Below are 130,414 nucleotides of genomic sequence, written 5' to 3'. Positions count from 1 at the left end.
TGTAGCAAGTATGGAAATAACGGAGAGTTGAACTCATTGAACTGATTTGTGCTGTTTACTGATGTTTAAAAATAAAAAGACCCCATTGATTCAAGTTCTGTGCCCCTGAATCCTTTCATCAAGCATGCAAGGAATTGGCATGACACTCAAGGCCAAAACGAGTGACACCATGAAAAAGAGACGCGTAAAGGAAGTGGACTTTTCTGGCAGGAACACTCCACGGCCTGTGAAAGGGAACATTGAATGTCTGTGGGGCCAGGCCAGGGGCCACAGCTGTCAGATGGGGTTTGAGCGGAACACGTGGCTTCTGCCGAAGGAATTGGGTTTCTGAGAAAGAATTAAGGCTCGGGCCAAGGTGGCGGAGGAGAGCTCAGAATGGTGAAAAAGACAGCTGGGGTTGGCACCAGGAGAACACACCAGGCCCCCTGAAAGGCAGCCCTGCTGCGAATAAGGGCCATTGTTCAATGATACTTCAGCCCCCAGGGGCTCAAGCAGACTTGCTAAGAGGAGGTGGTTATCCCTCTGGGTCAGCTTACATTGGACTCCATAACACTCAGAGCTGGAGCTTAAAGGCTTAAGCCAACTCTTAGAGGAGAGGATTATGAAAATATACTTGAATAGGTACATCCTTCAAAAAGGCAGCAGAGCAAAAGGGAACACCCTTAGAAATGAGCTAAATGGACAGGACAATTAGGAAACAATAACATAAAGAAGAAGGAGGAAAAGAGGAAGAGAAATGAGGAGGAAATGGGGCTTTAAGACTAAACTCTCTCTATGCACACACATATCTATGTGTATGTTCATATTTATTGTGAAAATTTTCAGAATATATAAAAGCAGAACAGCATAATATTTCCCTGCATATCCGCCACTGGATATAATAGTCACTAACAATTTGCCATGTTTTTCATCTATTTATTTCTTTCATCTATTTGTTTTCTCACCTACTACTAATATACCTAAAGACCCCTTTTTAGGGGTCTAACTTGGTGCTAAGTGTGATTGTTGCTACTGCATGTCATGGCTTGCAAATTCTCTCACCTCTTAATGGGAAGATCTATCAGTGGAAAAAAAATTTGTATGTATGTGTATATATACATGTCTTGTACACACATACATATATGTAAAATCTTCACAAATACCTAAATCCATTTCTCTATAGTTACTATAGTTACCATGTTCAAAACTGAACTCCAGATTTTCTCTCCCAAACCAACTCCTTCCACAATGTGATGGGTATTGTAGACTGGCTCACCCAACATCTAACTCACCCTCCTTCTAAAGTGCCTTCCAATATTGCAGAAGCTGGGGAGCTAAACACTACATTTCCCAGATTCCTATGATCCTAGATTCTAAACCTGTCCTTTAGGTTTTGATAATAAGATGCAAAACTTGAGTTTGGAACTGATTTAATGAGGAGAGGCAGGACACAGGCCTCAGTTTGCTAGAAAGGATCCTGGTAAAAGTAGTAAGATCCATGTCTGCAGAGTTGGGGTGCCTTACCAGTTTGGTGGTGGCAGCCTGCTGACTGTGCAGGAGCAGCAGCCACCTTGGTGACAAGCTTAGTGATAGGGACTTCAAGAGTTGTTCCTGGGGGCCTCCCTGGTGGCGCAAGGGGTTAAGCACAGCACTGAGAAGCTATCCGCAGCCTCTGTAGCACAAGTTTGATCCCCCGGCTGGCCAGGGAGCTACCTTCATGGTACAGTAGACCTCTCCTGACTTGCCCGCTGCTCCCTTCAGCAGTGTATTTCAGTCAATCTGCCTGTTCTGCTCCCCACTCTCTGGTGAATCCTCTCATCCCCAGCACCTCTGACCTACACCCAGTTCTTTTACTCAAAAATTAAAAAAAAAAAAAACTAAAAAAGAAAAGAAATTGAGAACTTGGTGCTAAGTGTGCTAGTTGCTGCTGCATGTCATGGCTTGCAAATTCTCTCACCTCTCAATGGGAAGATCTATCAGTGGACAAAAATTTAGTATGTATGTGTATATATACATGTCTTGTACACACACACATATACATAAAATCTTCACAAATACCTAAATCCATTTCTCTATCAATCCTACTGCAAAGCTGCAGGATAATTCTAATCTTACTCTTTTCCATCTTTGTAACTCCATTCTTTAAGAGCAAGAAACCTCTCTCCCATTATCCTCAATATAATTACTGATTTGCTTAATCCTAGAAAATTCAGAGGGTAGTTTCAAAATTGCTATCCCTATAGGAAACACAAACCTACTAATTAGACTTCAATATGTGTTTATAGTTATTTTCATCTTTAGTTTGAAGGTACACAGTCAAAACACTATGTTCAAAAGTTACCTGTGACTGGAATAAACATTTATAAAGAGGATTTACAAATGGCTTACAAGCACATGAAAGATGCTCAACATCTTTAATCATTGGGGAAATGTAAGTCAAAACCATGATGAGATGTCATTTTATACCCTGTTCATACCCTCTACGATGGGTACAATTAAAAAAAAAGGAAAATGTTGTAGTCCCTTCTCCATGGGGGATACATTCTAAGTATCCCAGTGGATACATGAAACTGGGGAATGATACTGAACTCTATATAGTCTATGTATTTTGTTATATACAAATATATGATAAAGTTTAATTTAGAAATTACTCGAGATTAGCAACAATAATTAATAATAAAATAGAACAATTATAACATCATACTATTATGTTGTTCTATCTTCAAAATACATCCAGACTGACTATACCTGATTATATTTATATGAAATATCCACAAATAGATGATCCTTACAGATGGAAAGTAGGTCAGTGGTGACCTAGAGCTGGGGGAACTGAAGAGAATTGCTAATGAGAATGGGGTTTATATATATATATATATTTTCTACTTTACATAAATATATATATATATATATATATATAAAAGGCCCTTGCAGAATGTCTGATTTATAGTTGTCTGTTAATTTTGTTTTTTTATTTATTATAATTTTTTTCCTGATCCCTTATTTGGTTTCCCTACATTCCTCCTGTAAGTGATAGGCATGGGGTTTCTTCTTGGGATATAAGAAATCCTAAAATTGACTGCAGTGATGATCACACAACTCATTGACTAATAAAAACCTCTGAAGGCCTCCCTGGTGGCACAAGGGGTTAAGCACAGTACTATGAAGCTATCCGCAGCCACTGCAGCACAAGTTCGATCCCTGGCCAGGGAGCTACCCATGTGCTGCAGCAGACCTCTCCCGTCTCGCCCACTGCTCCCTTTAGCAGTGTATTTCAGTAGATCTGCCTGTTGTGCTCCCCACTCTGTCTCTGGTGAATCCTCTCACCCCTGCACCTCTAGCCTGTGACCCAGTTCTTGTATGCATAAATAAGTAAATCTTTAAAAAAAATAAAAACCACTGAATTATGTTCTTCAAATCAGTGAGTTGTATGGTATGTAAATATTGTCTAAATATAACTGATATTTAAAAATACATTCAGAATCTAGTTTTACTTATATGAGGAATATTGAGAAACGAAAAAGGGTCAGGAAAAAGACAAAACTTACAAACAAGCTGACCATAGATCTGAGACATAAAGCAGGTTTGGGGAAAGAAGAAGAGTCAAAACAGGGGTGGGAAGAGCACACAGGACTGTGGTGATGGATCACGGGTGCCATAGTTGTGGGAGAGTTATGGGGACTACACCCGAGGGGAGAAATCAAGTACTGTCTAAAAATTAACAACATTGTAAGAAAACACATTTAAAAAAGTAATCCAGATTCTTACCAATTCTCAACATTACCACTACTCAGTACTAACACACAGCTGCATACCTCCCACCTTTAGCTCTCAGCTGGATTATGCATTCACCTTCTAACTGCTTTTCCAACATCTGTTCTCAACATAACAGGCAGGGTGGTTCTGTTAAAAGTAAGGATCAAACTCAAATTCTTTAAAAGACTTTCCATTTCATTCCAAATAAATGTCAAAGTCTCACCCATGGCTGATAGAGTCCTCCCTGCTGAGGCCCTGCTGCCTTCCTGTCCTCCCTGCTTCACTCTGGTCAAGTCCCAGGCACTCCCTGACCTGGAGGCCATGCACTGGCTGTTCCTGCACAGGCTGTTCCTTTTCAGTGGCCTCTTTTGTGTTTTTGCCCAAAGGTCCCCTATTTAGAATAACAATACACCCACCCTGCAGCAGAATCTACTTCTTCCTTGCTTTTATTTAAATAGTACTTATCATTTAAGAAAATTGTCACTCACAAGTATTGAATCAGATTCATAAGAGCTGGAATTTGAGTTTGTTTTGTTTGCGACTCTATTCCCAGCCCCTAGTACAGTGCCTGACACAGGAAGTGTGCAATAAATATACAGTTAGTGAATGAATAGTTGTTCTTTCGTGGTTCCTGCTCTTGACATCTTGTTAAGTGCTCTAAGCTCTGAGGCCTGGTAACATCCAGCTCAGGATGCACAGTTGGATTTGCTGCCTGGCCTACACCATCCATTCGGGCCTGGGGTTACAGGGGCAGCCTCCAACTTAGGCAGGGAGCTCTCACTAGCTCCTGTCTTTCCCTCAGAGACCTACCTTCCTTCTTCAGCTTTCTTTGAAATATTCTGTTAAGATATGTGGAGATACATGTCACTTTCTTTTACAAGCAATATTTTCTGCAGGAAATTCCTGTGGAGAATCATTTGGGAAACTCAAATATTGAAACTTTCTATCCAGAAACTCTGGAAAGGGCTAAGGTTGTTCTTTGTGGTATTTGTCTACTTATTTGTCAGCCTTGCAATGGAATGTAATTTGTTAATGAAAACAAGTAATATTTCTTCCATACCTGAGCTTGTGGTTTGAGATTCATGTCTAAATTCATAGACCTTGGGTCTCCCCGGTGGCGCAGCGGTTGAGCGCTGGTTTGCGAAGCTGCCCGCGGCCTCTGTGGCCTCGGTTTGATCCCCGGCTGCTCCCCGGCCACCGGAGGAGGATCCCATATGGCGCGCAGACCTCTCCTGCCGCCTGCTGCTCCCCTCAGCAGTGGACTTCGGTCCTTCTGCCTGCTCTGCTCCCCGCTCTGGCTCTGGTGAATTCTCTCACCCTCCCGAGCTTCTGACTGTACCCAGTGCAAGTATAAACAAAACAAACAAAACAAAACAAATAAATAAATAAATAAAACATGCCTCTATTAAAAAAAATAATAAATTCATAGACCTTGAAGGAATGAGCCCTATTTCTCATCTGGGGGTTGGCAGCATATAGGAGTGGCCTTCTCTTCGGGTTTGGGTCCCCACCAGGTTCTTCAGTTTTTGGGAGATTTAGCCTGCCGGGGGCCAGCTTCCCAAGTGTACCACAAGTGCAGTGCCAGAGGGTCCCACCTTTAGAGGGGTTCTGTGGTTGCTTTAAGACTCTGCTGTTGCCACCTGGAAATTCTCAATTTTGAGCAAGAGACCCTGCATTTTCATTTTACACTTGACCCACAAATGATGTAGCCAGACCTGCTCCTGCTGCAGCTCTGCAATTTCACATGCACAGTGGCAGCCCTGCAGCCCTGCAGTCTGGCATCATGCCCCCAGGTGTAGCAGGGCAGGCACCCCTGAACTGACTGATGGTGAAGGGTTTGCAGAGCTTGTTTAGAGATGATAGTTTTTGTAGGTGCAGTGTGACCACCTTACTATGCCCTGCAAAACCCACCCAGGGGTGAAGCTAACCAATTGAGATGTGTCCCCAAAGGACACTTTTGGTTCCCTGTAGATTTGGTTTCTGACACTTGCTTTGGTGAGCAGCCCACCCACCCCAAGCCCCACCCCACCCCTGCTTAAGGACATGGTATAAAACAGTCTCGTGCAGCCACTGTGGGGCATTCTAGGGGATTATTGAGGACTCTGTTGAAGGTGGCACATGTACAAGAGAAACTTCTTTCTGATCTCAGTGTGTGGAATGGTTAACCAATTCCCGATCAGTTGCTTGTGTTCTCTAGAATGCTAGGGTCACCATGTGCCAAGTAATGCACTGTTGCCTTCACTGTTTTGCTACTGGGAAACTGAAAGCCATCTGCCACCACAGCCACCAAGCGCAGAGCTGGATTGCATTTGTTTTGGTGACAGCCTCATTCTTAGCTCCATTTTATCTTCCCTGCCCTTTATTTATTTTTTTTTTTGCCTCTCCCCTCACCCCGGACCAGTTTCTTCATTCTTTTGTCTATAGTTTTTTCTTACTGTGTGTATTTTTGCAAGTCATCTCACATCCTTTCTGGGGAAAAGTTATGACTTGATAAATAAATGACAATTATTACAACCAATCAAATCCTGTGAGAGCAAGCACCCTCTTCCCATAAAATCTCCTTAAAAGATAAAAATATCTCAAGACCTACTCACTTAAGCAGTATTATTCATAAGAACATTCTGGCACAGCAGTGACTGAGGCAGTCCACAGTCATGAGATTTACTCTGCAGAGTCTTGAGTCTGGTGTTGAAATGTCTCCAGGCCAGTAAGTCCCATGACATGGAGTCAGCTGCCCTGGAGCTGGGGAGGAGATCACTGCCACTTTCTTCCTCTTTCTTAAAAGTAAAACAAATTCAAATCAACTCACTGGCCATTGGACAAATGCCTAAACCCCTTCTCTGGTCCCCAAACGTTGTGCTGTTAGCCAGCAGGTGGGTTCTGCCTTGCTGCATCAGTTCTGCAGGAAATAAGGGAGCCCAGGAAGCCCAGCCACTAGGTTAACTTGCTTTGCCTGTGGTGGATTACTGGAAATACTGCGGGAAGAAAGAAGGACATGAGCCAGGCTTTCCATTGTTAATCATGACAATGTTTTAGGTGTGAGAGCGAGCGAGCGAGTAGGGTCCTTTCCACATCAGTCATTGTATCATCCTTCATGGTTTTGTCATCTGTGTATGTTCTATTATATATTTTTTATTATTTATCTTTGAATCCACAAGTTGTATTTTAATCTCATCCTAAGCTACAAGAAATTAGGAGTTTGATATGCCCATGAAATTAGGAGTTTGATATGCTACCTATTTTTTAATTGAGAAGAAATAATCTATTGTAATCTATTTATGGAAAAGTAATCTACTGTAAAATAAATTCAGGTTCCCCCTGCTATCTGAAAGTGGAGATTTTCCATGAACCTTTCATAAGCTGACATGGCATGAAATAAGTAATTACTGATTTGTAAGGAAAATCTTTCAGCAGTTCCAGACCCAAAATATAACCTATCAAATCACACCAAATCACACAAATATAACACAACATATAACAAATATAACACAGTACAGCACAAAAGCAGGAATATGATACTTGCCCTGTAATATGTAGTTCACAGGGAAGGACCTTGATGAGACCATGCTTGTGCACCACCTCCAGAATTTCTGCTGCAAAACAAATGTTGAGTGTAATTTTTGCTCTGTTATAAAAATGAAGATCCTCTTTGAATCTCTTTCAGCTATTAAAAAGAGGCACTAATGGACATGTTTTGTAAGAGCAAAGTGGTGTAATTTGAACACTTAAAAAATGGGAGAAGGGAAGATACACACCTGTAAGGGAAAACTGTTGCAAAAAAAAAAATGTTCCATACCTCCTAAAGTCATCTCACACACTTCCAGTGGTAGATGTGCCACACTCTGGGACACACCAAAGAAGAAACTATCCTGGGTCTCATAGGGTGTTGGTTATAATGGGGTTTGGGGATTAGAGAACCCTTTAAATCAGTCCTTTAAATCAAAATCAGCAAACAGTTGAATGTTGATTCCACTTTCTTAACTAGGCAATGGACATAGGTCAGTTGGTTTTTCTTCAGCTTCAAGCATTAATTATTTTACTTCAAGAGATTTTATTTCAAGTTAATAACTTGACTTTTGAGCTCTTCTAAATCTTGCGAGTAAATAGGAAATGGAGCTATGCTAAGACAAAGCACTACTTTCATTGGATCAGAATAATTGATGTATGTAGGTGTCAAAAGAATTAGGCTTTGGAAACAAAAATAATCAGGTGGGAACTATAACTGTTACACCAATTTTGTTTCTGTTTCTAGGTTTCTTCTGGTAAAATTGAGCCTTCAAAAGAAATATTTACAAATGCAGTGTTTTCAATAATCCTTTATAAACACCCCTTGCAAAAAAATGTAAAAAAAAAATCCTTTATCAACAATGGTGGCAGCTATAATAGGTTCTTTTAATACTTTGTAAAAAGTACCTTTTCCTTCAGTTTGTCAAATGCCAATAACAGCTTTCTTTATGAAATACCTGCAAACTTTGTGGTGTGAGGGGAACTACATTCTAAAGAGGATGATGAGTTTCACTGGGAATTCCCATGGGGTTGAGAATATGGATGGAGAGGGCAGGGGTCCCTTTAAAGGGGGCTAAAAAAAGATCATTTTCATTCTTTGCTTTTTTTTCTTTGCACCTCCCTGGTGGTACAAAGGGTTAAGTTTCAGCATTATGAAGCTACCTGCAGCAGGAGTTTGATCCCCATCCAGAGAGCTAACCCACATGGTGCAGCAGAGCTCTCCTGTCTAACTTGCTGCTCCCCTCAGCAGTGTATTTCAATCCATCTGTTCTGCTTCCCACTCTCTCTGGTGAATCCTCTCACCCCTGCACCTCTGGCCTGTACCCCATTTCTTGTATGCATAAATAAACAAAATAAATCTTAAAAAATAAAATAGGGTTTCTACCTGTTGTTTTCTGCCACCCCTTGCCAGTGCAGAGATTGCACTGCTATTGTCTTCTTCTCTTCTGGAGTGGCTCATTCTTTTGTGGAGTGGCCTGTTTGCTGTTAATTTTAGATAACTATGTAGAATTGAAAGGGACCAGAGACTCTACAATGGCCCTCAATCTCCATATCATAATTTACCTCTGGTCTGCGCCCTATGACACTAACAGCAGTCTGACTCTTTGCTTGGGTCTGTGCCTAGGCGTCTAAGGATTTTTAGTCCCTTAAACTGGTTTAATGATTATGTTAATCACCTCTAGCCCCATCTCCAGCTCCTGGCATTGTGTGAGCCAGGTTTCTGGTCTTGTGGCACCTCCTTTCCAACTTTTCTGTCCTTATCCTCCATCAGTGGGGGAAGGGAGAACAGGAGCAAAGGTACCTCTGAGTATATGAAGACAAAAGAGAAAAAAATATTCGAAAAATAAATTTTCTGTAAGGTCAAGGAAGAGAAAGCTTAATTATTAGCACAAAACAGGATAGGGAAGTATAGTCAGGTATGAAGGGGTGACCTATACTGTGTTAGATCTCAGTTCTAGGGCTTTAAAACTGAGATTAGCTCAGAAAAGTTTGTAAAGTTATTAAAATGAGGCATCAGAAGCAGAAAGGGCACAATATACTTCTGAGAGACATTGTGTTACATTAGCCAGAAGTGCAGATTCCTAGCTGCAGGCAATGGCAGGCACAATATGGGTATTATGGGACAGGTTAAGGCCATTCACTACAAAGTCAAAGCAAGGGCTGAGAAGTCAGGTGGTCAGTCTGGGAACCATGGTCCCTCTTAGGGGGATGGGGGTTGGAGGCTTGTGTTAGCATCTTTACCTCTGTTTTGGGTCATTGCAAACCTCAGACAATCACGAAAAGAGAGTTGGAAATTTCCATGGTCTACCAATACATGTGCTTTGGAAACAGAGACTACCAGGCAATTGGGACTTGCATAGAAAATTGAAGATTTTTTAATTTTAGCGGGAGCTTCAAAGAGCCTATCTTACTAACAGTTGGGCTCTATTTGGTGACCTGAAGACAATGAAGAAAAAATCTAGACACCATAGCCTTTCCCCTCTCCTTTTCTTCACAGTGGTCACAGGAATACACAATGTGACGTGTTGGTAAGTTCCTTAAAATCTTGAAAAGCACAATTCAGCAGTTATGTGTTTGCTGATGTTGAGGAAAGAACTGTGTTTATGTGAGTGTATGTGTGTGGACAAGATCCCAAAAAGTGCATTGTGGAATTGTTATTCAATTGCTAAAAACAAAACACCCAAATGCCATCAGCAAAGGAGAAGTTAAATAAATTATGATACAGTCATGCAATGGAATACAATGCAACTGTTAAAAAGAATGAGGCAGATATTTGTATCAGCATTTGGTTAGAACAGAAAAATCTGTTTTCTATCACTGATCAAGAATGCGGGGGAGACTTTTTTCTTCACTGTTTCTAATAAGATGTTGGCTTTGGAGCTGTTGAAGGAAGGTTGCCAGTATGAAAAGGGAGGCCTGATTGGCCTCCCTTGAGACTTGAGTAAGGGCTTTCAGTGGGATGGGGACCAGAAGACAAATTGAAATGGATTGAGGAGAGGGGCAAGACTAGGTGGGAGAGAAGAGCGATCAAATGAAACATTTAGAGAAGCATGGCTGTTTCAGAGGGAACAGGTAGGGTAGAGTAGTGTTTTGGGAAGACTAGGTCAAGAGCCTGCACTTGTTTTCCCCTTAGCAGGGAGATGCTACAGCACATTTGATCTTTGTGAGCGAATTTGGTGAAGAGGGAGACCAGGTGATGCAGGGGGAGAGGGATAATGGGTGGTGTCACATAGTGTGTGTGGAGGGCTGGCGCTGGAGTGCAAAAGAAAAAGACCAGTGTCTTCCAATGGCTTCTAATTTCTCTGTGAAGTGAGTAGAGGTCATTCCTTCAGAAGGACAATTAGAAGACTGAAAAGAGGGTATGGAATAGCTATGTGGGTGTTGGGAGCCTGCTGCCCTAAAGGGAGCTGGAGTTTTTGGAGAATACCTGTTTACTCTGCATTCCAGGTTCCAGGACGTAAGTTCTGCAAACAGAACTTCTTCCCAGAATTGACTCCTGTTCTCCGAGGACGTGCTGGCTTGTGCGCATGTTTCCTACCAACCAGGAAAACTTGTTTTCAGCAGTAACTTATTAATCTGTACAAGCAAAAACACAATTATGTGCTATTTTCTTGTTCCTTTGTTCATATCTTTAATAAAAGCTTGGGCTGCAGGAGTGAAAGGCAGAGCTGCTTTGATGGCACTCTCCCCAGCTTCCCCCCACTGCATATTCATTTAGACTCTGAGTCTTCGTTAATGGCAGAGAACTTCATCTGCTGTCCTGTCTGCGGCAGGTGGGAACAAGTGCAGGGCACTCTGGGCTCCGCAGATGTGCTGGTCACAGGAGATGGCCTCCCAGGGCTTAGGTTGGCTATGCCGGAGCTGAGAGGAGGGGGATGCAGAGGTGTTGCAGTTACATATCTTCAAGATGACAGATTCAGGTTTGGTATGTTAGAAACTGCTTGGTCAGTTAGAAAGCTGGAGCTGTTTCTTAGATCCATCTTTCTCCACTCCATCCTCATTAGTGAGCTGCCTAAGGTTCGACTTTCTGCCAATGTTTTTTGTTTTCTTTCTGCTTTGATGAGATCCATCCTTATGGTCAATGGTGGATTTGGACATTCAATACTGGTAAACATAATTTCTGGTCTGCAGAGTAGGTAACATATTGGAGCAGTTGGGAATCCTTTTTCTCCAGCTATTTTGAGGGGAGGAAAATGCACAAGATCCAAAACTTCCATGTGGTTCTACTCCAGGGGACTCGCTGGTAGGAGCTTAATGACCATTGCTGATCAAGCCCCCTGTCCTCATGTTGCCTACAACAAAATCATTATCCATTGTATATATTCAATTACAACCAAATCATTATCTACTCTCCTTTGACACATAAATGGTGTCTCCTGTTTTTACAAGAGGGCATAAACTGACATTTCAAAGAGCAATTTAGTAAAATCAAAACACTTCTTACTTCAACTCAGTGTTTTTTACTTCTTACAAAAATTCAACAATGGTGTAAAGATATATTTACATATATATGTATATATACGCAAAGGTCTTCAGTAAGACATTCTACAATATACATGTATGCTCCAGGATGTCTTGCTGAAGGGTTGTTGGCCTACAACCAGGGACACGGTTAAATGAATTAATAAACAATGGCTACCATATGACCTTTAGAAAACAGTTAATCTATGTGCTGACATTGAAGGTTCAAGAGACTCTGTTAAGTGACAAGGTGCAAAATCATGATTACCACTGAAAACTATTAGAATGTATAAAAAGAATAAAAACACGTGAACCATATACAAGAATGTTAAATACAATGTTTCTGGGGAAGTGGAATACAATTTTTATTTTATGTATTTTTATCTGAACTCTTTATATTGAATAAGCAGTTTTGCTCAATAATGGAATTACTGAGTATAATTTCTCTGCTAAATACATTACATTATTGATTCACATAATCAGTGGGTGGTGGATATTACCTATTCTTCAGGTAAGATTAGAAAAGTTAACCTGCCCAAGTTTACCCATTTAGTAAAGATTCCTTGAAGAGATAAGGTTTCTCAGACTCTTTTATAAAGTTAATGTAATCTTCCCAGGCTAGGTTTATCTCTAGATTTTCTTCTGGCTATTTTGGGTATTTCTCCTTCCCACTGATTTCACTTCCCTTTCAAAACTTTAAAAAAAAATTCATTTCCTCTGGAAGTTACCACAGGCTGATGGCCCCTCAGGACTGTTAACTACTTTGTAGCATTTGTATGCATTCTTCGCAGGTCCTCTGTACATATTATTTTTGATACGTTTTTTGGGACTTCCCAGATCCTTCAGAGCCTGCTTCCAAACCTGCTTAAGGGGGTCTTGTAGGACTGAATTCCTAATCTTGCATTTGCATTTGGTGAGTCCATATCATCAGGGAACTTTTAATGAAGCAAGCTTTTTCTTACACAGTGATGTTTTCTCTACTGAATTACGTAAATGTTCCTGAGTTGAGTAGCTTCTGAATTAATAGGTAATTCCAGTAATGCTTTGCCTGACTTTTTCTTTTTGATAAAGGGGAGACTGAATGCTTATTATTCTCATGCTGTTATTCTTTTACTATGTTTCTATATGATACAGTGTTTTACATTTTGTACTTTAAATGATATATCATTCATATCATTCTGTACCTGTACTTTTGGTGGTTATGCTATAGTTATACTGATGTATCCCATTATATCTAGGTGTTTATCAGTTACCCTATAGACAGCAAGAACATGTGCCACCATCTGGTAAGCCTGCAACAAATCTACAAGTAACCAGGGTTATTTCCATACAGGTAGGAACATCTAGGAGTCAGTCGTAAGTTGAATCAACATTGGAAAGTCTTTTAGAGCTTAAGAAAGCAAAAATTTATGGTCTATTGAACATCTCTAAACCCAAAATGTTTTCAAATGCATACTCCTTGAGTACACATTCCCAAATGCTGGGATTCCAGAACTTTGTAATTCAAAGACATATAATACTTCAAACTGAATCCTTTTCAAATACACTGAAATCATTTGGATTATTTTTATGTAAGGTTTTACTTTCACTTAAAAAAAATCAGCTGAATAGCAGAACTATGTTAGCTAGATGATCTGGCAGTACTAGCTGTGTTATTTTTGAGGCCTGAGAAAGAAGCATGGCTCTAACACATATGCCTGAATCCATGGCAGGACTTTGCTTCCTGGATCATCCATATATAAAATACACAAGATCTTTTTCTCTCAATCTGACATCCAAACATGGCTGAGAATTCTAACTGAAGTTCTAGAAATAGTTGATTCTGATCCCATTATATATTTATTTATATAGAAATATTTATTCATATGAAATCACAATTTCTATCCTTAAAACTCATCTACTTGTTAAGATAATATGAGAAATAAATTATACGAAAACTAGGCCAAGATAGTATTAGCTTAAAATTGTTGAAGAGAACTCATGTGGTTACCCATGAGACTATCAAAATCAACAGGGGAACAAAATGAGTTCATAAAAATGCTTCCTTGGTCCCCAAAATAAAAATTGTCACCCTCTATATCAAAAACTATTATTTCTTTCTTTAAGAGAGTCTTTAACATGAAGGAAAATCATGCTACTCAGATTTATTTGGTAAGTGGGCTAAGTATTTAAGCATTTCCCCCCTAAATGTTCTAAAAATGATCTCCTTCTAAAAAAAATGTTTAAAGGGTAAGCCAGTTAAGTAACGTAGAATGAGAAATGCAATTTATTCAGTGCACATTGAGTTTTTTTCAGTTCCATTCATAATTATGGCAAAAAAAAAAAATCTCTTGCTGAGTGTTTTACTTAAATTAGCTCAAGGGGAAAAAAGTTAAATTTCAAAACCCCTAAGATTACTGAAAGCTTATATTCTTTATAAATATATATATACACATATGTGTGTGTATGTATACATGTATACATCTGCTGTTTTATATGAATCACTCAAAATAAATTTAAAAGCTGTTCTTTTTGGTATTTAAATTGCCATTTTAAATGTTTAGAAGTTCCATAGGTGGTGGCTTTAATGGAATTTTTCCTAGTGTAAATTTCTTGGATTGAAATTGTTCTAGTTCTTCTGCTGACAGCTGATCCTTAGGTGTGAATAATACATTATCTGTTGTGGTACTGCCAAGTGAGCCTGGGAGCGAGGTGGATATGCCACTATTTCCAAAGGCGCCATTGGGTGACTTGGAAAAAGCAGTGTGAGAATGTGAGTTTGGACTACCAAAACCAGCTGTAGAACTGCTGCTTCCAAAGACTGGAGCCACTGGAGTGCCAGCAGGACCTGACGCCATCGGAGGTGGAAATCCTGAAAATCCAGTTGATCCAAAACTGGAAGCTGCAGGGTTTTTAAATGAAAATGAAGCAGCAGATGTGGTTTCAGCTTTCCCAAATCCAAAAGTTGTAGCAGAAGTAGTGATGGCAGAACTGGTAGAGGGTACAGCTCCAAATGCTGGTGTACTCCCAAACACAGAAGGGCTTCCAGAAGGGGTACTGCCAAATCCAGAGCTTGTTTTAAAACTAAAATTCTGAGCATTATCACTTCTGTTATTCACTGGAAAACCTATAAACACCAGAAAAAGAAAAAAGAACCCATTATAGTTGAAAATACAGTCATATTATTCCCCGTTTTCTTATTCTGCCATGTGTGGATGTTGAGAAGTTTATTAGGAGGAAGAAGACTGAAAAAGAAAAGTTAGAATGAATACACTAAACCCCATTGTCCTGTCTTTCTGCTACACTGATTGCACTTCCTTCGTGATTTATCTTCACTCAAGAAGATAGCTTTGAGAAAACTCAGGGATTAGGGAGTGGACTTTCACTTTTGGCTCCCACATCTCACCCCCATTCCCTAATCCTCAGTCTCACCAGACCTCTCATTTGAGGACAATACTATGCTGTTATAGCACAATGACAAAGTTTTCAAATGTGCTGCAACAATAGCTAGGTATACCTATGAAACTTCTGAAAAACTAAAGTCTTTCCAAAAAAATGTCCAGTCCTATTTCACAAATGCTTTATGACTCAAATTCTTCAAAGCTTCATAATGGAAGTCAGTAGAATTTATAAAGGTGATTTAAAATGGCACTTAAGGGCCTCCCCGGTGGCGCAGCGGTTGAGCGCTGGGTTATGAAGCTGCCCGCAGCCTCTGCAGCGCCGGTTCGATCCCAGGCTGCTCCCCGGCCACCGGAGGAGGGTCCCACATGGCGCGCAGACCTCTCCTGCCGCCCGCTGCTCCCCTCAGCAGTGTACTTCGGTCCTTCTGCCTGCTCTGCTCCCCGCTCTGGTTCTGGTGAATTCTCTCACCCTCCCGTGCTTCTGACTGTATACAGTGCTTGTATAAATAAATAAATGAATAATAATAAAAAAACCCTTAATATTCATTAAAAAAATAAAATGGCACTTAACACAGTTATTATGGAAAATGATATGGAGAGTCCTCAAAAATTTAAAAATAGAAGTTCCTTATGATCCAGTTATCTGTCTTCTAAGTACTTACACAAAGAACATGAAAACACTAATTTCAAGAGCAAGGTGCATTTCCATGTTCATCAGCTATATGAAAAAGATGAGTCCTGCCATTTGCTATAACATGGATGGAACTAGAGGGTATCAGTTAGTGAAATATTCCAAATGGAGAAAGACAAACACTGTAAAAATTTACTATCATGTGGAAGATAAAGAAACAAAACTAACGAACAAACAAAATAAAAGAAAACCAAACATTATAAAACAAACTAGTGACTCTCAGAAGGTATGGGGACAGATAGGACTGAACAAACAGTGTAAAGAGTCAAGAGTATGGTTAAGGATGAAAATGATATTTTTGGTGGCAAATTAAATGTAGCATATGCTGTTGATTTACAATGCTGTACATACAAAACCTATATAACATAAATCTATATAACTGGTGTTATGTCAATAAAAAATAAAAAATGGCAATTAACATGTTTTCAGGTTTTATGACTTGAAACCTACAAAATCCTACTTTTCTAAATTAGTGAAGTTCTAAATTATTTTATTACGTACCTGGTGACCCAAATGTTGTTGTCTGCCCACTGCCAAATCCAAATGAAGGTGCCGCTTGATTTACTCCAACCTTCACATCAGAGAGCTATTAAAAAAGAACGCAAATGATAACATGCTTATGAGTAATTCTCAATACCTATTCTATATACCTTCCAGTTAAATTCAACTTTTACGATATCTGTTTAAAAATGTAAAGTTAGGGCCTCCCTGGTGGCACAAGGGGTTAAGACACAACCCATGAAGCTACCTAACTATGAAGCTATCCGCAGCCACTGCAGCACGAGTTTGATCTCTGGCCAGGGAGCTACCCACATGACACAGCAGATCTCTCCTGACTTGCCCACTGCTCTCCTGAGCAGACAGAGTAATTTCAGTCAATCTGCCTGTTCTGTTCCCCGCTTTGCCTCTGGTGAATCCTCTCACCACCCCCCGCCCCACCTTTGGCTTGTACCCTAGTTCTTATATGCATAAATAAATAAATTTTTATTTATTTATTTTATAGCAGCATGTTGTATTTATTTGTTTGTTTGTTTGTTTATACATGCACTGGGTACAGTCAGAAGCGCGGGAGGGTGAGAGAATTCACCAAAGCTAGAGTGGGGAGCAGAGCAGGCAGAATGACCGAAGTACACTGCTGAGGGGGGCAGCGGGTGGCAGGAGAGGTCTGCGCGCCAAGTGCGACCCTCCTCTGGTGGCCGGGGAGCAGCTGGGGATCGAACCGGTGCCACAGAGGCCGCGGGCAGTGCTCAACTGCTGCGTCACCGGGGAGGCCCAATAAATAAATCTTTAAAAAAAAAAAGTTAAGTTAAATGCTTAAAATGGAAAAACACCCAAAGTATGAATATGCCTACAACTCTGATGCTTGAATTAAAGTTGACTTACAATTACTTTATTAAAATCTTACCACTAAAATCTGTTTATTTCCCTGAAAATACTTTATGCTTTTCATTCCTGCTTGCTGAAATCTAAATCTCTGTTTCCAGGATTTTTCACTTCTTCCCTTCAAGACGTCTTTCATGATCAACCCAAGCAGATACATATTTTCTCATTTGAAAGCCTTAATAGTACTAAAAAATTTTTTTCTTTTACTGAGGTTTCGTTTACAAATAATAAAACATACCTGTTTTATGTATATATTTTAATGAGCTTTGACAAGCTTAAAACTACAACCATGGTCTCCCTGGTGGCGCAAGGAGTTAAGCACTGCACTATGAAGCAATCCTCAGCCTCTGCAGCACGAGTTCGATCCCTGGCTGGCCAGGGAGCAACCCACATGGCACAGCACACCTATCCTGACTCGCCCACTACTCCCCTCAGCAGTGTACTTCAGTCAATCTGCCTCTTCTGTTCCCCACTCTGTCTCTGGTGAATCCTCTCACCCCCTGCATCTATGGCCTTATCCCAGATCTCGTATGCATAAATAAATAAATCTTTAAAAAAAAAAACAAAAAACCACAACCACAATCAAGATTTAGAACATTTCCACTCTAAAAGTTTTCTATGTCCTCTTCCAGTCAACCCTCTGGCCACAACAAACGGCTCATTTGTTTTCTATCACAATACATGAGGTTTATCTTTTCTAGCTAAATGGAATCATACAGTATGTACTTTTGGGGGCCTAGCTTCTTCTCCTCATTATGTAATATTCAATAGGTAAATGGTTAAACAAACTTTATTATGTCTGTAGAACGGGTTAAAAGTATAATGAATGAGGGCCTCCCCGGTGGTGCAATGGTTGAGCGCTGGGTTGCGAAGCTGCCCGCAGCCTCTGCAGTGCCGGTTCGATCCCCGGCTGCTCCCAGGCCACTGGAGGAGGGTCCCACATGGGGCGCAGACCTCTCCTGCCGCCCGCTGCTCCCCTCAGCAGTGTACTTTGGTCCTTCTGCCTGCTCTGCTCCCTGCTCTGGCTCTGGTGAATTCTCTCACCCTCCCGCGCTTCTGACTGTACCCAGTGCTTGTAAAAATAAAAAAATAAATAAATCTTTAAAAAAAAAAAGTATAATGAATGAATAACTATGCCAGTTATGGTTGTCTGTCTCATCTATGGAGGGTCCTAGGAAGCTAGGAACTTCCAACCACGAGGGAAATTTTTTGGACTGTTATCTCTTTTACAAAAGCTCTCAGCAAAGATGATGTTGTACCATTTTTCACCTAGGGACAGAATATTCCCAAGAAGTCCTACTAAATTCAAATTGCAGTATAACAACTGAAGAGTGAGAAAAAGGAGCTTGCATACATGTCCAGTTACTGGGAAGCACATATATAAGAAGGTAGTGGGGTGCTGGGACTGTCATTCACTAAGTTTAAGCAGATACTACTCTTACATTGTTTGTTAGAAAGTAGAAACAAACTGCCTGGAAATATGGAAATGTTAAATTCTAAATGCAAATATCTTATTTTAAAAAAAGGTTCTTAAGAACGTTTTATAGGGGTAGAGAAATACTAACACACAGCAATAATGAGTATGCTACAGTTGGTATCTTTTGAGATGAGTGGGTATATCTCCTAAAGGCATTGCTGCGTAAGGAAAGGAACATGTGGTAAGAATCCTGCAGTCATGAAAGTTTACAGCAGTCTAAATGTGCATTTATATCATTTTTCAAAACAATTTCTTTGTAAATGTTGATAATAACCTGGAATATTCATGTCAAACTTCCAAAGCTAGTACTATACCAAAGTAAAAAATCTTACCCTAAAAACTAGTTTTAGAAAAGTTTAATTATCTGTGCCTTTCTGACTAAGGACCAGAGAGAAAACAATTCTAGGTCCTTAACTCTAAATGATGATACAATTCTTGAGAGTGTGTCAAAATTCCTTTTTTTTTTTTTTTTAAAGATTTATCTATTTGTACAAGACCTGGGGAACAGGCCAGAGGTGCGAGAGGGTGAGAGAATTCACCAGAGACAGAGCAGAGAGGAGAACAGGCAGACGGGCTGAAAACACTGCTGAGGGGAGCAGGGGGAGGGACAAGAGAGGTCTGCCGTACCACGTGAGTATCCCCCTTGCTGGCTGGGAATCGAACCCGCGCTGCAGAGGCTGCGGACAGCCTCAGAGCGCTGCACTCAACCTGCTGCGCCACCGGGGTAGCCCTGTGTCAAAATTCTTGACAGAGAATGTTGCTTTGATTTCCATATTCAAAGTGAGATTCTCTAGAAAAAAGCTATAGAGAAGATACAACCCTGCAGAAAACTCTCCAATACTCACCAAAGATATATTAGTTGATGTATTTAGACTTTTCAGTTCATTTATCCTTTTCCTCCACTGATCTATTAATTGTTGGACGGAATTCAGCTGATGAGAGAAGAACAATAATAATACTGAGTGCTTAATTTAATCTCTCCACAACAACTTCACATCTTTATTTGCCAAAGTTACAAAAAGTTTATAAAACATTTTCATGGCCTATTGTAAAATTTGCATTGACCCGATCCTATTAGCCAAAGATATTTCAGCTGTAGTCTCACCCTGTTCTCCAGCTCCTGATATCACCTGGTGAAGAATCACAAGTACCTGGCAGCAAAGAGTTGCATTTGGATGGGAGGTGAACATGAATACTAGCTGAAATACATGATCATGGCTGTGACACAGAAAACACAGTTTATGTCATTTCCTTTAGGTATTCAATTTACTCAAGCCCAGCTTTTGAATTTTTTGGTATTTGATATGTAAGGATGTTAAACTGTGTAACAGACTGCATCTTACTTAACTTTATTTACTGGCATTCATCATGGTAGCTGCACCTACGAGATACCTCATAATGTTTGTCAAATGATGAAAGGGTTTGACTTCTGGGATTGCTGCTGGTTAATTTGTAATAAAAAAATGACATTCTTAGTTACTGCAGTTAAAATACATTATCACCATTTCAGATAACCAATGAATTTCAAAGAAATTTATAAAATAACCTTTTCCTGAAAAAAATTATACACCTTATCCACTTTCTAAACAAATCACATCAAAAAGACAACAGCAATTAACAGCTAATCTGTTATGGAGGTAGATGAATAGGAAACAAACTTACATAACTCTGTAAGTTATTGCTGGTTAAGAAGTTATGGTACTCAAGCCTCAACTCCTCTGGTGAAATGTCTGTAAAACCTGAAGTGAGGAATCAATTGGAATCTTTAAAATAAATACCAATACGTTTGATGATAGAATAGTAAAGCTAGAGGTGCTAGAAAAGAAAATATGCTCATGTTGATCATTAGAAAAATTTTATAATCATATGGAAAAATCCAAAGCCTACTCTTTATTTAATGCTTAATAAAGTATAAAATTAGAATAAAATATAGTTGGCTATTTGATCTTTGAATGGGGATAACTCTAAAGATAAATGGAGCAGAAGGAATAAGAAAAGAAAAAGGAAGAGCTGACTACAAACTTCTGCCTCAAAAAAATTCTTTATGTCAAAAACTACAATAGGCAAAATTAAAATGCAGATGATAAACTGAAGAAACAATAAGTGCCATGTATATGACAGGAGAAGAGCTTATTTATTTATTTATTTATTAAAGTTTTATTTTTATTTATACAAGAACTGGGATACAGGACAGAGATGCGGGGAAAGGATTCACCAGAGAGAGTGGGGAGCAGACAGGTAGACTGACTGAAATACACTGCTGAGGGGAGCAGCAGGCAAGACAGGAGAGGTCTGCTGCGCCATGTGGGTCTCTCCCTGGCCGGCTGGTAATTGAACCTGTGCTGCAGAGGCTGTGGACAGCTTCTAAGCGCTGTGCTCAACCTGCTGCGCCACCAGGGAGGCCAAGAAGAGCTAATTTAAATGTAAGGAAAATAAGTCAACATAGGCAAAGATAATCAACAGGCAATTAACAAAATAATTCAAATAGCCACTATATAAATGAATGAGATTCAAAAGGTCTATTTAAAAATACAACTTAAAATAGTGAAAATGCTTTACTTATTAGACTGACAAAATTAAACATGGTTGACACATTGTTAATAAGGATGTGGTGAAATGAATGTTCTCCTTATTTGTCATCAAGGAACTTAAAAAGTTACTTTTCTGTGAGGAAAAATATCCATAAGCATCAAATGTCTTAAAAATGTTCACAAATGTTTACATTGACCTTAATGCAATTTCTAGGATTTAACCTCATGAAATAATAAGACGTATAAGCAAAGGGTATTATGTATAAGGATATTTATTCCAGTAATTTTAGTATTAGAGACAAACAACACACAATTAATAGCAATGTTAATTTTTTTTAATATATATATATATGAACAAGAAATGTTTGTGTGTATGTATTTTAATAAAAATATGCCAAAATGTTTCAGGTAACCTTTATTTTATTTACATATTTCTGTATTCTCTATCATGTCTATAACAATAGCTGTAACTTTTATAATTTGGAAAACTTAAGGAAAAAAAAAAGTCTAGAATATTTTCTACAGAGAATTACTTGTAACCCAGATCATCAGTAACTCCGAGGAACCTATCTCAAAGTGAAGAAAACTAAACATTCAAATAACAACCTTGTGCATATATGGAGATGTGAAGTAATCCTCTCAAAATTATACAAAGTCAGTGACAAAGTAATCAAAATAAACAAACAAAACAATCCAGAATTCTGGATTGCCTCTAAGAACTGTCTTTACCATTTTTAAAAACTGCTTAAGCCCAAAACGCTAGAAATCACCTTGTATTTTTCTTTCCCCTTATGCAATCAATTAGCATCTTGTTAGTTCCAGCTCCAAAACAGAACCTGAATTTGATCGATTCTGTTTCCACTAATAGTAATTCTAACCTACTATTTAACAGTGGACACCTAACTCACTTCCCTGCTTCAATTTTGTTCCCCCAACAGATCATTTCTTTTCACACAACAGCTGGAAAAAGCTTTTTCAAATCAGGTTATATCCCTTCTTTACTTAAAGCTCTCATGACTGCCCAGTCAAATAGGCCCCGTATGATCTGGTCTCTGGCTGCCACTCTGGCCTTATATCATATCACTACTTTTCCTTCATTTACTCTCCCTTAGTGATTCAGGTCTTACTAGTCTGCAAATAAGTTCATGTCTGCAAACTTGTTCATGTCAAGGCCCTTGCACTTGCCATTGTCAGGAATGTTTTCCCCAACTGATATCTTTTCTAAATTCAGGGTTATCTCCTAAGTACAGATAACCACTCTATCTAAAGGAACAATGTCCCTTAGTTACTGTCCATTCATTCCATCAAGGCTCAACTGGAGTTCCTTATCTGAACTACAAGTCACAAAAAATGAATTGAGTGACTATTTTCTCAATTTCTCAAAGGTGGTACAAAAGTAGAATCATTCTAACTATACAGGAAAAGTTACCTCTCTAATGGATCCCAAGAACAGTGGTTCTTGAACTTTTTGGTTTTAGGACCTGTTACATTCTTAAAAATCATCAAGTCCCAAAAAACTTTTGGTTACATCAAGTCACATGTCAATATTTACTATATTTGAAATGAAAACTGATATAAATATAGAAAATATTAATTCATTTATAACTAAGAAAACAATATTTATCAATGAAAATGAAAACACTATTTCCAAAACAAAAAAGTTAGTGAGATGAATGGCATTGTTTTATTTTAGTAAATCTCTTATTTGACTTAATAGAAGAATTTTGGTTTCTTACATATACTTCTGCCCTTACATATACTTCTGCCTTGTATTGGTTCAATATATTGCATGACTGAAGTGTATGAAGAAAACCTGTTCTCAGATACATAATTGGAAAAGGATAACTTTTCCTTTAAGTAAAAATGGCATTAATTTCCTTTTAATTGCGATTACGCTAGTGTACTAGTATTTAGTTGCCTCTGCCTTGAGGCAACTAAATACTAACATAAAATCAGTTTTACTCATTAATGCTAACATATAAGCAGTTTTACTCATTAATGCTTTTGCACCAATAGTGTGAATATCAACAAATTGAAAATGCAATTAATATATTATAAAAACAACTGAACTTGATAGCCTCCAGAAGGTCTCGAGAAAACAAGTCACCAGATTTAGCAAATAATACAGGATGCCCCATTAAATCTGAGTTTCAAACGTAACAGATACTTTTTTAGTATGTGTCCAAAATGTTACATGAGACATACATATTAAAAGTATTATTCTTTGTTAATCAGATTATTTTTATTTATTTTTGCATAGAAGAACTGGGGTGTAGGTCAGAGGTGTCGGGGGTTGGGGGGGAGGATTCGCCAGAGCAGAATGGGGAGCAGAGCAGGCAGATTTACTGAAATATATTGCTGAGGGGAGCAATGGGTGAGATAGGAGAGGTCTGCTGCACCATGTGGGTTAGCTCCCTGGCCGGGGATCAAACTCATCCGTAGCAGTGGGAGCGCTAGGACACCAGGGAGGCCCTAGTCTGAAATTTAAATTTAATTGGATGTCCCACAAATTCCCTGGCAACCCTACTTAGGGATCCACATTCCACATTTTAAGAACACATGCTTTAGGGCAATGGGCATTAAGTACAATTTTGAACTGATTAAAAACAGGTATATTACTTCTTTCTTTACTTCCTTTACATAAAATGTCATTATGTGAAATTATTTCATTTATATTAGTTATTGTCTCCCTCTCTAAAGAACATAAGTTTCATAAGGGAGGGATCTTGTCTGTCTTGCTCCTCAGTCTGTCCCCTAAAATTCAGAATAGGGCTGGGTACAAGGAAGAAATTCAATAAATACTTGGTGACTGAATGAATGGATGAACAACTAAGGCGTGGGTGACACAAATGCTCACAAAGCATGAGCAGGTATAAATCTGAGGGTTCTGAGGGACTGCAAAGGAGACCCAGGAACACCTTGAGTGCGCATGGAAAAGCATGGTGGACTAGGTTTCAGCTCAGAAAGACGTTAGGGACAATGGACAAAAGAAAATGGGAAGGAAAGGAGTAGTCTAGTTCTAATGCTAGAATGCTATGCAATGTTAAGCCAAGTTAAGGAGATAAAGTTCCCTACCTTCAAAACTACCTCCAGGGAAGGTCTCAACATGCCTTGTGAAAAGTAACTATTCTTAGGTGGGCCTCCCTGGTAGCACAAGGGTTAAAGACACAGTGCTATCAAGCTATTGCCAGCCACTGAAACATAGTTTGATCTCCAGCCGGGGAGCTGACCCACATGGCACAACAGAACTCTCCTGTCTCACCTACTGCTCCCTTCAATAGTATATTTCACTGGATACACTTATTCTGCTCCCCACTCTATGTCTGGTGAATTCTCTCACACCCCGTACCTCTGGCCTACACCCTAGTTCTTGTGTGCATAAATAAATAAATCTTAAAAAAAAAAACCCAAAACAAACAAAACCTCTTCTTAAAAGGTAAGAAAGGAAAGAAACACAGAACAGAATCAGGCAGCTAAGGCACTAATGCTAATGGCAGGTAGGATGTGACTCTTCACTGAGGGCAGTTAAAAGGTTTTGAAGTTGTACATGCAGGGAACCAAGAAAAAAATTTCTTCCTGGACTTACAGAAATGGAATGGTGGTGTGTCCTGATTTTATAATTTTTTCAAGAGAATCACATATCTTAAAAGAACAAAATCTTCTAACCTCAATTTCTAAATTATGAAGTGGTGCTAGAATAATTGGATATTTTAAAAAATATCCAAACTCCAACTGTAGTTAATTTCTTCATTTAGCATGGTTTTAGTTTTAGAAAAATAACATTTTTAAAGCCCATTTTAAAAACATAGTTTCTTAGATACCTGAAATATTAGGTTTCTTTTCCACTGGACAATAAACCGAAAACATCCACTGTCCTGATGATTCCCAAACTTCCATATCTCTTACAATTCCTTCTCTGGGAAAAAAAAAAAAACAAAGGACATTTTTTATCCGCTGCTAAAATTTATTATTTATAATTCTCAATCACTGAAATTTTACATCATAGTGAATATATAATTTTAGAATTGTCCCATATTTGCTAAAGAATGTTCTTTAATGCAAAAGCTCAGAAATATGAACCATGATAAAAAATATTATCATAGGATGTTTATAAATTTGATTTTCAAATATACTGAACCACTAACCAATACATTTATCAAGTTATAACTATACCATACACATACCATACATACTTTAAAGAACTAAATATATGAAATTCACAATACTAACTTTAATCTTTCTTGATCTTTATGTTCATCATCATAAACATTTATTTATTTTTTAAAGATTTATTTATTTATGCATACAAGAACTGGGGTATAGGTCAGAGGTGCAGGGGTGAGACGATTCACCAGAGACAGAGTGGGGAACAGAACAAGCCGATCTACTGATATATACTCTGCTGAGCGGAGCAGCAGATGAAACAGGTCTGCTGCACCATATGGGTTAGCTCCCTGACTGAGGATAGAACTCATGTTGCAGTGGTTGGTGATAGCTTGATAGTGTGGAGACTTTAACCCCTTCACCACTAGGGAGGCCCTGTACTTTCACTTTTTAAAAAAAATCATCTGCCTATGTTACACGTCTCAAAATGGTCATCGTTGTTTTAATTTAGTCAAAGGAAGTAAGAGGTTAATTAGAATATTTAAGTTCTGTCCTGGGAATTGGGAATTGAGACAGTTACAGGTAGCTAGCCACTGCTTTGGCAACAGTATTAAATTCTACTACAAATGTTCTCAAGAAATGCCATGAAGCTATACCAAAATAATGAAGGAAATCAATTTCAGTGGGTTATCTGAGTTAAGTTTTAGAAAAAAACATAAGGTGCTATAAAGTGACTTCCAAGATCAAAAATTGCTTTACGTTACCTCATATTTTGCACTGTATTGTTATGGTGAGATGATGTATTTTAAGTGAAACAGTATCTAATGTGATATATGCAAAACAGTGATTATAAGTGACAGGATCATTGGTGATTTTTTTTTTTAATTTTGAGTTTTTAATAATGTATTACTTCTTTTTTAAGGAAAGTATTGTAGGTGCTTTTGAAAAAAAGCAAATGGGTAGTCATTTTTCTGAAGGCTTTCACTTACAAAAGCTTCTTTTCACCTTTCTGCTCATCAGAGCTAAGAGATGCAAATGGGTTCTGAGATAATCCAAATCCTGAATTTCTGCCAGTTGAAGTTCCAGAATCCAAGGAACTGAAAGATGACTTTTCTTGATCTCTGCTGCCCCCCCATGGTGAGGACTTGGAGAAACTGGATGGCTGGATGACACTGGAATACCTCTGGTTGGTGGTATTCCATCCACGTCTGTTACTACCTAAAATAAAAATAATAAAATAAAATACCCCAGCAATTTCACTCTCAACTCATCTTTTAAATCTCTAAAAATTTCATTGTATGTTGTCTTATTATGTGCAGACATTACATAATGACTCAACACATCTGAAAAATGGACAATGTATTAAAGCGCTTGTTGAATATAAAAGATAAGACTCTACTCTCTACCCCTGAATATACTTAAATCTATCTGACTCAGTCTTTCCTCTGATTAAAGTAAAACAAAAAACTACTTATTTATCTTTCATGGGGAAATTACAGAGATAACCACATGCGAATAAAGTGCATTGAATTCCTCCTTCTATAAGTAAATTTCTAATATTTCATAAATATCAAAATGAACCAACAGGACTCTTTCCTCTTTGTCCCTATATTTTACAAAATTTTATCGCTTCCCAGTTGGGGAACAAAATAATTCACCGTGTTTCTGACTACATTGGGAGATATGCATTTACATATATTAAAAACTAGAGTGATGGGAACTATACTCTTGTCAAATTCATTTCCCAACTCTAAAATAACTTAATAAAACCAAAGAGAAACGAGAGCACATTGCTGGAAGAGATCCCTCGAGTAGGTGGTAATGTTATTTTTTTCCTAACTTTCCAAATCCTCTGGGGGATGAAATAAAACTGAAGAGGTTTATTTCACCTTTTAAATGTGTTGCTTTGGCTTTCATATTTATTAATTTCAGAAGCATTCATTTTGGGGGGTGAGCTAAATATGAATGTTTACTTGTCAGATCTTATTTTTTCATCTATCAATCTATCCATTCAACAATTACTTAATACATTTACAGTAAGTCCCCACAGAATGAAATATTACCGCCTGTTGTTCCTGTTAATACAATCACACTTATTAGACCCTGAGTCCTAAGTTTTGGTTTGGAATATTTCACTAGACCAATTGCGGGCGATGTAAAAGGGCTGTCTCCAAGAGGAGGTATCACACATGAAACCACACTGAACACAATGTTTAAGGGTCAGATGAATAGCCCTAAGCAAGAGCTTGTGGGTGTGAGTTGGGGAACAGCATCTTCTGATACTGTCAGGGACTAAATTCCAATCCTAAGAAAATCAAATCTGTTCCTCTGACCTTTAACAACCTTGCGTTACAATGGCTTTCTGACTGATTGCTCCTCTCCTTGAAGGTAGCCCGTGTGCATCATCCACAAGTGGTCTAGTGAGAGATTCCAAATGCTTCGACAAAGACAGGCCCGGAGAGGTCAAAGTGGTCCTCTATACCCCTTCCTTTTCCCTCACGACGAGAGTTCTTAACTGGGCGTCCTACCCTCCCCTCTTTACGCGCAAGTCTAGGTATGGCTCTGTAGCTTTTACTAGGTTTTCAAAGGAGTTTGCGATTTCTCTAATTAGGAGGTCTGACTGGCCTCAGTTGCCAGCCTCGCCTTCAAAAAAAAGCTTGGCATATTATGTGCAGGGTATGAAGGGAGAAACAAAAACATAAAACAAGTACCCAGAAGCGCAGTAAAGCAAGGAAGAGTCTGGTCGAAATACACCAATTGCCGAACCACAGCCACTCAGGGACAAGATAGCTGAGATACGTACTTCTGACTTAATTGTGGTTGGTATTAGCACGCAAGGCCAAATCTCTGACCTCCCCTGCTCAACAAACACCGACCGGGGACCAGTGGGCAGATAAATCTTAGGAGAGAAACTGCGTGCCAGCTCCAAGGGCGGGACCGGCGAGGGTGGGGGGCACATCAGCACATCCGCGTCCTGTTACCCGTGCGCCGCGGCGCTGCGCCGAGCCGCAGGCCCAGGTCTGGGGGCCCGTTCCCCGCCCGCCGGACCCCGAGGCCAGCCCTTTCTCGGTGGGGCTGGAGGAGGAGGGAGAGGAACCTCACCTGAGGGTTGCTGCTGCCGTCCCCCGCCCGCACCCCTGGCGCCGGGATGTTCGTTCCAGCACCGGTCTCCAAAGCGGCACCGGCCTTGGAGGAAGTACTGACAAATGGTCATCGCGATGGTAACGCGGACGGAGCGGTCTTCACTCAACACTCGAGGCAAACGGAGAGCACTTAACCACCCTAGGGCTCGGGCCGCTACGTGACGTCATCTCTTCGCGCCCGGAAAAGGCCTTTTCCCTGTTGTCCCGCCCCCAGGTGCTGAGAGGCGTGGATTTTACCCAATAGGATTTGAGAAGAACTGACTGCCCGCTCGCGCTGAGTAGGCCTAAGATGGCGGGTTGCTTGAATAGTTTGAGGGAAAAAGAGAGGGATTTGATCGTGGTGTGGGGCGTCGGATATCAAAGGCGGCTTACGATCCAAAACGGAGGGAAGGGGATCAAGAAACAACAGAACTTCACCTAGGCCTTGAGAGAAAGATTAGCTGTGGCTTGATAGCTTGATAGGACGATTCATACTTTTAGTTTATAACTGCAGAGAAATTGAAAGATCCATCTAGCCAATTCATCAGGATGGATACCAGATAAAAACTCCTGTTAATGTTTATAGGAAACAGTGTTTCTTTTTAGAACGGAACGAAACGGAAACGTATCAGAACAAGCCCCATATTTGAATGATTACTGTATGCTTACACAATGAGAAACTTTTGTTTGAAGTCCACATAAATGTTGCTATTTGAAGTTATGTCAGTAAGAATGAAACATCCCCCTTGTGCCTGGATCTAAATCACTTGCCATCCAGAAGCAGCCTTGATTTCTACCCAGGAGCAGTGCTTCAGACCATGGCTTCATAAAAAACACATTAGCTAGTTTCTTAACTTTGTAGTTTTCAAGGAAACATGACCCTCCATCCACCTCTTAGTTCAAATATGTTGATAACTGTACTCATAGTTCTTCTTTGCTTTGAGCTTGTCAAAACTACTTCATTTAAATTTTACCAAGCTCCACCTTCCTCTCAAATCCTACAATAATCACCTTTTCCTTTTCCGTCACCTTTCCACAGCTCCACACTCTGTCTTTGGCGAATCCTCTCGCTCCCTGTACCTCTAGCCTAGATCCCAGTTCTTGTATGTGTAAATAAATAAAAATATCTTTTAAAAAATGTTCAGCATAGGCAAATCTAGAGACAGAGTGATGATTGCCTAGGGCTACGTGGTTGAGGGATGTAACTGGGTTGAATAATGTCCCCAACTCCCCATCAAAATTCATATCCACTTAGAACTGCAGAATGTAATCTTATTTAGAAACAGGGTCTTTGCAGATGTAATTAGTTAAGATGAGGTCATACTGGATTGGGTTAAATCCAATGATTGCTATCCTTACAAACCATGAAAAAACAAAGAGGGGCACACAGGGAAGGCCCGTGTGAAGACAGACGCAGTGATTGGACTGATGCAGTTACAAGCAAAGAATGCCAAGGATTACTAGCAACCACCAGGAGATAGGGGAGCAGCCTGGCAGTTTCTGCTTCAGAGCTTCCAGAAAGAAGCAGCTCTGCCAATGCCTTGATTTAGGACTTCTGGTCTCCTGAACTACAAAAAGATAAAGTTCTGTTGTTTTAAGTCACCAAGTTTGTGATAACTTGCTATCAGAGCCTTAGGAAAGTAATACAGTGTGAAAATGGGGAGTGATTGTTAAGGAGCATGGGATTTCTTTTGTGGTGACAAAAATGTGCCAAAATTGTGGTGGTGATTGCACAATTCTGAGTATACTAATTCACTATATCAATGGGTGAATTGTATGGTATGTGAATTATATCTCAATATAATTATATATCAATATAATTGTTATGTACACAAATTCCCACATAAATATAAATATACCTATATGCTTTTTGTAAGTGTTTTCATTTAAACATTTTTAGGGTTTAATGTTATATCCCTTATATAAAGACAAAAATTAAAATAGAACATTGCTTCACAAATTAAAAAAATCATTACTTAATACATTTAAAATGAATAAAACTTAGAAGGCTACTTTAAGTTAAAAATATTTAATAATATCAAATAAATGACAGCTTTACATAGCTCATTCCATACACTCCTTACTGTAAAAGGGGAAAACATTAGTAGGAAAGAAATGAATAGATGGATTTGTAAAAGATTTATTGACCACATAAAAGCAACAAATACAAGATGGCATATATTTATACCAAATTATTACATAACTATTAGAGACACCTGGGCCAAGTATCTCTGATATAGCCTGCTAAGGAAAGGAAATTATGTATTTTTTAATTCATAAGAAGTTCAAAGTCAATATTGATATTATATAACTGTGCTAGTTACCTAGAAATTTACTATAGTTTTATCTGTTGCTAGTTCATTGTCCTTATTATGATTGGATTTTATTTATCAGTGGACTGAAAAGGCATAATTACTTTTTAGTCACTGGATAAAACAATAATAATGGGTGCTAAGCCTGACATTTTATATTAAAAAGATGGAGAATATATTTAGTTGGATTGACTATATTTCATGAGGAATAGAGAATATCTTTAAGTCCCAAAATGTTTTTATGAAGTTTTGTGAGAGAGCCTGTATATGCTTTGACTCACTCTGGTTCTCTTTTAAAATGGAATATATTTGGTACTAAATGCAATACAATTAAAACAAGCAAAATTATGTGAGACTAAAGTTGCTCTATCAGAGCTGCCTGTTTTGACTAACAATTCATAATATTTCTTGGTTCTTGACTGAGCAGAAACAAACAGACCTAACTACAAAGCACTTCTATGATATATGAAAAATAGAATCTAGAGCTAAGGTGAGGCTCCTTTGCTGATGAACCAGTCCCCCACTCTGCCATAATCATAGTTAGAAATGTAAAATTCATTCAATAATTCATATTTTCACCAAATGCTTATAATTTTTCAAGTCTTGATAGATATATTTTTGGTTATGTGGCTAGGTGAAATAAGGTCTTCACATTACTTCAAATTAAATAAGGAAATCCATATAAAAGAAACATCTATTTCTTATTTTACTTGAAACTTCCTTCCAAAAAACAAAAGATCAAACTAAAATTTTTAAACAAACTCTTGGAACAAAGCACTGGTGGCTGTATTTTTGAGTCTCTGATGAATCTTCGAAGTTTACTCACTTTTCATGTTTCAAGGGTCTCTTCATTTGCTCCACAAGTATCAACAACACATATCAAACAGCTTGTTACTGGAAAAGCTCGGACTTTGGAGTTGGCGATCCATTTGTCTGTTTCAGTATTATATTCAAGGATGTGTCCTAATCGACCCACACCTTGAAAACCAGCCAAGACATAAACTATAGAGCCAACTGCTGCACACTTCACTGTAACACCCTTCCATGGCATTGGTGAGACCATCTTCCATTCATTTAATTTAATGTCATAATACTCCACATTGTCCAGACCACCTTCAAAAGATTATAACAACATGAACAATTCTATTAACAAGATCTCTAACAGCAATATTTCTCTAAATTTTTCCTAACATTTTATTAAGAAAATTTTCAAACATGCAAAAATGTTGTAAGAATTTTACAATGAACATGTATCTACCATGTAAATTCTTCTTACTTTAACACAATAAAATTTAATTGTTTTAGAATCATAAATATATTTATTCTACAGAATTAAAAATACTCTTTATTTGGGGGAAAAAAGTAAATGAATCAATATATTTTCCTGCTAATTAATTTTGATTAGAATTAATCATGTCATTTCTCCTTCTGCCATATATCTGTCAGCATTTTATGGAATACATCGATGAATAAGAACACAGAAGGGGAAAGAAGTTATTTCTCTGTTACATTTAAATAATGCTTAAAGGTACTAACTAGAGTGAAGTTTGAGGACTACATAGATTCAGTTCAGATAAAGCAATTTTTTTAATGATTTATTTATTTATGCATACAATAGCTGAGGTGTAGGTCAGAAGTGTGAGGGGTGAGAGAATTCATCAGAGACAGAATGGGGAACAGAATAGGTGGATTGACTGAAATACACTGCTGAGGGGAGCAGCAGGTGAGACAGGAGAGTTCTGCTGTGCCACGTGGGTTAGCTTCCTGGCTGGGGATTGAACTTTTGCCGCCAATAGCTTCATTGTGCTGATACTTAACTCCTTGCGCCACCAGGGAGGCCATAAATAAAGATTATGTATGATTATTTAAGATTATTTAAGATTATTTAAGATTCTCTAGACAATATTACTAAAGAAAATAAAATGTCAAATTTATTCATTTATGAAATAGTGATATCATCATGTGATATTTCATTCAGATTCTGAGAAAAAATCCTGAAACATGTATTTTAAAAGTTTTTATAAAATTCAAATATTTCTGTCACTCCATAGTTCCTAAACTAGTGTGACACCATTTATAGGGGGTGTATGAAATGTGGGAGAGCTATCTGAAATAGTCACTATGACTTGTAGCTATTTCCTACCTTCAGATGTTAAAAGTACTGCCATGTTCGTATAGTTCCTATGAACATAAAAATAGGTAATGATATATGTGATATATGCTTATATTAAGAGTTTAAGAAATATTAAACATGATAAGAAAGTCTAACAAACTCACTGGTAAATTGAACAATGAATTAACATTACATACCTAAACCATTCTGACCACCCACAGCAAATATCTTGTCTTTTACAAATACCAGTCCATGATTCTTCCTGGCCTCAATCATTGGGCACAGCTCAGTCCACCTGAAAAAAAATTTTTTTAGTGTACTTGTTCATGGGACGCTAATGACTGTTCTACTGGTTTATAAGAAAGGTCTGTTATCCTATTTCAGTGCTTATTTACCACTCACTTATATCCACACACATACAGTGACTGGAAGGCAAGAAAACAAAATTTAACAGTAGTTTTGGGTACCTATAAAAGTACTTGGGTACTTTCAACTATGATAGGATATAAGAAATAGAGGATACCTGGAAACTAATAACATATCTTTGGAAGAAAACCATTTCCTGTAGTAAACAACAATTTGTAAATGGCAATAAAAAAGAAGGGGAAGGTATTAAGTCAATATGAAACACTAATGCTGTGGTTTTAATTAATATTTATGCATGAGTAAGTAAAGCACAGAGTTATCATGGGCTTCTAGCAATCAACAGACTAGCACTATCTGTTACTAGTCACAGAGCCATCATCAAATCTACACTTAGAAATTTAGGCAGCTCTAGCTGCAAAAGTACAATCAATTGGTCAAGTTTAATAAAGTATTTGCATATTATGTTTACAGTCACCACTGTAAAGTGAAATTGAGCATACAGGTGTACAAAAGTGTTGAAGGGTCTTCAACTAATTCACAGGTAGAAGCATCATACACGTGTACACGGACCACTGTTTCTTTTTCTCTGTAAGATTCAATCCCTTCTTCTGCTACACGCTCATGCAAATGATAGTACTGGCTACAGGCTGGTGCTCCTAACAGCTAATATACCAGAAGACCCCAAACAACAACAAAAGTAGAATGTGGCATAAGTGTAATTCTCTAATATGGTTATTTGTATTTCTTTCTTTAAACAATTTGAAAGATTTAACTTTTCAAAATGTAGACACACAAGAGAGAAGACTAGCACACAGCTTGGAAGTGAGAACCAGTACTAGGCCTCCACTGCCTCTCTGTGCAGTGAGTTTTTTTTTTTTAAGATTTATTTATTTATTTATACAAGCACTGGGTACAGTCAGAAGCGTGGGAGGGTGAGAGAATCCACCAGAGCCAGAGCAAGGAGCAGAGCAGGCAGAAGGACCGAAGTACACTGCTGAGGGGAGCAGCGGGCGGCAGGAGAGGTCTGCGCGCCATGTGGGACCCTCCTCCGGTGGCCGGGGAGCAGCCAGGGATCGAACCAGCGCCACAGAGGCTGTGGGCAGTTTCGCAACCCAGCGCTCAACCGCTGCGCGACCGGGGAGGCCCCTGTGCAGTGAGTTTTACAGAGTAAGCTATCCAACAACATTAAACATGTACTTGACTTGGAAAAATTCAATTTACATATCCCTTTCATCTCCAAATACATCCAGGATATAGAGAAGACCATGTTCTTATGCATTGCTAAGTCTCCTAAAGGTTTAGAATTAAGAAGTTTCACCAAACACACTTCCTTCCTCTGTAATTCACATATAGAATATGAGCGAGGTCTGTTTTCTCCATCCTGAAATTTAGTGATAGGAGGCTAAAAGTCCTCACCGCTCACACTATATATATTATTTTCCATAGGCTTAATTTCTTTTCTTTTCTATATCTTTTACATCATTTTTCATTTTTGCACAATGTATGCATTTTCATCTTGGTTATATTATCACCATACAATTTCCACACCCCTTATTTTGACCCTAATCCCTCCTGCCCCCTCCTCCCCTGCCCCCGTAGTGTGTCTCTGGTTTATAGTTGCTTGTTGATTTTGATTTTTACTTTATTATAATTAGTCTTTTTCCTGGTCCCTTATTTAGGTTTTCTAAATTCCTGCTATGAGTGAGACCATCTGGTATTTTTCTTTTTCTTTCTAGCTTATTTCACTGAGCATGATCCCTTCCAGTTCCATCCATGTTGCTGTAAATTGCATGAGCTTATCCTTTTTGATAGCTGAGTAATATTCCATTGTGTATATGTACCACATCTTCTTGATCCAGTCTATTTTTGGGCATTTGGGTTGTTTACATAGCTTAGCTATTGTAAATAGTGCTGCTATAAACATAGGGATGCAGGTGCCCTTTTGAATTAATGATTCTGTGTCCTTTGGGTAAATACCTAAGAGTGGAATTGCTGGATCATATGGAAGCTCCATCATTAGCAGGTTGAGAAATCTCCACACAGTTTTCCATAGTGGTTGGACCAGTTTGCACTCCCACCAGCAGTACCGGAGAGTTCTTTTTTCTCCACATCCTCGCCAACATTTGTTGTAGCTAGTTTTTTTTAATATGTGCCATTCTCACTGGTGTAAGATGGTATCTCATTGTAGTTTTGATTTGCATTTCCCTGATTATAAGTGATGCTGAACATTTTTTCATATGCCTGTTGGCCACTTGCATTTCCTCTTTATAGAAGTTCCTTTTTAGCTCGTCTGCCCAAATTTTGACTGGATTATTTACTTTGTTTTTGTTGAGTCTTGTCAGCTCTTTGTAGATTTTTGTGATCAGTCCTTTATCATTAGTGTTGTGTGCAAAAATTTCCTCCCAGTCAGTGGGGTGTCTCTTTGTTTTGGTTACTGTCTCTTTTGCTGTACAGAAGCTCTTTAATTTGATGTAGTCCCAGCTGTTTTTCTTTGCCTTCGCTATCACTGCTTTGGGTGACGAGTCTTTAAAGATGTTGCTGAGGTGTATGTCATGTAGTGTTTTATATTTCCATAGGCTTAATTTCTTAGTTTCTTCCAACTAAAAAAATTCCAAAATGACCTAAGAAAAATTTTCAAAACTGGGAAGAAACATTCTTCGAAAAAAGGCTTGAATGTATAAATTACATATTGGGAAATCACAGCAGTATACAACTTATTTTCCATTTTGAGGGTTGGATACTTTATTAATGCTAGCTCTTCACTTCAAATTTAATGCATAAGCTCAATACAAAACAAGAGAAATGTTAATTTGTATGTTTTGAATTATTTCCCCAAACCGAATATATTTATCTAGTCTTAAAAAATATTGAAGTTACAGAATTCCTTTGCTAATATCATCTGAATAAAGATCTCAAAAATTAGATGCCTGGCAGTTATATGGTTATAGGTTCTATTTTAAAAGATTTTTTTCAGAATAAAAAATAATTAGCCAGAAGGGTGGATGAGATGATAGTATAGTATTTTGAATAGTATTCTATAATATTTTTCTATAGGAGGGTTTATAGGACCCCCTGGCCCCCCACCTTTGCGTGGTTTGGGAGAAGCTGAGGTAGACAGATGACAGGATGAAGAGAGGGATAGTGCTATGTACCCTGGCAAAGTACAAAGGTGTTTGAAATATAGTGAGCAGTAATTTTGATCCTTTCATAAGATTTCCTAGTCTTAACACTTCAGCAAAAGATTAGTTTCATGGTAAGTTGCTTTTACTGCTATTCCTAACCAGTTAAGCAAAAAAATGAGAAAAGGGGGCCTCCCTGGTGGTGCAAGGGGTTAAGCACTGCACTATGAGGCAATCCACAGCCTCTGCAGCATGAGTTTGATCCCTGGCTGGCCAGGCAGAAACCCACATGGCGCAGCAGACCTCTGTTGTCTCACTTACTGCTCCCCTCAGCAGTGTATTTCAGTCAGTCTGTCTGTTCTGTTCCCCACTGTGTCTCTTGTGAGTCCTCTCACCCCCTGCATCTCTGGCCTGTACCCCAGCTCTTGTATGCATAAATAATAAATAAATCTTTAAAAAAGTGAGAAAAGAACTATTGAAACTACAGTTTTGTTTGGGAAAGTTGTTTTTGGTTATGTGTCTTTAAACCCTTTACAAATAGGTGGTAGGCTTAAATGCTTAGAACTGATAGTATTTTATAATTAAATTCTCATCTCTTAATTTTATTTTCATTTATTTATTTATTTTTAAAGATTTATTTATTTTTTATTTATTTATACAAGCACTAGGTACAGTCAGAAGTGCAAGAGGGTGAGCGAATTCACCAGAGCCAGAGCGGGGAGCAGAGCAGGCAGAAGGACCGAAGTACACTGCTGAGGGGAGCAGCGGGCAGCAGGAGAGGTCTGCGCGCCATGTGGGACCCTCCTCTGGTGGCCGGGGAGCAGCCGGGGATGGAACCGGCGCTGCAGAGACCACGGGCAGCTTCGCAACCCAGCGCTCAACCGCTGTGCCACCAGGGAGGCCCTCATCTCTTAATTTTAAAAAAGCAGCAACAGGAACAGAAGGTGTCTTTGTTGCACAGTCTGGCAATATTTCCTAAATATAGAACACAAGCATTCTGGTGCAGCTCTTGACATAACATTTAAGTTTTCATATTTGCCCAATAATTGTTCTGGTAAAAGAAGAACAATTTTTCCAAATGAGTTAGTGACTTTTCTTTCTTTTCTTTTCTTTCTTTCTTTTTTTTTTTTAAAGAGAAGTCTGTGCCTTTACTGGTCATGCAGGCTATTTGAGGGGGATGAAGCGGGAGGAGTGGGTGGCCCCAATGCCTGGCCGGCCGTGTTTGACAGGCTTGTAGGTGATGGAGAATTCGCCCAGGTAGTGGCCAGTCATCTCAGGCTTAATCTCCACCTGATTGAAGTTCTTGCCATTGTAGACGCCCACCATGATGCCCACCATCTCAGGCAGGATGATCATGTCCCGCAATTATGTCTTCACCACCTCTGGCTTCTCCATGGGTGGTGCCTCCTTCTTGGCCTTGCGCAAGCGCTTCAGCAGAGAATGCTGCTTCCTATGTAAGCCTGGGTTCAGACGCTGCCGCTGCCGGGAGCTGTACAGCTGCTTCAGCTGCTCGTAGGACATGTCCAGCAGCTGGTCGAGGTCCACGCCGCGGTAGGTGAACTTGCGGAAGGTCCGCTTCTTCTTCTGCTCCACTTCCGCCATCCCGTCGCCTCTTCAGAAATAGTGACTTTTCTTATCAGGCGTCTGAGTATTGGGGTTTCTGAGTAGCAACAGAAGATCTTTTTGGAGTATCATTTGTGTTCATTTCCTCCTTACTTAAACGTCACTGTACTTGCTACATCTCCCACTGATTAGCACATTTCTTTTTCTTTCTTTTTTTTTTTGGTAAAGATTTATTTATTTTTATACAAGAGCTGGGTATAGGCCAGAGGCATGGGGGGGTGAGAGGATTCACCAGAGACAGAGCGGAGAGCAGAAAAGGCAGATGACCGAAATACACTGCTGAGGGGAGAAGGGGGCCCGACAGGAGAGGTCTGCTGGGCCATGTGGGACCCTCGCCGGTGGGCCAGGATGAAACCCACACTGCAGAGGTTGCAGACAGCTTCACAGTGCTGCACTCAACCCGCTGCGCCACTGGGGAGGCCCAGCACATTTCTTTTGATTACACTGGTAGTTCCATTAATTGTAAGGTCAGAAATACTGACTAACCACTAATTTATTTACTTAGCATTTTGCCTTTGTAGAAGCAGTAATTTACTTCACAGTTGATTTAATAATTTTATTTGATAAATGTGAATCTAAACTTACTATTATAATAAGCACAAACTCAAAAAATACCTTATTCCTATGGGTATGATTAATTAATGCCATAAACTAATGGATCATGTCTAATTAAAGGCAAATTTACTACTAATTATGTCAGAGGAGCCCACAGAGCTTCAGAGGTGGCAAAACTTGCCCCGACTCAGCACAAGCCATGGGGAGAGAAAAGCCAGTGGTGAACCAGGGCTTCCGTGCTCAGCACGATGCCTTTCAGCCAGCCTCTTGGCTCTATTGGTGACAGCAGCTCATGCTTCAATTTCCTGGTAGCCCCTGCCTTGGTTCCACAGCAGGGCCCATGGCCTCAGCAAGACTACCTGGCCTCAGCATAGGTTGGATTTGGACAGTCTGGTGGGGTTTTGAATAATGTGCTGGAATTGTAAATGAACCAATTGGACCTGAAAGGTTGGTGCCCTGAAGGGGATATAAGCCAAGGTTTTAGGGTATTTGAGACAGACTTGCCCAGACCCTCTTCTGGAAAGACCTTTAATGACCTCTGTGGATGTCTGGGACTTTTATATCTGAGATTTCCACTTCAAACTGCAGCATGACTGCTGCTTCTGCCTCTGTCATCACTTGCTGACTGGCACCACTGATCGATGCCCAGTGTCTTTCAAAGAGTTGTACACTGGTGCCTGGTCCCTTGGCACCACCTCTAAAAGAGCAGTCTGCTGTTAGCTTATGCCTGGCATCTCTAAGAGCTGTAACACTGGTACCTGGTCCTCTGGCACTGTCACCTTCGGCTGCACTGCTGACATGTGCCTGGCCATCTCTGAGAGATGTCCACCACTTCTAATTCTCTGGCACCCCCTCCTAATTGCTGTTGCTTCTGGCACTGTCTGGTTGAGTGTCTAGCACTACTCAGTCCAGCCTCTGGGATCACCACTTGGGATCATCTGCAGCAACCACTGTGAGTTGGATCTTGGCCCATTGCTTATTGGCATGTCACCAGCTCCAGGCTCTTGAAGGGTCAAAACCATCTTGCACAAGAAGTTTTTGATTTGGACTACTGGACACTGTGAACACTATCTTGGGTAGGACAGCAGGCCATAAGTGGCCTTAGACGCTCTTTCCTTTTCTCCAATTCCCCCTTTGATGATAAACACCATTGTTGTTGCATCTTGAGCTTGAGTCATGTCTTGCAGTTTTAAGTGCATGGGTGAGGATCCATGAACAGTGACATACCCAGGATTTGCAGTTTCAATTGAAAGTAGTTTTCCCCTCTTCTACATTTTCTGACCTCTCAAGCAAAAAGAAATTTTTTTTATGAATTTGATGAATTAGCCAAACTTATCTCATCCAAAGGTATTCCTTGCAGAAGCATGAGCAGAAAGAGAGGGGGCTCACAGAGGGTATAAGGCCAAGCCAGTTTATAAACATGCCCCTGACCATAGCACATTCAAAAGAGTATGTACATCTGCAGTACATAAAACAAATCTGTTTGTTTTAAACAGATCTGTTTGACATAAGCTTTCCACTGAGTTTCTAGAATGAGAGGAACTGTGAAATGTTTTAAATTGATACGTACGTTTCTGTGGCAGGATCATAAACTTCACAGGAATTCAGAACTCGCCCAGAAACATTGTTTCCTAAACTTCCACCACAAACATAGATCAGGCCATTGGCTTCCACCATCCCATGGCTGCAGCGCTGAGTCAGCATGCTGGGTTTTGTGTGCCAGCTTTCAGTTCTTGTATCATAGCACTCAAATAAATATAGAGCAGAGTTTCCTGTAAAAGAAAAGGGGTCCATCAGGCTTAGTGTATGTGTGTTTAGAATGAGCTGATGACTGTAGTATGGGTCATTAAGTAAAGGTTGGAAAGAACTTAAGTTTTCTAATCATTTCTATACTCTATGGACAACAGGAAAATGTACAAGTAGGTTAAGAAAAAGCTAACTTTGATAGATCGTGTAAAGTATTTTTAAAAGGATTTGTTAGAATCGTTTACTGGTAAATGAACATCAGAAAAATAAATTCGTTTGGTTTAAAAAAAATAATACAGGCCTCCCCGGTGGCGCACCGTTTGAGCGCTGGGTTGCGAAGCTGCCCGCAGCCTCTGCAGCGCCGGTTCGATCCCCGGCTGCTCCCCGGCCACTGGAGGAGGGTCCCACATGGCGCGCAGACCTCTCCTGCCGCCCGCTGCTCCCCTCAGCAGTGTACTTCGGTCCTTCTGCCTGCTCTGCTCCCCACTCTGGCTCTGGTGAATTCTCTCACCCTCCCACACTTCTGACTATACCCAGTACTTGTATAAATAAATAAATAAATCTTAAAAAAAAAAAAGAAATTTAAAAAAAAATAAAAAAATAAAAAAAATAATACATATGTCTTTCAAGTCCAGCTGTGCATGAATGGTATTATCTACATTTCAGATGTTTATGTAAAGTGGGAAAGCACAGCTATTTATAGATGGTAAATCCATACCTTAAAATATGAAAACTACTATCTGATAACATTTGAGGGCTTATTTAATGTTCTTTATCAGTCACTATAGCACTAATAATACCATACTTCCTGACCACTTTCAGTGGTTGTGTGGGTTAAGTTCCAAAGTCAAGTTGGTCCTTTCTTGGGTATACCCTCAAGATATCACTATATGGTTCTGATGCATTTTTATGACACATCTTAAGAGTAAAAGCTATATACTAATTGTAATTTATGACTTCTGCATACCATAGGAACTTAATAAGAGCTTAGAAATGACAATATTAAAAATCAAGTACTTTTTTTCCTCCCAAGGAAAAAGAAGGTAGAGGTTTACCAAACTATTTCTCATTTCCTATTCTTCTGTACTTTGCTAATACCAAATGATTTAAAAACAAAATCACAACAAAACAATCTTAAATAGTTCTTAAATGCACCAAGGCCTATAAAAGGCAAAGATGGGAGAATAGCAAACAGAAGAAACAATGGTCATGACTAACAGAAACTTCTTTGACGTTTTAAACATTTTTGATTTGGCATATTCAGTTGGTTGAGACTAGGAATAAATACACAGATGTATAGTAGATGCATTAAAATGACTAAGTGAAAAAACTGACTTAGCGGAGAAAATGATCAAGAAATGATGTTATCTACCATACCACAGAGTGATAGCTTTCTATTCCCTTTGTATTTTACTATATTTGTTTATGGTGTATTATAACATTCTGTCAAGAATGCTTTTAGATAGTCACATTTAGAAAATTATGTATATTATTTATATTGATTTGATATCTAGTTGAGGGGATGTACAAACATTTAAAACAAATAAATATGCTGACCAAAAGTAAAACATTCTTTGGACTAATATAAAAATCATCAAAGAAAATAAAATGACTAGGTTAACATTTAAATTCAGTACCTTAGATTTATTTACTTGGGCCTCCTAGTTTTCTTTATAAACCTATTATTTAGCTAAAGAAATTATTTGAAAAGATGAAAGCCTGTAAAAGCTATCATGTGTTTAGTCTGCACAAAAAAAATATTCATTTAGAAAAAGACCTCTACTGGACACAAACAAATTATCCATCAGTGAGAAAGGTTTTTATACCAACACCCTCACCCATTCTGATCAATAAGCATAAAATAGTGCCTCCCTGGTGGCACAAAGGGTTAAGTCTCAGGAGCTTAGGGAGCTAACCCACATGGCACAGCAGACCTCTCCTGTCTTACCTGCTGCTACCCTCAGCAGTGTGTTTCAGTAGGTCTGCCTGTTTTTCTCCCTACTCTGTCTCTGGTGAATTCTCTCACCACCCAACCCCCTGCACCTCTGGCCTACACCCCAGCACTTGTATGCATAAATAAATAAAAATAAATATTTTTTAAAAAGCATAAAATATCACTATTAGTCATTACATTAAAAACTTAATGAAGTAAATGAAGATCATTTTTATGTTTTTGTGATACAAAGACAGCAAAGATAATATTGATTTTAAAAGCTTGAATGGAAAAAAGCTTGGAGTAAAGAGGTCTTATAGAATCTGAGTAAGGCAAGCTCTGAAATCTTTAAGGTAAAAAATATTATATATTTAAAACAACTAATCTAGAACTAAAATTCAGATGAGATCAACAAAGTCTTTGTCATGACAAAAAAACAATAATTAACATAATCTAGGAAGTTAAAACTCTTGTAAATTAATGATTTATAAAGGAGTAAGGTAAACATTTAGGAAAATAGGCTCTAAAATGTGACAGATATGCATTTATATTATGTCAAAAAGCATCTGGACAAAAAACCAATTGTTTATTTAAATAGGAAAGCCAAGATACTTAGCTTTAAAGTACCTCCCCCAAGCAAAAATACTGAATAAGTTCTTACCGACTTCAGAACCTCCAGAAGTATAAATTTTGCCTTCTGCAGCACAAGCAGCAAGGCTATCTCGAGGTGTTGGAGGGCCCAATTTGGAATACCAGCTATCCTTCACAACATTATAGCAGTCCATTCGTTTTATGGGGAAAAGCTGAGAGCCTCCTAAAATGTATACAACGTTATCCCAAAACACACATGCTGCATCTCTTCGTTTTTCAAAGGGACAGCGGATGTCAGTCCAGCTATAGTCCTGCAACAAGGACAGGAAGCTTTCAGTAATGGAAAAATGTAATTGAAAGAAAGAAGAAAAAATATAGTCAACACAACATATAAGAATGTGTTAACTTACTATCAAAGTTAGTAGCAACAGTGAAGTACAGTATTATGCACATAAAATTGAGACACATAATCTTTGTTTTAGAAAAACACTGAGTATTGTTCTTGCTACTAAAAGGATCATTGAGGCATATATCTACCTATGAAGTAGTAGCATCTTACTTGTAGAGCTTTCCAGTTATTTGGAACTGATGGTAAGCAATGGCATTTTAACATTTTTAATTTAACCTTTCATAAAAATTAATATATCCTAGAACTTTAAAAAAAAACAAAAACATTAAATCCTCAGACCCAAAAGCCTAAAAAACCTCCATTATGTAATTCCTCTCCCTTTTCAAAACACATATTAAAGTTTAGAATTTTGCAACATGGTCAATGGCTACTACATTGCCACCAAAGTAATACTCACTAAAGCATTCTCAAGTGTGAAAGAAATTCCATTAATGATTAAATAGATGAGCAACAATATACAAGCTACTGAAGTGAGTCTCATAATTCTACTTTAGCTGCAAGAAAGGTCAGCACTTAACAGCAACTCTCTACTTGGATCAAATATTTTATCACGTCTGAGAGAAGATACAATGAAAGAATGTAAATCCGGGCCTCCCCCGTGGCGCAGTGGTTGAGCACTGGGTTGCAAGCTTCCCGCAGCCTCTGCAGTGCCGGTTCGAACCCCGGCCCCCCGGGGTGAGGGTCCCACATGGTGTGCAGACCCCTCCTGCCACCCGCTGCTCCCCTCAGCAATGTATTTCATCAGTCTGCCTGCTCTGCTCTTCGTTCTGGCCCTGGTGAATTCTCTCACCCTCCCGCGCTTCTGACTGCACCCAGTGCTTGTATAAATAAATAAATAAATCTTTAAAAAAAACACACACACACACAAAAAAAAAAAACAACAAAAAACTTGTAGCACTAAAATTCAAAACACATTTCAAAGATTAAATCATTTTCAAAAAAAAAAAAAAAGAAAGAACGTAAATCTACAAAGCCAACACTATTTCCAGACTGGCCTAAGTTTCAGACTGTCAAAGTTATAAATCTAGCAAATCAAATTGCTTCATTCATCTCAACTGAAGGAAAAACAAAAAGAAAAATAAGCTGTATAACCTTAATTTGGTGATACAAAGATGAAGAGTGTTCCAAAGTGCTGAACATTGAATTTTACTTATGTGATAGATTGTTTTCTATTCAAGCTATTTACCCAGATATGTGCTTTAAAAATTAGGAACCCCAATGGGGCCTCCCTGGTGGCACAAGTGGTTAAGTCTCAACACTATGAAGCTATTGGCAGCCACTGCAGCATGACTTTGATCCCTGGTCAGGGAGCTAACCCACATGGTACAGCAGACCTCTCCTGTCTCACCTGCTGCGACCCTTAGCAGTGTATTTCAGTCAACCCACCTGTTCTGTTCCCCACTTTGTCTCTGGTGAATCCTTTCACCCCTGCCCTCGTACCTCTGGCCTACACCCCAGCTCTTGTGTGCATAAATAAATCTTTTTAAAAAAAATTAGGAATCCCAATATGATTATTCTAGTTTATAATCTTCACTAGACTATGAGTATAATCCCCAAAAGGGTTAGAAATATTTACAAGCAGTTTTTAATTTTTTTTCACTTTTGAGCATTTGAAATATGCATATATGATTTATGTATATTTTCGATTAATTAAAGTTTGTGTTTAGATTATGATGGGGTAATTTGGGTATAGTTCTTCTAATAAAAAATTAAGACTTAAATTACCAATGCCCACCTTATTTGTTTCAGTTTTGAATTACAGAAACAACTGTGTTCACTTTTGATTGATTTTTAGTTAAGGCTGGTTCACAGTGAAAATTTTGTAGCAAATTGCTATGTCTGAGATGTTTGGAAGTTGGGTGACATTTTATTTTATACCAATCTATTTTTGCAAACACATTTAAAAGTTTTTTTAAAAAACTAGGTGATGTGGTAAGAGTCAAAGTGTCACATCTTTGGTGGTAGCAATATCATGAATTATTTCCACCTTTCTTAAAAACAGAAAGTGTGTACCCCATATCTGGTTGGATTACTGGTTAGACTGCATTTAAAATAGCTAATGAAGACTGTTACTGGAGAATTCAAGCCTGTAAAGCTCTGAAATATTTATGAATGTATTAGAAAGCACATGTTTTATGTTAAAGATGCATTTCTTTAATATTTCCCATTTTTGTTTTTCCAGCAATTTATATTAATTTTGTATGTCTGCAAGCTTAAAAACCATTTTATGGGGCTATAGATTTCCCTTGTTATTTATAAAGTCAGTATTTAACACACTTTCTCCATAATTATTCTTAAAATGGCTACCGTATGTACTGCTTGAATCCAAAAGATATAGCGTCAGAAGCACTGGGGTTGCCCAAGGTTTATGAGACACTGTAGCGTGAGGTTGAAATACTGTCCACTGAGGGCCTTCCCTGGTGGCGCAGCGGTTGAGCACTGGGCTGCGAGGCTGCCCGCAGCCTCTGCAGCGCCGGTTCGTTCCCCAGCCGCCGGCAAGGGTACCGCAAAAAAAACCAAAACCAAACCAAACAAAAAACTGTCTACTGAAACAATACTCTTAAGCCAGACCTGTAATATGTGCTAGTTTCTGATAAACCAAAAAGAGTTTGTTAATTTACTAGAGTACATATAAAAACGTTTGGCTTGAGACAATTCAATTTAATCTTGTGTCAGATTGTTGATTAGTTGAGGCAGAGGTCAAAAGGAAGACAGTTACAGCTTTGGGTCTTTTCTGGCTCTAAAATAAATGCTAATACATTCATATCACCATCCCTCAGTTTTCTATTCCTTCTGTTACTGAGGATAATAATAAAAGTATAAAATAAGTAGCTTTTTTTTAAAGATTTCTGCTGAAATTTCTTTTTCCTTTTTTTAAAGATTTATTTATTTATACAAGCACTGTGTACAGTCAGAAACGGGGGAGGGTGAGAGAATTCACCAGAGCCAGAGCGGGGAACAGGCAGACTGCCGAAATACACTGCTGAGGGGAGCATTGGGTGGCAGGAGAGATCTGCACGCCAAGTGGGCCCCTCGCCGGTGGCTGGGAATCGAACCAGCGCCGCAGAGGCTGCGGGCAGCTTCGCAGCCCGGCGCTCAACCACTGCGCCACCAAGGGAGGCCCTAAAATAAGTAGTTTTTTAAAAAATATTTATTTTTATTTATGCATGCATGCATGCAAGAACTAGGGTGTAGGTGCAGGGGGGGGGATGAGAGGATTCACCAGAGAGTTGGGGAGCAGAACAGGCGGATCTACTGAAAAAACAGGTGGATCTACAGAAATACACTGCTGAGGGGAGCAGCAGGCAAGACAGGAGAGATCTGCTGCGCCATGTGGGTCATCTCCCTGGCTGGGGACTGAATTCAGGTCACAGTGGCTGGTGATAGCTTGATAGCGCTGAGACTTTAATCCCTGTACCACCAAGGAGGCCCTGGTCATACACACTTTTGAATGATCTTTGTGACCTGTCACTTTTCAAATAAGAAGTAACTGCCCATGTGGAACAGGATTCAAAAAATAAACAATATACGTTTTATTTTAGCCAAATGAGCTTAAACATTTTATACTAAGAGATGAGGTTACAAAGAATGAAATACTAAAACAGTTTGGAGGAACCCGGGCCGGGAGGCCCAAGGGTGGCGGCTGGGAATAAAAGCGCTGCCGCCTCTCTGCCGGCTCCAGCGCCAGTCCACTCCTGAGCAGACCATGGCCAGCCCTCTGCGCTCCCCGCTGCTCCTCCTGGCCGCCCTGGCCCTGACCGTGAGTCCCGGGGCCTGCGCGAGCCCTGGCAAGTCGCTGCTCCTGGTGCACCGCCCGATGGACGATGACGTTCACGAGGAGGGCGCGCAGAGTGCCGCGTGCGCTGAACTTCGCAGTCAGCGAGTACAAGGGGAAGAAAGATGCGTTCCACAGCCGTGCACTCAATGTGATGCGCACGCTCAAGCAGGTCGTGGCCGGCTTGAACTACTTGGACGTGGAGATGGGTAGAACACGAGCACCAAGTCCCAGTCCAACTTGGACAATTGTCCCTTCCAGGACCAGCAGAACCTGAGGAAATCACTCTGCTCTTTCCGGGTGTACTCTGTCCCCTGGCTGGGCTCGATCACCCTAGTGAAGTCTAGCTGCCAGAGTGCTTGGAAGACCATGTGACAGGCCGGGCTACGCTGACCGCCCCCCAGCAGAACTCCTAAAACTTAGATGGGTAACACCCCTAGTGGAGTCCCCTAAATGCGTTGGCTGCAAGACACACCTAAGAGACTTACGTTTGGGCATTTTTTGAACTAAATGGCTCTAACTCATTTCTTTCTTTTAGTTGCTTTCCACATGCCCCAGCGCACAGTGAGTGCACGTGCTCTGTTCCTGTCTTGCTCAATAAAAGAGTAATAACCTTTAAAAAAAAAAAGAGTTTGGTAACAGAATAGTTCTAACTTTCTAATACTAGTCAGGGGTTTGGGTGGGGAGTGAGTGTTCTTATATACCTGTTAAGTAGGACCTGGTTATGCTTCAGATTTAAAAATGAAAATAAACTGTTTTCTTGGAACTATTAATATAAGCCCACAGGTATGTACAGTGTGTGTGACAGAGAAATAGGTATGTTTCTATTTACTTGCAATGTAGGCTCCAATTTCTCTAGAAATCAAGTTTTCAAATCTTTGCCAAGTCTCCAAATATGCTTAATGGTCATTATACATGTTAGATAAAAAAGTGTGATACTTAGAATACATAATATCTTAACAGTTTATCTTCTAGGCAGATAAGTGCAATGGTCTTTGTAAGAATTTCTACTTGGAATATAAAATAGACTACATTTCAGTTAAAATTTAATGTTTTACATTTGGGGTCATTAAATGCACTTGTCAGGTGTTAAATACATCTGAGTTTGAACACATCTGACACTAGTTGTACATACTAAGGGGGAGGGATGCTTATGATCTCTTTTTTCCAAGTATGTGTATGGGTAGACCTCTCTGGGAAACCTAATTCCCCTAATCTATGCCTCATTCAAATAGAGTGCTGACAAGGTACTGTTTTTCTTTCAACAACTTATTTTTCTGTCTAGAAGATAATGTGTATAGTTGAGAAAGCAAGGACAGAAGAGAAAAAAGATGAAAGTCAGGCTTGTCAGTTCAGGGGACAAGAGTACCAGGCCTTACCCTACTGGTGGGACACTTGCAACCTGGGGTGTGCAGGTGAAGGAAGGGCTATGGCTCCTTGCACTCCTAGACTACAAGACAAGTGAAAGGAACATGCAGCTTTCAGATAGCAGTAAGATGCATGAATAGTTACAGATGGAGAGGTTTATGTGTGTGGGCAGGGAATTGTGGCCCTAAAACAATTTAATTTAGTTAAATTTTATTGACTATGTATTCCATGCAGGGTTCAAAGCTCAGCTGTTGAGATGAAATGAAGATGGGAAAACTGGAAAGCCTAGAAAAGACAGTGGTAAAGGATTTAAGTTTTGACATATCAACCATATATGTATCCACAAATACACATGTAGAAACACCCATACATAAAATCCTGTCATCCTAGATCCTACTCTTTTTCACCTCTGCTATGGTACACCACATTCTAGACTTACTTCAAGCTTAAAACTCCTTTCTTATTTGTAAGCTTCCCCAATTTTCTTTTTCTGAATCCCTACCACACTTAAGTCTGGACTTGATGATTTGGTACTTTGGCATAGATTCCTTGTGTGATTTTTCAGCTCAGTGCAATGCTACACGAGGGAAGTACTTCTTGAGATGAGGGGCTGTTATAATTTTTCTAACTGTCTTGAGGTAAAAATATCAGTCTTTTATTTTCCTTGAGTAAGGATTGATTTTATATAATATGTATTTTGAAAGCACACAGATTCTCAAAGAATAGAAACAGTACAGATGCAGATTTTAATAATGAAGAAAACCAAAATCTAAAATGAAAGTCTATTTTTAAGACTTGAGAACCTTATTTCAGATTGCTTTGCAAGGAAACCAAGTCAAATTAGGGAAGGCATTAGTATTCAGAACCTTATTTAAATGAGGTTTGGAGGATGAGAGGTCCATGCATGTACAGATCAACAAACTGCAGGACCCAAAGTACCTAGTATTCTACTGCTTCCTCCTTTGGTATAACTGTGGGCATTATACAGAGGTTATACAGATCAGTGGGAATGGAAGGAAAAGAGACGTGCATGTGGCTACGACAAACTATTCTCTCTCTACCTGTTTCTTCTATTGTTTTCTGAATAATTCCTGTTTGTGGTTTTACTAGTTCATTGCTTTTTTGAGGTCAAGAATCCTATGAGGTAATATCCTAATTTTATAGAAAAGAAAACTAAAGCTTGGAGATGTTAAATATCATATCAAAGGTCATAGAAAGCAGTGAATTCAAGATTTAAACCTAAATCTTCCCAACTTTTTTTTTTTTTAAGATTTATGTATTTATTTATTTATGCAAGCACTGGGTATAGTCAGAAGCATGGGAGGGTGAGAGAATTCACCAGAGCCAGAGCGGGGAGCAGAACAGGCAGAAGGACCGAAGCACACTGCTGAGGGGAGCAGCGGGCGGCAGGAGGGGTCCGCGTGCCATGTGGGACCCTCCTCTGGTGGCCGGGGAGCAGCCGGGGATCGAACTGGCGCTGCAGATGCTGCGGGCAGCTTCGCAACCCAGCACTCAACTGCTGCGCCACCGGGGAGGCCCTAAATCTTTCCAACTTTAAAGCTGTGCTCTTAATCCCTATACTTCCCCGCTTCTCTAAACATCTTAAATGACCTACTGGAAAGAACACTGAACTAGGAGTGGAGTAATTTGGGTCATTCTTGTTCTTGATGTAATTCTAGTGAAGTGACTGGACACTTGACATTGAAGGGCATCAACAGCTTTATCTACAAAATAAGGAGGGAGGGGGCCTCCCTGGTGGTGTAGGGGTTAAAGACACAGTGCTATCAAGCTGTGGCCAGTCACTGCAACATCAGTTTGATCCCTGGCTAGGCACCTAGCACACATGGCATAGCAGACCTCTCCTGTCTCGCCAGCTGCTCCCCTCAGCAGTGTATTTCAGTAGATCTGCCCATTCTGCTCCATTCTGTCTCTGGTGAATCCTCTCTCCACCCCCTCACCCCCCCTTTGACCTACATCCCAGTTCCTGTATGCATAAATAAGTAAATCTTTAAAAAAAAAATCAGGAGCTTGGCAGGATGGCCACTGCGGTCCAATAAAGCCTCCATATCTTACCACTTATAAACACAAAACTCAACCACTAAAACCAGTTTTTGTGATAATAAAGATTTTCCCCAAGTCTTTCCCCCAGGGCCAATTGAATATTGAATATTGAAAGGAATGTTTTTATTGGGTGCTAGGTTAGGTTTGTAAAAAGCTGTACCTCATCCAACTGAGGCAACTTCATTTCTGACAAAGGTCAGATTACTGTAGATTCTGCACTTGGCTCCTACTTTGAGCAATTTGTCGCTGCAGTGCCGTCCTTACATTACATTATACTGACTGCAGTGTGCATCTTTTCAATATGGCTCCTGGTCCTGTGGTAGTTGTACCTCTGAGGAACAGGGAGACCTATGGCCAACCAGCAAACAATACCTGGATTTAGGGGCCAGGCTTTTCTTTCTTTCCTGAGTAAATCTAAATAATTTTCATTTTTATTTCTTATTGTTCCTCTAGGAATTTACTCTAAAAAAAGTTGAACAGTATACAAAGTTGGCATATTTGAGGGTGTTTCACTGTGGGACTAGTTTAAAAGGGTAAAACTTGAAATAGAACCAATGTGCATGAAGACAGATATTAAATTATGGCATATCCTTATGATGGAATCCTCTCTATTGACCTTCAAGAGGGTGATTATTTTCACTGACATAAAAATATCATGATAAGAAAACACTGTAAGTAAAAGGAAGGTTTGTAAAAATAGGATATATGGCACAATGTCATATGTGTAACCTAAGAGGACTGGAATGATGTTCACTAACTATTGATGATTGTCTTTATGATTTGGTTTCCTTCTTTATATTTTTTCAGATTTGAATTTTCTACAGTGAGTATATGTGCAGAAAAAGTAAGCATGACAACCAGGCAAAAGGTACCAAAGTATGATACAAGGAAATCAACTGCTTGTCACTAGCAGATGCCTATAATAGTGGTAAGTGTTTGAAGAGAAACTTGAAATTAAAACTAATAAACAGTCTTTGTCTTCCTTCAAATAGCACATTTATTAAGGTTTCTAATTTTATAGAAATAAACACTTGATCATGCCAAGTAATTGTACAGACTTCATCCATTTTTAAAGAAATACATTTTAAAAAGTTACACAAATATTACTGCAAACATATTAATAACCTAAAGTCTATAAAGGGATTTAATCAGCCATTAGGAGAAAATACTATTGTAACTTGTGTTCTTCAACAAATATAGCATTTTAGTTAGAAAAGAAGGCTTCCTTAGTCAGGGTAGGGGAAAAGATTGTGTTGTTGTTAGCTGCTAAATAAAATTAGGAATAACAAATATATAAATAGGCATTTCCCAACTGTTAACGATTAGTTAAAATAAGCATGGAATGTAAAGTGAGGCCAGAAACCAGCTCAAAAGCAATTACTAATTAGGAATCACCGTTGCTTTATAAAGTTACAAAATGTTCTTCTCCTCTACTCTCAAACTAAAATCATGCCACCAAAAAACAAAACTCAAACCCTAAGCACTCAGAAAAAAACGGAAGTCAGTGCAAAAGTAAAATCTGACATGGATATCAGGTTCCATAAAAGTCCTTGTCCTTTGAGTAGAAAACAAATGAACTACTAGGGAAGTATCCCTATGCTTACAGCCTGCAGATGATCTCAACACAAGATTTGTCTTTAAATGAACTTTGACTTGTAATGTTTAATCTTGGCACAACAAGGCATATTACACTTTGAAGGATTATCTCAACTCCAAGTGCAATAAATACTTATTTAATAAAAATCTTCTTACCAATTAGACACATACTCTGTGCTCCCATGTGCAGAGTACAGGAGATAATACATATGGCCAAAAGTTTTATAAGAGTTAAGGAAGAGGAAGGGGAAGACAAAACAGAGAGGGAATTAAGATCAAAGAACTGATGAATATAACTTATATTCACGCAAACCTGAGAAGATTTCAACTTTTGCTTTTAGAGCAAAAAATGAAATTTAGAAAGATTAACACTTACTTGCATAAGTCACATACCTAGACCGGAAATGCTCTTTCTACAAAACAGTTGCTTTTGGGCCTCCCTGGTGGCACAGGGGTTAAGATGCAACCTATGAAGCAATCCGCAGCCACTGCAGTATGAGTTCGATTCCTGGCCGGCCAAGGAGAAACCCACATGGTGGGACAGACCTCTCCTGTCTCGTCCGCTGCTCCCCTCAGCAGTGTACTTCGGTCTGACTGCCAGTTCTATTTCCCTCTCTGTCTCTGGTGAATCCTCTCACCCCCCGCATCTCTGGCCTGTACCCCAATTCTTGTATAAAAATAAATAATTCTTTAAAAAAAAAACAAAACAGTTGCTTTCCTATAAAAAAGAACAAAAAGCTCTTACAAAAGACAAAAAAACCAATGACTTAGTCCTTCAGGTCTCTATATTATGTCTAATTCTTTTGGTAAAGTACAAACTTAAGTTGGATTCAATTCAGTTAAATGAGACTAATGAAACATTTTATGAAAAAATTTAATAACTGTACTTATCAAGCCGAAAAACCTATTCACACTTAGGATTCAATGCTTCCTTGGATCAATCCAACCAAGGGCAGACCTCTTCTTTTCATTCCACCACGGCCATCACTGCATATCCTATATCAGGGCACTTAACTGGTTATATTCAAAGTCATGTCCCACCACTTCAGCATCCACGTTCATTAACTGCTTCATGTGTCTGTGCATACCTCAAGCACTTTGAATTTGAGGACAGAACCACAATATATATGTCTTTCATATCTCCTGCCACTGGCCAACTCACAGATTTAAAATTCCAGTTGAACTGGTAATATAAGCCAAAATATCACCAAAACATTAATTTGGGCTAACACTACAATATGCTGTCACAAAATGTGTTCTTTTGTTTGCAACAGCTAAGGGTAATTATCTCTTATACCTGATTATGATTTCTATTTTTAAAGAAAATAATCCATACCAAACCTTATCTAAAAGTGATTTCATGCTTCTAGGATATTACCATACCTCTGGTTTATTATACAAACATTTACCAAAAATAGTTCAGCAGCAATTTTCAGGTGACATGGTATAGTAAAAGGGTGATCATTTATCTCCTTTGTTGGTTACCGTCAGCCTAGCTCTTCTCCCTCTAGCTCCAGGTTCATGGGCCCACTACCCTCCAGCTGCTTCTAGGATGACCAGAGTCTCTTAAAACACCACCACAGAATGTTATTCCTAGTTTCCTTATTTCTTCTTGTTTTCATCCCTCAAATACCTACACAGCTGAGTCTTTTTATGGGACTGTTTGGTTAATTTATGGTAATTACAAAAGGTGGTAGCTTACAGAGTTTGCTGTCATCCCTTTGATGGTTGCTGATATTTTCACTAGGGTTTCCTGCAGATGCAGTGACTTGGCACAAAAGGAAACAGGCGCCTATGTGGGGCTGAAAGGGCTGTAAAGTTGATTTGAGAACTGTTATGGAGGTGCTTGAAAATAAAGATGGAGACTCAATATTCTTAAAAGTTGGAAGACATTCTAGGAAGGCTGAGCACTGGGCTATGTGCTCTGAGTAGGCTGTGTTCTAATCTCTTCTGCATGAATGTTAATACTTGTCTAATCGAACTACCTGCAAACAATAAGACATGAGGAATACTTACTGTGCACAAGCTACAAAGGACACTGATTTTTTACCACTCAGTGCCTATTATACAGACAAGTGAGGAACTTAAGGGATACTCATGACTACCTACACTAACATCTAACAAGGTCAGAGCTATAGGTCCAAACCACCTGGGATGACTGCTGCCCATTTTGGATATTTCATTTCTATAGATTTTTTGATCATTTAGTAGTGCTCACCCTTTCACTTCAGTGCCTTGCTCTAACACCATTTTCTTGCCTGTGGCAAACACTATTGATATACTCTTATTAAACAGCCTTGTTAATTTTTTTAATGTAACACTATTTCCCCTTAAGATTCATACTTCTTTATGTATCTGTCTTTTAAAATCATATGCAATGTATAATCGCCATTTTCCATCCTGGTGACAGAATGGGACTGCCTCCTTAGTCAGTGAAGGTGTGTTTAAGAGGGCAGGCAGTTATGATATTTTTGGGAAAAGCACTATGATAACTTTAATAAACAATATTTCCAACAGGAAAATGTGTCCTAAGTTGAAGATAACTATATTTCTTTTGATTTAGGTTCCATCTATATTTAATTCCAGACCTATAAAAGCAACTGACAAAATTGCTTGTGAAATGCTGTATAAAATTATACTGGTTTGTTTCATCCTCACAAACTTAAGTACCCACATTTGGTCAGTTACTGTGCCTAGTGATGAGTCTGCTTCAGTACTGTGAATAAGAAAATGTGCTCAGGGCAAACCTTCTGAACTTGATGGTTCCAAGTAGTCTGGTATCATATGGTTTTCTGTCTTCTTTTACAAGCTCTATACAGTAATGTACAGGCTCTGGCCCTCACCCTCCTGGTATTACTCCTTGTTTATTTTTGGCATGCAATATGCGGAATCCCTCTTTCTCTGCAACAGTTTCCTTTTTCTCCACTCTATGAAAGTGATATGTGAAGACCTTTACAAACTTCTAAGCCCCCCAAGCTTATTATTTCACTGACACATGAAGTCCAAATAAAAACTGCTCAATGAACTTTTATTTAGCATTGATATCGTAAGACATTCCCATCTCACAATTTGAGAACACCAATACTAAGAGAATAGAGCACCTAATACAGATAACTCTCTTAGCAATTACTAAGCACTCATAAACTTTAAAACCATGTATGGAGAGAAGGGGAGGCTCTGTAAACTTTATAGAAAGACTATAACAAAAGAACAGTATCATTTCAATTCAATGTACCAAGCCAAGATTTCTTTCCTGTCAACACTCAAGACAAAAAATTAAGACTTTCCTATGTTTTTTTAGTCAGCAATTAATACAAATATTTGTCTCTACCAGCAATAGCTAAGGAATATATAAAGATAACAGTTCTTAGGAATATTTCTGGATAATTTCATTAAGGGATTCTGCTTGAATTGTGCCCTTTGAAGGTCAGTTCAGTAAAAATATCATTTTGGCTGATATTTACATACACAAATGGGGTCCTAGCTAATGATACGTACAACCATTTTAACTTTTCTGAAAATATGAAGTTCAAGAATTTGAAAACAAAACAGCTCTTATTAAGTAGTTTACTTAAATAGAATAATGAATATTGTAATGGGATGCTAATACTGTTATTTCCAGCTAACAAAAGATAATTGATGGAAGAGGGATTTTTTTTATTGGTAATTTTTTTTAATTACTTGAATTTTTCCACTGGAAGTCTAAAAATATGTCATTAAGTACACAAGAGAGCAAGTAAGTCTGGGCCACTCATATGAGCAGAGAAGACATCAAATGAGAATTCTGAAGTTACAGTTTCATTTCCAGGCTGTAGAAAATGTATCGCTTTTCAACTGTTCAATTAAAAAAAAAATCAAGGTAAGTGTTAGAACTACCAACCAAAACCAAAATGCTAAGAGACATTTTACATTTGCCTTATTCTATAAAAATGCTCACTGCCTCTTAAATGAAATCAGGATTCTTCTTGCCTCTCTCTATGTCAAAATAGTCACTTAGTGGACGATGGGTGATTTGGTGTTGAGTGCACTATGGTGTGATACTAGTTAGGGGTATTCAAATATTACTTCAATTAAAAATAAGCAAATAAATTAGAAATAAAACAGTCACCTAGATTAAGGTAAAATATTTTTTTTACCATACTTTAGTTTAAATTGCTTTTTAACTGTCAATGTCAACATGATACTTAGGCTTTGGGAAAGAAGAGGGATGTGATTATTATCAAAACCTGAAAGTTTTTGATTTTAGTTTTTACATGGAAAAAAACTGTATATTTATATGGTGGAGAACTATGGGTACCTTGGTGGTGGGTGTGGTGTGGTGACATGCATCTGTGAAAGTGTGATCCTATGTCTCTGGACCACATCCACTGTTGAAAACCATTGTAATCTAAATAAAAACAAACAAAAAGTATGTTTATCATTTTCATTTTTCCTGCTCTTGACTTAAAGGGATCCTGAAAAATTTAAAGTTTTTTTTTTTTAAAGATTTATTTATTTATACAAGAACCGGGGTACATGCCAGATGCGTGGGAGGGTGAGAGGATTCACCAGAGACAGAGCGGGGAACAGAACAGGCAGACTGACGAAATACACTGCTGAGGGGAGCAGCGGGTGAGACAGGGGAGGTCTGCTTTGCCATGTGGTATTCTCAGATTGAACCCGTGCTGCAGAGGCTGCGGACAGTTTCACAGTGTGGCGTTCAACTGCCTACGCCACCAGGGAGGCCCCAAATTTAAAAACACTATTTAAAATTAAATAACCACTGAAAATTAAATAACTATTTAAAATTAAATCAATAGCCTTAGGTTTTACCTGGTATGAAATAGAGATGTGGGTGTATCAACCTTCTAAGTTTATGTGATTGTATTGCAAAGGCCATGAAGCTTTGTGGTAACTGCCACACACCCAGTCTTTCTCATTAAGAAGTAAGATGCTTTTAGTAAAAAAAAAAAAAAATAAATAAAAATCAGCCTATATTCTGAAGATAGAGGAATGGATTAGAGATAGATATAGAAATTGAGAGAAGCCCTATAGTCCAAATGTGATGGTGATTAACCAATCTAACTAGATTCTCCCTCTTTGGGAGTGTTTTTGACCTCTGGTCACAAATAATTTACTCTCTGAGTTATGGTATTAATTATTATAGTGTTAGTACATGTTAATATAGCATAGTATTAGGTATTAACATCTTAACTCAACATTCATATTAACTCTTAACTTGAGTATAGGTTTCCTCTGCTATTCTGAAAGTAGAACTTTCCTATTTGGTATGATTTGGTTGGTGATTTTTTTTTTGAGGGGGGTCTGAGAATACTCCAAAATTTTTCCATGTAAATAATGGTAATAATGTTCCCAGACACTGACACCCATTGCCCTCACTAATCTACCAAATCATACCAAATAGAAACATTCTACTTTCTGATAAAGGAGAAAACCTTACAGTAAGAAAGCAATTGCATATCTCCTTTACCAAAATAGGCCATGAAGCTTTGCGTTACTGAGACTGGTGACTATTTTTTGCAGCAGGGTCAGTGTGATCTTCTTTTGCCACCAAATTAAAACTACCACTACAAGTTGGCATATATCGATAGCCAACACCGGTTAATGTGTATTTTTGTTAATGTCTATCCAGCTTATTAGAGACAATTTCTTTTCAACTGGCAGTGAAAAGAAAATAATTCCATGGCCTGATATTGAGGGTCTCTTGACTCTCTAGCTTATGCCATAATTTAAGTTGCAGGAACCCTGGTTTATTCCACAAGGTGGTCTCTGACATTGACATTACATAATACTTAAACAGTTTGGAGAACAAGAAATGGAAAGAATCCTGTGTGTCTTGGTATGACAAATGCTTGACAGGATGAGAGAAATTATCCTGAGTACAGTGTCAGTCACTTTAAACTCTATAGCTGTCCACGGGTCTAAAATAAAGACTGGCAAACTATTGTCCTGCAGATGAAATTCAGCCACTACGTGTTTTTATAAATAAAGTTTTACTGAAACACAGTCATGCCCACTTGTTTATGGCTGTCCTGCTGTAGCACCAGAGTAGAGCAGTATGGCTGACTGCTTAGCCTAAAAAGCTGAAAATACTACCTGGTCATTTATATAAAAAGTCTGCTGAGCTCTAATCTACAGCACGTTATTACCCCTTAGAAATGAAGAACAACTTGCTGGCCTTAGCATCTCTTTTTTTTTTTTAATTTTTATTCATTTATTTTATTTATTTATACAAGCACTGGGTGCAGTCAGAAGCGCAGGAGGGTGAGAGAATTCACCAGAGCCAGAGCGGGGAGCAGAGCAGGCAGAAGGACCGAGGTACACTGCTGAGGGGAGCAGTGGGCGGCAGGAGAAGTCTGCGCGCCATGTGGGACCCTCCTCCGGTGGCCGGGGAGCAGCCGGGGATTGAAATGGCGCTGCAGAGGCTGCTGGCAGCTTCGCAACCCAGCGCTCAACCGCTGCGCCACAGGGGAGGCCCTGGCCTTAGCATCTCTTAAAAATGACATGTGTCCTGCCTTTACACTTTTATTGGCTAAATCAAAAAACTGCTAACTGCAAGTAAAACTTGGAGCATGAAAAGCTTTCTAAATGGGGCACCCTACAGTAGTACATGGTTAGGCTGCGCAGCCCCACCCTGTGATATTGCTGCACTAGGATGCTGACTAGAATGCTGCATACAGCTTGAGAAATGTGCTAATATGACTACAGAACATGCCTCTGGGGGGCTAGAGCAAGGCCAAACTACTTTCAGCAGGTATCATTTTTTCAGTATAGTTCTTGGCTAGCCTCTAGATTCTATAAGATAGCAAATGTCTAATACCAAGGGAAACTAGGTGACTATATCATTAACTCATCTTAAATAATATTACCTGACCTACCTCATGACAGATCTAACATGCTTTCAACATATAATGTGGTATATAACATAAGACTGGTTTATCGAGGTACCTAAAGCACAGTGGTATAGGCTAATCAAAACTCTTACCCAAGGGCCTCCCCTTGGTGCAAGGGGTTAAGTCTCAGCACTATGAAGCTACTGCAGCCACTACAGCACAAGTTCAATCCCTGGTCAGGGAGCTAAGCTACATGGCGCAGCAGACCTCTCCTGTCTTGCCTGCTGCTCCACTCAGCAGTGTATTTCAGTCAATCTGTCTATTCTGTTCCCTACTGTCTCTGGTGAACCCTCTCACACAAACCCGCACCCCCCCGCCCCAATACATACTGATTTGGCAGAATTCTAAGAAAAGCCTAAGGTCAATTCTTGTCCATTTTTAGACAGTAGGTGATGGTTTATCCAGATGGATGTATAATTGAAATAAGCCTAAAAGATTGCTGACTTGAGGAAAGATAATGTAGATGGGCCTTCAGAAAGGACACATTCTCATGTCTTACATACATTGTTATCAGAGTGGTTCCAACTGCAGGAAAGTTTCCCAATAATCATGTAGACAGGATTCCAGCTATATGTTCCTTCCACAATCTGATGCTTCTTCAGTGGGTTTATTAAAGACTACAGCGGAAGTGATAAAGGCTGCATAAGGCAGTGGTTATATAAGTCCTAATGGACAACCTGTTCACAGGGTCCAAGTGACTATCCACTACTAGCCAGTGTGTACTCTATCAGCAATATTGACTAAGCCTAAGCCCTTGATTTGTTACCTTCTCTTCAGAAAACCAGTTAATTACCTAATAAGAGGTTAACTACACTTGGACCACTGCACTGCTGAAGGGGCAATACTCTACCCACATTGGAATTGCTACTTCTTGAGGATTTGGATTGGCTCTTCCTGTCTTTTGCACATTTTACATCTCCACCATGTGTGTTATTAAAAATTCCTTGTATATCACCACTAAAGTACTACAGAGCATGCTTTCAAGTACCCACTTCACAAATATCAGACAAGTATCATGGTGACAATAGGATGCTCTGGACTCATCAAGTATCTATCATCAAATAAAAATGAGCTGATAAAATGATGAAGTAGATCACTATATACTTAAGAGTCAATACCATTTATGGATATCACCTTGCAAGTTTGGGGTGCTATCTTTTAGGACGGTTACATTTGCTCTGCCTCAGCAATATATATTGTACCAGAAAAATATGGTATTATCCCTTCCATAGGCAAAAAATACAGGCCTAAGAAACAAGGGGAAGAAATACAAGTAGACAAGCAACAACTAATAAGTTATTTTTAAAAAATTGTTCTTCTAGGCCAATGACTCAGGCTCTACTGGCTCAATCTGTATAATATTTATACAAATTAAAACTGGCAAACTGGAAATGATGGTAGGATTAAAATTTTATCTCTTTTCTTAGTGGTTTTCAAGGTTTTCCAAATTTTCTAGATGACTTTATACTAAACATAATCACTAAAGAGAGAAAACACATCTATCTCCAAAAGCAGATTTTCATTGAAAATGATCCCTAAGGAAAGCAAGAAGTGGCAATGAAGGCAAGGAGTTGCTAATAAAAATAAGACAGGATAATTAGCTTTCCATTTTCTTTGACAGTGGTTACTGTGTAGTACTCAAGTGCAATATGGAAACATATGAAATCTAAACCTGAATTTCTTCACGTATAAAATAAAGATGATAACTGTTATTTCATATATGAAAGAACACCATAAACTGTAACATCTCTAAAAGGCACGAGTTCTTACTATTGATCATAGGTGAGTATCTATGTCCTCAGTGCCTTAAAAAAAAAAAAAAGATTAGTTACCTTTGGGTTAAAATATCTACAAGACTGTGGTTGGGAGCCTCCAAATAGGGCTATGCGGTAGTCATGTTTCTTTCTTCTAGGCCTTGTGCCTTCTACCAGTTCTTCTCTATCCTCTGGAGACAGCAGATGATAGCGCATTCCACCTGTAGAGAAATGCATGGCAACTCTTCAAAAACTTCAGGCATTTTAATGCTTGAAAAGGATATAGGGGGGTCTATTTCTGTAGCTTTTTCCTATTATCCCTCTGTAGCATTCAAGGAAAGAATGAGGGAGAGAGGCAAAAGTACAAGGGACCAAGTCCTGATCAATTTATTTTTCTCAGCAATCACCACCATTCTAAGATTGCCACACCTACTTACTACATATCACTGAATTATTATCTGATTCTTCAAGCCAAAGCTACCAAAATAGTCATTATTAGTTTAGACCTCTTAACTCAGCAGTTCTCAATGTTAACTGTAGATTAAAATCACCAGGAAAGTTGTGAAACTATACCTAGGTCCCACCACAGATCAATTAAATCAAAATATATGGTATAGGGCTTAGGCACTGGTATTGTCACTTTGAAACGTGGCTCAAAGACAAGCAGCTTCAACATATAGGAGCTTGTTAGAAATACCACATTCCAGAAGCTACCTTAGATCTACAAACTCAGAACCTACAGATTTAACAAAATCCCAAAGTAATTCAGATGTACATAAAACCTTTAGGTGTGTAGCCTTAGCATTGATCCTCAAATGCAACAAGGATTTACAACTATTGTGATCTAAGAATGACCCCTTTTTCTTCTGGTCACGGGCAGCTGGGGCATAAAGGGCGGCCATGGCAGACAGGGGAGGGCAGGCACAGTGGCAGAATATTGGCTACCAGAGTATTTAGCCTAATAGGCAAGTAGGCAACTTCTACATGTGTCTGTGTACAAACACATGTAAGTATGGTAAAGAGTGAAGACCACACTCTCTCCAGTCTTGTTAATCTGTGTGACTACCCCTTGCCTGGTATGGTGCTTGCCAAGAAACTTTCTGGTAGCCAGAGGCCTTGAAAGAAGGAAAAGGCCTCCTGTAGGAGGCTCTCTATGGATGAAAATGTTGAACTGTGCATTAAGTTCAATGAGAGCTTTGTTGATATGAATAGGAGTACCAAGGAAGGGAAGATAGTTGTGGAGGTTGCCAGGTATGCCCAGTGTTTTTCATCAGTTTCACTGCCCCCTTTTTGATCTAGAAGTTCTATGTACAGCCTATGCCATGAACCTTTGATCTGGGTGGCCATGCAGACCAAAAGAATGTTCTACATGACCGTTAGCCTGATCCAGGGCTTCTCTTACAAGAGGGCTTATAGTAGGAATGAGTGGAATAAGAACCACCCCACCCCCTCATTCATTTGTGTGAATCCTACCTTCTTCTGTCACCTTCTTGCAGCTCAGCAATGTTTACTGGAAACCATTTATCTCACAATACCAATGCTAATAAATAAGCAGTTTATATGAAAAAAAAAAATCCTTCACCTTCAGCAATTTCTTAGTTTTGTAAATGGCTATTCAAACAATAAGAAACTGTTTTAAAACTGTTTTAAACTGTTTTAGATGATATGGAGGGAAAAAAAAGTACATGCATCATGTATTTTACTCTAAAGCAAATTCCAGATTAACAGAATATTGAAGTATGAAAAAAATCTTATAAATGTACAAAAAGAAAAATAGAAAAGTTTTTTTTAAAAAAGTAGGCCTAGATTGGGCAGCTTTAGAGGAGATAAAAAACACAGAAGCCATGAAAAGAAATTCAGAGTTAACTACATAAAATTTTAAGGTAAATTATTGCATGGTAAGATGAAAAGACAATGGCAGTCTAAGACATCTATAAATTACATAAAAGACAAATACAAACGATACCCTAGTAATTAATGAGTTTAAGATCAGCAATCTAACAGAAAATTAGATTAAGTATCTGAACTCAGTTCACAGAAAAAAGAACTACCAACAAATCTTAAAAGATGCTTAATTGCTCTCATTACAGAAATAGTAGTTAAAATCATACTTCTTCATCAGATAGACGGATCAAACTGTCTGGAACAGAGGGTATGATAAAGGTATAGGAAGCAGGGACTCCTATTATGTGGATGGGCACAAACTATCTGGAGGGCAATAGAGTGTGATCCACAAAAATTACAAATGCACACACCTTTAAAAGTAATTCCCCTGTCAGCAATTTATCGACCTAAAGTTCATAGTCAGGAAAGTGGTCAAAAAGCATGGTATGTGCATACAATTATGGCACTTCCATACAAACGGTATTCCATATGGCTGTTAGGAAGAATGAGGAAGGGTAATATGGACATGCAGAATAATCTCTAAGAAATAATGTGGAATGAAAAAAAAAGCAAGATGTAGAACAGTACATAGAATGTAATACCATTTGTATTTTTAAAATTTGTATATAAGTGAGTGAGTGTGTGCAGACTCAAGACTACCTCTGGAAAGATGTACAAGGTAACAACAGTAACCTCCAGCATAAGGAGATGAAGAATTAAGAACAGGGGTAGCAGAAAGAGATACGATTTACTATCTACCCTTTCATACATTTTTGAATTGTATATGATGTGTAGTACATTGATCCAAAAGTAAAATAATTCTCAAAATGCCTTGGGTCTTTATAAAGAGGGATAGAAAAAATACCAGGTTTGGAGAACAGTTTTTGAGTGAATGAAAATAGGTATCAATTACTTAGCATTTCTTTCCATTTCAGTTTGAGTACAAGCACTCTGCATTAGAATAGCTAGAAACTTCAGCAGCAGCAGCCAAGGCTCTAGGGCAGGGGTCAGCAATTTTTTTTATATAGTCAGATAGTGAATATTTTAGGTTTCGTAGGCTACTTATGGTTCTTGTTACATACTTTTTTTTTAGCTCAAGGCTGGCTCTAGCCTGTGGAGTGTCATTTGCTTTCCTTGTCCCTCATCTTCTCAAAACTAGGTCTAAGACAGTGGTTCCCCGAGCAGCAACACCTAAAAATTTGTTAGAAATCCCAATTATTGCAAACTACCCCAGATCTTCCAAATCAGAAACTCTGGGGTTTGCTCTAGAACACCACACAGGCCACAGGTAAGCTGGAATCTTGAACATAATACTATCAGCAAGAAAAAATAAGGAGCAGGAAGGCAAGAGAGAAGAGGGAAGAGTTGCCAGGCAACAGGAAACAGGGTAATAGTGGCTGACTTTGAGCTGTGGCTCCTTCACAGATAAGCTTTTTCTCCATGAGGATAGGGCTAGGGACAACAAACACTCTGGCATCTTTCTGAGGTGCTCCTTAGGCTTACTCCTTTGGGAATCAATCCTTTGAGCTTAGCTATTGTCATTTGTAAATTCTGAATAAAAACTTGATCTGGTACTGTTACAGAACAGGGAGAGGGGAGCCCAAAACCCCCAAACATGCCTTCCCTAAATAGGTTTCGTTATTCGACACATCAAGACAAAACATACTTTAGCGAGTAAGACTTTCAATGGAAAGGAACTTTAATACAATTAGTGTGCAATACAGAAAAGGGGAAGAATATAGTTTTCAAATCAATCACCCAAGTTACCCGTCCCCTCATGGGTAAATGTCCAGCCAAACAGGATTGGCCCATAGCAGGGCCTAAGGCACCTTCTGGTGGGAACCCATAGAAAAAGATCAGAAATAGCCAGACAAGTCTGGAAGGAAAAGAGCAAATCAAAATCAGGATCAATGCTGTCATTGTTAACCTTCCCACGGGTCTCTCACCCTCATCTGTTTCAACCAGTCCAGGACCAAGAAGCAAGTGCAGCTTCTTCACATGTCTCTCTGCTCCATGAGCCTCCTCCAGGTCTCCTTTTTGTTCTCCATCTTTCTTCCTTCCTTCCCCAGTCTCCTCTCCAGCTTCTCCTCCCTGCTCAGCTCCACCCACCCTGGGTGGGATAGGGAACCTGGAACTTTCCCTTTTCCTGGGGACCACCCTATCATAGTCCTTGGAGGTGACTGTGTTCTTCAGTTTTATTTTATAACTCATTATATTTTAGTTATTAAATTTTTTACTTTAATATTTTTCTAGTTCACCGTCCCCCTCCCCCCAAAGGCAGCACTGAATCAGATGAAAAGAAGGTTAACTGACCATTTAAAGAAAGGAGGTTGGAGGTCTTCTTCCCTGCATTTAGTTCTTGCCTTGTCCCCAAAGCCTGAAGAATCTCAGCTGCTTATGACTAGTCAAGGAATTTTAGAACAACCCAATTTCCTTACTTAAAAAAAAAGACAAAGAAAATGGGCCTCCCTGGTGTTTATCATCACTTACCATCAAGAAATGCAAATCAAAACCATGAGATCCCACCTCACACCCATGAGAATGACCTATAGCAAAAGACCAGAAACAACACGTGCTGGCAAGGGTATAGAGAAAAAGGGAACCCCTTGCACAATTGGTGGAAATGTATACTGTTCCAGTTCCTATGGAAAAAAATACAGTAGTTCCTCAAAAGATTAGAAAGGGATCTGCCATATGACCCAGCAATTCCACTCTAGGTATCTACCTGAAGAATACAAAAACAATAACTCAAAGGGATATTTGCACTCTTATGTTCATTGCAGCACTATTTACAATAGTCAAGATATGGAAACAACCTAAGTGACCAAAGAGTTGAATGCATCAGGAGGATGTGGTGGATATCCACAATGGAATACTACTCAGTTATTTAAAAAGATGTTATCTTTCCATTTGTGACAACACAGATGGAATTGGAGGGGATTATGCTAAGTGAAATACATCAAGAGAACAAATACTGGATGATTTCATTCTTATATGGATAATAGAGAAATAAGACAAATTGACAGGGCCTCCCTGGTGGCACAGGGGTTAAAGTCTCAGCACTATCAAGCTATCACCAGCCACTGCAGCATGAGTTTGATACCCGGGCAGGGAGCTAACCTAAATATGGTGCAGCAGACCTCTCCTGTCTCACCTGCTGCTCCCCTCAGTAGTGTATTTCAGTAGACCTGCCTGTTCTGCTCCCTACTTTGTCTCCAGTGAATCCTCTCACCCCCCACACCTCTTGCCTACACCCAGTTCTTCTATGTATAAATAAATAAAAATAAATCTTTAAAAAAAATAGTAGAGAGTGGTACATTGCATACTTCTTTTTTGTATCAACTTCTTAAGTGTTAGATGAGTTCATGAGTGTTTATATTATTATTCTTTATACCTTTTTGTACAGCTTTAATACACATACTAAAAATTAAAATAACACTACAGCATAATTGCCCAAATCCTCAAACTCTCAGAAAAAAGCAATAATTTTTATAAGTGTCTACTAGAAATAAGTTTATGTAAATTTTAGGAAAACAAAAGCACTTTTTAAATTATAGCCAACTTCCATTCACTCCAATCACACATACATTGTACCCAATACTTATACCCAACTAGGTCCATGCCTCTTAGTGAGAACTAAATGTATGTCCGTGTTAAAGTAAGAAACAGACAAGACTGCTATTTATCACAAGATTTAACAATATAAAAATGTGAGACTAGATGTGCTGTTTTAAAGTCCTTTCCTCTTGAAAGCCATCCCCATGCTACAAGGAAGCAAATACAATCTCTACCTTTGACAGTATTTGAAGATCTGTAATCCTGATACACAGTTAATGAGGCCAGCTAGTAGAAAGCTAAACCTAAATAGTTGTTGAAGAGACACCAATGAGACTGCAAATTACCCCGCAGAAGCCTGGAAAGACTCATAATTGCAGACAGAAAATACCCAAGAAAGTGGGAGTGAGATAAGAAAACACTAAAATTCTGAATAAGCAACAGTTGAACTACCAGCTTTCCTTTTCTGACTGCAGAGTCAAGCACCTGCTCTGCCTTCTCCATGGTAAAAGACTGGAGAACTGGTCTTCATAGATACTACACTACAGATGTTCCAGACCTAGGGAATAACATAGACAAGTGAGTAAAATTGACAACTGGGATTAAGTCAAAGCCTACATATCAAAATGTCACCCAGTTTCTCCAGTGCCTCTACCTAACTACCTGGGAAAATAAAATATTTATAAATACTGACATTTGGGAGTTTCCAAGTAAAATGTCTAGCTACTTTGATTACCCTACCCTATAGTTCAGCCTCAAGACCTGAGAAGCCCTTTCACACATAAACCTTATCTATTGGTTTAATAGTAATTTACTTTTGGGCCTTTCTGGTGGCACAGTGGGTTAGATTCCCGGCTGGCCAGGGAGATTCCCAAATGGCGCAGCAGACCTCTCCTCTCTCGCCTGCTGCTCCCCTCAGCAGTGTCTTCGGTCCGTCTGCCTGTTCTGTTCCCCGCTCTGTCTCTGGTGAATCCTCTTACCCTCCCATGCCTCTGGCCTGTACCCCTGTTCTTGTAAAAATAAAAACAAATCTTTAAAAAAAAAGTAATTTACTTTTATAAATGATTCACAGATGAAATCAAACATTAAGAAAAGCTTTCAAACAACAAAAATGGAAAAAAATCAAAGGTAATACAGAAAACGCAGACAATGTAAGAAAACTTCAAAGGCATTATTATAGACTACTGTAGAATGATATTATAGCCATGAAATAAGTAATTAGAGACTATGTAAAAGTTAACAAAATTTAAAAATAATAGATAAAATAGGTGTTAAAAGAAAAATTAAGGCTATCTCCTAGAAGACTGAATCAAGAGGTAAAATGGATAATGAGACAAGAAAAGATTAGAGACTCATTGTTAGAGAATCACAATACCAATAATAGAGAACTGAGAAATCTATTTCTGAAAAGACAGAGAGTGCCTAACAAAATTTATTTTTAAAATGATGCACATCGAGCTATGGTATTGCAAACTGAAAACTTCAGGAATTAAAAACAGATCTTAAATGCTTTCAGTGAGGAATAAAGTAAATCAAAGGATCAGATTTCCCAAACATTGGATACTAGTAAATAATAGGGCAATGCCTTTAAAATTCTAACTAAAAAATATTTTCAACATAATTCTATGATCAATTTAACTATTCTTCAACAATTTTGTGGTAATATAAAGACATGAGACTTGTCAAGTCTCCAAATATTTACTGATCACATACTCTTTCTCAGGAAACTTTCAGGGGATGTTTTCCATTAAAAAGTGAAAATTAAGAAAGGGGAAGACCTGGGTCTAGGAGTAGAGGAGATCAACATAACAGAGTAGTGAAAGGACATCCTGGGATAGCAGAGATAGGAAATTCTAGGACAAAAACTGTATCTGAGGCCAAGAGAGCAAATCGTTCCTAATGAATAGTCAGAAAGAAAGTTCTAAGAAGATATTTCTATGAAATACAAAAAAAAGGCGCAACAGATAGTTTAATGTATACACAATTTTATTAAGTGGCATTTTTTACAGCGGTATTAAGGGTTGGGGCTTAACCTATAAGTCACGAAAAACAAGTAAATGAAAAAGAAATGTGTCAATTATTAGCTTCAGGCCTCCCCACCCCCCATAAAAAAAAGCTGTTTAGGAAATAAAATTTAATTACAGTATAGTATACTATTTACCTAAATAAAATAAAAAAGAAAACACTAGAAATAAAGTACAAGAAAGCTACCATATATACAAAAGGAGAAAAAGATAAGTAATTTTTACCTTCTATCACATACATGCCTATACCGGAGAACCTCAATTGATGAGCAGAGAACCTCAATGTATTAATTATCTGGAAGAGCAAAGTCTTGAATGTTTCTCCCTGGCTATTGAGTCTGATCCATTCTAAAGAGTTTTAAGCCAAGAGAAGCAGGTTATAAGACGAGGTTATAAATGGATATTAAGGCAACTTACTTATCACCATCTTAAGGCATTCAGGATTGTCTTGAATAAGTGGTTCAGCTTGTACTGTTTTACTTAAAAAATTCTTTGATATAAGAGGAAACCTGACTTTAGCAAGTATATCAACCATAAATGGCTGGCGATTAGGTTCATCATATTTCAACCACCTGACCGCAGCATCATAAACCTAAGGGAGAAAAAAAACAGCAGAGCAACTTTAGATGGCAGCAGTATTTCCAATTACTGATATTTATTTACTTTCTTACTGAAGGGGCAAATATCATGAAGTCACTTATTCTCAATATTTTATTCAGATATCTACTTTAATTCACCTACCCCCCAACACTTGGTTATACTTTAGAATAGTTAATATACTGCTCTGCTGATTCTTGTAGGTAGTATTATTTTAAATCTAATTACTATTATATAATGTAATGACAGGAAGAATGTGGAATTTGTTATTTTTTTAAAAACAATAGTTTCCTTTTCAGGAGATATAAGACTTAATATTCCTGAATTATGAATAGACTTACCTACTTTGCAGAAACTTTAAGATATAAAAATACCATATTAAAAAAATAAATTATAGGGCCTCCTTGGTGGCACTATGAAGCTATTCCCAGCCACTGCGGCATGAGTTAGATCCCTGGCCAGGGAACTAAACAATATGGCACAGCAGACCACTCCTGTTGGGCTCACTGCTCCTTTCAGCAGTGTATTTCAGTACATCTGCCTGTTCCGCTTCCCATTCTGTCTTTGGTAAATCCTCTTACCCCCACACCTCTGGCCTACACCCCAGTTCTGCATACATAAATAAATCTTTAAAAAATTATAGTATAATTTCTATACAAATATAAAAATATCTTCCAAAATAGTATCATACCATTTAGCTATACCAAACAAGTCCAACTTTATTAACATAATTAGATTTATAAACCATTAGTCTAAACACACTGAAAAAAAAACCTATTATACTTCCTTTGCATACACATCTATACACATATTTGAGCTAGTTAAATTAATTTTCGGTTGGTGTTAATAAGGCCTAAATTCTTATTCTTAGGAGTTAGTTTTCTGTGGGACCTGGTCTATTTTTTAGATGCTTATTTTAAGAATAGTTTTAGATTTATAGGAAAGTTGCAAAGATAGTGCAGAGTTCCCATGTACCCTGCACACAATTGTTGAGATGTTACATTAGCAGGATAGAAACTAATACAGACACATTATTATTAACTAATTACCTAATATTCTTTTCTGTCCCACAATCCTGTAGAGCTACTACATTATATTTAGTCATTTTGTCACCTTAGGCTCTTCTAAACTATTACACTTTCTTAATATTTTTTTGTTTTTGATGACCTTTTGCATGTTTGTGTTGACAGTTTTGAGTTCTGTAAAATGTCCCTCAATTCGGGTTTGTCTGATGTTTTACTCAAGATCAGACAAAGGTGATAGTTTTGGGGAGGAAGACCACAGAGATGACATGTCAATCTCACTACATTATATACAAGGTGCACGTTAATCAACCTGCATTTTTCAAGGATAATGTTAACCTGTAAGTAGTGTTCATCAGATTTCTTCAGTCTAACGTTACTTTTTCTTCCTTTTCCATACTGCATATAAGCCTATTAGTTTTGACCATGGGAAGTGAGGTTTTTTGTTTTGTTTTGTTTTGTTTTGTTTTGTTTTTGCCTAGTCAGTTCCTTTAGTTCTGACCTACCAGTTTGCAAACTGATACTCTGGGCCATGAAGAATATTGGCTGGGCAAAAGAACATGATTCATTGCAAATCTTTTATCTTTATAACAAAAGTAACTCAGAGCCTACAATCTTACACTACCTTTAATAGTTTCCTATTGTTAGTATAACAAATCATCACAAACTTAGTGGATTATAATATAGAAAAGGATGTGTGACTGTGAATAGGGGTTAAGTGAATGTCTGCATATCAAAGTGTCCCTCTACCCCCACTAGACTTCTACCTCTGACAATTTACCTGACAGTTTTGGAGGTGAGAATCCAAAATGGGTGACAGTTAGCTAAATTCAATGTCAGCAGATTGACTGAAGGCTTTAGAGAAACCATCTCCTTTCCTTTTCCAATATCTAACAGCAACAGGCAATCCTTGGCTGGTAGCCCCTTCCTCCATCTTCTAAGACAGCCCTGGCTGGTCAAGTCAAGTAAGTCTTTCTCACACTGTATGTTTCTGACACTGACGCTTCTGTCTCTTTCTTCCACATTTAAAGACACTTATGAATATGCAGGGCACACCAGAATAATCTCATCCCAAGATCCTCAACTTAACCACATCCTTAAAGTCCCATTTGCCTTATAACATATTTAAAGGATTCAGACATGAAGGCATTGTTTTGCCTACCAGAGTACCCAATGGCTTTAGCTTTACCACGTGGCCTATCTCTCAAATACCCTATAAACACTCAAGAATTACTCTGCCTATGAAACAGACTTTGGAATACAAAGAACACATTCTATCCTAATATGATTCTTTTCTTTGCACTGCATCCAAACATGAGGTAGAAAAAATTAATGACATTTTTACTAGGAAAAATACAAGAATGTAATTTAGTCACCTGATCCTCAGCTCTCACAGTCAGAGTATCCTGGTTGAGAAGATGTGTGACTCGCTTAACATCAAGTTGTAGAAATTCATCAGTTTTGTAAACTTCAGTAAAATGCTGATGGATAAAGTCATCTGCAGTTGCTTTCAATTCAGGACAGTCCAGACACTCTGCTAGCACACTTATACCTAAACACAGAAAGAATATAAAAGAATAGAACATCAGGTTTGAAAAAACCCAAGTATCATTCAATATAAACTACGATTTCAGGAAAATTAGACTGACTTTCAAAAATTCGGCTGTCATGGGCTGTTTTATCACTTGTAGAAGTTAAATATTGGAAGCTTTGAGCAACAGAGAATTGACAAATGCTGAAAACAGGAATTCAATCTGCTCATAGAGAGAGCCATGCTAAACAGAAAGCAAGTTGCCTGGGTACTGAGTGGCTACACTTAGCTCAACTATCTTTGCCAGAGATTCAGGCTCTCTTGCAGGCTGCTAGGCTGTCCTTCCTCCCATCTTTGTAATCGATGATGGCAGAAAGCACCCAGAGGTATAACTCCTACATGGTTTCAAAAGCCCAAAGTCTAAAACATGTTTAGCATAAACTTGCTCCAGATTCCACACTATGCTTTGTACATTATACTTACTCCCTTTTTAGTTGAATCACCCCAATAGGAACTTTAGAGTGCTAGGAAGTTAGGAAAATATACTTAAGTCATCATCTTCTAAAAACTTAAGTAATTACCATTTTATAATAAAAATTTATGGGATGATTTATTTAAATAAGAGGAAATAAATTTAAATCTCAGGACTATAAATCTTATTGACAAATGGAGCTCCAAATTATGGCCCAGGGATGTGAAGGGGTTCAGTCCAGAGTGTTTTTCTTATGTAGATGGGGTTAGAGGCTTGCTTTCATTTTTTAATATAGGGATCTCTTACCTATGTAGACCCAGGGCTACCTTTTCAAAAAAAAAATCATCAGTATATTCACCCGCACAGCTATCTCCCCTCCTGCTCCAACTTGCCTAATTCCTTTTCACAATAACAGGCACAATTTCATTCTCATGCCTTTACTTGGCTTTTATCTCCCTCACCCCCACCTCTCTGATTTCTTTCTGCTTCCTTCCCATCTGCCTTCCAATATCTTTTTCTCTGCACTCACAGCGGGGGTGTGTGCTAGACAAAGTAATGAGCTTCCAGTAGGAGAGGAGCCTACAAAATCACAAACAGGGGAAGCTTGCAAAATTTCTCAAGCCTTCTTCATAAGCCCTTCGCTCTAGCCTTTGTCGTCCTGTCATCAGCATCCCTATTTCTCCCCTGGGTGAAAATTTTTAGCACTGGTTGAATTCTCAGGTCTCTCCCTCTATTCTCAATTCCACTTTGTGTTTCTTTCTGTTTCCTAGCACTCTTACCCTGATCCTCTTACCCTCTGAATCAAAGCAAGGATAGAAAAATGTAATTACAAATGCATTCATTCATGTGCCACTAAGGATCATCTCAGATTGAAAAGCATATTATACTCTGACCAACTTTCTCTGCTTTTTCTGACACCAAACATAATCACATTATTAATAGTATGTTTTTTAAAATATTATTACATTTAAAGTGGAGTGCTACATACAGAAGTCGTTTAATTAGTATCTTAATTTACAGACTAGGATTTTTTTTTAAGTTTCTAGTATTAAACAGTTCACATATTTGACAATGTAATGAGGTAGCATGGTATAGTAGTTTATAAGATTATTTGAATTCCAATCCCATCTTCTCCACATACTAGTTCTGTGACCTAAGGCCAGTTATATAACCTCAGTTTCGTCATCTGTGATAGACTATGGCAATTAAGTGCTTCAACAAAGGTAAACATTCATGTTTAAGTTATCATATATTATGACACCACTACCAGAAATGCTTACTTCTAGTCCCAAATACATGAAGACTGAAAACGTTTTATTCAAGCTATTTTGTATCTTGGAAATATTGATTCAGAACTAACTGGACTTATTGCCCACAGTAATATACATCTCCCCTAAGATCCTTCTAATATTATTGCTAGAAGAATTTCTAGTGGACAATGTTTTTAAGATTAAATGAGGACACTTAAAACCATGCTTCTTTTCTTTATTATACTTTAAAGATTTAAAAAGATCTGATCTCTTACCAAGACAATTTGAGGCATCAACTTGTTCTTTCAAAAAATCAACACACATTTTCTTCACAGGTTCAATCTGGTACTGGTTTGCTGCATCTAACAAAGACTGAACATTGTTGCTATTCACAGAAATTCTGTAATTAAGTTAAAGTGTCATTAGTTTCCTATAATTTTTTATTATTTAAGAAATGCTATTACAGAATATATCCTTACTAGTCCCTAGTTAAACAAAAAAGTAAACCACTTCTCAGTTCTTGAGTTAGTATGGCACACGATCCTCAAATGTCTCCACCCTTGTAATTTTTAACTATGAAGAATTTGGAGCACATTAGTTACAACAATGCTTTGCCATGACAGAACCCAATCTTACTCCTCAACAACAGAAATGAGCCTTCTTGACTTACCTAGCAGTATAAGCAAATTCCACAAGTTGTTCAATAATGTCAGGCTCAGCATCTTTGAGTTCAACTTCAAAGGACTTTGATTCAAGCATGTTAGCTAAAATGAAGAAACATAAATGGCATGAGTACTACCACAACTTTAACTGAAAGAATATTCTGGGCCATGTTAAATATGGAAAAGAATAATAGGACAAATATCTCTGGAAGAAAATATCTCAGAAAGGACATTATTTTATATTATTTTTTTTTAAAGATTTATTTTTATTTTTTATTTTATTTATACAAGCACTGGGTACAGTCAGAAGCGTGGGAGGGCGAGAGAATTCACCAGAGCCAGAGCGCGGAGCAGAGCAGGCAGAAGGACCTAAGTACACTGCTGAGGGGAGCAGCGGGCGGCAGGGAGGGGTCTGCGCGCCATGTGGGACCCTCCTCCGGTGGCCGGGGAGCAGCCGGGGATAGAACCGGCGCTGTAGAGGCCGCGGGCAGCCTCGCAACCCAGCGCTCAACCGCTGCGCCACCGGGGAGGCCCGAAAGGACATTATTTTTATAATAAATACAAAACTCTTCACAGTTGAAGTGTGCCTTAATTAAAATAATCAATCTTAAATCTAATTGTTGAATTACTGTACTTAAAAAAAGTCCAAGTGAACAAAGATATAAAGCTAGATTTAGTATTTCCCAACTCCTAAAATAACTTAGTAGCACTCATTTGCTATTGGCAAAATGCCTCTGAGGTCACTAGAACAAACTTATGAGAACAATGGTAATTTTATGCAGAGTTACCTAGAGCTTGTAAAGCTCCATTTTTCTCTAAAACCCTAGTAAGGAGTCAGAATATCAAAGAGAAAACTTGAGGCAGATCCATTAAACAACCTGATTTAGCTCATAAAACAGTACTAAGATGAGAAAGCAACATTGGACTTAGTTTTTCAGTTCCAAATCTAGGGCTCTTTCTAATATAATATGCTATGTCTCATTTTTCACTTTTATTTAAATTTGCTAAAAAATCATAATATGATGTAACTGTTCTTTTGCTTTTCCACCTGAGGTTAAGGGAAAAACCACCAGGCATTCAGTAGAAGCTATAACTCTACCTAAAGACATCTGGCCTTTAGAGATAATAAAAGGACATTTGTCTTTTGATCAGTCATCATCATTACTGTTTTTTCTAAAAACTAGGAAAAGGGCCTATTTTCATTCATGCCTAAACCCATCCTCATAGAAAAAACAATGATATGTTTTACCTTAAAATACTTACTTGTGAACATTAAGTTAAAAAAATGACTGGCTGCAGCAAGAACAACACGATGAGCAGGTATCTTTCTTTCCTGGACCATAAGGATCACATCACACAATGTTTTCTGATAAAGAAAAAAAGAAATTACAAGGGGTTCACTGAGCCTAGCTTAACAAACATACAAACTAAAGGTGGGGGGCAGGGGAGGTGGAGTAATTAAAGATCCTTATAATCAGAAAATGTTAGGGGGAAAATGTCCCAAAGCAAATTTCATATAGGCTTTGTGGACTCCACCCCCACCCCAGGTCAAAGCCAAAGACACTGGGAACTCCAAATCCCATCACCACCAAAGGGAAAGTGGCTGGGACCTGAGGGTGGGGTTAAGCAGCCAGGTGGATACAAAAGGCAGACACGTGGGCTTTGGGGGCTCTCCATTTTTGGGCTCTCAGCCAGCTGGGAGCGACCGGTCAGCTCTGAGAGTGACTTTGGGTTTCCAGGTCGTCGGATCGGGTAGGACGCATTAAAGACTTTATTTTCCTATTTTTTCCCTGAGTTGTACATTTTCCTTATTTCTTTTTCTCTTGTAAATAAACCTTTTATTAACCCTTTTGCGTGTGTCTGTAGTAGAGTATTCATAAGTCCCTTTAAAGTGCGCGGGTGAGGACCCACAGCCAGGAACCCGTTTAATATCGGGGTTGCTCTATAACAGCTTGGCGCCCACGAGGGGGAAAAGAATGTCCCAAAGCAAATTCCATATAGGCTTTGTGGACTCCACCCCCACCCCAGGTCAAAGCCAAAGACACTGGGAACTCCAAATCCCATCACCACCAAAGGGAAGGTGGCTGGGACCTGAGGGTGGGGTTAAGCAGCCAGGTGGATACAAAAGGCAGACACGTGGGCTTTGGGGGCTCTCCATTTTTGGGCTCTCAGCCAGCTGGGAGCGACCGGTCAGCTCTGAGAGTGACTTTGGGTTTCCAGGTCGTCGGATCGGGTAGGACGCATTAAAGACTTTATTTCCCTATTTTCTCCCTGAGTTGTACATTTTCCTTATTTCTTTTTCTCTTGTAAATAAACCTTTTATTAACCCTTTTGCGTGTGTCTGTAGTAGAGTATTCATAAGTCCCTTAAAAGCGCGCGGGTGAGGACCCACAGCCAGGAACCCGTTTAATATCGGGGTTGCTCTATAACAAAAAGATTAGGGAAACCAAAAGAGTTTTTCTGACACAAATTTTAATTCTCAGGGTGAATTTCTATGGTGACAGAAATGACATAGCAGCAATATCCTTGATGGTTTTTCAAACACAGCCATTTGTTTTTTTCTCAATTATCTATATTTGATAGAATGTATATGGCATTTCCCAAGAAGTAGACTTTAAGATCTAACTTTAAACATGAACATGTCAGATATGGACAAGCTGACTTTCCTTAAATAACACTTCTCTCAAACACACATTTGATAGGAGCTGAAGAGAGCAAGTTTTAAGTTGTGATATCAAACTTAGGTCAAAATGGTGTCTCATTAGGTTGCTGAAAGAAGGCAGGTCTAAATGCTGGAAAAGTGAAATATTAAAGAAATAAATTAAGGTTTACTGGAATCCTTAAAGATGAATTGCAAGCAAAAAACCCACCTTTTTGTCAAATCAAATTCCAGCGTCTTAAAGAATGTATAGGTTAGGCTCAGAGAAAATATAGAATTTACAATATGTTCAGCACTCTCTTAAGCACTAGGAGCATGAAGAAAATATATTCAGAGTAAAAAAAGTATCACCCACTAGTCTAAATAATGGCTTAGTAGCTCAAAGGTATGGCATGTTACAAATTTTCGTATTTTACTGAAACTTTAATAGTTTCTGATAGATAAATCACTATGTATTTTATTACTCCACAAGAAACAATTCAAAAGAAGGTAATGCACACCAAACTGGGCTAAGAGGTGAACAAAATTTTACTTATATAACTTATTTGAAGCTTTTTTTCATAAGATGTATAGGTTATTCCTTGCAAATGATACGCAGATTACTTCAAGTTATTGTTATGCCAAAAGTGTATTTAATGAAAAATTTCAATTTCCTTTTATTTGGGGGAAAATTGCAGAGTAGGAATAGCTCTCAGGGGATTTTGCTACATACCACACCAAAAAATACCAGGTAGCAAAATCAAGTTAACTATTTTGTTACTACCAAAATGAGCAAATCCAGCTGCTTAAGAGAGAGAAGGGAAAAGGGAGAAAGGAAAAAAGGAAAAGAGGGAGGGAAAGAAAAAAATGGACAGAATAGCAAGCAAATCAGAACATAGCATTCTCACCGAGAACACATCTATGACTACTGATAGGAAGTTTCAGAAAACAAAGAGCTAAACCAAATTTAGCAAAAAACCTTTCCAAGGCATTCATGGCAAAACGGAGTTTAGTGGAGTGAGCTTATTATAGGAACTGAAGACAGACAAATCAGGTTTTGTACAGTAAAGACTAAGCCTAAGAGTAATCTCCAGCTGCATGTTAAAGTGTGTGGGGAGTGGATAAAGGGGAAGAATCTTTTGGATCTAAATGATAAAAATATTTGATTATGCTGTAATATCTTGCTAGGTTTGGACAACAGATGGGACTGAGCTAAAAAGAAAGGTCTCTTCTATTAGCAATCATCTGGAAAGAGGTGCATCCACAGAAAAAATGTGAGAAGAGACAGACAATGGATAAACTGGAGAATAGAGAGATTATAAGACCTCAGTAAACAGAAGAGAAACTTACAGAACAAAAAAAAAATCTACTTTTATTTTTTAGATTTACTTAATACTCATTTATGCATACAAGAACTGGGGTGTAGGCCAGAGGTGCAGGGGGTGAGAGGATTTACCAGAGACAGAGTGGGGAGCACAACAAGCCGATCTACTGAAATACAAGGCTGAGGGACAGGGGATCAAACTCAGACTATAGAGGTGACAGCATAACAGTGCTGAGACTTAACCTCTACTCTACCAGGGAGGCCCAAAACACCTACATGGAAAAAAATTTAAAACCCTGTAATTTCTTTATGTTTCCCCAGAATTGTTACATGTTTGTACAGGTAACATTTACTTTTTGAATCTCCAGTCTCTCATAAATGGTAGATTTTTGTGTAACTTAGGCTGAAGTTCTCACCATCCAAGATAATTTTTGGTAGGGTTTATTTTAACCCTTCACATTTATTACTGATAACTTTGGCTTCATCTTACATATGCCACCTATTTTTTTATACTAATTATTATGCTTCCTCACTGTCTTATTTTTTTCTGTAACTGCCAGTTGCTATTTTGGTCACATTTTCTTTGTGCTTTTTTTCTTCTATTAGGGACGTATTTATATCTTTGCCAAAAATTTGCAAACTGAATTTAGCAGGGTATTAGTCAAATATTAGGAATTGCAAGGAGGGTTTAAGAGCAATAATTCTGTTGGGTGTCATTAATCATCTCAACAAGTTATGAAAGAAAAACGTAATGTAGAAATCATCAATAAATGGTTGTCTGATAGAATTAAAAATTTATTTTCTGGGCCTCCCTGGTGGTGTAAGCGGTTGAACGCAGCACTGTGAAGCTGTCTGCAGCCTCTGCAGTGCCGGTTCGATCCTCTCTGGCCCAGAGATGCCCATATGGCGAGGCAGACCTCTCCTGTCTCGCCTATTGCTCCCCTCAGCAGTGTATTTCGTCAGTCTTCCCTTTCTGTTTCCTGTTCTGTCTCTGGTGAATCCTCTCACCCTCCCGCACATCTGGCCTATACCCTGGTTCTTGTATAAATAAATCTTTAAAAATAAATAAATAAAAATTTATTTTCTGACTAATAAAATGATGTTTCTGTATATTGAAGGTCATTTATCAGAAATCCACACCAACATCACATTTAATGGTGTAATAGGAAAGACAATGTCATTCAAGAGAATGTGCATATAACCTTGTCACTATTATTCAACACTTCTGAAAATAATAGCCAAATCAATAAGAAATGAAAGATAATCAACCCAACACTTGCAGAATAATGTAAAGGTCGGTCAGATAAAAATGAGAACGGCAATTAGCCAACTTATATGTAGTAACACATAAAGAAACACAAATGAGGGAAAAAAACCCAAATCATAGCACCAACAAAAGAATTAAGTGGAGAAACCTAAGAAATTGTGAGGAATCTGCAATAAAAGGGAATTGGTATATGACAAAGATATATTCCAAAAATATGGTGAGAAGGAAGAGTTCAGGGAGTTAGGGCAGTGAAATTATTTTGTATGATACTGTAGCAGTGGAACTATCTGTGTCTGCACATTTTTATACAATGTACATTGTCCATTTTCCCAAGCCCACAGAACTACCAATGCAGAGTGAACCCTAAGGTAAAACTATGGTTAGTAATAACAATATTGGCTTGAATTGTAACAAATATACCATATTAATGTAAGATATTAATACTAGGGGAAACACTGTGAGGGTTAGGGGAGGTTAAATGGAAACTGTGCTTTCTACTCAATTTTTCTGTAAAACTAAAAAATGTCTATTAAAATTTAAGTCTATTAAAAATTAAGTCTATTAATTTGAAAAATGTGGTGAGATAGTGAATAACTGTAAAAAGTGATATTGGGATAGAATAAGTGAAAAATTACGTTAGGATAATTGTTTCTCATTTAGGGAAAACTTTAGGTTTCTCTCTCACAATGGACTCTCTTCCCCACTTGTGGAATTGACTACAGGTTGGGCAGGAGTATGGTGTAAGTCATGGATCACCTACATCCAGGCCTCCTGGCTCATTCTTTGTTCCAAAGTCTGCCCCCAAAGTGGATTACAGTTCACTGTGGCAGGCTTGCCCCCATGACAAAAGACTGTTCCCATTAATCAGTCCCTCTGCCTCAGACTGGAGCAGAAGAAAAGCAAGTCAATTAAATGCTCAGGTCAAAGTCATGTTTCTCCAGTTTGTTATCACTATTAATTTCCACCTCCTGTGACTACCTCTCAACTGTTCCCAACAAGCAGTGGTGGAGGGCCCCTCAAAACATATGCATATTCATATGCATAGATACAGCATATGCATAGATACTCATTGCATAGATATAGCAGGGATGGTTGCAGAAAGAGAAAACTTTGGTGCTGCTTTAGTGCTTTCATGTTTTAATGCACTTTTCCAGGTAAAGTCCTTTGGTTGGGAAGGCAAACATTCTAGACATCTCTTGGTGGAATGACTTGATTCGCTTTATGTATGTTTGCCAACCAGGACTACAGAATTCAGCTAGGTTTCATGTAAGCGCCATAGAGTTATATGAGGTTCTAGCTTTTAATGACATGTAGTGGCATTAGTAGGAGGCATGCAATCAGCTGTCCCAAAGTCTACTTTTCATTGATATCCCAAGGAGAGGACTGAGGAATGACTAACCTTTGGATTTATGTAGCTTGTCAATACCTCCCAGCGTGATTTCAAGTTGGCCCTGGGTATAATTCCCTGAGTAGACTGCAGATTCAACTACAGTTGGGTGGTGGATTTAAATCACTGAAAAGATAAAGGGAAATGGAGCCCTTATTAATTGGGGATAAATCTTCTTAGACTGAGGTACTAGAAGAGCCATAATAAGAAGCTAAGAGAAAATGAAAACGCTCTCTCCAGGAATCATGTTTGTTCAGAAAAGAAAAGGAAAAGAAAAAAAAAAAAGAAAAAGAAAAAGAAAGCAAGCATTTGGATTTAAACACACATATAGGGCCTCCCCGGTGGCGCAGAGGTTGAGCGCTGGGTTGCGAAGCTGCCCGCAGCCTCTGCAGCGCCTGTTCGATCCCCAGCTGCTCCTGGCCAGCGGAGGAGGGTCCCGCATGGCGCGCAGACCTCTCCTGCCGCCCGCTGCTCCCCTCAGCAGTGTACTTTGATCCTTCTGCCTGCTCTGCTCCCTGCTCTGGCTCTGGTGAATTCTCTCACCCTCCCGTGCTTCTGACTGTACCCAGTGCTTGTATAAATAAATAAATAAATCTTTAAAAAAATAAATAAATAAACACACATATAATCAGAATAAGGCAAGTGGTAAAGCGAAAGAAAGCAAAAGAAGACACCCAGCTTAATACAGGAAATTTTTCTTCCTTAAAGGTGAATTTTCTTTCTTAAAGGTAATTTAGGCCAAATGGCTTTAAAAGGAAAAGGAGATACACTTTGGTATAACTGCTTTTTAAAAGATGAGATCAGGGGAAAAAATGCTATTTATTCAAAGAAACTGATATGGACCAAAGAGATAAATGGAGGGAGAATTCAGGAGTAAACTAAATATGCAGCACTCAAAGCCTAAAGATCTAGGAAATTTTGTAAGCATTCTCTTAAAGCTAAAGAGCTGCATATATGCAAATGGAGATACCTGTCTCACCAGGGGCTATAATCACAGCATCCTCTGAGACTCAGGAAGGAGACACCCAGAGAAACAGATAGAAAGCTGGTCTGTCCCGATTCAGCATTAAAGGCCTGTCAAAATGTACTCAAGGCTCCAAAATTATCTTTTCATCTATGAGAACAGACAATGAACCTACCTGTCCTGGGATGGGACGGTTGCAAATTTCTAATATTTGCCCAAGAGAAAAAAAGCGTGTCCTATGCCAGAGAAGCATCATTTTTCAAGGGTGAAATTCTTTCCATATATGGTAAACATAGTTTCCCCCATTAGCCTTTTGATAACTGATGTCTCCCAGATGAGTTTAGTTTTTTTTTTTTTTTAAAGATTTATTTATGCATACAAGAACTGGGGTAAAGGCCAGAGGTGTGGGGGGGGTGGGGTGGGTGTGGGAACAGACAGACTGACTGATTTACATTGCTGAGAGGAGCAGCAGGCAAGTCAGGAGAGGTCTGCTGTTACTTGTGGGTAGCTCCCTGGCCGGGGATGGAACTTGTGCTGCAGTGGCTGTGTATAGCTTTGGAGGTTGTGTCTTAACCCATTGCGCTACCAGGGAGGCCCTCAGATGAGTTTAGTTTTAAGAGTATAAATTACAGACATCTGACAGACTGGAAACTTGTCGAAACCAAAAACCAAGCATTTCTTTTCTAACTTTTTCTTTTTCTTCTTTTCTGATACAAGAACCCGGGTACAGGCCAGATGTGCAGGAGGGTGAGAGGATTCACCAGAGACAGAGTGGGGAACAGAACAGGCAGACTGACGAAATACACTGCTGAGGGGAGCAGCGGATGAGACAGGAGAGGTCTGCTCGCCATGTAGGATTCTCGATTGCCGGCAGGGATCAAACCACAGGGCAGAGGCTGTGGACAGCTTCACAGTGCGGCACTCAACCCGCTGCGCCACCAGGGAGGCCCTTTTCTAACATTTTCTTTGAAAACTAACTGTTCCATCCAATACTGAAGTTTCCGTGTTTTTGGGAAACAATAAAGTGGGTTAGGATGTTACTGATGTGTCAATATCTGTAGTGTTTATTACAGAGATGGAAAACCTGTTTGTATTTTTTGACGTTTTTGGGATTGGGGATGATGCTGCGCTGAACTTAAAAGTCCTAGGAACCCTTTGGCATATGGGAACCAGAATGTCATACTGAAACATAACACACTGAATACTAACACCTTGAAATTGGAGAAATTAAGCTTTCGCAGGTGTTAAACAGTCTATTCCAAAGGAAGCTGCCCAGGTTGCAGTGCTGAAGAAGCTACGCTGACTCTCCCCAAATATTTAAGCGAATGCTTTCTGACTGAGACTGATCAGTAAAAACAAATAAATAAACCAACTAACCAGGGAGAGCAGAAACATGCAATTTCCTTTAATCTTAATTCACAGGAAGATCACAACGGTGGGACCTTAATAAGTCTCAAATTTGGGGGATTTCATGTTGTTAATAAAGAATTAGATGGAGTGCTTTAAGCTGCAATTTGGTTCACTGCTGATAATCTGAAGAGCTATGAATGATACTTTGAGAAAAATTGAACAAAGCACTCCCTGCACCAGCAAGAAATCAGAAAACCTATAAGACAAAACAGACTTGGAAACAAGAAATTACACCTACATGGTTCATCTAATTTCTGTTGGGAGTTGGGGTAGGGCCTTGGTGTGTGAATTCTATGATTCAGTCCTCTGAGATTCTCAATATAGCAGGTTTATGTAAGGATCAATAGCTAAGTGAAATAATAAAACACACTACTGACAGGTGGGCAAGTACTTATAATCCCCCATCTGCAGTGCTTCTCTAGTAAAACAAAGTTGGAAAACGGAGAATTTGTTTCAGAAACCCATGTAGGCTTTTCTACAAATCCCTGCATATCCCAATAATCTAAATCTTAGAATCTGCATATTTGTCCTGTAAGGGAAAGGAAAAGATGGCTGGGCTCAAATCCAACTCATAGAATCCATGATAAAAAAGAGAGCTTTCTCCTTTCAGAGAAAGCCTTGTTTCAGTGGTTTTCAAAGTTTCTCTTTAAGCAGCAGAATCAATGTTTAAATGATCTGATTTCATGTAATTTATATAGATAAAATGGTTTACTAGGCAGCCAGAATTAGTCTGGCAACCAAAGGAGCAAGAGGCTCCCATCCCTGTTACACTTAATGAGTAGGCTACAAAAATTAAGTTTCTGATCTCAGCAACTAGTCTTTCTGGAAATGGGTTCTGGGGTCTGAATGTTTAGAAATCTGGGGACCAAAGAGAAGAACAGTTCAAACAAGTGACATAGTAAGGTTTTCACAGAATTAGAAGACTGTGGCCTGACCATTTTGGTCTCCTCATGCCACTGGTAAGTAGATTTGGCTAGATGCCTGACCCTGACCATCAGGAAAAAAGCTGTTCTTCTCCAGGAGGCAGAAGGTGGCTACAACTCAGGAGATTCCCTTTGGGTACCTTTTGGTGCTGGAGCAACAGCCCTGCATGGGTTCCCTGAGTTCTTACATATCTTCTTGGAAATGCCAAGAATGCAAGCCCTGCCACTTACTGCCCTGGTTGCCATGCCTCAGGATTGTGTGGGTAGCAAATAACCTTAAAAGAACTTATGTCTTCTTTCCAATACAAAGAGCAGTCTTGCTTATTCTTGTTAAGAAATGGCAGATTCCTTAAGTTCAGTGTTCATTTCTCAGCGTTAACAAAACCTGCTGTGTGTATAAACATGTTCCTCAAATAGCACTTGTGGGACAAGGGAACTGACCCCTGCATGTTGACATTAATGAAGCTGTGCTGTGAGTAATCAAGTCTGTCTATGACTTCAGAGTCTGCTGCCAGCATCCCAAAGCAGACTAGCTCAACAGCTGTAAAGTAGCATATAATCAGGTCTGAGGCCCAACACTAGTACTGCCAGATCTAGTGGTTAGTGTTAATGAAAGACTAAAGTAACCTATACAAGTAAGACCAAAGGCTCAAAATATCTAGGAATAATGGATCAGGTCACCTAATCAAATAAAGAACTTTGATAAGTTGGCCAAATCAAACAAACAAACAAACAAACAAACAAAAAACAGGATTCAAATCCAGATCTGTTGATTCCAATGTCCAAGTTACTTCCATCATAGCGTGCTGTTTCCCAAAGTAATGAAAGGCTAAACATTACTCAAAGTTTTACAGAAGACACAAAATATTTTTAAATATTTTTTATAATAAAAGCTTACAGTAAAATAATAGTTTGTGATTCAATTTAAATTGTATAGTTGGCTTTTGAACACAGGGGTTAGTGGTGCTGACTCCTCCCACACACAGTTGAAAATGTGTGTAACTTTTGACTCTCCCAGTATTTAAGTAATTCTGAAAGAACGTGTAAGAAAGAACTCAATTAATCTTGACTCACAATTTTCCAGTAATTTAAGCACAAAATTTATGATAATAAGCATAGATGGCATATTCTATTTTTTTAAGATTTATTTATGCATACAAGAACTGGGGTATAGGCCAGAGGTGTGGGGGGTGAGAGGATTCACCAGATACAGAGTGGGAAGCAGAACAGGCAGATCAACTGAAATACACTGCTGAGGGGAGCAGCGGGCAAGTCAGGAGAGGTCTGCTGCACCATGTGGGTACCTCCCAGGCCTGGGATCAAACTCATGCTGCAGTGGCTGCGGATAGCTTCACAGGTTGCGTCTTAACCCCTCGCGCCACCAGGGAGGCCCCAAGATGGCATATTCTTAACTATTATTTTTATCAACCACTTTTTGACAGCTCAACTGAATGTAATTAAATTATATGCTTGTATTATTACGTACTAAAATACATAATATACCATCTATTTCACGGATATGAATCTTTGTGGTAGATGCTAACTTGAGTTGCTACCTGACTTAAATTCCCCTTTCCTAGGGAATAATGGCCTCAATACACAGAACAGGTCCTTTCAAGATCATGTTTGTGCTACATGACCCTATTTTCCTTACCATATACAATGAGTCAAGCAAAACTAGGTCCATTTGATCCTCTCTCCCCAAGATTTGACATTATGAAAGAGGAGCAGATTGGGAGTAGTCAGAGCTGAGGTGCAATGAAGGCGCTGTCCTGGCAAAGGCTATGGTGGCCTCTGAGATTGTCCTGTTTCTGTTAGCTCCCAAATCTTGTCTCTCTTCTCAGAAACAGGAAATTTTAGTGCAATGTCTTCCTAAAGATGTGCTCTGTACTCATTTATTCAGTATGCAACATACTGTAATAATGGCAGTATGCACTAGATACTTCTGAAATTTAAGGACAGAACATAAACGCTATCCTGCAAAGCATGGACCAATAGGAGGTAGGTGCTTCTCCATGTGCTAATCCTACTGTCCCTTTTTTGTCCTCTAAAACTTTTTTTTCCCTCCCACCATTTCATTAAAACTTCACTTGCTAAAATCACCAGTTTTCAAACCCAGTGGCCATTTAATCTTTTGACCTCTCTGTAACATCTGATATTCTTAAATCTTGGTTTCAGTGACATTATTCCCTGCTTTCTTCCTCCCATTCCTTATTGCCAATACACTTTTCTTCCTGTCCTTTAAAACGCTACTGCTCTCTAAGAGTTTCAGCCTGTCCACTTTTCCTTCTCTGCCTTCATCCTCTAAATGTTATCAACAATACCATGACATCAACTATTTTGAGTACTTGGGCCTCCCTGGTGGTGCAAGGGGTTAAGCACCACACTATGAAGCAGTCCCCAGCCTCTGCAGCATGAGTTCGATCCCCAGCCGGCCAGGGAGAAACCCATATGGCAAAGTAGACCTCTTCAGTCTCACCTGCTGCTCCCCTCACCAGTGCATTTCAGACAGTCTGCCTGTTCTGTTCCCCACTCTGTCTCTGGTGAATCCTCTCATTCCCTGCATCTCTGGCCTGTACCCCAGCTCTTGTATGCATAAATAAATAAATGAATCTTTAAAAAAAGAAAAAAAAGTATTTTGAGTACTTGTGTGGTGGATGTTTGCAAAACAGCACTGAATGAGACAGAGAGTCTCTCCCTCAAAGATTTTAGCAGATACTAGCAAAGAAACCTTAAAGAGTGATTACCACCTTCATAAGATGATAAAAACAGGAGGGAAAGGAATAGAGCGTTGTCAAGAGTACATATAACCCAAGGCCTTGACATAACATGGGATATGCAGGGAGGATGTGCCATTTAAGGTTAAAAACTAAATCATGAGTTGAAGAAGAGTTAAAGACACTGGCACAACATTTTAGGCTCTAAACAGAAGAAAAGTGCATGGAGTAAAATGGCCAAGAGAAAGATGAAATAAGACCTGATAGAAGAAGTTGGAATCAGAGCAGACAGGGCTTTGAAGGTCAGGTAAGGGACCAATATTCATTATAAATTCATGACAATCTAAAAAAAAAAGAAAAAAAGCACTGCCAGTCATCATACCACTTCTGTTCTTCACAAAGACTCCTTCAACCTCCAGCTTTATCATCTTCCTCCTTCACTTTAGCAGATAATCTCAACTACTTTTCAAAGAAATAAGATCCTCTGGATACAGTTTTCTTCCTTCTGGTTCCAAACACACCTACCTACATAGCCGCCTACCTATGTACTCTTTCCTCCTTCTATTCTTATGAAGCAGGAACTTTCCTCCTCAGATAGGCAATTAATCATCTTTATTTGGATTTCATCTCAGGAATCATCTATCAATTATATATTCTGTACATATATTTCAATCTCTACATTTCAAATGAATTCCTCCCACTAGCTTTTAAACATACTGTATCTCTCCCACCTCAACAAATAAAACCAAACAACCATTTGACTGCCTCACTATCTTCAGGGGAAGATTTCTCAAAACAGCTGTCTCAATTTTCTCATATCCTGCTTCCACTGATGCTTATTTGGCTTCCATCTGTCTTCCCATCAAACAACTCTCAACACAGTCAATAAGCTCCTCTGTATTACTACAAACTATAGACACTGTTAGTTCTAATCTTACTCTAACTTCTCATCAGCTTCAAAAGTTGCCATCTTCCTACTGAATCAAATTCTTCTCTTTCTTAAAAGTCTCATTTTATTTCTACTCTTCCAGCCAATTCTTTCCTTTCTTTTTGGGTCATCTTTTAAAGTTTATTCCCTAGTCTTTATCCTAGACTCAGCTCTCCATAGCTTAAATGAAGAAGTTATCTTCTTGCTGCAGATCATTCACAAGTTTACACTTCTAACCCACACCTTTGTAAACCTGTCAACTTATCATAAACCTCAATGTCTCATGGACATCAAGAACTAAGCATATCTCAAATACAAATTATCAGCCTTTCCTATAAAGCTTTGATACTTTTCCAGTATCTCTTCTTAGTGGATAGTGTCATCCATCTATTCCACATTCTAGAACCCTAGAGGTTCTAAGTGGCACCTTGTATCCCTCAGTATCCGATTCACCACCACTACCACTACCACAAAAATGGCAACATTTATTATGAATTTATTTATTATCGGGTACTGTTTTGTCTTAATTTGCTTATCTAATTTAGTCATCACAATCATGTATGGTAGTTATTGTGACTAAGTCCCATTGATTTTATCTCCTAATTTCTTGAATGTATCTTTTCTTCATTGATATTATTACTGTTGCTACCACTTTAGTCCAAGTCACTAATATCCTGTAGAGCTTCCTGTTTGTTTGTTTGTTTATAAAAGATTTATTTATTTATGCATACAAGAGCTGGGGTATAGGCCAGAGATTGGGGGGGGGGTGAGAGGAATCACCAGAGACAGAGCGGGGAACAGAACAGGCAGACTGACCAAAGTATACTGTTGAGGGGAGCAGCAGGCAAGTCAGGAGAGGTTTGCTGCACCATATGGTTGCCACCATGTGGGTTGCTCCCTGGCTGGCAGAGGATCAAACTTGTGCTGCAGAGACTGCAGATTGCTTCATAGTGTGGTGCTTAACCCCTTGCACCACCAGGGAGGCCCAGAGCTTCCTCTTTAATCTATCAGCTAACACTCTGAGATCTAACTCATTCATACAAAGTAGACATTTTAAAAACTGCATCATTGTTTTATTGTGATAGTATTGGTTGACAATACTGTGTATGATTTAGGGATATAGGTTCACACTTCTTAAATGTGAAGTTACCACACTACTCCTATCACTTAAGCATCTATAACCCTCCTCCATCGTCCACTGACTTTTTTTCAAAAGAAAAAAAAAATACCCACCCAGTGTCATCCCCTCCCTCTCTCCTACTCTCTCTCTTAAAAAGGTTTCAGAATAAGGCAAAATCCCCAACTTTATTTATGAGGCTATGCATGGGCAGGTCTCTACCAACCTCAAGTTTCATCATATGTCATCCTCCCCCTTACATACTGTGTTTCAGTCACATGGCCTTTAATCAAACTCTTGTATTTCCCATTCTATGGGAAGGAGGTATCAGACTCAAGGCCTCTGCATATTTTGTTCCCTCTAACCTAAGAGGTTCTTCCTAAAAAGTGCCTAGTTCAATTATATCTTTAAGAAAATTTTCCTGATGATCAAATCACTCATCCATATGCCCTCCTTGTACCATTTTCGTCTCCTTAATAATTCCTACCACTGTTGCCATTTTACATTTTTAAGGTGTGATTGCTTGACTAATGTCTCACTCTCCTTACTACTATAACTTTATAGGGACAAGGACTGCTGGGTTTTGCTCACCAAATGCAACCCCAGAATCTAGCAAAATGCCATATGGGGCTTCTCAGTCAGTACTCCTCTGAATGGGTGAATTTGAAAGCCAAATTGAGATAGGGAAATAGTGAGCCAAGCTACGTAGTGAACCGACCTACCTTTTGGTTTTACTAAGGGGAAGCAGCATTTTATACAAGTAAATGTTGAGTCTAAGAATGGGTATTTAGTTTGTTGGTTCATATAAATGCTGGTTAAAACATGCTTAATGATGGCTATAAACCTGCAGAGATGTTCAACAGAGATGGAATAAACAACAGTATAACTTTTCTGACAAGATTAACTGATGCTGGGGGGAGTGAAATTTTGCCCAGGTGGAATTATTGGCCTTAAAAAAAGAGGCAGTTTCTCCTTTGGTAGCAAAATTAAGAGAAAAATGGAGTGTCAAGGTAAGTTTGTAGGTTTGGTGATGGAAAGTTAGAAGTTAAATACTTTCAAACTAATAACACATTTATTTGGATGTCAAAAAAGGGACCATGTGCTGAGAGTGAGGATACAGAGAAGGGACTCAGGTTAGAGGAAAATGGTTAAGAATAAATGGAAATAGGATTGCTTACCAGTACTTGACAGCTCAGTCAATGTTAAAGCTTACCAAGCAGAAGGTTGCCCGACAATGGACTATTCTTCAGCTATGCTCAACAGCCTTGTCCAAAGAAGGTAAACAAACAGTAATTAATGTTTTTTGACAGATGGATATGAAAAAAGAACAGAGGATCAATAAAACATTAGGAAGACAGGGAAGAGTGAAAAAGAGATGGTACCTCAAAAGATGGATAGACAAAAAGAGAAGAGAGAAGATTATCAATGGGAGTTGCTATGAGAATAAAGCATGTAAAAACACTTTGCAGAATGGTAAAGTGCTCAAGAAGTGTTTCTAGAATAAGTGCTCAAGAAGCGTTTCTAGTATTGAGGATTAAATACAGAAAGTTTAGATTATTAAAAAGACCCTAAGAATTATGACATGTAGTAATTAACAGTCCTGGAGTGGTGCCACATCATTTTAGGTAGTGAACACAGTTGACTCCCCGGCACACAATCCTCATATCAGTTTTGTGGCTCTTAAACATACTTTTAATAAGGGTTTTAACATAAAGCATAACTGAAATTTAAAAGCTTAATTCATTTACCATGAGAAATTTTAAACTGTTGTGATACTCATGAAAGTCTCAAAGCCTATCCCTCAAGCTGGTCCCTGAATTACATTAACACAGTATCAATAACTGCACAGTGGTGATTATACTCAAGCCTGCCTGAGGCTTTATAATGTTACAAGTAACAAAAACACAAACAAAAAGGGAAATGAATAAAAGGGTGCTCAACCTAATTAAATAAGATGCTACTATATACCCCTTAAAATGGATAGAATTATAAAGGCTGACAATACAAAGTATTAACAAGAAATGAAGAGCAAATGCCTCTCTCATACACAGTTGGGCAAAGTAAACTGGTACAACTACAGAAAACTGCATGACAATATTTATTAAAGCTAAATGTAGCATAACCCACGACTCAATAACTCCAATCTTAGAATTCCATGCTTGTGCATGTCAAAAGACACGTACAAAACAGTCAAAGTAATACTAAGTCGTCCAAAATGGGAAATAACCTAAATGTCCATAATGATAGAATATACATTGTTGTATATACATACAGTGGAATTCTTTATATAATGAGATGAACTAGAGCTACACACACATAGATGAATCTCACAAATGATGTTGCTTTTAAGAATCCAAAACACAAGAGTACATACTCTGATCCATTTATCTAAGTTTAAGGACAGGTAAAACAAATCACCAGCAACAGAAATTCAAATAATGGTTATCTTTGAGGGAGTCATGAATGAAAAGAGCATAAGGGGGGAGTACTTCTGGTGTACTCATGTTTTATCTTCTCGCTAGTGTATTTACTTTGTAATTCATTGAGCTACACATGAATACTATACTTCATCATTAAGTTTATTTAAAAACAAGAGGCTAGAAATGATTGAATGGCTTCATGTGAAGCTGAGGCTCCTGGCGCTGCAGAACCCCCTTTCACTACTAAGTGTAGGATTAGCTACAATGCTGTAGGGTTGGCAATCTTATACCTAGTAGCAAGAGATGACATAACTGATGATCACAAAACTAATTAATGGTAGAGCTGGATCAGGAATACAGGTATTCTAATTTCAGTGTTCTCAAATTCTTATAGGAATACTTCTGGGCCTCTGTGGTGGCACAAGGGGTTAAGCACTGCACTGTGAAGCAATCTGCAGCCTCTGCAGCCTCTGCAGCACGAGTTTGATCCCTGGCCAGGGAGCAACCCACAGGGCAAGGCAGACCTCTCCTGTCTTGCCTGCTGCTCCCCTCAGCAGCGTATTTCAGTCTGTCTGCCTGTTCTGTTTCCCACTCTGTCTCTGGTGAATCCTCTCACCCCCCTGCATCTCTGGCCTGTACCCCAGCTCTTGTATGCATAAATAAATAAATCTTTTTTTAAAAAAGGAATACTTCTTAGTGTGTATAGAAGGGTTTTTGTCATTCATACACTGTGTATTTTGAATGTCAAAGAAATAAGGTCATAAGAAAGCAAAAACAGTCATAACACAGAAATATTTACTAAAGAACAAGAACACTCATAAAATTGGTTCTCACTCAAACATTCCTCCTCTGGTTCAGACCAACTTCTATTTCTGCCGATTTCTGTCAACAGCCCTTTTCAGTCATACGAAGTCTCCTCACGAATAATACAATATAATGTAAAACAACTGCAAAACAAAACTGCTCATCTTGCAAAAGATGCAGGTTTCCATAATATTTGTAAAAGCACTTTGGAGAATGCTTTGAATAACATGCAAAGCCAGTGACAAAAGGAAATGTGGCAGATTAAGATCAGTGAACCATTGTGGAAGAGATCCCTGGTTGCTCACCAAACATCCGTGCTTCCTATCTAACTCAGTAACAGAATCTTGACTTTTCAGTAATTGTATCTGTTTTAACAGTAAATAAATTAGATGTAAATATAATCTCAAGCTAAGATTAAGAAGTGGCTATGAATCCACTTTATTTTTATTTATTTTTTACTCTTAAGGCATTTATTTATTAAAATGTTCTTTGCCAAATAAATCAATTTTTAACTCCTCGGAGCCCAACACAATCTCAGACCATCTTCCTCACGTAAATTGCTGCAACCCAGGTGTGTTCTGTGTAAGGAATAGGCAAAGATTTGCAATGTTATGATCCATGTTATACTCCCAATTTGGGAAAATGGGAGGTTTGTTGGAAACAAATCTGAGCACTGCTAAACTGTGTTCAACTCTGTTTTACAAGCTGACTGTAGTTAAATGCACCAGTAAGTTGAAGTCATTGGTGGTATAAATATAAAAAGGAGTATGAATGTCTACATTAAAATAGATACAGGAAAGTTACATAAAATAGTGAATCCAGACAGTCACAGCAACTTGAACACAAAGGCCAGAAAAGATTTAAAGATACTTCCACGCATTATTTACTGCATCCACGCACCATGCCAGGAGATGAAGAACAAAAGGCAATCAGTTTGCTTAAAGAAACCAGAAATTAACATCTTCATAAAAATCTCAAATTCCTACACTGTTCATATTCTGGTCAGAACCACTAGATTAGCAAAATAGGTTCTGCAGTTACTCATTCACATCCCGATTTTGTCCCACAGGATCGGTGACAAAACCAAAATATTGCCACAAATCGCCTTAGATGAATATTTTCTAGAAAGCTTACACAATCAAAAAGTAACCCAGTGATTTCTGTTTGTTGGCATGTTATGGAATTAAAACAACAACAAACCAACAAACCTCTCGCTTATTCTTTCGCGTTAAAATTTCTTCATAACCCGCCTTTCGCTGACGTGCCGAAGACTTTCATTTAATGCGCCACACATACCAAAGAACAAAGAGCTCCTCTTAATAACAGGGGCGCATAATTCCCTTAAAAGCCGCACGGTATTTACTGTTGACTGTTTTGCTCTAAATTAACAAGTCCAGGAAGATTAGTCTACAACTAGCTCCACCTGGGTAAGAAAGATGGGGTGGGGACCCTCATTTAAGATTTCAGGCCAGCAACCCCTCTTTGGGGGTTTCGGGGTGGATTGTGCCAATAGGCTTCTTCGCACAAGATCTCACGACACCTTAAAACGGCTCGCCAGTGGGGGGAATCCTCGTCTTACAAAGAGATAACTAGGGCAAAGCTGTTACACAACCTATCTCCAGCGCCGAATGCTTGAGGAATACCTCAGGAGTGTGACTCAGGAGCCACAGCATCTGCAGACGAGGCCACTCTGGGGGTTCAGAACTGTCTAACGCGACCCTCTACTACCAGCAGCTTCGCTTGCGCGCGAAAATGGAAGGAAGGACAAGTACAGTGGAGAAGAAGGTCTGGTCTCCATCCTCGGGGTGCCGGTTTCCGCCCAGGCAGCGAGAGGCCAGAGTCCTAGACCCCCCCCCCAACTCCCTGCCTTCGGGCACCCCCACAGAGGTGGTACCTGTTTCCGCATGTTATTCATAACGCCCATGAAACCTGCCAACAATTTAGCTTCTTCGCGAGCAGCAAGTTTCTTCTCGGTCTTCTTCTTGCTGTTCTTCTCCACCCCGGAGGCTGCCATCCTCCGTCAGCTCCCTTCACGCCCGGGGCTCGCCGGGGCTGGCGAGGGACTGCAAGCTCCGGGCACTGTGGGGCTTCTGTTTACCAAATGCTACGGCCGGGACTGAAGCTGCGGCGCCTATTCCCAAGGCGGGTCAGCGGCGGCGGTGCCACCACTGCCGAAGGACAAGGCCTGTCAGTCCCCTCAGGAGCTCGCAGGAAGGGGACGTCGCGGGCTCGCCGGCGCCCTCTCCAAATCACAGCCCCACAGAAGAGCATGCGCACTCCGCTCAAGGGGGCGTGGCCGTTGTGGCGGGGTGTGGGGGCGGAGCTTAGGCGTCACTGCGGAGCGCCGCTCCCAGCAGCAAGACTGGGTCCTGGGGTCTTGCCTGTGAAGTTGCCCAGCGGTGGCTTAGTTTTGCTCATCTGGTTCAAGGTTGTGGGCCCCCTTCTCTTTGACAAAGGCACATTTTCTAAACTTAGATCACTTGGTTAAATTATCTCTTTTGGATAATTGGGCAGTAGAACATATTAAAGTGTTTTTCATTAAAGCTAGATCCTTAAAAACAGAATTGGTGAATTGGTGTTCTCCTGTCTGCACTATCAGAGCCTGGAACAGTGTAAACTCTTAATTGTTGGCAGGGTTTCATGGGTGTTATGAATAACACAAGGAAACAGGTGCGAGTGACTGATGAAAGAATGTCAGTTCTGCAAGTTACAAGCTCATTACATGAAGTGATGGAGGCTGAGTAGAAAATTTAGGATGAAGGAGTCAGGCCAGAAACTGGAGGTGGGGGTATGTAGAGGCAGGAGGGGTATGTAGAGGTGTTATAGGACAGGGAGAGGGGCAGCCCAAACCCCGCTTCCCTGTCCTATAACAGAGGCAGGAGGGCCATAGGGCAGGATCTCTATGATCGGGCAGACGGGGTAAAGGAGGAGTCCTGGAGCCCCCGGTAGCGTTTGCAGGCTTTTACTGGGATTTATCAGGTACGCAGAGGGGGTGGGGGGAGGGGAGTGTTGGTGGGAGGCTGGCAGGCCTCCCAGCCGGCAGCTAATCTTCACTCTGGGCTCTTAGGCGTTCTCTCGTGGCCTTGCTCTCTCTCTTGTTCTGATATCTCTGCCGGTGTCCCCGTGATGCCGCCCCTATAAGCCCAGTCTCTCAGCCTAGGTGCACCCACCCATGTATGCCCACACCTTACTTTAGGTGCCCTCCATCAGGCATGCAATCAAGGACTGCAGGGATCCATCATCAATCCTAATGGTGGGAGGGCAGAAAAGCCTGATACTTTACTTACCCGGCAGGGTAGAAATGATTAACATAGTCATCAAGTCAGCTACAGAAATGAAAAACCCTTAGGCATCAACTGGATAGCAAGTATCAACTGCTATAGAAAGTATCCAGAGGAAGCAGAGCAGAGGTGGGACTATGGAGATTGAGGGCCATTGTAGAGAATCATCAATCCTTACAAATCAACCTAGTCACACCCATATGTAATTTAAGGATAGATAACAATTCCACAAAGGAATGAACCCTTCCCCCAAAGAACTGTATATTAATGCAATTTCTGTACTGGCAAAATGCCGCTCTCCTGCCTGCCTGTGACTTTGTAGGTGTTTCTTTTCACCAATCTTTTCCTTTTGCAAAACTGGAGCAGCAGCTTTCCTCCTAAGACTATTCCCCCTTGTCTATGCAGGCATTTCTTAACAAACCTGTCCTTTTCAGAGGCAGCATGTTCTGCCCACTTGTGTCTGTGCAAGCATCCTTTTCTTTCCTTTTCCTTTTTTATATAATAAGCCAGCCCTTTTGGATATAACTAAATGTCTCAGCTTCCTGGAGAAACTTGTCATGTGCTGCTGAAAGGGGAGCTCTGGTAAAACTTTTTTCAGAGGCAACACAATAACCCTCTTCTCTGAACCCAACACCTCTCTCAAATCGACAAGATTTATTTGCTTGAGATTATTAAAGCAAGAACACAATTCTCGTTAGTGTTTCCTGATGTGCAATACCTACCTATTTGGGCTGATTTAATCCTAATGTTTGCAAGTAAGATCAGGTGTCAACTCCAGAAATTTTCACTGAGGCTTCACCAAAGGTGCTGAGACAGGGCAAGCTAGGGTTATTAGGCAGTTTTAGGGACAGTGCAGGAGGGGACCTCTGAAGAATTTAGGGAGGCTTCAGAGATAAGGACAACCAAAGAAATATAACCAATTCCATTAGGAAAACAAACACCCCAGGACCACGAATAATATTAATACTGTTAATGCTAGTCCTGGTTTCCTTCAGGTGGTAAAAGGAGGCGGAGATTGGAGAAATGGAGAGTGGTTTAATTTATGGACACATTAGAAGGGCAGCTGTTTAACTTCAATGCAGGGATGCCCATCCAGAAGACTGGGCCATAAATTTAAAGATGCAACTAATGGGGAAAGAGAAAGCTGTTAGATAAGGAATGTGAAGATCCCCACTCAGTAGCAAATTAAGTGAGACAGCCGAGAACTAACCAATCACAGGGAGACTGGTGGAACTTTAGAATAATGAGGGGAAAAAGGTATATATTCCCTGAGACACGACTCCACTTTGGCTTCCTTGCCCCTCCCAGGCCTGGTTCCCTGGTCTGGGAGTCCCACTTTATTTCTGTTCTTTTTCTCCTCAATAAACTTTTTCTTCTAAACAAACCTGCCTTTGCTCGCTTGCTTGCCTGAGCGTCTGCGAAGTTCCTGCTGCGACTTCGTGAGACACCAACCCGTGGGGGGTCTAGTGGCTGGGGCTCAGCGCTGCCCTGCAGCCTGGAATCAGTTCCTGGCTGGGAGACTAGGCCTGACAATTCTGGTATCAGTGCTACAGGAATGTGAAACTCAAACATAGAACTCACAAAAATACTTTTTGTAACTACATAATTTAATCTTCTGTAACCGGGTGGTCCCAGGAAAAGGGAAAGTTTTGGATTCCCACCCGGACCCGAGAGTATGTAGCTGAGCAGGGAAGAAAAGGAGCTGGAGCGGAGACTGGAGAAGGAAGGAGGAAGGATGGAGAGAGATAGGAGACCTGACGGAAGCACACGTAGCAGAGAGACACTTGAAGAAGCTGCACTTGCTTCTTGATCCTGGACTGGTTGAAACAGATGTGGGTGAGAGACCCATGGAGAGGTTAACAATGGCAGCTTTTATCTTGATTTTGCTCCATCTGTCCCAGACATGCTGGGCCCCATTTGCCCTTTCCCCACCAGGAGTTGCCTTAGACTTGTGGCAGGCTTTTGGGCCTCACTGGCCCTACTTTGGGCCAACCCTGTTTTGCTGGGCATTAACCCATGAGGGGCTGGGTAACTTTGGGTGCTTAAATAGGAAACTTTATTCTTCCTCTTTTCTTTGTTGCACACTAATTGTATTCAAATTCTTTTCCATTAATGATCTTGCATACTGGAGTATGTTTTGTCATAATGTGGTGGGTGGCAAAACCTATTTAGGATGGGCAGGTTGGGGGTTTTGGGTGCCTCTCTCCCTACCCTGTAACACTTCTAATTACAGAATTATTTGAAATTGTTCATTATTTTACATTCTGAAAACTTTCCATGTATTCCCTTAATTTCCCACCTAGGTCTAGATAGGAATATGCAGCAACATGTTTTAGGTAAAATTAGTTACATAATTGAAACATTATGCTTTCTCTTCATGAGGACAAACTGTTACACAAGGGGCTAATGAGGATCCATCAAAATTCCTTGAGAGGATTATTCAGACGTATACAGACCACACGGATTTAAATCCAGATGCCCCAGAAAATGCTCGTGTGCTCACTGTGGCGTTCATCACAAATAGTGCTCCAGACATAAGTAGAAAGTTAGCAAATATAGGAGGAGTACACAGAACCAGGAACCAAGGAGAGAGGAAAGAGCACAGAGTAGAGGCTCAGATGATGATAGGAAATACGGACAGAGAAGAAATCGAGAGCCCAGTACAGAGGACAGGAGACCAGTGATAGCACAGAGTAGGGTCTCAGGTAAAGATAGAAGGGAATATAGACAGAGTAAAAGAAATCGGGAGCCAAGTGTGGAGGAAAGGAGACAAATGATAGTTCATGGAGAAGGTTCAGATAAAGAATAGGGGTGCCCAGGGGTTCCACTAAATCTTAAACCCATCAAAATAACCCCCTCGGAGCCCCGGGTAACCCTCGCTGTGGGGGATCGCCTGATTGATTTCTTGGTGGACACTGGAGCAACATACTCAGTTTTAAATTCAAAATTAACTAAAATGAGCAAAAAGACTGCAGCAGTCATTGGGGTTACAGGGAAGTCACAACAGACACCCTTCCTGCAACCTTTGGAGTGCCGGCTAGGCACCACACAGCTCCAGCACAGCTTCCTGTACATGGAAGAGTGTCCAATCCCTCTCCTTGGTCGTGACCTTTTAAGTAAGCTCAACGCACAAATTATATTCTCACCCAAAAATCAGAGGCTTCACCTACAGGTTCCTCCAGAGCATGCTCTGCGGTTCCAGATGTTGCTTACTCAAGATGCTCCATCAAAAAGTGAAATTTTACCTCCAGAAATTGTTAAAAGAGTAAGTAAAGGGGTATGGGCTGATGGAACCCCAGGACGTGCGAAAAATGCGGAGCCTGTAAAGATAGAAGTAATAGAGGGGAGCAAAACCCCAAGAAGGAAACAATACCCCTTAAGGGAGGAGGCCTTGAGAGGAATTGAGCCAGTATTGAAAAGGTTCCTTCAATCTGGACTCATTCGGCCCTGTCGCTCACCATACAATACTCCAATTCTGCCAGTGAAGAAACCCCATACAGGCGAGTATCGTTTTGTCCAAGATTTAAGGGATATTAATGACATTGTTCAGGATTTACATCCCACTGTGCCTAATCCGTACACCCTATTAACTGCCATACCTGGTGACTATGGGTGGTTTTCAGTATTAGACCTGAAGGATGCCTTTTTCTGTATTCCAATTAATGTCCAGGATCAACTGCTTTTCGCCTTTGAGTGGCAGGACCCTAAGTCCAAGAGCACTCTCCAGTATTGCTGGACTGTGCTTCCACAGGGATTTAAGAACTCCCCAACTATTTTTGGGGAAATACTGGCCAGGGATCTCAGGAAGGTTCAACTAAACCAGGGTGTCTTATTGCAATATGTAAATGATTTATTGATTGCAAGTCCAGACTACGAATCTTGTCTGGAAAATACCATAGTGGTACTAAACCACCTGGAAAAATGTGGCTACAAGGTGTCACCTAACAAGGCACAGATATGCAAACAAACTGTGACGTATTTGGGGTTTGAAATCAAGAAAGGCAGACGGAGCCTGATGACGGAAAGAAAACAGGTAATTTCAGCCCTTAGAATCCCCAGTAACCGGCGACAGTTGCGCGGATTTTTGGGTATGGCTGGGTTTTGTAGGATTTGAATTCCTAATTTTGGACTAATAGCAAAACCTTTATATGATGCTCTCAAAGGCCTGGACTCTGAACCTTTGTCTTGGACTCCGGAATGTCAAAAGGCTTTTGATGAAATAAAAGTAAAGTTAATTTCAGCACCAGCATTAGGACTTCCGGATCTTAGGAAGCCATTCAGACTTTATGTACATGAGAGACAGGGGGTTGCCCTAGGAGTGCTGATCCAATTGTTGGGACCAGAAATGCAGCCCGTTGCATATCTGTCCAAACAGTTGGACCACACCACTAAGGGATGGCCTTCATGCTTGCGTGCCGTGGCTGCCACTTGTGACCTCCTACATGAGGCAGAGAAGTTTACATTGGGTCAGCCCATCACTGTGTGTGTGCCACATCAGGTTTTGACATTGCTGGAGCAGAAGGGTGGACTTTGGTTAACCGCTGGGCGAATGGGAAAATATCAAGCAGCTCTGTTGGACAATCCTAATGTGAAACTGCAGGTTTCTAATTCCCTAAATCCTGCCACACTGCTTCCAAGCAATGCAGACGGACTTGAGGATGACACTTTAATCCATAACTGTTTAGAAACCATAGACACAGTGTATGCCAGCCGAACAGATCTAACGGACCAGCCTCTGCCGGATCCAGAGTGGGAACTATTTACAGATGGCAGCAGCTTTATGGATCAAGGCCGTCGATGTGCTGGATACGCAGTGGTGACGCTCCAGAACACCGTGGAGGCCAAGGCTCTTCCGGCAGGTACATCAGCACAGAAAGCCGAATTAATAGCCCTGACCCGTGCCTTGGAACTCTCAAAAGGTAAAAGAGTCAATATATTTACCGACTCAAAATACTCTTTTATGATTCTCCACATACATGGGGCCATTTGGAAGGAGCGGGGACTTCTTATGGCTAGCAACAAGGATGTCAAACACCCATTAAAAATCCTGGCCTTGTTAAAGGCAGTAGCTTTACCATCAGCTGTCGCTGTGATGCACTGTCCCGGCTACCAAAAGGGTGGGTCTGACTTGGCAAAGGGCAACAGGGCAACTTATCGGGCAGCTAAGGCCGCTGCTCGTTCTGCCCTCCAGGGTGCACTCATCCCTCTTGTGGACCTGACTCAGTATGCTCCTGAATACACCGAGTGGAATGAGGAGAGAGCTCGTGCATGGGGATTTACTGAGTTTGACCCCAGCTCTACTTGGAGAGTAAACTCCCATGGGATAATACTCCTCCCGGAGGCCCTGGTATATCCGGTGCTAAAACATCTTCACGAAGGATCCCACTACGGGAGAGATGCCTTATTAAAAACTGTGCGCCCATATTTAAAGGGACCATATTTGCATAGAATAGCACAACGGATCACCCGAGGTTGTCAACTATGTGCCAGGAATAACCCCAAGACTGACTCCCACCCCAAAGCCGTTGGGGTTCAATATCGAGGCAAGTGCCCTTTTGAGGACTGGCAGGTGGACTTTACACAAATGCCTAGAACAACAGGCAACTTCAAATACCTGTTGGTTTTTGTGGATACGTTCTCGGGATGGGTGGAAGCATTTCCCACAAAGATGGAAAAAGCTTCTGAGGTTGCAAAACAGCTACTAAAGAAGATAATTCCTCACTTTGGGTTGCCGGATTCTATCCAGAGTGATAATGGGCCAGCATTTGTCTCTGATGTTACTCATGCAGTAAGCAGTGCGTTACAGATCAACTGGAAATTGCATGCTGCATGGAGACCGCAGTCTTCAGGACAAACGGAGAAAATAAATCACACCTTAAAAAAAACCTTGGCGAAACTGTGCCAAGAAACACAGCTTCGTTGGGACCAGATACTATCCCTTGCCCTCCTCCGCATAAGAGTGGCACCTAGAAGTGGGCTACAATTAAGCCCCTTTAAAATTGTGTTTGGAAGACCCTTCCAGGCCTCAGTTCTAAAAGCCAGTCCGAAAATAGCTCAAGATTGCCGGATCACACAATATGTGAAACACATCCAGGAGGTTCTGGCAGTAATTCATAACTTTGCAACCTCGAGAATCTCTATGCCTCCTGATCAACCATTGCATCCCTTCAAACCTGGAGATCAGGTCTTACTGAAGACCTGGCAGAGTGGGGATGCCCAAAACCAGTTGTCAGAAAAATGGACTGGTCCATATGACGTTTTGCTAAGCACACATACTTCTCTAAAACTTGCAGGTATAAAACCCTGGGTACATCATTCCAGAGTTAAGAAAGCGCCAAAAGGAACTGACCCAGAGACGAAGTCCCATTGGTCTTGTGAACCCATTGAAGACTTGAAATATTTATTTAAGAAACAGAAAGAAACTTGAATGTTACTGACTCCTTTTCCAGTTATTGTTGCAGGATACCCAAGAACTCGTTTTTTTTTTTTTTTAAAGAAACCCTGAAAAGAAAAAAACTACCATGCTCCAACCAATCTCTTCCTTTCAAAGTTTAGGAGATGTAAAATAACATCTAGGATCATGCATATGCTAACAGTATTTTTTTTTCATAGAAAGGTTTTTAATCTTGATTTTGTTATTTCCTATCAACTTTTGTTTTTTTTTTTACTTTGAAGTTTTTGTTTTCCTGCTTGTTTTTTTTATTGTTACTTTGGCCTATCAGACAAACTGCAGTTGTATGGAATATCCCACGCGTGATAAATGGTAACTAAAGAGCTCTTTGTGTCTATATGTTGTCTGTCAGTATGTCCTTGTGTCTAACCATCTTGACCTCCAGTGATCGACAAATTGGTATACATGGTGCCCATAGACGTTAAAAAAAAAAAAAAAGGAGTCTCCAGTTATGAGAAAAACTAAAAGTTATGGTTTGATTGTCAACATTGTGCTACTGAACTAAGCCGGTGCCTTCATAGAGATTGAATATTGTTGTTTCTGTTACTTTTCTGATATTTATGGCAAAGCTTCCCAAAAATCTAAATTCAAGTACAAATTTGGTAGCCTGTCATTTGACTGATGCAAGGAAATTTTGTGGAACCTCAGTAGAGCTCCTGAGACACTCCACGAAGTTTCTCCTTTTCCTCCTGGGAAGGCATTACATGAATTTGTTCTATTTGGCTTTTGCCTAATAAAGTAAAACTGGAAGGAAAGCATTGTCACTTAAAAAAATGGTAAAACTTTGGTATGTACAAAATGTTAAAGTAGTATCTGGTATGTATGTAAATTGTCAATGGTAATTGTCACCTTGTAATATTGTATAATTCAATTGTTTCACACCTACAAAAATTGTTTCCGAAAATATAGGGAGAAAAGGTCTCAACAGATTCCTATTAATGGAACTGTTGAGAGTAAAAAACAACTTTCCTTCAAAGGACTGAATAGACCTGGAAATACACTTGACATTTACTAAGGTTTCTTTGACATACTAAAAATTTTTCCCCTAACAAAACTATATAACACAGATGAAAGAGCAAGTGGCACAGAGCCTCCATTTTTACAAAAGGATAAGACTCACATACTTTTGTGCACTTAATATTTTTACTTTTAATCCAGGGTTTCTCAGATGTGTTTCTATTTTAGGTAGCTAACAATTTGAGATTTTAGAGGTGGTTTCTGATGATTGAACAATTTATTCCTAATGAAATTAGAAATGAGGACAATTTTCTTTTATTAAGTGGCCCAAAACACTGTGGTATAGAGCATGCAATAAAACACAAAAACAAAAATGAAAACCAAACCCAACAAATAGTGTTACGCCAATTTCCCAGAGAAATCAGATGGCACTCAGAGAGGTGGAGAGCGAGGTTTAATTGTCACACTAGCAGCTTTTACCAATGGCAGCTTTTATCTTGATTTTGATTTTGTTTTTTCCTTCCAGACTTGTCTGTGGGTCCCCGTCAGAAGATGCTTTAGATTTGTGGCAGGCTTTCCGGCCTTGCTTTGGGCGAATTCTGTTTGGCTGGACTTTTACCTATGAGGGGATGAGTAACTTTGGGTTCTAGATTTGGAAACTATATTCTTTGTCTTGTCTGTTTTGCACACTAATTGTATTAAAGTTCCTTTCTATTAAAAGTCTTGTATGTTTTGTCTTAATGTAGTGGATAGCAGAACCTATTTAGAGCAGGCAGGTTTGGAGGTTCTGGGGTGCCCCTCTCCCTGTAACACCGTCTGTAACACCATCTCTCTCCACCATCTCTCTCAAGTCTGTGCAGCTTTAAAATCAACATTGTCACAACTACTGTAGCTGGGAAAATCACCACCCTAGCAGCTCCTGAAGGAGGCAGAACAGGTTAAGAATTTCCTAAAAGCCCCATCCCCAGAGAATATTCACCATTTGACCTGTCTGGCAGCTTATGGAAAAGCTCCATTCTCAGGACTTGTTATTTGACCTGACTCAGAGCTTGCTCTGGGCAAACAGACCTGACAACTGGGCATTTGACAAAACCCAGTAAGTCACAATTCTTAAATATTGCAGCTGTCTGAAGCAGCACTGCAAGTTTGGACTATCATAAGGCTAACCCAAATACTTAGATGGAAAAATTTGGTAATGAGATGGCCAAAGGAAGCTTTGAAATGGCACCACATTCTTTGGAATCTAGAAGGCTATGTGTATGCCCTAGGCTATGTGCATAGCCAGGAAAAACCTGAGAAGTCCTTAAACTCTCATTTCTGACTTTTTGAGGCTCTGTGCAGGTGGAATGTGTGTCAGAGTTGTAAGTTGTTTGCTGGAATATTAAGGTATACCCAACATATTCATAAGTGTTCTTAGCAGAGAGTGGGAGAATGAGTGATCTAAGATATTTGAGGAAATCTCCATTCAATCATTAGCTGGTGATAGACCATGACCAAGTGAGTTTTATCCTAGGAAAGCAATGTTGCTTTTGTTTTTTGTTTTTTTTGTTTTTTGTTTTTTTTTTAATATAAATTTTATTGTTATATTCCCCATACAATTGCAGCCCCCCCATTCTGACCCCAATCCCTCCCCTCCCGCCCCCGCCCCCCTAAAAGTGTCTCTGGTTCATAGTTTTTTGTTGATTTTGATTTTCACTTTCTTATAGTTATTCATTTTCCTGGTCCCTTATTTAAGTTTTCTAGATTCCTGCTATGAGTGAGACCATCCGGTATTTTTCTTTTTCTTTTTGGCTTATTTCGCTGAGCATGATCCCTTCCAGCGCCATCCATGTTGCTGCAAATTGCATGTGTTTATCTTTTTTGAATGCTGAGTAATATTCCATGGTATATATGGACCACATCTTCTTGATCCAGTCATCTATTTTTGGGCATTTGGGTTGTTTCCAAAGCTTAGCTATTGTAAACAGTGCTGCTATAAACATAGGGGTGCAGGTGTTCTTTGGAATTGATGTTTCTGTGTCCTTTGGGTAAATACCTAGGAGTGGAATTGCTGGATCCTATGGAAGCTCTATGTTTAGTAGGTCCAGAAATCTCCACACAGCTTTCCACAGTGGTTGGACCAGTTTGCACTCCCACCAACAGTGTAGAAGAGTTCCTTTTTCTCCACACCCTCACCAGCATTTGTTGTTGCTAGTTTTTTTAATATGTGCCATTCTCACTGGTGTAAGATGGTATCTCATGGTAGTTTTGATTTGCATTTCCCTGATGGCAAGTGATGTTGAACATTTTTTCATATGCCTGTTGGCCATTTGCATTTCCTCTTCAGAGAAGTTTGTTTTTAGCTCTTCTGCCCATTTTTTGACTGGATTATTTTCTTTGTTGTTGTTAAATCTCATCAGCTCTTTGCAGATTTTTGTGATCAGTCCTTTATCATTAGTGTTGGGTGCAAAAATGTTCTCCCAGTTGGTGGGGTTTCTCTTTGTTTTTGTTACTGTCTCTTTTGCTGTGCAGAAGCTCTTTAATTTGATGTAGTCCCAGCTGTTTATCTTTGCCTTCACTATCACTGCTTTGGGTGATGTGTTTGTAAAGATGTCTTTGATGTGCAAATCACGTAGTGTTTCGCCTATATTTCCTTCTATATATTTTATGGTTTCAGGTCTTATGTCTAGTTCTTTAATCCATTTTGAGTTGATTTTTGTGTATGGTGTGAGGTAGTGGTCAAGCTTCATTCTTTTGCATGTAGCGACCCAGTTTTCCCAGCACCAGCAATGTTGCTTTTGTTATAGGGCAACCCCAATGTGAAAATGTGAAACGGGTTTACCTTAGTGTGGGTCCTCACCCATGTGCTTAAAAAGGACTTTAAAGACTCAACTGAAGGCACACACAGATGGTTTATTTACAAAAAGGGGAAATGAAAAGAGGAATAACCCAGGGAGAAATAGAGAGATACAGATTGGTGAATGCAACATACCAGTTCCGCTGAACTGAGACCACATAGGACACTGAAGGCTGACAAAAAACCAACCACCCCCAAGGCCCACATGTCTGGTTATATACCAAGCCTGGCTGCTTAACTCCACCCTTAGTTCCCAGTAATCCTCCCTGCAGTGGTGATGACAGTATGAGATTTGCAGTCCTTGGTGCCTTGGATCTCTTTGGCCTGGGATGGGGTGGAGTCCATAAAACCTGAGTTTGTTTAGGATATTCTATCCCCCACAAAAGTTTAACATAAAAATCAATGTAGTATGCCACAGTAGTAGAATAAAGAACAAAAATGACATCACTGTCATAGATGTAGAAAAGATGTCTGAAAAAATCCAACACATTTTCATGATTAAAAAAAAGAACCAGGGCTTCCCCTGGTGGTGCAGCAGTTGAGCGCTGGACTACGAAGCTGCCTGCAGCCTCTGCAGCGCAGGTATAATCCCCAGCCCCCGGCGAGGGTCCCACATGGCATGACAGACCTCTCCTGCTGCGCCCGCTGCTCCCCTCAGCAGTGTATTTTTTCAGTCTGCCTGTTCTGTTCCCCTCTCTGGCTCTGGTGAATCCTCTCACCCTTCTGTGCTTCTGACTGTACCCAGTGCTTGTATAAATAAATAAATCTTTAAAAAAAAAACAACAACAACTATGAATAGAAGCTGGACTAAAAGATCCAATAGAGGGGCTCGACAGCAGATAAGAAGAAGAAGCAGATGGGATCAATGAGCTGGAGCACAGGGCAGTAGAAAACGCCCTAATAAACCAACAAAAAGGAAAAAATTAAAAATTCAAAATAATGTTTGGGGGTAGGGGGAAACTTGCAGAATATTGAGAAGACACTTCATCAAAGAATATATATAGATAGGAATCAAGCACATGAAAAATATCACCAAATTAATAGCCATCAGGCAAACACAAAGTCGCAGTAAGATACTGCTTCATACCTAAAAGAATGTCTAAACTTAAAAAGGCTGATCATGAAAACTACTGGCAAGGATATGGAAGAACTGGCACTTTTGTATGCTGCCAGTGGAATTGTAAAATATATTATTACTTTGGAAAACTGGCACTTTTCTAAAGTTAAACATGCTCACTAGATGAATTAACCATTTAATCTTTAGGTATCTACACAAAAGAAATAAAAGGATATATCCTTACAGACACTTGTAAAATATGTTTATAGAAGATTTATTTGTAACAAAAAACTGAAAACAATCCTCTGGTTAACAGGTGAAATGATTAAAAAATTGATATATCCAAATGATGGAATTCTATGGAGCCATAAAAGGAATACTTTGCATTGATACATGCAAAACATAGATGAATATCAAAATAATTTTTTTAAAGATTTATTTATCCATTTATACAAGCACGGGGTACAGTCAGAAGCGCGGGAAGGTGAGAGAATTCACCAGAGCAAGAGCAGGGAGCAGGTCAGGCAGACTGACGAAGTACACTGCTGAGGTGAGCAGCGGGTGGCAGGAGAGGTCTGTGCACCATGTGGGACCCTCACCTGGCAGCTGGGGATCAAACCGGCACTGCAGAGGCTGCGGGCAGCCTCGCAACCCAGCGCTCAATTGATACGCCACCAGGGAGGCCCTCAAAATAATTTTTTAAAGATTTATGTATTTATGCATACAAGAACTGGAGTACAGACCAGAGGTGTGAGGTGGTGAGAGAATTTGCCAGAGACAGAGTGGGGAGCAGAAGAGGCAGATTCACTGAAATACACTGCTGAGGGGAACAGTGGGCAAGACAAGAGAGGTCTGTGCCATGTGGGTCACCTGCCTGGCTGGGGATTGAACTTGTGCTGCTATAGTTTCAGATAGCTTCATAGCTCTGCCTCTTAACCCTTTGCACCACCAGGAAGGCCCCCGAATATCAAAATAAATTTGCTGAGACCAAAAAAGAATGCATATTATATTTGTAGTGACAGAAAGCTGATCAATAGTTGTCTGGGTCAGAGGTTGGGGAGAGGAAGGGATAAAAAGGAAGGATTATAAATGGTCATGAAGAAAAACCTGGGGGGTAGTTCTAGGAATTATGTCAACAAGATAGTTGATTAAAACTTCTTTTGCTTTTATCCTCTCCTCAATGCCAGCAACTTGGCATCCATTCATGGATAAAAAGTACCTTTGTAGGAGCTGTCAGATGGAGATTATGAAACCCCTGTGTAGTCTAGAAACAAGTAGAACCATTCTGAGAAGTTAGACCTGTGCTCAGGTAATTGACCCTCCTAATCATTTTTCCAGTTATCAACCCCAAACATCTCAATACATATGAGGACTCAGCTACATACTGATTTGGCTTTGGTTCTGTCACCAGTACCATAGACAAAGGCATCTGGGAAGGGTTATGGGTTGAGTAATAGGCAAATGACCTCCATCGTGGTTGTAGATCCTGAAGTGGCCTATTAACTGGCTCCAGCCTCTCAGCTATGGTCCATGAGCTCCTGGAAAACACTGATGTAGACACTTACACTCAAATGAGAGGAACTCTAAGAGTCTAACAGAGAAGTTTCAGTACTATTGGAGGAAAATAAATCCAAGATTGAGGGCATTAGAGAGAGTAAGAAATACAATTTGACTTTACTTATATCAAGGAGCATGGTTGGTATCCATAGAGATACCAAGAGCCCTCATTGGTCCATGATTTTTCTGTGGGAGAAAGTGAAAGCGTGTAAATGAGCACAAGTCATGTGGACACTACAAAAGAGGCCTATTTCACTCATGCTCCACCCAGAGTACTGAATTGTTAGCTGCATTGATTGGAGGGTGATGAGTCACCGGGAGAACAACAGGTAAGACTCAGAGAGACTGTATCAAAAAGATGGGATTCCTAATAACTGTGTGATGGACACCATTGTGAGATCTGCGCATGAGTTGCTGGGGATACTTTGTCCTCCATCCTCTCAATTGATGCACAGGTACTGTAATAGGGTGGTCCCCAGGAAAGGGGGAGTTTCCAGGTTTCCTGATCCACCCAAGGGAGGGTGGAGCTGAGCAGGGAGAGAAGAGGCTGCAGAGGAGACTGAGGAAGGAAGGAAACAGGAGGGAGATCCAGAAGGAGACGTGGGGGAGGCACATGGGGCTGAGAGACATGTGAAGAAAAGCGCTTGCCTTTTGGTCGTGGACTGGGTGACACAGATGTGGGTGAGAGACCCGTGTGGAGTTGACAATGGTGGTTTTTATCTTGATTTTGATTTTGCTCTTTTCCTTCCAGACTTGTCTGGTTGTTTCTGATCCTTTTCTGTGGGTCCCCACTGGAAGATGCTTTAGACTTGTGACAGGCTTTGGGGTCTTGCTCTGGGCCAATCCTGCTTGGGTGGACTTTTATCCTCGAGGGGACAGTTAACCTTTGGGTGCTTGATTTAGAAACTAGATTCTTTGCCTTTCCTGTATTGTTTCCTAATTGTATCAAAGTTCCTTCCCATTAAAGTCTCATATGTTTGTGTTGATGCAGCGGATGGCAGAACCCATTTAGAGTAGGCAGGTTTGCGGGGTCTGGGGTGCCCCTCTCCCTGCCCTGTAACAGATTTTGCCCTGTAACAGTACCCCCAGTGCTCTGCAGTGCCTCACCCATCTACACCCCCAGGCCATGACCAGCTCCCTGTGTGCACTCCTGATGGCCTCAAAAATGGAGATTTTGCAGGCGACATGTGAGCATGTGCAGAAAGTCAACCTGAATCTGCTAGCCTGGAAGATACCACAAACTTGAGCATTTAGCATTGCCTCTGGGAAAACAAAAGGGATATTGTCAGCACAAGCTCTGGCTCTTTGTAGAACAGAGAAGGCACAAGCTTAAGAATTCTGCCACAAGAGGGAGCAAAAAGTTTGAATCAGGCATAGTCACAGAAGATCTGAAAAAGCCTTTGAATCCCTAGCAGTATTGATAGAAGATAACCCTTTCCCAAAGTCAGCAAGAATGGAGGAGGTGATTACAACTTCAGATATGAAAAAAGCAAAACAACACATCAAGAAACATGAAAAGTCAGGAAATATGACATCACTAAAGGGCCACAGTAATTTTCCAACTACCAACCCTAAAGGTATGACTTCTTAGCAGAAATGTTATAGATCAGGAGACAGTGGGATGATATTTAAAGACCTTAAAGAAAAAAATTGCTATCCAACCCAGAGTCCTTTTTTTCTGGCAAAGTCTTACAAAAAATGAAGGAGATAAAAAGACTTCCCAGGGGCCTCCCTGGTGGCGCAAGGGGTTGAGCACCGTACTTTGAGGCAGTCCGCAGCCTCTGCAGCATGAGTTCAATCCCCTGCGGCCAGGGAGAAAACCACTTGGTGCAGCAGACCTCTCCTGTTTCGCCCGCTGCTCCCCTCAGCAGTGTGTTTCAGTCAATCTGCCTATTCCCCACTCTGTCTCTGGTGAATCCTCTCTCTCTCTCTCTCTCACACACACACACACACACACACACACACACACACCCTCCGCACCTCTGGCCTGTGCCCCAGCTCTTGTATGCATAAAATAAATCTTGAAAAAAAAGAGAGAAAGAAAAAAAAAAAGACATCCCAGATAAAACCAAAAGAATTCATCATCATTAAACTTGCCTTACAAAAAAAAAAAAAAAATGCTGAAAGGAATTCTACAAGTTGAAGATGCTAATTAACAGCATGAAAAGGTATGAAAATATAAAATGAACTGATAAAAGTAAGTACATATCCAGGCTCAGAATATTCTAATACTGTAACATAGTGGTGCAATTACCATTTAACTTTAGTAAAAAGGTTAAAAGTAAAAAGTAATAAAAGTAACAATAGCTGAAATAATTTGTTAATGAATAGACACTGTAAGACAGAAATTTGTGACATTAAAAACAAAAAAGGGGTGGGCCTCCCCAGTGTCTCAGCTGTTGAGCACTGGGTTGCAAAGCTGCCTGCAGCCTCTGCAGCGCTGGTTCAACCCTGGCCGCTGGGCCAGGGACCCACATGGCTCGCAGACCTCTCCTGCCGCCTGCTCTCCCTTCAGCAGTGTATCTCGTCGGTCTGCCTGTTCTTCTCCCCTCTCTGCTCTGGTGAGTTCTCTCACCCTCCTGTGCTTCTAACTGTACCTACTGCTTGTGTAAATACATAAATAAATCTTAAAAAAAAAACATAAAAGGGGTGACTAAAGGGGTAGAGTTGGGATACGCAATTGAATTAGGTTGCTAGTGTAAAATATACTGTTGTATCTATGAGATATTTTATGTAGTCTCATGGCAACCATACACACACACACACACAATCTATAGTAGATCCACAAAAGACAGAGAGGGGGAATCAAAGCATACTACTGTGGAAAACCATCATTTCACAAAAGAAGATAGCAAGAGAAGAAGAAAGGAATAAAGGAGTAGAAAACAAACAGAAAACAATGAATAAGATGGTATGTTATTCTTATCTGTCAATAATTATTCTAAATGTAAATAGATTAAATTCTCCATCCAAGAGACAGAGTGGCTATATGGTTTTTTTTTTTTTTTAAAGGCAAGACCCAATAATACCCTGTCAATAGGAGACTCGCTTTTGCTTTAAGGACATAGATTCAAAATGAAGAGATGGAAAAAGATATTACATACAAGTGAAAAAAATATTCCATGCAAAAGAAATCAGGGATAGCTATACTTACATCAGACAAAATAGACGTAAACTCAAAAATTGTAAGAGATAAACAAGGCCATTATATGATGATGAAGAGATCAAGTCATCATGGAATATAGCAATCATAAATACATATGTACCTGACATTAGAAAATCTAACATGTTAAACAAATCTAACAGATCTGAAGAGAAAAATAAATAATAATAAAATAACACCAAAATAACAGTAGGAAACTTTAATATTCCATTTTCTTTTTTTTTAAAATAGAATCTTTTTTAATATTTATTTATTTATGTATACAAGAACTGGGGTACAGGCCAGAGGTGTGGGGGGTGAGAGGATTCACCAGAGATAGAGTGGGGAACAGACTAGGTGGATTGACTGAAATACACTGCTGAGGGGAGCAGCGGGCTAGTCAGGAGAGGTCTGCAGCGCAGGATGGAAAATACGTTACTTGATGTAGGGTAAATGATTGTCACCGTTTCTGCCCTCCTGCTAGTATGATTGATGATGGATCCCTGTGGTCCTGAATGCATGCCTGATGGGGGGCACCTGGAGTGGGGTGTGGGCATGCGTAGGTGGGTGCACCTGGACTGAGACTGGGCCTATAAGGGTGGCATCACAGGGATGCCAGAGAAATGGAACCACCAGAAGGAGAACAAGCGAGAGTCAGGAAGAGAACCAGCAGAGAAGCAGAGGCCACAAGAGAACGCCGGAGAGCCCAGAAAGAGTGAAGACTTGCGGGGGATTGGGAGGTCTGCCAGCCTCCTGGCCCATAAGCACCCTTGCCTGCCGTGTACCTGGTAAGCTCAATAAAAGCCTGGAAAAGCCACCGATGGCTCCAGGATGCTCCTTCACCCATCTGCTCAGATTGTAGAAACTTGCTCTGGGCTTTCCTGCTGCTACACTTGACAAAACAAGTCTTAGAAAATTTAAAATGATTGAAATCATACTGAGTTATAGGGCAAGTTAAGGTAATCAGGTAGCTTCAGGGACAGTGCAGGCAGGAACCTCAGGAGAGTTAAAGAAGCTTCAGAGATAAGGACAACAAGAGGAATAAGGGAAGATCCAGAGATCAGGACAACAAATTCCGAAGGGAGCTAGTCAAACACCCCAGGACTAGGAGCAACAGGACATTTCAGATCAAGGATGATAAAAGTATGCTAAAAGATAAGGTATGTGATGCAGGAAGATCCCAAGTACAGTAGCAGATTAAGTGAGACCATCTAGAACTAACCAATCACAGAGAGATTGACGGAATGTTATAATAATGAGGGAAAGAAAGTATACATTCCCGAAGCAGGACTCCATCAGGGTTTCTTTGCCCCTCCCAGGTATTTATACCTGGGAATCTTTGCTCTTTGTCCTTTTTCCTAAATAAACTTTTCTTTACTCTCTCAAACACAGTTTACTTCTCTCTGCTTACTTACCTGACACGTCTGTGAATTCCTTTTTATGGCTTCATGAGACAAGAACTCGTGATTTCCGGAGTGAAAAGCAGCAGCAGCAGCTGTGATCACAGTAACAGTGCACACCACCATCATATTGGGGGCTCATTGTCTGAGATCTTGCAAGATTTAAGGTAAGTGAGCCGAGAGGCACAAATTTTCTCTAATCTTGTCCTAAGTTCCTCTTGCTAAACATTTTTTCTTGGAGCCATCAGAGGCCACAAAAAGGGCACAGGATGGTCAGTAAATACCAAAGGGAGACCACCTTAAAGGCTCCTGTGGAAGGATAAACTGCTAACTAGACCAGATAAGGGGACTAACCCATCTACCAGTGAAAAAAATAGTCTGGTTGTCGTATGAAGGACTTCGGTCTCTGAAGAGCTAGGTACACACATCACCTAGAGGCCATCCGGGAGCTGCACATAAGGGGCTGATCTCTCAGCAGCTCCGGCCATCCTCCCCTGCACTCAGCAGAGGGCGAGTAGCCGAGACCCAGTAGAGGATGAATGGTCCCAGTGTGACAGTTGCGAAAGTCATTCCTCACTAAGCACTACACGGGAGCCGACCCAGACCCCACCCTGGCCTCAGATCCGTATTAAGATTATTTAAATGGCTCCTCTTTTTCTTTCTCTCCTCCCCATCTTCCCTCACTCTCTCTCCCAGTGCTACTAATTTCCTTCTCTGTTACCTGTGGGGCTTCAGACAGGCTGTAGACATTTCACAAACTTTCTCTCTGTCCTTTATTTGACTGAAAAATGAATGGGCACCCATCGGCACAGTAAAAGTGGCTAGTGTGAGACCACCATTCTTAAAGTCTTGGGTGACAGGTTTCTCAGTTGACAAGGCTTCCTGATGCCCCACTTGCTGAGTGGGAATATCAGGATTCTCCTTTCACTGATTCCCTGCTTTTCTCTATATGGACTCCAAGGGTGCTCAGGACGACCAAGCTGTGGCCCTTGGAACCCTGGATACCCAGGAGGTTCTAATGGTGCAGACAAGGAATTCTGCTAGGCCAGCACCTAGGTGAGAGTCATGGAGGCCTGACTATCTAGAAAAGGACTTTGACCTTCTTGGTCCCTCCACCTATAGGGCAGACTTATTTCAGGTTTTATCAAGTCAGTTTATGAGTTGGGAGATGCAGGAAGTTCTTATAAAGATCTTGGGTCATCCCCTAAAACTTTGCCCCAGGTATCTGCTTCAGCCTCACCAGAGGGCACGGGCAGAACAGGTTGAATTTTACATTTTTGACAGGGTTGTGACACTTTCTGATTTGCACAGGTTTACCCCAAGCTCTGAGTCCAGATAGGCAGATACACCTATGGTTTAGTGATCTGATGGTTGTTTATCTTATGGGAATTGTTCAAATGGGAGATTTGAGGGAGAGTAAAAATCAGGCCTTAGGTTATTACATGTTCAAGGACACTGGTCGTGAGGACCATTTTCATGGCCTAATGGAGGGGCACCATTGGAAATTAGGTCCCAGGATTCTGTCTGTGGCTTGTGTTCAGTCTCTACCCTTTAGGTGTGTTCAGGGATTCTTTAATCAGATGAAGAGAGTGGCTTACCATAAGCTCGTTAGATGCTTGGAATGGGTACCCTTTGTAAAGAGACTGGGTCTGGGTCATCGGTATGGTCCCATAAATTCCGGTACCCCTCACCTTCTTTTCGGAGGGAGACAGATAGGTTCATTGTGTTCGGGTCATGCTGGTAAGGGAGTGATTAATTCCAATGGACTCTATGTGAGGAGACTATCACCCACAGTTAGAGCTCCAAGGTTAAAAGGAGGGACACCTCCAGTAGAAAGAAGCTGGTGCTGGACACCTGCCTTCATTTGTTCTTGCAGATGGGAACTTCCTCGTCAGCCTTATAAAAGGGCACGCCTCACTCCTCTATTCTGAAGAATTGGAGTCGGTTTGATTCTGAATCCTTGAAGAAGAAATGATTTATCTTCTTTTGTATGCAATCCTGGCCACAGTATTATTTCAAGGACGGGGATTCCTGGCCACCTGAGGGTAGTAAAAAGTATAATACCATCTATCAGTTAGAATTGTTTTGTCAGAAGGAAGGGAAATGGTCTGAATTGACCTAATTACAGATTTTCTTTGCCCTCTGGCACTATAAAAAGTTGGGTAGTAAATATGGCTTAATACCTACTGGGGATCCTCTACCATCACCCCAGTTAACAGTTTCTTCTTGTCCTCCATACTCAGGGATTTTATTTTATTTTATTATTTTTTCATTTTTAGTATTTTTTTAAATTTTATTTTTATATTCCCCATATAATTGCAACTCCCTTATTTTGACCCCAATCCCTCCATTCCCTGCTGTCCCCCCTCCCCCCATAGTGTGTCTCTGGTTCATAGTTGTTTGTTGATTTTGATTTTTTATTTTTCTTATAGTTATTCTTTTTCCTGGTGCCTTATTGAGGTTTTCTAGATTCCTGCTATGAGTGAGACCATCCAGTATTTTTCTTTTTCTTTCTGGCTTGTTTCGCTGAGCATGATCCCTTCCAGCTCCATCCATGTTGCTGCAAACTGCATGTGTTTATCTTTTTTGATTGCTGAGTAATATTCCATTGTGTATATGTACCACATCTTCTTGATACTCAGGGATTTTAAATTAAAAAAAAAACAACAAAATTAAGGACCTGTCTTCTGCCTTACCTCCATCTTTAATGGTGCAGAAGTCAGTTCCTCAGCCCAAATTATCTCTTGATCTCCCAGAAATGATTAAAGGAGAACCATTATCTTACCCCTCCTTCTTGCCATTCCAAGCAGTGGTGGGTAGAATTACGGGACTCGTTAGAGTGCATGTTCCCTTTTCTTTACAGGATTTAAGACAAATTAAAACAGACATTGGGAAGTTCTCTGATGATCCAGATAAATATATAGAGGTGTTTCAGGGCCTAACCTTGTCATTTGATCTGGAATGGAAAGATATAATGCTTCTCAACCAGACTCTCTCCTCAGGAGAGAAGGAAAAAGTTCTTACGGAGGCCCTACAATATGGGGATGACTGGTATGCTAGCAATGCCCCGACAACGTGAGGGAGGAGCTTAGGAAGTGCCCTACTGGAAGTCAGGCAGTTCCTCTCTGATCCAGGTTGGGACCCAGAGGACCCTTGGAGAAGAAATCATTTTATTGTTTGGGTTAAGAAAGTCACACTCCAAGCCTCTAAACTACCCAAAACTGGCAGAAGGAGTATGGAGAGAAAGAGAAAGCCTCTCTGCTTTCATGGACCACTGAGGGAGGCATTGGTTAAACACACTAATATGACACCAGATTCGCCTGAGGGGCAAATAGTGTTAAAAGTTAAATTCTTTACTCAATCAGCGCCAGATATCCAGAGAAAGTTACAAAAATTGGCCTTTAGCCCTGAATGGAATCTGGAAAACCTCCTAGGTGTTGCTGCTTCAGTCTTTCATGACAGAGATCAGGAGGGGAAAAGGAACAGAAACAGTGAGACAGATGTAAGGCAGAGGCCTTGTAACGGCCTTATGAGGATACTTAGGGGCCATGGAAGGGGTCAGGAACAGGGAAGGATCTCAAACACCTGCTACTTCTGTGACAACAAAGGTTACCTCAAGCAGAACTGTGCTAAGTGACACGAAATCTGCTTGGGCCCTGCCAGATCTGCCAAGGAGACCACTGGCGGAAATACTGTCCTCGGGACCAAAGGCTCCCAGGGCCAGAACCCCAAGGTCAGGAACAGAACCAGGCATGAAGGGGCCTGGGGCAGATGCTGGCTCCTGTCACCATTATAACCCTCACAGGAGCCCCGGGTGGTCCTTAATGTTGGGGGCCAGAATGTTGACTTCCTTTTAGATCCAGTGGCCACTTACTCTGTCTTGCATAATCCTGGACACCCTTCCTCCTGTGGCGTATCTGGCAAGCCAAATGACTAATAATTTACTCAACCTTTGAGTTGTGACTGGGACTCAGTGTTATTTTCCCATGGCTTTCTGGTGGTCCCTGAAAGCCCGACTCCACTTCTAAGACCAGATTCATAAGCAAAAATGCAAGCTTCCATCCACATGGATGTTGATCAGAAAACTAAGCTGTGCCTGCCACTAGTGGAGGTAGATGTCAATCTGGACAAATCCATATACCTTTTTATCCCAAATTCCAGAGGGGGCTGGATGGTTTACAGTCTTAAATCTTTTTTTTTTTTTAAAAAAAAGATTGATTTATGCATACAAGAGCTGGGGGGGAGACCAGAGATGTGGGGGTTAGAGGATTCACCAGAGACAGAGTGGGGAGCAGAACAGGCAGATTGACTGAAATACACTGCTGAGGGGAGCAGTGGGTGAGACAGGAGAGGTCTGCTGCACCATGTGGGTAGCTCCCTGTTAGGCCGGGGATCAAACTTGTGCTGCAGTGACTGCAGATAGCTTCATAGTGCTGTGTCTTAAACCCTTGTGACACCAGGGAGGCCCTACAGTCTTAAATCTTAAATCTTAAAGATGCATTTTTCTGTGTTCCTGTAGCTACAGGTTCCCAATTCCTTTTTGCTTTTGAGGACCCCTCACACCCTAGCACTCAGCTGACTTGGGCAGTCTTACCTCAGGGGTTCCAGGACAGCCCTCATCTCTTTGGGTGAGCGTTAGCTTCTGATTTGAACAGATTTACTCCTCCAAGTGGAGACAGTCCTTCAGTATGTAGACGACCTCTTTCTGTGTGCAAAGACAAGGATCAGTGTGCTGAAGCTACTCAGGCATTGTTAAACTTTCTGACTGACTGTGGCTAGAGTCTACCCGGGAAAAGCCTGAAGCCATTAATGCCTTTAAAATTCTAAAAGCCACACCGTTACAGGCACCAGCTCGTAGTGTGCCTACTGGAGATCAGTTCAACCTATTTATTACAGTACAAGCAGGAATGGCACTCGGAGCAGTTATTCAGCCAAAAGGAGGGGCTCAGTTGCCTGTAGCTTAAGTAAAGAACCTGGATTCAGTGGCCTGTGGGTGGACATACTGCCTAAGAGGTGTTGATGCAGCAGCATTGCTGGTACCTGAGGCCAATAAATTAACCACAGGAAGGGATTTGATAACACAGACCCCACGTGACATATCAGGTTTGTTAAACTCGAAAGGAAATCTGTGGCTTTCTGACAGCCAGTTATTAAAATATCCATCTCTCCTTTTGGAGGGATCTGTAAACCGGTTGTGGGTCTGCTCAACCTTAAATCCAGCCGTCTTCCTCCTGGAATCCACTGATGACGCTCCTGGACATGACTGTCAGCAGGTTCTGACCTTTAGCTGCTCAGCCCAAGAGGACTTAAAGGACACTCCTTATTATCCCCAACCTAACTATGTTTGCAGGTGGGAATTCATTTGTAGAAAAGGGGATGCACCACGCTGGGTATGCTGTTGTTACTCTCCTAGATGTTCTTGAAAGCCAGCCATTGTTTCTAGATGCCAGGACCCAATTGGTAGAGCTGATAGTCTTGACCAGAGCCCTAGAGCTAGGACAAGGGCAGAGAATCAATATCTATATGGATTCCAAATAGGCATATTTAATTCTCCATGCACATGCTGCTATCTGGAAAGAAAAGGGATTCCTGGAAAGAAAAGGGAACCCCAATTAAATATGATACTGAAATTAATAAACTATTGCAGGCAATAGCAAAACCACTTGAGGTGGTGGTAATGCACTGCAGGGGACATCAAAAAGGATCTGATGAAATTATAGAAGGAAACAAAAGGCTGATTTCCAGGCAAAGAAAGCCGCCTGTAAGGACTTCATACAGGTCCAGGCTCCCCTAGTGTGGACAGAAACACCAAAAGATATAGTGCCTCAATATACTCAGGAAGAATTACAGGAGACTATGTCTCAGGGAGGAACTATGCTGCCCTCTGCATGGATACAAACAAAAGATGATAAATTACATCTTCCATCCAGTGCCCAGTGGAAGGTCCTTAAACCCTTGCATCAAACTTTCCACGTGGGAATTGAAAACTCTTATTATATGGCTAAGCCTTTATTTACTGTTAGAGATATCCTAAAGACCCTCACCGAAGTTGTTAAGCCATGTGAAGCATGCAACAAAAATAATCCTCTTAATAGGAAGATGACACTTCCAGGCCTCCAGAGATCAGGCAGTTACCCAAGTGAAGACTGGCAATTAGATTTCATTCATATGCATAAGTATCAAGGACTCAATATCTCCTTGTCTGGGTAGACACTTTCACAGGCTGGCTAGAGGCTTTTCCTTGTCGAACAGAACAAGTTGAGGAAGTTGTTTGCACTTAATACACAAAATTGTTCTAGATTTGGCCTGCCGCATGGGCTTCAGAGTGACAAAGGTCCTGCTTTTAAAGCTGTAGTCACTCAAAAGGTATCTAAGGCCTTAGGCATAGATTATCACTTACATGGTGCTTGGAGGCCCCAATCCTCTGGAAAGGTGGAAAAAGCTAATGAAGTACTTAAGACACATCTAAGAAAACTCTCATAAGAGACACAGCAGCCTTGGACTGTTCTTTTGCGCTTGTCTCAAGGATAAGAAACACTCCGAAAATGCTTGGTCTCAGTCGGTCAAAGTGGCAGGAGTGGATGCCTGGATAAATCACACTGCAGTGAAAGCTTGGGATTCCACCTCCTCAGAACCTCTGAATGCTGAAAAATCTCTACTTGCCACTACTTGGACCTGTGAGCTGCTAGAGGACTTTTGTCTCCTGTTCAGACAGCCGGCTACAAAGGAAAGTGCTCACTTACATATGTTGTTTCTGCGCATGAGATATACAGTTGTAATCTATTTTGTAATTTTCCTGTTCACCCTTGGGATTATACTCAGTTACCCCCCCCCCCGCCCCCCACCCAGAGTGGACTATTTGCCAAAAAAGTTCTTTTATTTTATCTTGCCTCCTTTCAGTGGGGCTTCTCTACCTGTCATGGCGATTAGGTGATGCTTGTTAATGTTAACTCCTTTGTGGACGACTCTGCTGACTCCTTCCCTGTCTGATCGCCAACCATTAACTCCAGCCTTAAACCTTACGGCAAAGACAGGAAACTATAGTGACTGTTGGGTATGTGCTAGAGGGGAACCTGCTGTACAAAGAAGTCTCCTCTGGGCCCTACCAGCTTCTATTGAAGAACTAAGTCATTTATCAGCTTCCATGTATGGGATGAAAGTACATCTCACCAATGGGACTACTACTTCCCAACATAAACAGACACAATCAGTTCCTTCAACACTTAATGATAGCTGGCCTCAAGCGTTTCCCCTTCTATGGGTTTAGTGGACCTAATCGGTTACACTCATGTTTGTTTTCAAAATTCTTTGACTAGACCAACTTCTCAAGACTTGGGGTGGCTAAATCTCACCCTATGCAACTATACTTTTACATTTAATTATTCCAGTCACAACCTCGGTATTGTAAACACACAGCGTGACTAGGGTACACATGGAGATACAGCATATGAATACTATCCTTATAACATATCATTCTTCTCATTCACTCGCCTCAGTGCCACCCAGCTCATTCAAGAAGAACAGTTTCTGGCTATTAATAGTTCCAGTACTGGCCAGGGGTATGTTGAATGGGGTGCAGATATGGGACTCTTGCTGAATCTTACTGGCGGTATGGGGGATGCAGAGGACTATATCAAGGAGTCTGACCCCACTTATTTTCCCTTTCCAAACTCAGTGTTCTCCAGCTCGTTGCCCGTAATTATCTCTGCAATAGCCCCTGGCAGGTTCATAACTTAAATAGATTACATTCCTCTCCCACATGTGCAGATGATTTTTACCCAGACTATCTCAGAGAGGGAGAGACTATTTCAAATACTTATGTGTCCCCCAGTTCTCTAGGAATACAAACTTCATTTCAAAAGGTTTGGTAAGGGACCCACTATTGCTGTCTCATTAGAAAACACAGGATATTTCTTTCTTTGTGGCCGAAACTTGTATATCATCCTCCCTCAACACTGGATGGGCCGCTGCACCATTGTAGCTATTGTACCTGATGTCACTTTTCTCAACCCATCCTAAATGTCCTCTTTGGGAAAAATTTCCAATCTAGGCTCTTTTCTTGAACAATCCTTGTCTTTCAGATCTAAGAAAACATTATGCCTTCCTTTGGATATCTCTCTAACTATTTAAACTGGGGAGGGCATGGGCACAACAACCCTAATTTAGAATATCCTGGCCTTGGATAGACTATTGGTTGTGATTTCTTTTAGTTTGCAGCAATTCCACTTCTGGAAATATCAGTGTTAAATCTGACCATTATGGTACAACATGCTACACAGGTTGAACAGAGCTTTCTGAATTCCCTCGCCTCAGTAGTTATACAGACCCGCAGAGCCCTTACCTGCTGACAGCTGAAGTCAGAGGAATTTGTGCCCTCTTAAATGAAATATGTTGTTTTTGTATTAATACTTGTAGTGAGGTAGAAGAAAACCTTGGAGGTATTAAAGGAAAACATATGTATTATAGATGACCTCAAAAGACAGGAAGGACAAGGGCCTCGCTGGCCACAAACAATCTTTGCCTCTGTAGAAAACCAACTTTTGTCCTGGTTACTCCTTTACTCGTTCCCTTACTAATTTTTTTTCTTGTTCTCTTGTTTGGGCCCTGCATCCTCAGTGCTCTCACCAGAGTCATCTCCTCTCACCTGGATGCCAACGAACTCCAAATGGTCCTTCAGATGGAGCCCAGAATGATACTTCCATTGTCCTTCTTCTGAGGTCCCTTAAATCATTGCCCTGCAGTGGAGTCCTGATTGCTTCCCCCCCCCCCCCTTTCAGCAGGAAGCTGTTACTGATCAGACTGACACCCTTTGTTCTAACAGCAGTTAGGGGCTCCATTTGCAGAAGAGGGGAATTGAGTCATAGGGCAAATTAGGGTAATAGTTAGCTTCAGGGACAGTGCAGGCAGGAACCTCAGGAGAGTTAAAGAAGCTTCAGAGATCAGGGCAACAAGAGGAATAGGGAAGATCCAGAGATCAGGGCAACAAATTCTGAAGGGAGCTAGTCAAACACCCCAGGACTAGGGGCAACAAGGCATTCCAGATCAAGGATAATAAAAGTATGCTAAAAGATAAGGTATGTGATGCAGGAAGATCCCAAGTACAGTACAGTAGCAGATTAAGTGAGACCATCTAGAACTAACCAATCACAGAGAGACTGATGGAATGTTATAATAATGAGGGAAAGAAAGTATACATTCCCGAAGCAAGACTCCATCAGGGCTTCTTTGCCACTCCCGGGTACTTCATCCCTGGGAGTCTTTGCTCTTTGTCCTTTTTCCTAAATAAACTTTTCTTTACTCTCTCAAACACAGTTTACTTCTCTCTGCTTACTTACCTGACACGTCTGTGAATTCCTTTTTATGGCTTCATGAGACAAGAACTCGTGGTGATTACCAGGGTGAAAAGCAGCAGCAGCTGTGATCACAGTAGCAGTGCACACCAGCATCAATACCAAGTATCTTTTCTAACCACAATGGTATGAAACTAGAAATCAATAACAGAAGGAAAATCGGACCATTCACAAATATGTGGAAATTAAACCTGAACAACCATTGAGTCAAAAAGAGAAACCACGAGGGAAATATCTTGAAACACCGTCTCTCAAGGATCTAGGGGGAAAAACCCAAAAATAAACCTAAATTAGTTTAAGGAAGGAAATAACAAAAGATCAGAGCACAAATAAATGAAATATAGACAAGAAAAACTTATCAGGAAACACCAATAAAACTAAAAGTGGTTCTTTGAAAAATAAACAAGATTGCCTGATCTTTAGCAGACTATTCAAGGAAAAAGAGTAAATACTCAAAAAAAAAAAAATCAGTAATAAAAGGAGATATAATAAATTCCATAAATATACAAAGGATCAAAGAGACTACTATGCCATCAAATTTAATAACAGAAGAAATGGATCAATTCCTAGAAACATGCAATCTATAAAGACAAAATCACAAAGAAATAGAAAATCTGAACAAACCATTGAGTAAGAAGATTGTGTCAGTTATTAAAAACCTCCTAACAAAGAAAAGTCCAGGACTAGATGGTTTCCCTGGTTAATTCTGACAAAGAATTAAAGAAGAATTAATGCCAGGCCTTCTCAAACTCTTCAAAAAAAAAAAAAAGAGTTATATACACTCCCCAATTAATTTTATAAAGCTGGCATTATCCTAAAACCAAAAGCAAATAAGGACACTACAAAAGAAAACAGGAGGCCAGTCTTGCTACTGAACACAAATGAAAACATTCTCGATAAAATATTATCAAACCAAATTCAATAAAAGAACAATACCCATGGTCAAAGGATATTTACGGTCAGGATGCAGGATGGTTTGACATAAGCAAATCAATAAATGTGATATACCATATTAGTAGAATGAAAGACCTGCCACTCTCAGGAGTGAGTAAATGAATTAACACTTAGATAAAATTTGTTGATTTTGTTAGATCCATATTGTTTTCCTAGCTTTTCTAAATGTCAGAATATTTCCTCTATTCTCTTTGTGACTGATAAATGGAGGGATCATTCACCTTGAAGAAAGAGTCCCAGGTGGACAAAGGAAGTTGGTAACAAGTTGAAGATATTGGGACCACTTATTTTTTTAAAATTTTTATTGTTTTTAAAAAAGATTTATTTATGCATACAAGAGCTGGGAAATCAATAACAGGAGGAAAATTGGACCATTCACAAATATGTGGAAATTAAGCAGGGGTGGGGGGGCTGAGAGAATTCACCAGAGACAGAGTGGGAAGAGAACAGGCAGACTGACTGAAATACACTATTGAGGGGAGCAGCAGGCGAGGCAGGAGAAGTCTGCTTTGCCATGTGTGTTGCTCTCTGGCTGGCTGGGCATCAAACTCGTGCTGTAGAGGCTGCGGATTGCTTCATAGTGTGCTGCTTAACCCTTTGCACCACCAGCAGGCCCCCAGGGACCACTTTTTTAAAAAGAATTTTTCATCTGGACAATGAAAACGGAATCCTAGGTTTTAGAAATCTTTATCAATATGGATTTCTCAGTGTTATTTTAAAAATTCTTAATGATATTAAATATCTTTCCATATGTTTATTTGCCATTCATGGTTTTTTTCCTTTTGTAAATTACCCATATATATCCTTTGTTCATTTTCTTTTGAAATTTTTTCTCACTGATTTGCAAGCATTCTTTGTTGAGATGGGCTTTAGGCAAATTGAGTTTGAGATAATATATATGTAAAAATGTCAGTAAATCATAGATGATGCAGGATGAGGTCTCCAAGAAAAGAATACAAATGAGCAAAGGCAGATTACTGATTCTTAGCTTAAGGAGGAAAAGGATCCAGCAGAGGCAAAGAAATACTCAGAGTGACCTGGAAAAACATGTCCTCATATGACCCTTACCAGTCATACTCTTTTTTACTATACAATTTAGCATGGCTTGCATGACTGCAGGAAGTCGAGTCTTTTTTTGAGTTTTCCGCCCCAAGTACATCCAGTAAACACCAAAAGAGTTGATCCATGCCCAGATGTTTGTCCTCCTAGATATTATTTTTTCTTAGGGAACACAAAACTCAGTATATCCTCTCAAGGCCAGAGGATTACACAGAGCCATTTTGATATTGTAACTCCAGAATGTGCAGCTGATGTGGTGTTGACTAAGACACTTGGTGCACTGCCGTCTGAAATTCGAGTAGTCTGAAGACATGCCCTGACCAGGCCATGCTCCCGTTGCCCAGTGACCATCTGCACCATTGCTACAATTGCTAAAGCTGAACCTTAGGGTTGCTTTATGCTCACCCAAGGTGAACTGAAGAGCCGTGACCACCAGGGATATTGCAGATCCTAGCTATGTTATGGTTGTTCCTCATTGTACAGAAGAGAAATGTGTAATTTGTTCTCAAATGGGATCTCACAAAATGGGACCTAACCACTTTCAAGCACAGACACTGCCTTCTCGATGGCTGGGCTAGGGGCATATCTGTTAGGTAGTTTGGAACGGGCGGGGGGGGGTGATGTCTAATGAAAATAAAAGGGTCAACTATATCCAGGACTCCAGGAAATACTTGCCAGAGCTGATAAATTTGGAGGAGAGCAAGAAGAACCAAAGTGGGAAAGGCAGAATGCCCCGCTACCCCAACATGCTGCTGGGGTCAACAAAACTATACCCCTGGAACGCAGACAAGGGGGAGTGACTTAGAAACTCCTGCCTGGATTGATAAACCAACACCCAAGGAGTGCCTATGCAGTAAATCCCAGAAAGACTGGAATGAGCAGCCCCCTGCATCCCATTTAAACCAGGAGTCCACCATCACTCCTCAAGGTTCTTCTTCCATAGATTCTGTCCACCCAATCTCTTCCTGGGAGTACTGTCTCTAAATAAATTTTGTTTTGTTTTGCCTAGATGTGACTTTGAATTCTCTCATGGTCATAGTCAAGGACTGAGGAAACCTCAAGCTCAGAAACTTCTAGGAGCCACAAAACACAGCAACATACCCATTAATGAATCCCAAGATTCATTAAAGACTCAAAGTTCACTTTTTCCAACTGATCGTTTTGCCTGTCCTCATGGCAAATTGCCTCTTAGGGATCTTTTTGCTCTTTCCTGTCTTTCCTGTCACCTAGTTTGAATTAGGTGACCCAAGATCATCGAACAATTTTGTTTTGTTTAAGCTTCATAGGAAAACAGACAAGTTCTTGCTTCCATTCCCTTCAAAAATATCATCATGTATTGAGGACTCTGACTAACATATCCTATTCTCAGTAGCATCTGTAATTCCTACAGGAAATGATATGTTTGGGGATGGAATGGGGCATCTGGTTCTATCAAAATGTCCTTTGCATCACAAAGCACCCTTTCTCACTCTCCTACCAGGTAAAGTTAACCTGAAATATTGAATTCCAGGGGAAATGGACTTTCTATGACCTTAGTGAAGTTTAAGTGCCAGTGACCCAGGGCCCTTCCAAATGACAGGGAGGATCCTCAACATGTGTTCCTATGTGCACATGTGTTTGTGTTTGTAAAATTTACAAATGTAAATATTTTGTATTCTTTTTCTTACAGTTTTCTCCCGCCACACCCCCACCCCCACCGCCCCCGAGTTATATAAACTTTAGGATCCACAAAACTTGGATCTATCCTGAACTAAGGCAAAACTTTGTGAAGTTTTTTGTTGTTTTTAAGAGGCAAAGCAACATAATAAAATTAAGATGACCTGATTCTCTTCCCTCTTCCACTTCTCATTAGCTGTGTATTAGGTGTGTTACTAACCTCTCTGAACCTGAGATACCTCAGCTAGAAAACGGAGATAATAATGCCTGTCTGACAGGATTGTTTTGTGAATTAGAGCTCCTAGAATGTTGTTTGCCCCACATAAAAGGAAATCCCAAAAGCATTGCATGCTATTGTGTTATTATTATAATGCTGTTTACTGCAAAAAGATCTTTCTTAGAGGAGTGGGGACTTCCCATATTTTCTACATATCAATTTATCCTCACACATTACCTAAACCCTGTCAAAAGAACCTGAAACATGAAAGTGAAAGAAGCTGGAAGAATGGTGCTCTCCTTTGAACTTCTAACTTTTCTTTAATATTTCAAATGTGAGGTTTCCTGGGTAAGTAGATTGCATTGATTTTCTCAATGTTATATTAAAAAGAATTCCTATCTAAACAAAAAGGCTAGAAAATGACTTCTACTGCTGGAGGGCGGGGGTGGACTCCACCTCCTAACACTAAAACCATTCACCTTTTCTCTAAACCTCAGTTGAAAATCTGATCTAGAAAGTGTATCATAAAGGGTCAACAGTCTTTTAAATGTGATTGGAAAGGCACAAGGTGACAGTCTTCAGCCTGATGACAATATTACAATTCAAGTGGCCATGCCCTGGAATATAGTAGTTCATTTTTTTCCAATTAAAGTGCCAAACATATTTAATGCTCCAAACTCATCTGAATCTTAAGTGGAAAAAAGTACAATCTGGTCACCTGTTTATCACATTTTGGGTGTCCCTGGGACCAATTTCCAATGGGAATGTAGAGGCCTCATCACACCAACAATTATCAGGTACCAGAAAGAATTAAACTCAATTCTGACAGTATGTACTCAGATAGTGCAGAGGTTTATCATAAAATTAAAAGTAGAACTTTCATTGATTCAGCAATTTCACTTATGGGAATTTACCCAATGAAAACAAAAACACTAACTCAAAAAGATATATGTACACCCATGTTCACTGCAGCATTATTTATAGCAAGCTATGGAAGCAACCTAAGTGTCCACTGATGAATGAATGGATGGAGAAAATGTGGTATATAGTATACATATTCAGTCATAAGAAACAAGGAAATTGGGCCTCCCCAGTGGCACAGCGGTTGAGCGCTGGGTTGCGAAGCTGCCCGCGGCCTCTGCGGCGCTGGTTCGATCCCCGGCTGCTCCCCGGCCACCGGAGGAGGGTCCCACATGGCGTGCAGACCTCTCCTGCCACCCGCTGCTCCCCTCAGCAGTGTACTTCGGTCCTTCTGCCTGCTCTGCTCCCCGCTCTGGCTCTGGTGAATTCTCTCACCCTCCCGCGCTTCTGACTGTACCCAGTGCATGTATAAACAAAACAAACAAACAAACCAGCAAACAAATAAATAAAGCATGCTTCTATAAAAAAAAAAAAGAAACAAGGAAATTCTGCCATTTGAGACAACATTGATAGACTCTTAGGGCATTAAGCTAAATAAATTAAACAGAGAAAGGCAAATACTGCATGGTCTCACTTGTATGTGGAATAGAAAAACACCAGAAAGAACTATGCTCATACATAGAGAGAACAGATAGGAGGTTGCCAGAAGTAGGAGTAAGGGATAGGGAATGGGGGAAATAGGTGAAGGTGGTCAAGAGATACCAACTTCCAGTTTTAAAATAAGTTATAGGAATATAAGATACAGCATGGTGGCTATAGTTAATAATACAGTATTGCATAATAGGAAGTTGTTTAGAGAATACATCTTAAAAGCTCACATTACAAGATCTTTTAAAGAAAAAAAAAAAAGACACCATGACAATGAATCCTTCTATGAAACGATTTCAGTCCAAGACATTTAGTTCTGCCTCAGATTGCTGGATGAATGTAAGTGTTGACTGTGGACCTAGTGAGTAGTTAAAATAGGCCTAGTGTATCTTACAATCACCTTGATTCGAAAGTATAAATATTTATGCAAAGCACTAAGCTAAGCTAGGTGCTGTAACTGATTGCAAATACAATTTTTCTTGTTATATAAATTAGTCAACTACTTCACTTCTATTAACTTTGATGTTCAAAGCTATTTATTAGTAATTGATTTAGTAAAAATAATGAGTGAATATTGCCATACACTACCTAATATAGATAGCACTTAAATGTTGATTATGATGGATAACTAAATGCTAAAGGAAATATTATATGTAGAATATGCAATCCCTGCCTTAGGGGTAATTTCCAAATAGTTGATGGCTGACCTCTAGTCCAGTGAGTTACGCAGTGATGTTTGCCTAAAGGGAAAAATACTATTCCCTAAGGCAGACTAAAAATTGTCACCACAGCAGTAAAATAGATACCAGATTTTGAGTGCTTCCTATGTGTTGGGCCCTGTGCAAAACAATCCACATTCATTATCTCATTTAATGGGAACAATAAAATAGGATTCAGAGAATACAACCATCTTCACCTTACAGACAAGGAAACTGGTTTTGAGAGATTAAGCACTTTGCCTTATAATATGGAGACAGAAAGTAGCAAGGCCAATTTAGAATCTCAGGCAATCTGACCCCAGAAGCTCAAACACTCTATTATACTGCCCCCAAATGTGGGTCTGCTAATTTTAAGCGGGCTGCTTGGCCACCATTTTGTTACCTACAGTTCTAAATCCTAAGCAAGGTCAGAACGGCACGGTCAGTTAGGTACAGGAATCTAACCATGCAAGGTGCCTTTCAAACCATGCAAAGTGCACAAAGCTGGACCATGCTGGGAAGGCTATGTATCACGAGGTATGACCAGAAACTCCCGGGTGGGTGAGTGGGGGAGGCCAAGGACCAATGTATAACAAGGTGCCCCAGAAGCTGATCAGCGGAACGCCTTGTTGATAAGATTGAAACCTTGACTGTGGAACTAGGGGTAACTAGGGCTTGATCTCAATTACAATACTGAGTCTTCAAGCAGATGAGAAGTGCCTGGAGAGCAGACTCATAATCCCCGATAATAAAGATGTCAGCACATTTTCTAGTTACTTTCTTTCCCTTTTCCTTTTTCCCTCTTTCCCCTTACAACTAGTGGTGTATATTTCTTCTATCAATAAAAAGGCCTGGATCTTGGGCCTCCCTGTTGGCGCAGGGGGTTAAGACACAACCTATGAAGCTATCTGTAGCCATTGCAGCACGAGTTCGATCCCTGGCCGGGTAGATACCTACATGGCACAGCAGACCTCTCCTAACTCACCCACTGCTCCCCTCAGCAGTGTTTCAGTCAATCTGCCTGTTCTGTTCCCCACTCTGTTTCTGGTGGGTCCTCTCACCCCTCACACCTCTGGCCTGTGCCCCAGTTCTTGTATGCATAATTAAATAGATCTTTTAAAAAAAGCCAGCATCTTGCTTTTCAGCAGCATCCTGTTTTTGTAGCCTGCTCCATGACTCCTGTTTCTTTATTAGGGTGGTGTTGCCCAATGCAACACCCAAATAAAAAGATATTTTTCCAGTAATATCAGGTACCAATCCACTGAGCTAGTCTGGATCCCTCAACACAATTAGTTTTCAGAATCTATCAACTTCTGCCACTCCATGCCCTGTGATATTCTGGAACAGTCAGTGAACTTTCCTTCTCTCAGCTATTTTGCTCAAATGCTTTGAGAGCAAGACTGAACATTTTGTTTGTTTCTCAAGTAATGAATGAGTAAGCTGTAATGACAGTTTACAGTTATCCTTAATACCAATCTATTAGCCAAAGACAAATCTACTTGAAATATGAATATGAAGAATCTGCTTTCTTTTCCTGCCTTATCTCCTACCATCTTCCTGAACCCCAGGTTCTTGCTCTGTGCTCCAGCAATTAAACTATCAGTATCAGATCCCCTAACTGCAATGCTGTGTTGGCTCTGGATCTTGGCATCAGTAACAACTTTGCTGGCTAGTCTACTTGTTTGTTAGGTCTAATCTTAGATATTCTTCTTCCAGGAAATTTTCTTTGATTCTACCTGTTGTTGTTTTTGGAGTCAGTGGATTTGGATTGTGGGGTCCTTGGGTTCACTCTGGGAAAGATTTCACCAGAGCTCCCTTTTCAGAGTCATGCAGCGAGTCTCCCAGGTGAGTTTCTCCACGAGACAGAGATGTTAGTTATATTTAAAGAACATGTTTATTAGGGAAAGGGATAGAAAAATAAAGGACACTTGCATAGGTACAAGTGGGCAGAAAGAGCTGCCCCAGAGTGGACAGGTTTGCGAAGAGAGGCCTGCATGATTGCAGGTGGGCAGCCTTGAGGAGAGCTGCCTCCATGGAGGAGGTCAGTGAAGAGAAGTCCCAGCATGGTGCAGGTCATGGACAGGCAGGAAGCTGCTGCCCTGCAGAGGAAGAGAGTTGGTGAAAAGAAGCACCTGCATAGTCACAGGCGGGCAGGGGGAGTGCTGCCCCGAGCCCGTGCAGAGACTGCACTGATACAGTCCTTTTCTCTTTGGGAGAGGCTCACTTGTCCATGGAGTGGCCTGTTTGTTGCTGATCTTGGATAACTAGGTAAAACTAGAAAGAGACCAGAGATTCCAGAATGGGCCCAATCTCCATATCTTTACCCTCAGGTCTGTGCTCTACTCCTTATAGCAGACTGATCCTGCTTGGGTCTTATGCCTTGTGATTAGGCACTGGTGCCTAAGGGTCCTGACCTCTACAGCTGGATTAAAGGTCATGTTATTTCCCTCTACCCCCACCTCCCTGTGTGAGTCAGGTTCTGGTCTTGGGGCATCTCCTTTCCAGTCTTTTTATTCTTGTCCTGTATCATACCTCCATGCAAGTTCAAACAAACCCTGAGTTATTTGTTTATTTGTCCCTCTTCTGTGCATCTCTAGCTGAACAGTGACAGTATTTTATCCACCTGTTCACATATCACTCCTCTCCACAGGATAGTCTTGTTACCTGTGATATTCTGTAATTCCAACACCTAGCATAGTGCCAATATGGACTAGATTAGACACTTGATAAATATCTGGGGAGAAGTAAATGAGCTTTATTTCATAGGTGAATTTGGTTGGAAAAAGCAA

The 130,414-nt window shown here is 40.0% G+C and overlaps 3 protein-coding genes and 1 pseudogene across 5 annotated transcripts; 1 reads left to right on the top strand and 3 right to left on the bottom strand.

Annotated features, from left to right (window-relative positions):
- Nucleotides 1-14,234: 14,234 nt before the first annotated feature.
- NUP42 (nucleoporin 42) lies at nucleotides 14,235-28,483 on the bottom strand (the record flags this gene model as incomplete). Of its 2 annotated transcripts, none has more annotated exons than XM_084230051.1 (7): nucleotides 14,235-14,809; nucleotides 16,276-16,360; nucleotides 19,480-19,566; nucleotides 20,297-20,373; nucleotides 24,987-25,081; nucleotides 26,259-26,487; nucleotides 28,372-28,483. In XM_084230051.1, the coding sequence occupies 7 exons, from the start codon at nucleotides 28,481-28,483 to the stop codon at nucleotides 14,235-14,237; spliced, it is 1,260 nt and encodes a 419-aa protein (XP_084086177.1). The 2 variants fall into 2 exon arrangements, with proteins under 2 accessions (XP_084086177.1, XP_084086178.1); XM_084230052.1 differs by having other exon boundaries at nucleotides 19,489-19,566.
- A 3,049-nt stretch (nucleotides 28,484-31,532) lies between these two features.
- On the bottom strand, nucleotides 31,533-93,515 carry KLHL7 (kelch like family member 7; the record flags this gene model as incomplete). Its single annotated transcript, XM_084229686.1, has 11 exons — nucleotides 31,533-31,816; nucleotides 33,014-33,111; nucleotides 40,050-40,251; nucleotides 42,820-43,060; nucleotides 60,684-60,826; nucleotides 68,486-68,660; nucleotides 71,064-71,239; nucleotides 73,216-73,340; nucleotides 73,611-73,704; nucleotides 74,866-74,968; nucleotides 93,396-93,515. The coding sequence occupies 11 exons, from the start codon at nucleotides 93,513-93,515 to the stop codon at nucleotides 31,533-31,535; spliced, it is 1,761 nt and encodes a 586-aa protein (XP_084085812.1).
- On the bottom strand, nucleotides 37,346-38,438 carry LOC311168143 (small ribosomal subunit protein uS19-like). Its single transcript, XM_084229482.1, has one exon. The coding sequence runs from the start codon at nucleotides 37,901-37,903 to the stop codon at nucleotides 37,667-37,669; it is 237 nt and encodes a 78-aa protein (XP_084085608.1). The 5' UTR covers nucleotides 37,904-38,438; the 3' UTR covers nucleotides 37,346-37,666.
- LOC311168240 (cystatin-C-like) lies at nucleotides 46,865-47,308 on the top strand (annotated as a pseudogene). The gene has a single exon. The product of its transcript is annotated as a cystatin-C-like (transcript).
- Nucleotides 93,516-130,414: the final 36,899 nt, after the last annotated feature.

The sequence above is a fragment of the Talpa europaea genome (assembly GCF_964194135.1).
Source record: "Talpa europaea genome assembly, chromosome: 3".
Taxonomy (NCBI): domain Eukaryota; kingdom Metazoa; phylum Chordata; class Mammalia; order Eulipotyphla; family Talpidae; genus Talpa; species Talpa europaea.
The sequence above is the reverse complement of the archived record's forward strand: the minus strand, read 5'-3'. Positions and strand labels throughout refer to the sequence as shown.

What these genes read in the sequence shown, in the direction of transcription:
- LOC311168143 (XM_084229482.1), bottom strand. Translation starts at nt 37,903, where the DNA reads ATGGCGGAAGTGGAGCAGAAGAAGAAGCGGACCTTCCGCAAGTTCACC.